General features: G+C 41.6%; 3 protein-coding genes and 1 pseudogene across 4 annotated transcripts; 1 reads left to right on the forward strand and 3 right to left on the reverse strand.

The window, feature by feature from the left end:
- Positions 1 to 27,140: 27,140 nt before the first annotated feature.
- On the reverse strand, positions 27,141 to 27,631 carry LOC101044342 (transcription factor BTF3 homolog 4-like). 2 transcript variants are annotated; one of them, XM_039475624.2, is made up of 2 exons: positions 27,426 to 27,631; positions 27,155 to 27,223 (listed from the first exon to the last, which is right to left on the reverse strand). In XM_039475624.2, exons 1-2 carry the CDS (start codon positions 27,591 to 27,593, stop codon positions 27,155 to 27,157), a joined length of 237 nt encoding a protein of 78 aa, XP_039331558.1. In that variant the 5' UTR covers positions 27,594 to 27,631. The 2 variants fall into 2 exon arrangements, with proteins under 2 accessions (XP_039331557.1, XP_039331558.1); XM_039475623.2 differs by having other exon boundaries at positions 27,141 to 27,631.
- A 26,611-nt stretch (positions 27,632 to 54,242) lies between these two features.
- LOC101040194 (tropomyosin alpha-3 chain pseudogene) lies at positions 54,243 to 55,004 on the reverse strand (annotated as a pseudogene).
- An 8,859-nt stretch (positions 55,005 to 63,863) lies between these two features.
- Positions 63,864 to 113,055, forward strand: RP2 (RP2 activator of ARL3 GTPase). The gene is made up of 5 exons (XM_010350157.2): positions 63,864 to 64,154; positions 79,606 to 80,271; positions 87,808 to 87,922; positions 105,661 to 105,746; positions 108,335 to 113,055. The coding sequence occupies exons 1-5, from the start codon at positions 64,053 to 64,055 to the stop codon at positions 108,416 to 108,418; spliced, it is 1,053 nt and encodes a 350-aa protein (XP_010348459.1). The 5' UTR covers positions 63,864 to 64,052; the 3' UTR covers positions 108,419 to 113,055.
- Positions 112,989 to 115,824, reverse strand: LOC120366551 (uncharacterized). Its single transcript, XM_074391554.1, is given in 4 exon segments — positions 112,989 to 114,697; positions 114,855 to 115,258; positions 115,260 to 115,548; positions 115,551 to 115,824. Coding segments are annotated over 4 exon segments (2,553 nt in total). The 5' UTR covers positions 115,702 to 115,824.
- Positions 115,825 to 119,613: the final 3,789 nt, after the last annotated feature.

Below are 119,613 nucleotides of genomic sequence, written 5' to 3' on the forward strand. Positions count from 1 at the left end.
GCTCACTGCAACCTCCGACTCCCCAGTTCAAGCAATTCTCCTGCCTCAGCCTCCCGAGTAGCTAGGACTACGGGCACCCACCACCACGCCCAGCTAATTTTTGTATTTTTAGTAAAGATGGGGTTTCACCATGTTGGCCAATTCTTAATTACGACTGCCTTAACTAGGCCAGGTGCAGTGGCTCACGCCTGTAATCCAAACACTTTGAGAGGCTGAGGTGGGCGGATCACCTGAGGTCAGAAGTTTGAGACCAGCCTGACCAACATGGTGAGACCGTTTCTATAAACAATACAAAAAATGAGCCAGGTGTGGTGGTACAAGCCTGTAGTCCCAGCACTTTGGGAGGCCAAGGCTGGGTAGATCACCTGAGGTCAGGAGTTCAAGACTAGCCTCACCAATGTGGCAAAATCCCATCTCTACTAAAAATACAAAGTTATCTGGGCATGGTGATACATGCCTGTAGTCCCAGCTCCTGGGGAGGCTGAGGCAGGAGAATCGCCTGAAGCCGGGAGGTGGAGGTTGCAATGAGCAGAGATTGCGTTATTTTACTCCAACCTGGGCGACAAGAGCAAAACTCCATCTGAAAAAAAAAAAAAAAAAAAAAAAAAAAGAATGCCTTCCTAAAGCATTTTTGGGTTTGTTAAGGAGGTTAAGGCATTCTTAGTCACAAGATAAAGTAGGAGGTTGGCACACAATACAGGCCATAAAGACGTTGCTGATAAAACAGCATGAGGTAAAGAAACCAGTGAAATCCCACCAAAACCAGGACGGCAAAGAAAGTGACTTCTGGTTGTCCTCACTACTCATTATATGCTAATTTTAATACATTAGCACGCTGAAAGACACAGTTTACAGATGCCATGGCAACGTCCAGAAGTTACTCTATATGGTCCAAAAAGGGGAGGAACCGTTAGCTCTGGAAATTGCCCACCCCTTTTCCAGAAAACTGCAGAAGAAACCACCCCTTGTTTAGCATATAATCAACAAGTAACGGCCAGGCGTGTGGATCACGAGGTCAGGAGTTCGAGACCAGTCTGGCCAACATGGTGAAACCCCGTCTCTACTAAAAAAATACAAAAAAATTAGCCGGGCATGGTGGTGGGTGCCTGTAGTCCCAGCTACTCGGGAGGCTGAGGCAGGAGAATCGCTTGAACCCAGGAGATGGAGGTTGCCTGTCGCCCCCTGGTATTCTCAAGTCTTAGCACAGCCTTTATAGTCAGAAGTATGAAACATCCTTACCTGCTACTGAATGAAATAAAACAACAGAAGTGGAAGGGATACCGGTCGGTAGCAGCTTACTGTTGCTCTAGTGAGAGAAAATTTGTACTGTGTTTTTAAGTAGCAGAGAAATAAAGAAGGGGCAGTGTTTTTCCTGTGTGGGAGCTTGTATCAGGGACTTTGCACGAGCTGTTCCGCTGGCTGAAAATATCTTACAGCCCTATCTCTCTGCCTGCCTCTTTTCTGGCTCCCTCTTAGCCTCCAACTTTTAGTTTACACGTCACTGTCACAAAGAGACCTTTCCCGACGACCCTATCCCAATGCGCCTCTTCCCCTGCCAGTTACTACTACAGCGCTCTGTTTAATTCTTTCTCAGCAGTGTTCACAATCTACTGCTATCTTGGTTTGGCTTATTTGTGTGTTTGTGTCTCTTCCATCACATTAACATTAAGCTTTGAGATCAGAAATATTATCTGTCTTGTTTACCCGACAAGGAGCTTGGCAGATTCTAGCGGCTTGTGAAAGGAAAATAAAAATGCAGGACCCCAATTCACTGCCAAAAGGAAAGAATTAAGCTGAAAGCTGAGTCATGCCAAAAGCTGCCTTTCCCTTTTTTCCTAAGCTGATAGCTACAGATAATAGGTTAAATATCTCTAGGGGTAGCTAGTCTGTGCTCCCATATCTTAAGTAAGTGATCTACTGAGTGCCAGAAGAATACGTAATTGACTCTTCACCTACCTGCTCCTTTTCTCTTGCAACACATGAATGACCATACCCTCCCTCTTTCCCCTCCAGCCTACTTTTCCCCTTTGAAAATTGAAGTCCTCAAAATCATCTTTGGAGAAAGGCACAGACTGTTTCTGCGATTCTCTGTTTTCTCTCTTCCGGGCATGTCCTTAACTTTGGTAAAATAAACTTCTAAATTGATTGAGACCTGTCTCAGATACTGTTTGGTTTACAAGCTCAATATATATTTGTTAAATGAAAACATTATTATCTCCAAGCCTGGAGATAAAATACAGATGATGTTCTTCTTGAAGTGCTCTTCTTTTTAATCTGCTTTAATATGAATTTAGAAATGTGGCTGGGCATGGTGGCTCACGCCTGGAAGCCCAGCACTTTAGGAGGCCAAGACAGGAGGATCACTTGAGCCCAAGAGTTCAAGACCATCCTGGGCAACATGGCCAAACACTGTCTCTACAAAAAAAATACAAAAATTAGCTGGGTGTGGTGGTACATGCCTGCAAGCCCAGCTTCTTGGGTGGCCGATGCAGGAGGATAGCTTGAGCCCAGGAAGTCAAGGTTGTATCAGCCAAGATGGTACCACTGTAATCCAGCCTGGAGATGGTGACAGTGAGATCCCTTCTCAAAAGGGAAGGGAAGGGGAAGGGAACAGATCTTGGAAATGTGCAAGGAAGATAAATCTTGGGACCCCAAAATCACTATTCCTAAAAAACATAGCTACTAAGATTTAAAAAAAAAAATAGCTACATATGTCCCTTGCAAGGAAGTTCCTTGTGGACAAAGTACAGACAGAACTCAAAGTAATCCCTCTGCTCACGGAGATAAATGCATATCTGACTGCCCCCTTTGGAAAGGCTAATCAGAAACTCAAAAGAATGCAACTGGTTGTCTCTTATCTACCTATGACCTGGAAGCCTCCTCCCCACTTCGAGATGTCCCATCTTTTGGGACCAAACCAATGTACCTCTTGCATATGTTGATTGATGTCTCCTGTCTCCCTAAAATGTATAAAACAAAGCTGTGACCCAACCACCTTGGGCACATGTTGTCAGGACCTCCTGAGGTTGTGTCATGGCGCATGTCCTTAGCTTTTGCAAAATAAACTTTATAAATTAACTGGGACCTGTCTCAGATATTTGGGGTGCACAGAAAATGTTAGAGGCCTTTGAACCAGAACAACTCCATCTTGAATAGAAACTGGGTAAAATAAGGCTGAGACCTACTGGGCTGCATTCCCAGATTGTTAGGCATTCTAAGTCACAGGATGAGATAGGGGATCGGCACAAATTACAGGTCATAGAGACTTCGCTGATAAAACAGATTGCAGTAAAGAAGGCAGCCAAAGCCCACCAAAACCAAGGCTGTGATGGAAGTGCCCTCTGGTCGTCCTTACTGCTATACTCCCACCAGCGCCATAACAGTTTACAAACACCATGGCAACGTCAGGAAGTTACCCTATATGGTCTAAAAAGGGGAGGAACCCTCAGTTCTGGGAATTGCCTACCCCTTTCCCAGGAAACTCATGAATAATCCACTCCTTGTTTAGCATATAATCAAGAAATAACCATAGAAATGAACAACCAGTGGCCAGGCGCGGTGGCTCAAGCCTGTAATCCCAGCACTTTGGGAGGCCGAGGTGGGTGGATCATGAGGCCAAGAGATCGAGACCATCCTGGGCAAGATGGTGAAACCCCGTCTCTACTAAAAATACAAAAAAAAAAATTAGCTGGGCATGGTGGCACGTGCCTGTAATCCCAGCTACTCAGGAGGCTGAGGCAGGAGAATTGCCTGAACCCAGGAGGCGGAGGCTGCGGTGAGCCAAGATCGTGCCATTGCACTCCAGCCTGGGTAACAAGAGCGAAACTCCGTCTGAAAAAAAAAAAAGAAATGAACAACCATTGGCCTACGGCCTTTGGCCTTCGGGGCCTGCTCTGCTTATGGAGTAGCCATTCTTTTATTCCTCTACTTTCTTAATAAACTTGCTTTCACTTTATACACTCACCCTGAATTATTTCTTGCAGGAGATCCAAGAACCCTCAGTTGGGGTCTGGATCGGGACCCCTTTCCGGTAACAAACATACAGGGAAGATTTTGATATTAAAGATGTGCTTAAACACTGAAATGAAATGATCTACTAATGTAGTAAATAGGTACTGAATGTCTACTGTGTCCTTTATGTATGTTAAGTCATTTAGTCTTCATTAGATAGTGAGACAGGCACTATTATCCCCATTTTACATATGAAGACAGTGAGGCACAAAGAAAGTAAATAATGTGTGCAGGGTCATACAGACAGTTCATTGTAGAGCCCAGGCTCCAATCCAAGCAGTCTGGCTTTAAAGCCTATGCTCTTAGCCATTATGCCACAGCTTCCTGAAAATAATTTGACTAATTCCTTTAAAAGGTCTGCCATCTAGTATGTCTGCTTGGAGAGAGAAGCTAAAGAGATAGTCTATCAAGCTCCCTCCTAGCCCTAGGAGTTAGTATATGTATGAACATCTGAAATGTTTTGTAATCCTAAAATGAATTTTAACATTAGTTCCTGTTTCTTTATACCCAGCTTCTCTGAACCAAGCAGTGGAAGTCAAAGCTCCAAGAATTTGAACACACTGTCAAACCAAATGTTTGAACTTCTTAAAGGGGTGTTCTTGAAATACAATACAGGCTATCAGCAAAATATGCTGATTTTTCTTTCTTTTTTTTTTTTTTTTGTTCTTTTTAGACTGAGTCTTACTCTGTCGCCAGGCTGGAGTACAATGGTGTGATCTCAGCTCACTGTAGCCTCTGCCTCTTGGGTTTAAGTGATTCAGCCGCCTCAGCCTCCTGAGTAGCTGGGACTGCAGGCATGCACCACTACACGTGGTTAATTTTTGTATTTTTAGTAGAAATGAGGTTTCACCATGTTGACCAGGCTGGTCTCGAACTCTTGACCTCAGGTGATTAACTTGCCTCAGCCTCACAAAGAGCTGGGATTACAGATGTGAGTAATCCACCTCACCTGGCCTACGCTGATTTTCTTAACTCTCCTGTAGGTCCAGCCTTTTCAGTGGATAACTGAAAATGTTCATTTCTTTCATGAAACAAACCCTTTTGGCAGTTCTGAGAGAACTTGATAGCTAAACTCTCATTGTCAAATCACAGTGGGACTTTGGCTATCAAAACAATCACTGTATTAGTTTGAAATTTTGGGGCTTCAAGTGGCAGGAAACTCAGCTCAAACTTGTTTAGCATAATATAATAACAATGATGATAATAATGCTTCATAACAGTACTAGACACAGAGATGCACCACCCAGATCCCCCTCAAAGGAAGGAGTTGCTGCACAGCTGCAGGAACTGCTGTTGCCAGATAGCTCCAGCTCCAGTTTGTCAGTTTCTTCTGGGGCTGCCTCTGGTGGGGAGAGCCATCTCCCTTGAAGTCATCATACCCTCCCCGTACAACCCACATCCAATGACTGAGTGAGGCAGAGCTACAAACACCCACCTTGAGACAACTCTGACTGAAAATACTTCCAGAGCTCCCTGCTGGATTGGCTCAGGCTTCATCAGATCTGCTTCAGCATGGTTCGGCATCGCTCAGCATTGCTCCACCCAATCCTGTGTCATCCCCCTTTCACAGGTGTTGATTCCTTCCTTATCAACACTTGCATCTCAAAATCCATCTCAGTGATGGCCTCTGAGGGACCCAGCCTGCCACAGTAACTGTATTAGGGTTTTCCAGAGGGACAGAGCCAATTAGATATATGTATATATGAAAGGGACTTTATTAAGGAAAATTGGCTTACTCGATCACAAGGCAAAGTTCCATGACAGGTTGTCTGCCAGCTGGGGAAAAGAGAGAAGCTGGTAGTGCCTGAAAACCAGAGAAGCCTCAAAAACCAAAGAAGCTGACAGTGCAGCCCCCAGTCAGAGGCTGAAGGCCTGAGAGTCCCGGGGAAACAACTGGTCCAAGTCCCAGAGTCCAGAGGCCAAAGAACCTGGAGTCTGATGTCCAAGGGCAGGAGGAGCAGAAGGAAGCATCCAGCACAGAAAAAAGAAAGGAGCCAGCTTATCCCATCTTCTTCCGACTGCTTTGTTCTCGCCGTGCCAGCAGCCAATCAGATGGTGCCCACCCGCATTGAGGATGGGTCTTCCTCTCCCGGCCCACTAACTTAATGTCAATTTCCTCTGGCAACAGCCTCGCAGACACACCCAGAAACAATACCAGCTATCTAGGCACCCTTCAATCTAATCAAGTTGACACCTAATATTAACCATCACAGTAACTTAAGTGGCCATTGGTAAATTTGGCTTCGACCACGGCTGCACAGGGGAATACAGAGGCTCAAAGACAAGCAAGCCCTGTCTTCCATCTCTCAGTACAGCTCTGCTCTCATCTGTCTGCTGACCCATTCATAAGAGGCCACCTCGTGGCTGAAAGGTGACTGCCAGGAGCTCCTGGGATGATATCTTTCCATTTCACACCCAGCAAAAATGAGCAAGCATCTTTATCCCAGCATCCCCAGAAGTCTCGAAGTTCACACTAACAGGGATAGCATGGGTGAAGTCTCCAACTCTGAATCAATCACTGTGGCTGGGAGAAGGTGATGCTGATGGCTTCACGCATAGGTCATATGCTTCACACTGAGAGTGTGAGGCTGGGAGAGCAATAATTTGCCAAATGAAAGTCAGAAAGTGTGGTCAGCGGTTGGGTGAGAATCCTTTTGCTCAGAAATGACTCCCACAATCACTCCTTAAGTCAGTTTTAACTTTGTTCAGATTAAAACTTTAAACTTTAGAAAGGTAAAGGATATAGGTAAAATGGATTCTGGAATGAGACTGGGAATATCTCATTGAATGTAATTCAAAAATCATCTCTGCAATACCTGTTATGTGTACAGCATGATACAAGGTATTGTTAAAAGCTAGAGAGTCCCTACCCTCAAGATACTTAAAGTCTGATTGAATATCTACTCATTCAATGACAAAAGGCACTTACAGAATAATATTAACACACTTAAAGTGAGAGTAGGCCAGGCGTGGTGTCACATCCCTGCAATCCCAGCACCTTAGAAGGCCAGGGCTGGAGGATTGTTTGAGACCAGGAGTTCGAGACCACACCGCAACATAGTTAGATCCTGTCTTTACAAAGGATAAAAAATCAGCTGAGTTTAGTGGCTTGTACCTGTGGTCCCAGCTACTCAACAGACTGAGGTGGGAGGATCACTGGAGCCTGGGAGGTCGAGGCTCCCAGTGAGTCGTGATCAACCTGGGTGACAGAGCAAGACCCTGTCTCTAAAGAAAAGTGAGTAGACTTTCTGGGAATCTCACACATGTGGGATGGGGCAGGAAAACAAAAATTCTGCTGATTGGCTAGAGCAGCCGTCTCAAAGCCCACAATTCTGACTCCGGTCATGAGAGTGTCAGGCTTTTCTGCAGAGCCTGTCCACTGTTACCTTTACTCACAGTTGAATGATCACGGTAAACTTGTTCCTTCAGCTCACAATTTAGAAGTCACAGATTATAGAAGGAAGGAGGTAGCAGGCAAAGTGACCCTAGAGGCAGTGAGAAGGGATGACTAACTGGCTGAAAGAGAGAGAGGAGACAGAACCACTTGGAGAAGATGTAAGAGATTGCAACTAAATTGAATAAAAAAGCTATACGGAAAAAACAGGCTCACAGAAGGCTTTTAAGAGACTTGAAGAAAATGCACCAAAATGTTTCTAGGCCTAAAAGAGTAATTTTCCTTCACTCTTTTTATGATTTTCCAAATTTCCTATAATAAGGACATAGTATCTTTTTTTTTTTTTTTTTAATATGGGGTCTTACTTTGTCACCCAGGCTGGAATGCAGTGGCACGAACGTGGCTTATTGCAGCCTCAACCTCCTGGGCTCAAGTGACCTCCTCGCCTCAACCCCCGCAAGCAGCTGGAACTACAGGTGCATGCCACCCCGCCTGGCTAAAATTTGTGTGTGTTTATTTGTTTTTGTAGAGATAGGGGTTTTGTCATGTTGTTCAGGCTGGTCTCAAACTCCTGAGCTCAAACGATCTGCCCACCTCGGCCTCCAAAAGTGCTGGGATTGCAAGCATGAGCCACCACGCCTGACCCATAATACTTTTATATAAGGGGGAGAACAAATGTGATTTTAAAACCATAGCTGTTAAAACTAGTATAAAGCATACTAGGGTGGGCCATAGGGCAAATTGTCCCACATATCTTGGTATCCACAGAACTATGGCATACCAAAGAAAGGCTAAATTATATTTATTATCCATCTTAAAAGAAGGCGATAGTTTTACAATATAGATAGTTCAAGAATTTTTCCATTAAAGGGGTTAAATTTTAAAGAAAAACATTTGGCATTAAAAGGAGTAACTTGAGTTCTATGGACAATTCCCTTATGTACAGCAGTTCCTACCCCAGAAAGTTCATTTACTTGGGTAAATAAGACATTACCGGAGCACATAGCAGGACCATAGTGAAGGAATACCCCTCACAAGATGTCATTTATCCTTGGCCTTGAGAGTGGGCATCAGCATGGGGGTGAGGCTTGCTGGAAATAGATCCTCAGCACTGACACAAAGGATTTTTCAACAACACAGTTTTTACTTCCTGGACTGCAGGAAGGGTAACCTTGCTAGCCATCATGCCGCAAGAGTACAATGAACAAAGGAAAACAGACAAATTTATCCCTTACACATTTGGGGTCGTCCTTACTGCTGTGTCTGATCTCCAGTTGGCTGGAGCCAGACCTCACAATCTAAACTAAAACCCGATTGGCTAACAACTTAAAACTTTTCTAAACAGGTAAAAGCAATGGAGAGCTGGGACATGCGTGTGAGCACGTCCAGCATAGATATCTTGGTTAAAGTACAAGGACATAGAATGTACTACGTGCCTGTAAGCATGGCATATCTAACAGCTATATAGGATAGGGCTTAACAAAGAGTTATTAGCACACTTATTCTTTAACAAGAAAGGAAACTTTCAAAACGAACTTTTTTACTTCCCACAGGGCTGATGGGGACTGCAGCATACAGGGGACTGCAGGAAAGGCTAGAGCACCGTGGAGTAGCGCTGGACAGGGTTGGAGATGTCTGCATGCAACAGCTGCAGCCAAACCCAAGATAAGTAGATCTTCATTTCTTTTTTATTATTAAAATTTTAAAAAATACATATAGACTTAGGGGGTATAAATGCAGTTTTGTTACATGAATATACTGCACAGTGGTAAAGTCTGAGCACTTAGTGTAGCCATCACCCAAATAGTGTACATGCACCCACTAATTTCTCATCCCTCACCCACCTCTCACACCCCACCTTTCCAAGTCTTCAATGCCTGTTATTCCTCTGAGGTGTCTCCTCACAGCCCCAATACACAGACACTCACACATTCTCAAACTCATTAGGGGCACAGGCCTGGAGGAGAAAGGTAAGTCCAGGCCTGGCCCACAGGAGTCCACTAAGTGTCTGAATAATCTTATTGGTGATCTAAAAGCAGTGATTGAGATCAAACTTACAAAGCTTGCTGGTTACTGGCTGGGCATGGTGGCTCATGCCTGTAATCCCAGCACTTTGGGAGGCCAAGGCAGGCAGATCACCAGGTCAGGAGATCGAGACCATCCTGCATAACACGGCGAAACCTCATCTCTACTAAAAATACACAAAATTACCCAGGCGTGGTGGCATGCACCTGTAATCCCAGCTACTTGGGAAACTGAGGCAGGAGAATCATTTGAAACTGGGAGGCAGAGGCTGCAGTGAGCCAAGATCGCATCACTGCACTCCAGGCTGGGCAACAGAGTGAGACTCCATCTCAAAAATAAAAATTAAAATTAAAAAAAAGCTTGCTGGTTACTTTAAATGTGAGCACCTTTAACACCTTAAGCAAAGCCTAGGAGCCCATGTCAAGGAAAGTGCATTTATGGAAATACCTGATAAGGCAGAAAAAGGCCTTTGTGCCATAATCTATCTTTATAAAAAGTAGAACTATATTGTTAACAGAAATGTATTGTAAAAAATCCTATATTTGCCATGTTTGGCTTTGGTCAGGCCCCTTAATTTAAATGGTATCCTTTCCTTAGGTCTGGGCACGGTGGTGCATGTCTGTAATCCCAGTCCTTTGGGAGGCTGAGGTGGGAGAATTTATTTTGCAATCGCTAACTGCAGCCTAGGATTTTAAGGCTGCAGGGAGCTATGACTGCACCACTGCACTCCAGCCTGGGCAACAGAGTGAGAGCTCATCTCTAAAAACAATTAATTAATTAAAAATAGATGGCCAGGTGTGGTGAATCACCCCTGCAATTCCAGCATGTTGGGAGGCCAAGGCAAGCGACTCACTTGAGCCCAGGAGTTTGAGACCAGCCTGGACAACATGGCAAAATATCCCTTCTATATAAAAAAATGAGCTGAGTGTGGTGGCGCATGCTTGTGGTCCCAGCTACTCAGGAGGCTTTGAGCCCAGGAGGTCCAGGCTGCAGTGATCCATGATCGTGCCACTGCACTCCATGCTGGGCAACCAAATGAGACACTGTCTCAAAAAAGAAAAAAAATAGATGGTGCCCAATTTTTTTTTGAAGGAGATGAATATAAATCACTTAATCATAACAAGTTGCATTATTAAGCTTCAATATATGCCAAGCAGTATGCTCTTCATGTATTTGTTCATTTTAAAACGTTTCCATTCAGTTACAACTTCAAGAGATCTATTGCACAGCATGGTGATTATAGTTAATAAGAATAAATTGCGTTCTTGAAAATTGCTAAGAGGGTGGATGTTAAGTGTTGTCACCATAAAAATGATAATTACGTAAGGTAATACAGGTTTTTTTTAAACATATTTTTTTTTTTTTGAGACAGAGTCTCACTCTGTCACCAGGCTGGAGTGAAGTCGCACCATCTTGGCTCACTGCGACCTCCACCTCCTGGGTTCAAGCGATTCTCCTGCCTCAGCCTCCCGGGTAGCTGGGACTACAGGCATCCGCCACCACGCCTGCTTATTTTTGTATTTTTAGTAGGGACAGGGTTCCCATCATGTTGGCCAGGATGGTCTTGATCTCTTGATCTCATGATCTGCCCACCTTGGCCTCCCAAAGTGCTGGGATTACAGGCGTGAGCCACCATGCCTAGCAGGTAACACATGTTTTAATTAGCTAGATTTGGTCATTCCACAATGTATATATACTTTGAAACATCATGGTGTACCTGATAAATGCATATGATTTTATCTATTAATTTTAAAAAGTTATTTAAATGTTTTAATAAAACGACAAAAAATATGATATAAAGACATTTCCTTGTGAAGTACACACAAATACAAATTGTAGGCACATTTTGCCAAATGGTTAGAAAGTAAACATCTGTATCCACACAAAAACCTGCTCATAGACATTTATAGTGGATTTATTCATAAGTGCCAAAACTTGGAAACAACCCAGATGCCCTTCAGTAGGTAAATGGATAAATAAACTATGGTACATCCAAGGAATAGAATATTATTCTGCAATAAAGAGAATGGAGCTATCAAGCCACCAAAAAACAAGGAATCTTAAATGTATATTACTAAGTGAAAGAAGCCAATCTGAAAAGGCTACATGCTATGTGATTCCAACTATATGACACTCTGGAAAATGTAAAACTATGGGTTAGGAGAGAGGGAGGGATGAATAGATGGAGCACCGAGGATTTTTAGGGCAGTGAAACTACTCTGTAAGATACCGCAATGGTGGATACATGTTGTTATACCTTTTTCCAAACCCATTCAATGTATAACACGAAGAGTGAACTCTAATGTACACTGTGGACTTTGAATGATACTGATGTGTCAATGGAAGTTCAAATGTACCACTCTGGTCGGGGAGGTTGATAGTGGGAGCTGTTGGAGTGGGGTGGAAGTAGGGAGTATATGGGAACTCTGTATTTCCACTTGATTTTGCTGTGAGGCTGGGCATGGTGGCTCATGCCTGTGATCCCAGCATTTTGGGAAGCTAAGGTGGGAGGATCACTTGACAGCAGGAGTTTGAGACCAGCCTGGGCAACATAGTGAGACCTCATCTCTATCATATATATATATATGTATGTGTGTGTGTGTGTGTGTGTGTGTGTGTGTGTGTGTATGTATTTATATATGTGTGTATATGTATATATCATGTGTGTATATATATATATATACACACATGCACATATATAAACATACATATGTATATATATTTTAAATTTTTGCTGTGAACCTAAAACTACTCTAAAAAGTAAAGTCTATTAAAAAATTTTAAGTTAATGTCTGTGTAACTACTGCTCAGGTCAGGAAACAGGACATTACAGTCACCCTTCAGAAGCCACCCCTGCCATGTATTTCTACTTTCTTCCCATCCATACTCTCAGGGGTCATCACTACCCTCATTTTATGCTGATCATTTCTTGCTGTTCTTTGTGGTTTTACCATCTAAGAATACATACTTAAAATTTATGTGCTTTTAAAAAAAAAAAAACAAAAAACTTTGTGTATTTATTTATTTGGAGATGAGGTCTTGCTCTACTCTCCAGGCTGGAGTGCAGTGGCTTGATCATAGTTCACTGCAGTTTTGAAACTCCTGTGCCCAAGTGATCTGACTGCCTCAGCCTCCCAAAGTACCAAGATTATAGGCATGAGCCCAGCTAAACTTTGTATAAATGGAATCATTTTGTATATACTATTCTGTGGCTTGCTTTTTAAATGATCAATGATATGTGAGATTTATTCATGTTGTATATAGAAATCATTCATTTTTATTGCTATGTAATATTGCATTATGTGACTATACCACAATTTTTATGCATTTTACTGTCAATGAGCATTAGTGTTACTATGAACATTTTGGTACATGGATTGTAATATACATACGGTTGCTTTTCTGTTGGAAAAATACCTAGAAGCAGAACTGCTGTGTTAGCATGCATGTGTTCCTTCAATTTGATTGAATAACGCTAGGTTTCAGTTAGAGGTAAGATCAGGAGAAAGCATATTCTATCCCACCTCTCCCACTAAATCCAGCTATGAAATCTGGACAGAATGCATGGAGCACTTAGTTACCTAAAGTAAATGAGAGAAGGCACATTAGGGAAAAGACCAGAATTCAAAGTATCACTGAAAAACCAGTGGTCAGGTTTTGTTTTGTTTTGTTTTGTTTTTTGTTTTGAGACAGAGTCTTGCTCTGTCACCCAGGCTGGAGTGCAGTGGCATGATCTTGGTTCACTGCAACCTCTGCTTCCCGGGTTCAAGCGATTCTTGTGTCTCAGCCTCCTGAGTAGCTGGGATTACAGGCATCCGCCATCATGCCTGGCTAATTTTTGTATTTTTGTAGAGATGGGGTTTCACCATGTCAGCCAGGCTGGTCTTGAACTCCTGACCTCAAGTGATCCACCCACCTGTGCTCCCAAAGTGCTGGGATTACAGGCGTGAGCCACTGCGCCCGGCCTGGTTGATTGATTATGAGTATTGAACCAGTCTTGCATTCCGAAAATAAATGCCACATGATCATTATATATTATCTGTCATGTTGTCTACAAAGAGGGACAGTACTGGAAGTCCTGGCAGCTATAATAGGCACACAAAAAGGGATACAGATTAGAAAGAAAAGAAGATAATTTTCCCTATATGTAGACAACATGATGTTTATCTACATAGAAAATCCCAAAGAATCCACAAAATGACATGAAATTAATGAGTTTAACAAGGTCACTGAATACAAGACCAACATACAGAGATCAATTCTATTTTTTATATACTAGTAAAACAATGGCAAATAGAAGTTAATACAATATTGTTGGAAATAAATGATATCATTTATAATATCTTCAAAAATGAAATAGGTATAAATCTAAGAAAACACATATAGAATATGTACGCTGGATAACTATTTAGAAACAGTGGTGGAGAAGATAGCAATGGAGATGGAGTGTGGACACAGGGCAGCCTCTGCCAAACCATTTGCTTCCCTCTAGGGAAGCACACTTTACCCTGCATACCCCATGAATATCACTGTGACCTCTGCTTTTGCTTACCTATTCTTCATCTCTGTGCACATCCTCAGAATGTACTCAGTCTTGACTGTTATCTATTTCTGTATTATTGCTGCATAACAAATTACACAAAAATTCAGTTGCTTATAACCATAAGCATGTATGTAGCTCACAAATTTGTGGCTCAACAATTTAGACTAAACTCAGATGAAGGGATATCTCTGGTCTTCACTAGGATCACTCTATGGTCTCAGGGTTGGGTAGCTATCAACTCATCTCAGACAGTGTTGGCTGCTACTGTGGTGACTTGACTGCACCACATATATTTCATCTGGCAGGATAGTCTGAGCGTGCTCTCACGGTGAGGGTGGAAGAGCAAGAGCAGAAGTAGATGCCTGTAAGTGCTTTTTAAAACCTCTGCATGGCTGGGCACGGTGGCTCACACCTGCTATCCCAGCACTTTGGGAGGCCAAGGCTGGCAGATCACCTGAGGTCAGGAGTTCGAGACCAGCCTGGCCAACATGGTGAAAACCCATTTCTACTAAAAATACAAAAATTAGCTGAGCATGGTGGTACCCACTTGTAATCCCAGCTACTCGGGAGGCTGAGGCAGGGGAACCACTTGAACCTGGGAGGCAGAGGTTGCAGTGAGCTGAGATCATACCATGACACTCCAGCCTGGGTGACAGAGCAAGACTCTGACTCAAAAAAAAAAAACAAAAAACCAAAACCAAAAAACCAAAAAATCATCTCTGCATGCATCACATCTGCTAACATCCCATTGTCCAAAGAAGGTCACATGGCTAACCTCAAAATCAAGGGGCACAGAAATATACTCTGTCTCTTCAGTCAAAGGAGTTTCAAAGTTACATGTCAAAGGATATAGACTCAGGCAGGAGTGAATAATTGGGACCGTTAATGCAACCAATCTACTAAAACCGTGGTGCGAGACTCTAATCTTTGGCACTCTCCCCAGCCCCAATGCATTGTGACCTCAGTCTTCATTCTTGCATATCACCTTGATATCATCGTTGCTCTCCCAGCACATCCCTTCAGGATTAGCTGTAGGGCTGGTCTAAGACACACAGAGCTGTCTGAACCACTGATTTGCATTGCAATCTCACAGCTCTAAGCTCCGAAAAGCATCTGGCCCAGGCTAGGTTGGTTTAGTTGAGCCATGGGTAGAAAATAAGGGCTGTGCTCATGCCTAAGGGTCTGAACTGTTCTCTGTCACCCAATTGCTGAGCTTCCAAAAGCTTGATATGACCTTACCTCACTCAGACTTGTTATTTACAGCTGTGTTTCCACTACGGAGGTCCTTTTGGGGGATCTGGAGTCAAAAATCTTCCTCTGTCATAGGAAAATATTTACTGATTTCTAGCTGTGTATCTGACCACGCTAGCTTCTTTTCATATGCTTTAGATCAGTCACCATTTATATGTTCTGTCAATCCATTTGAACCAAATTCTTGACTTTCCTCAATCCTATGGCTATGTGATTCTTAAAGTGTCTAGAACAGGCTGGGCACTGTGGTTCATGCCTGTAACCTCAACACTTTGGGAGGCCGAGATGGGTGGATCACTTGAGGTCAGAGATCGAGACCAGCCTGGGCAACATAGTGAAACCCCATCTCTAATAAAAATACAAAAAAAATTAGCTGAGTGTGGTGGCAGGTGCCTGTACTCCCAGCTACTCGAGAGGTTGAGGTGGAAGGATCACCTGAGCCAGGAGGTCGAGGCTACAGTGAGCCGTGATCATGCCACCGCACTTTAACCTGGGCGATGAGAGTAAGACCCGGTCTCAATAAAATAAAATAAATAAAGTGTCTAAAACACTATGGCTATTTTTCTTCCATGTCAACTTATCCTAAACTACTGACCTGGTCTTCTATAAGTACTTAACATTGGTGGACACTGTGTTCCAAACTGGGCACCCAAAGTATCTACCAAAGCCATGTTATGGGTTGGATGATCAGACAGGACTCTAAGATCAATCCGTGAAATAAAAGCTGAATGGAGAGTAAAGCTGTGTCAAACCTTAGGCTTACACAGAGAGACACCCTGACTAGACAGAAATGTATGAGTGTTCAAGACGCTGGGCCCAGTCAAGGGCAAAGTTGATAGGAGAGAACGTGGAGGTAAAACTCAGGAGTCCAGATAATGTCGTACTTGAGGTCCCTAAGAAGCAGACACTGAGATGAAGCTTACCACGCAAGATATTTATTAAAGAGTGTCTTTATTTATTAAAGAGTACACGGTCGCTCACGCCTGTAATTCCAGCACTTTGGGAGGCCAAGGAGGGCGGATCACCTGAGATCAGGAGTTGGAGACCAGCTTGACCAACACGGTGAAACCCCGTCTCTACTAAAAATACAAAATTAGCTGGGCATGGTGGTGCATGCCTGTAATCCCAGCTACTCAGGAGGCTGAGGCAGGAGAATCGCTTGAACGCAGGAGGCGGAGGTTGCAGTGAGGTAAGATCGCATCATTGCACTCCAGCCTGGGGTAACAAGAGTGAAACTCTGTCTCAAAAACAAACAAAAACAAACAAAAAACAGTGTCTTTACAGACAACACCCACAGTGGGAAGGGAAGGATGGAAAACAGGGCAGACAGAAAAGTCAAGCTGCAAAATAGGCCCAACAGTCTCAACCAGCCTCATGAGAAACGATGGAGATAAAATGACCCCTCAGAGTTGTCTAAGGCTTTATATTCCCACATCATCAGTCAGTGCATATGAGACACCAGGAGGCATGTCATCACCTTGGACAGGGCGGCTCTGCAACTCAGGCAATCTCTGAAAGGGCCGAGAGCTGAAGGCTGCCTACCTACAGCTGTCCTAGCAACTGGGACAAGTTTCAGTTTCTCCTTGGTGGGAGACCTGGGAGGTGGACGACAGTGTTAACCACAGACAGCGATTTGGAGACCTCATATTCCTTTAAAACGGTTAAGCTTCTGCTCTTGTAGCTTTGCCTGAATCAATCTTTCTGTTGTTTTGTTTTTTGAGCCAGAGTCTCGCTCTGTCACCCTGGCTGGAGTGCAGTGGTGTGACCTCAGCTCACTGCAGCCTCAGCCTCCCGAATTCAAGTGATTCTCCTGCCTCAGCCTCCTGAGTAGCTGGGATTACAGGCGCCCGCCACCACACCCAGCTAATTTTTGTCTTTTTAGTAGAGACAGGTTTTCACCATGTTGGCCAGGCTGGTTTCAAACTCCTGAGCTCAGACAATCCGCCTGCCTCAGCCTCCCAAAGTGCTGGGATTACAGATGTGAGCCACCATGCCTGGCCCTCCTGAATCAATCTTAAATGCAGGGCCCCACGCTCAGTCTCTGACAGCAATTCTACAGTGTTTCCTTCAGACTTCCCAGAGATTGGAGTTCTTTTTTCCATAATTTTTGTCCAGTCTGGTGTATTGTTTGTTTGGGAATCATGATAAAACTTTGCAGATATAAACACATAGAGCTTAACATGTTGTGGCAACTTAAAAACATGTCCACAGGCCGAGTGCAATGGCTTACACCTGTAATCCCAACACTTTGGGAGGCCGAGGCAGGCGGATCACTTGAGGCCAGGAGTTCGAGACCAGGACCAGCCTGGCTAACACAGTGAAACCCTGTCTGTACTAAAAATACAAATATTAGCCAGGCGTGGTGGTGGACACCCGTAGTCCCAGCTACTTGGGAGGCTCAGGCAGGAGAATCACTTGAACCCAGGAGGTGGAGGTTGCAGTGAACTGAGGTTGTACCACTGCCCTGCAGCCTGGGCCACAGAGCGAGACTGTCTCAAAATAAATAAATAAAAACATATTCACCAATTCTTTGATTCTCCTTCCATTGAGAAGTGTGGCTTATGCACCCTTTCTTTGAACTGGGACAAGGCTGTGACTGGTTTGTGGCCACTAGAAAGAGGCAGAAGTGATGCCTCATGACTTCCTAAGCTAGGCCACAAAAGGAGGAGGGGGCTCCTGCCTTCTTCCCTGGGACTTTGACTTTTGAGTCCCTAATTCACCATGGAAAAAGTTGAATTATCCTGAGGCCCACCATGCTGTGGGACAGTCCAGGCCATATGGAAAGGTCATATAGAGGAGTTCTAGTCAACACCGTCAGCCGAGGGCCCAACCGACATCCGGACATGCAAATGGCAATACTTCCTTATGGTTCCAGCCCCCAACTGGAGCAGAGACAATGGGCTCCCACTGTGCTCTGTCTGAATTCCTGACCCACAAAATTAGTGGGCATAATAAGATGGTTATTGTAAGCCTCTAAGTTTTGGGGTAATTTATTACCAAGCAATTAGGTAGCCAGAACTCGCAGGATACAAAGCTTACTATGAGAAATGAGAAATGCTCCAGACAGTCTGTGCATGCTTCCAGAATATGCTCTGTGTATCTTTTGGCTCTGCAGGGACCTGGAAATGACTCAAAGAAATTCTTCCTTTTGAAGGATTAAAAAGTAGAATTTCGAGATGAAAAGCCTCGTTGTTGGAGGTCTACCGTGTGCTTTGCTTCAAGAGGCACGTTTGGGACAAACAAGGCCCAGTCATTCTGAAAAATCCAAGCGTGTAGATACCTCAGAGGAGGTAGGAAATTAGTCATTAACCACACAAGTTTAGTTCCTGATCCAAAATATTGTGTGCGTGTTTTGCAACTTAATCTGGTTGGCACTAGGTTTTTGTTTCATTTTGCATTGACCAAACATAAGGTACAGGTTGGCCCAGTTGTTAGTCATAAAATATATCAAGCCATCTTAGTTAAATAGCTTTTAAAGTTAAGAATTTTCTCTCTGTATAAAATAATCTCACTTAGATAATGTTTCCAGATACCTCCAAATGGGCAGTGCATATCAGTATTTGAACAATCCAAATGAAGGAAGTCCTTTTATTTTCATAGCAGCAAAGATAATTTGTATCATTAACAAAGAAGAGAAGTGAAGAATTCCACTTTAGGTTTTAATTAGAATGTAGAGACTCATTAAATGGAAGAAACGGAAATTAGCTGGGCATGGTGGCGCGTGCCTGTAATCCCAGCTACTCCGGAGGCTGAGTCAGGAGAATTGCCTGAACCCAGGAGGCGGAGGTTGCAGTGAGCCGAGATCGCGCCATTGCACTCCAGCCTGGGTAACAAGAGCGAAACTCCGTCTCAAAAAAAAAAAAAAAAAAAAAAAAAAAGGAAGAAACGGAAAATCACCATCTTCAACAGGTCAAAACGTACTCAATGTAACAAGTAAAATGCCTCGGGAAACTGCAGAGCGAAATTTTCCTGGTGCTCAATATGGTTTAAATTCTAGGGGCTGGATTAAGGAAAATATCGACCTTATTACCCGTCATGTCTCCCTAGTTATTCTAATCAGATGCTTTAGAGAAATTGTCGGCGATCACTTCAGAAACATCCTTCAACTTTTCCATCTCACCTCTGAAAAGTGTTGTGGAACAGCCTGCACTCCAGTCAAACTGTTTTCTTCTAAACTCTTGAAGTCAACAAGCTGTACTTAACATGAAACCTACACATTGCCAACAATTTCTCTTCCTACTTCATAGCATTGAGGGATCTTCCCGAGAATACTATGATAGGACAAGTTGAAAGAAGAAAAACTTCAAGGAGGTATTCTCTGTCACTTCAGTCAGTGGGCAGCATTTGTTCCTGAGGTTACAGGGCTGAGAAAATGCAAGAGAGAAAATACGTATTGAAGGCTTAGAGGTGGCAAGTACTATTATCACCACATAGAGAACTAAAACCGAGAGATAGTAACCTGCCCAAGATCACGTGATCAGGAAGTGACAGGGCCAAACTTGGAACACTGGCACCTTTGACTAGGAAACAGCACTGCTTTTTGGAACAGAGCTTATGAAAAACGGGGCGGAGAAACAGTAGGAAACATTTGAATACACAAGAGCATGGTGACCACCTATCATATCACATCCAAGGAAAAACAGAAGAATCAGGTAGATTGTGAGCTGGCTGTTTGGCTGTTTTTCTATTCCATTTCTTCTGTATCTACTCATCAGTTCTAGCATTTGTCTCTCTATGCCTTGTTAGTCCACTCAACCTCCACTTTCCTACTCACCCTTCCAATAGCCTACGCACTTACTTTGAACACAGAGACCCACCCCACGCCATTCCAGTTGCTAGGAGAACTTAATAAGTTAAGATATTTTCACAATAAAACTGTGTAAATTGTAAAGTACCATTTAAATGTGAGGTATTATTATTATTTATACTAATTTGATGTTACGTCCTGTTCTACCACATTGCCTGGAATGAAATCTTATTCTTGTGTTCTTAGAGCTTTTTTTTTTTTTTTTGAAACAGGGTTTTGCTTTGTCACTCAGGCTGGAGTGCAGTGGTGGTCTTGGCTCACTGCAACCTCTGCCTCTTGGGTTCACGTGATTCTCCTGCCTCAGCCTTTTGAGTAGCTGGGATTACAGGTGTGCGCCACCATGCCCAGCTAATTTTCAGTATTTTTAGTATAGTAGAGATGAGATTTCACCATATTGCCCAGGCCGGAGAGCTTTTATTATTATTATTATTATTTAATTTTTTTTTCTATTTTTTTTTGAATAAAATTTTTTTTTCTTTTTTGTAGAGACATTTCACCATGTTGGCCAGTATGGTCTTGATCTCCTGACCTTATGATCTGCCCATCTTGGCTTCCCAAAGTGCTGGGATTACAGACGTGAATCACCATGCCCAGCCGTAGAGAACTTTCTATTATTATTATTATGGTAAAACACACAACATAAAATTTAGCTTCTTTTTTTTTTTTTTTTTGAGACAAGATCTTTTTTGAAACAAGGTCTCGCTCTGTCACCCAGGCTGGAGTAGCACAGTGACATGATCATGACTCACAGTAGCCTTGATCTCCTGGGCTCAAGGTATCCTCCTGACTCAGCCTCCTGAGTAGCCGGGACCACAGGCACACACCACGATACCCAGCTAATTAAAAATATATATATTTTTAGAGACAGGGTCTCACTATGTTGTCCAGGGTGGTCTTGACCTCCTGGGCTCAAGTGATCCTTCTGCCTCAGCCTCCCAAACTGTTGGGATTATGGTCCTGAGCCATCACACCTACCAAAATTTGCTAATCATTTCTATTATAAATGTGTATTTCAGTAGTGTTAAGTATATTCACATTGTTGTACATCCAATCTACAGAACATTTTTATCCTGCAAAACTAAAACTGTAGGGCTGGGTGTGGTGGCTCACAGCTGCAATCCCAGCACTTTGGGAGGCCAAGGCAGGTGGATCACCTGAGGTCAGAAGTTTGAGACCAGTCTGGCCAATGTGGCGAAGCCCTGTCTCTATCAAAAAGACAAAAATTGGCTGGGCGTGATGGCAGATGCCTGTAATATCAGCTACTACGGAGGCTGAAACAGGAGAACTGCTTCAACCCAGTAGTCGGAGGTTGCAGTGAGCCGAGATCGTGCCACTGCACTCCAGCCTGGGTGACAAGAGCAAGAGCAAGACTCCATCTAAAAAATGAACAACAACAACAAAAACCCTAAAACTGTATATCCATTTAACACCAACTCTCCATTTTTCCTTCCCCTCAGCTTTTGGCAACCACCTTCTACTTTCTGTCTCTATGAATTTGACTATTCTAGGAACATTGTATAAGTGGGATCATACACTATCTTTTTGTGACTGGCTTATTTCACTTACCGTAATGTCTTCAAGGTTCATACATGTTGCAGCATGTGTCAGAATTGCCTTCCTTTTTCTTTGTCTTTTCTCTCTCTCTTTCTTTCTTGACAGTTTGCTCTTGTCGCCTAGGCTGAAGTGCAATGGCACGATCTCAGCTCACTGCAACCTCTGCCTCCCACGTTCAAGTGATTCTCCTGCCTCAGCCTCCCGAGTAGCTGGGATTACAGGCATGTGCCACCACGCCTGGCTAATTTTTGTATTTTTAGTAGAGATGAGGTTTCACCAGGTTGCTCAGGCTGACCTCGAACTCCTGGGCTCAAGCCATCCACCCACCATGGCCTCTCAATATGCTGGGATTTCACGTGTGAGCCACGGCATCTGGCTTGGGTCCTTCATTTTAGACACCAAACGCTAATCCTGGGCTTCTGGAAGACCCCTATCATTGTTTTTTTTTCTACTGGAAAACACATCATACCGTCTCCCAACCACCCTCAGACACTGTCTCCTAAGCCCAAAGGCCCAAGGTAGCAGTTTAGCTAGGGCCTTTCCAAATTAGTAAATTCTTCTGGCATGGCCCCCTGCTGCCACCTGCTGGCTGTATCAATCAACGCCGCTATGGGTATTGTTTCCTATTCAAGAGACCTCTATAAAGGGTGTTAGTCTTTCCCATCCCATCAACCATCATGGGATAAGACTTTCATCTACTTAAAAATTTTTTTCTTTACAATATTTTCACACTGTTCTATTTTAAAAAGAAAAGTCCTTCAGCAAATCTGTGCACAGGTCACAGATAGTCTCACCAGACTTGCCCCAACATAAAGAAAAATTTCTGTATTTGGGCACTGCAATTTGCAAAAGGACAAAAGAGTCAAATGTATATCAGTTCTCATTAACTACCTAAAAGCAGTTATATTACATTCAAATAAGTTGAATTGTGGATAATACCGAAAATGCTAAATACCAACTTTTCTTTGAAACTGGTAAAATATTTTGAACATTTTTGGAAAACATTTCAAAACCAGAAAAGGTTTTGTTTTTTGTCTTTTGTTTTTTTGGAAACAGTGTCTCACTCGGGTTCAAGCAATTCTCCTGCCTCAGCCTCCTGAGTAGCTGGGATTACAGACGCCCGCCACCACGCCCAGCTAATTTTTTTGTATTTTTAGTAGAGACAGGGTTTCACCATGTTGGGGGCAGGCTGGTCTCGAACTCCTGACCTCAGATGATCTGCCCGCCTCAGCTTCCCAAAGTGCTGGGATTGCAGGCGTGAGCCACCTAGCCTGGTCTTTTGTTTGTTTGTTTGTTTGCATTTATTTGTTTTTGAGACAGTCTCGCTCTGTTGCCAGGCTGGAGTGCAGTGGTGCAATCTTGGCTCATTGCAAACTTTGCCTCCCGGCTTCACAAGATTCTCCTGCCTCAGCCTCCCAAGTAGCTGGGACTACAGGCGCATGCCACCACACCCGGCTAATTTTTGTAATTTTTAGTAGAGATGGGGTTTCACCGTGTTGGCCAGGGTGGTCTCCATCTCTTGACCTCATGATCTGCCAGCCTTGGCCTCCCAAAGTGCTGGGATTACAGGTGTGAACCACTGCGCCCAACCTGGAAATAGTTTGTTAAATTTATTTTATTTTTTAAAAAAGTTTTTGGTCAAGCTCGGTGGCTCACACCTGTAATCCCCAGCACTTTCGGAGGCTGAGGCAGACTGATCACCTGAAGTAAGAAGTTCAAGACCAGCTAGGCCAACATTTCAAAACCCAGTCTCTACTGAAAACACAAAAATTAGCCAGGTGTGGTGGTGCGCACCTGTAATCCCAGCTACTCAGGAAACTGAGGCAAGAGAATTGCTTGAACTCGGGAGGTAGAGGCTGCAGTGAGCCAAAATTGCACCACTGCACTCCAACCTTGCTGACAGAGTGATACTCTGTCTCTCTCTCTCTCTCTCTCTCTCTCTCTCTATATATATATATATATATATATATAAATTATGGAGATAGGGAGTCTTGGTTTGTTGCCCAGGCTGGTCTTGAACTCTTGGCCTCAATCAATCCTCTCATCTTGGCCTTCCAAAGTGCTAGATTACAGGTGTGAACCACCACATCTGGCCTGAAAATATTTTTCACAGGGCAGTGTATTATTATTACTATTACTTAGACAGAGTCTCACTCTGTTGCCCAGGCTAGAGTGCTGTGGGGCAATCTTGGCTCATTGCAACCTCTGCCTCCAGGGTTCAAGTGATTTTTCAGTCTCAGCCTCCCGAGTAGCTGGGACTACAGGTGCACGCTGCCATGCCTGGCTAAATTTTTTTGTATTTTAGTAGAGATGAGTTTTTGCCACATTGCCCAGGCTGTTCTCGAACTCCTGAGCTCAGGCAATCCACCCTCCTTGGCCACTCAAAGTACTAAGATTACAGGCGTGAGCCATCACGCTGGGCCATGGCAGTGTATTATTTTTATTTATGTATTTAGAGACGAAGTCTCTCTCTGTTGCCAGGCTGGAGTGCAGGGGCACAATCATGACTCACTGCAACCTCTGCCTTCTGGGTTCAAGCGATTCTCCTGCCTCAGCCGCCTCAGTAGCTGGGACTACAGTTGTGTGCCACCACACCCAGCTAATTTTTGTATTTTTAGTAGAGATAGGGTTTCACCATGTTGGCCAGGATGGTCTTGATCTCTTGACCTTGTGATCCGCCCACCTTGGCCTCCCAAAGTGCTGGGATTACAGGTGTGAGCCACCACACCTGGCCAACAGTGTATTATTTTTAAGGGCAGTGTCAGAGTTGGGAAAAGAGGCTAGGTATGGTGGTCATGCCTGTAATCCCAGCTCTTTGGCAGGCCGAGGAAGAAGGATACCTTGAAGCCAAGAGTTTGAGACTGGTCTGGGCAACATAGTGAGACCCCACCCCCACTGCCAAAAATTAGAAAATTAGCTTGGCACAGTGGTGTGTACCTGTAGTTCAAGCTTTTTGCGAGACTGAGGTGGGAGGAACCCCTGAGCCCAGGAGTTCGAGGCAGCAGTGAGCTGTGTTCACACCACTGCACTCCAGCCTGGGTGACAGAGCGAGACTCTGTCTCAGAAAAAAAAGAGAAAGAAAAAGAAAAAGAAAAAAAAATTACATAAAACTTACATTGCCTGAAGTCTTAGAGCTTTACTGAGACTCTGGAGTCATATTTAAATTATGAGTGGGGAGTCAACTTAGAGATACCGCCCTGAAAGGTGAGAAAGGGAGAAGGTCTTTAATAAATGTTACCATGAAAATGTCATTATAAGCCAGCACAATGACTCACACCTGTAATCCCAGCACTTTGGGAGGTCAAGGTGTGCAGATCACTTGAGGTCAGGAGTTCGAGACCAGCCTGGCCAACATGATGAAATGCTGTCTCTACTAAAAATATAACAACAACAACAACAACAAGATTAGCTGGGTGTGGTGGCGCATGCCTGTAATCCCAGCTACTCAGGAGGCTGGGGTGCAAGAATCCTTTGAACCCGGGAGGCAGAGACTGCAGTGAGCCAAGATAATGCCACTGTACCCCATCCTGGGTGACAGAGCGAGACTCTGTCTCAAAAAGAAATAAATAAAATGAAATAAATGTCATCATAGATTTGGTTCTTTCAGGTGGAGGGGGAAGGTAGATCAGCCCATGCTTTGTCAGGTGAACTTATTGTTCTTGCCATAGGAATCTAGTGATGGGATTTTTTTTTTTTTTTTTTTGAGATGGAGTGTTGCTCTGTTGCCCAGCCTGGAGTGCAACGGCATGATCTTGGCTCACCGCAACCTCCGCCTCCCAGGTTCAAGCGATTCTCCTGCCTCAGCCTCCTGAGTAGCTGAGATTACAGGAGCATTGCCACCATGCCCGGCTAATTTTTGTATTTTTAGTAGAGACAGGGTTTCACCATGTTGGTCATGCTGGTCTTGAACTCCTGACCTTGTGATCTGCCTGCCTCGGCCTCCCACAGGGCTGGGATTACAGGCACAAGCCACTGCAGGCCAGGGAATGTGAAATTTTTTGCATAAACACATGTCAATCCTACCAGGGGGAAAACAGAGTCTCATAGGCTGAATCGGTATAAAACATCTCAAGAAATTCTGTCAAATCCTAATAAAATAAGCGCAATTGTTAATCAAATTCAATATCATAAGACATTGTAATCTCTGGTCAATTATTTCACAGTGATTTTGAACACTTACTAAGTACTCTGCTTTAGCATACGTTTGTTTTAATCCTCATAACAATCCTATGAAAGCACCATGCTATCATCAGCAGCGCCATCCTTATTATATTTTATTTTTGAGACAGGGTCTTACTCTGTTGCCCAGGCTGGAGTGAAGTGGTGAGATCACAGCTCACTGCAGCCTCATCTTCCCAGGCTCAAGTGATCTTCCCACCTCAGCCTCCCAAGTACCTAGGACCACGAGCACATGCCACCATGTCTAGCTAATTTTTAAATTTTTTGTGGAGATGGGATGTTGCTATGTTGCCCAGGCTGGTCTTGCACTCCTGGGCTCAAGCAATCCTCCTGTCTCTGCCTCCCAAACTGCCAGGATTACGGGCATGAGCCATCATGCCTGGCCTAAATTATTTTAAATATTTAATAGCTTTTTGCATTTCTATCATTGAGAATTGTTTGTTCATGTCCTTTGCACTGTTCCCAGCTATTATCCCCATTTTACATAGGAGGAAAGTGAAGTTCGAGATTTTTTTTTTTTTTTTTTTTTTTTTTTGTGACAGAGTTTCGTTTTTTCGCCAGGCTAGAATGCAGCAGCACGATCTTGGCTCACTGCAACCTCCGCCTCCTGGATTCAAGTGATTCTCCTGCCTCAGCCTCCCTAGTAGCTGGGACTACAGGTGCATGCCACCACGCCCAGCTAATTTTTGTATTGTTAGTAGAGACGGGGTTTCACTATGTTGGCCAGGGTGGTCTGGATCTCCTGACCTCGTGATCCACCCACCACAGCCTCCCAAAGTGCTGGGATTACAGGCATGAGCCACCACGCCCAGCCTCAGGAATCTTAACTTGGCTGTAGTCACAAGGTTCCTGGGGTTCAAGCCACTGCAATCTGACCCCAGAGCTCATGCTCAAACACTGTACTGTTTTGCCTTCTGTGGTCCCCATGTTTGCTTACAAAACTATAAAGGAACTTTAAAACTTCCCTCTAATACAATTTCTACCTGTGCACTTCACTTTGGAGTAAGTGTATATGTGGTGACATTGTTAGTTATCTACCCAGCATCCATCCCTTATCCCAAAATACACCAAAAACATTACAAACAAACAAACAAACAAAAAACCGGGACTCAAAAACCAAAACACCCTCAAACTGCACCAATGCTTCATACTTTGACCAAAAAAAAATCCTAGGCAGAAGTGTAAAATGCAAAATCAAATGACAGGAAAATGCAGAACAAACAGCATTCTTATTAATATACAAAGTATTTATATTACTGAACTAGTAACAGGTGACGTTCTCACCTGTTACTTTGGAACCACATAGCCAATTTGTTAAATCTAGTCCATGCCAGCTTCCAAAAGCCAAAACTTTAGTTAGTTTCATTCTCTGACGCCTAATCAAAATTTTCTACAAGATCTGGAGCATCCTCCTCCTCATCCCCAGTGTCTTCCGGTTTGGGTGCTTTACTGTCCAAGACTTGCCGTGGGAACTGTTCCGCTAACTTCCTAAGGCTTGTTAAGCTGTCAGCACCGAGCTGACTTAATATTCCAGGAAGCGTTTCTGTGATGGGTTTGGCTTCTGCATGACCAGTAATTGCAAAGGTGTTAGCAGAAAGGGAAGCTTGGATTTCGGGATTGTTGAAATGAATAAATGTCCCGTCATCTTTAAGCATGTTCACCTCTTCAATACCAGCTGTATTATTCACAGCCAGTTTTTTTAGAGAACTCTGAAGCTTTTTGTCATCAGCTGTAGCTGTTCTATGTACCACCTTCTTCTTTCTGAGAGCTGTACCCTTGCCCCCTATCCGGACCTGAGCCTGAAGTTTGGCTAACTTTTCTTGATTCATGCTGTTGGTAAATCTGAAGCAGAGAGGGTCCTCCAACACCAGCATATGACAAGAGCAAGATGGCTGCCTCCTGTCCCCCTTTCTTAAATCCTCACCTCTTTGTCTCTACGTCTATCTCTGTCTTTCTAACTCTCATCGTCTCTCTCACTCTCATCGTCTCTCTCTTTCACGCACACAGCTGTCAACATAAGATTGCACCTAGCACCAACCATCCCAAGGAAGAGCTGAAAAATCAAACCGATTCCACCCATTCTAACTGCAAGTTTTGCAATGGTTACAGATAAAGAAAACTGCTACCTGGGACAAGACCAAAGTCATGTACTCCTCTCTTCTCCCTACTGATGACGACTCCAATTCTGCTCTGGCTCAGGAAGTTATCTACTTTTGAGGTGCTCCCTGATGCCCATTGGCTGTATAAAGCTTTTAATCTCTATTTGAATCATTTTCATTTATTTCTTTGCCACTATCCACTTGTCCCAACATACTGTATTAAATATTCCATCCAGTAGTATTCCAAAGAAGGTGGGGGTCGGGGGTAGGAGCAGTCCACCCAGCAGCTAGAGTAGGAGGAGAATTTTATAAGACATTCTTCAGAGTCACTGATGCCTGATGATGATAAAAATAAGACTGTTTTATCCATCCTTATTATTATTTGTAAATTCTTCATAACAGTAAAACTCTTTGTTGCCTATACCTAGGGTGAGCCATCCCACTGCCCCTCTTCCTAGTTTGGTACTCGACTGACTTCATCTTTTTTTCTACTGATTCATTATTACGTATCAATTTCCATTCCTGGGCTTTCTCTTCTATTCTCTTGGTCTACCTCTCTCTCTCTCTCTCTCTCTCTCTCTCTCTCTCTCTCTTTTTTTTTTTTTTTTTTTTTGAGTTGGAATCTCACTCTGTTGCCAGGCTGGAATGCAGTGGTGAGATCTTAACTCACTGCAACCTCCGCCTCCTGGGTTCAAGCAATTCTCCTGTCTCAGTCTCCCAGGTTGAACGGAGAGCGCTCTTCTTGTCCTTCCACGTTCCACCATGTGAGGGCAGAGCAACAGGTGTGATCTTGGAAGTACAGAACAGCCCTCATCAGATACCAATGCCAGCACCCTGATCTTGGACTTCTCAGCCTCCAGAACTGTAAGAAATAAATTTCCGTTCTTTAGAAATTACCTCGTCTTAGGTTATTTTGTTATAGCAGAACAAACAAACTAAGACAGTGATAAACTCGTGCGGTGCAAAATTCAAAAGGAACAAAACATTGTATTTACTTATTTATTTTTGATACAGAGTTTTGCTCTCATTGCCCAGGCTGGAGTGCAGTGACGTGTCAGCTCACTGCAACCTCCACCTCCTGGGTTCAAGCGATTCTCGTGCCTCAGCCTCCCAAGTAGCTGGGATTACAGGTACCTGCCACCATGCCCAGCTAATTTTTGTGTTTTTAGTAGAGACTAAAATGAAAAGAAAACTGGGTGTCTGGGAGTTGTGAATGGGGAAATGACTTTTCACTATAAAATGTTTTGTTCTGGCTAAGTGTGGTGGCTCATGCCTGTAATCCCAGCACTTTGGGAGGCCAAGGTGGGCGTATCACTTGAGATCAGGAGTTTGAGACCAGCCTGGCCAACATGGTGAAACCCCATCTCTGCCAAAAATATAAAAACTTAGCCAGGTGTGGTGACGTGTGCCTATAATCCCAATTACTCAGGAGACTGAGGCAGGAGAATCGCTTGAACCTGGGAGGCAAAGGTTGTTGCATTGAGCAGAGATGATGCCACTGCACTGCAGCTTGGGTGACAGAGCAAGAATCCATCTCAAAATAAAATTTACTGAATTGTACACTTTAGATGAGTGCAGTTTATTGTACCTAAATCATGCCCCAATAAGCCAAATCTAATGCCATTACTATGATGCTATAATAAATAACCTTTACATATGTGTCTGTTTTTTTCATCTCCACCTGTTTTCTCAAGTATTTGTTACGATTTTACAGTAACTCATTTTGTTTATTTTCAGAAAGGATAATTTTGTTACAAAAAGATATTCATTTGTTTATTTAGTTTTTTTTTTTTTTTTACTTTGTCTGTTTCCTCCACCTCACTCCCTGCCCCCGGGAGAAAACAGGAACCTTTTTTATATCATCCATCACTTTTTATCCCCAGAGCACAGAATAGTGCCTAGCACAGAGTAAGTGTCCAACAAATATCTATCGAAAGAAAGAGCATTAAAAATGTATATTTTCAGGCTTCACTTCTAGGGGTTCAGATTCAGTAGGCCTGTGGTAGGGCCTAGGAATCTGTATTTTTTAATAAGTGCCTCAGATAATTCTGATTGTCAATCAGATTTGGATTCAAGCCATCCTCTTACCCTCTTGCTGCCCCCAGTAACTGCAGCAGCCTTCTTACTACTTCCTGCGTGCCACATCCCTTCTTAAAACATTGCAATGTTGTGCTGGATTGCTTCCAAAGATTGCCGCAACACTCTTTCCCATCCTGAATGCCCTTTTCCCTGTGACTTTGCCACTCTTACTATCAAGAAGTGGAGCCTCTTTCTTCCCTCCCCTTGAATCATGTAACCTGCTTTGACCAATAGAATGTGATGGAAATGATGCTATGCCAGTTCAATTCAAGGCCTAGGCCTTAAGAGACCTTACAGCTTCTGTTTCTGCTTTTTTTGGAAGCTATGTGAAAGAGAACTGAGGCACCCAGTCAAAAGCCTCCACCAAGGTCTCAGACATGTGAGTGAGGCCATCTAGGATCCTTCGCTGCTTGTGGAGCCACCCCAGTTGACAACACATGCAGAGGGGTCGAGCTGCCCCTACTAAGCCATCCTCAGATTCCCAACTGACAGAATTGTGAGCACTTAAATGGTACTTGTTGGCCGGACACGGTGGCTCACACCTGTAATCCCAGCACTTTGGGAGGCCGGGGTGGGCAGATCACGAGGTCAGGAGATTGAGACCATCCTGGCCAACATGGTGAAACCCCATCTCTACTAAAAATACAAAAATTAGCCGGGGATGGGGTGTGTGCCTGTAATCCCAGTTACTTGGGAGGCTGAGGCAGGAGAATCACTTGAACCTGGGTGGCAGAGGTTGCAGTGAGCTGAGATCGCACCATTGCACTCCAGTCTGGGCGACAGAGTGAAACTCTACCTCAAAAAAAAAAAGAAAAAGAAAAAGAAAAAGAAAAAAATATATACTTGTGGTAAGCCCCTAAATTTTGGAACTGATTGTTACAAGGTTATAATAACTAAAATAGTATTGCATTGCTTTCAGGATAAATCCTTAAAGGGCTTGAAAGACCTGTGATGATGTGACCCCTGGTCACCTCTCTAAACTCACCTCCTGCAAAAACTCTCCAGTCTAGGAAACCTTACCTGAGTCTGTAGGCTTCAGATGCTGTCATAGTTGACTTCTGACTTTGGAATAAGACAACCCTGGGGTCGTCCAAATTGTGTGGCCTTGATTAAGTTACCAAAACTCTCTTGGTTTTATTATTCTCATCTTTGACATAGGAATGATATTAGCACTTAACTCATAAGGGAGTTGTGTGAATTCACTAAGATAATGCGTGACAACCGTTTCGGATAGCACCTAGCACGTAGGCAGAACACAATAAAGGTTAGTAATAGTAAGAATAATAATAATTACTACATTATCTTGTAATCGTCTGTTTTTGTTTTGTTTTGTTTTCTCCTCTAGATTGTAAGCACTGTGTGGACAGCAGGGACCATACCTTGTCCATTCTTGTATCCTCAGGGTCTAGCATAGTAGGTGTACTCAATAAATAACTGTTAAATACATGAAGGAATGAATGAATCAGCAAGAGAGTAAATAAACAAACTTATCAGTGATTCGATATTGATGAACTGAACTGCTACCCATATGTACATTGGTATGAGAGATTCAGGCATTCATTATGTTTTCTTATTACAACAATGTGGCATCAGGGTCCTGATTAGATAGGATCACAGGGCATGTTGAACCTGATTCTTTTTTATTTTTATTTATTTATTTTTTTGAGACAGAATCTCACTCTGTCACCCTGGCTGGAGTGCAGTGGTGTGATCTCGGCTCACTGCAATGTCCGCCTCCCAGATTCAAGTAATTCTCCTGCCTCAGCCTCCCAAGTAGCTGGGACTACAAGTGTGTGCTACCACACCTGGTTAATTTTTGTATTTTTAGTAGAGACGGGGTTTTACCACCGTGGCCCAGCTGGTCTCAAATTCCTGACCTGACGTGATCTGCCCACCTCAGCCTCCCAAAGTGCTGGGATTACAGATGTGAGCCACCACACCCAGCCTCTGATTCTTTGATTACGGTTTTTTTGGTGTTGATGTTTTTCTTCCAACAGAGATACTATAGTGGGAATCTCAGTTAAGTCTTCTCAAAGTGCTACATAGATCTCTGAACTTTGTCAAGCCTAAGGCCTCGTCTTTGTTGTTTATCTGTTTGTAACAAATTGTATTATTGGGATTACAGGAAAAGCATTTTGGTGGAGTTTCCTGTTTGTTTTTTGCAGAGGGAAAGCAGTTTTCTATTTACTATTTCCACTTGAAGCTTCTGCAAGACCGTTTTTGTTTTTGACAACAAGCATGAACAACTGCTGGTCGTCAAGGAGATAGGATCATTACTGCAGTCTGAGAGTTGAAAACATCCAGATGTGTCACATTACTAATTAATCTGCTGCATTATTTTTCCATCTTATCTTCAAACACTGTCTCTTGCTACCCTGGTTATTAGCAGGTAGCATAATTTATCCCTCAGAGGCCCTCAGAGTGACATAATTATATTTTTAAAAACAGATGTATAAAACAAGGCAGGCAAGTATCAGATATTTTATAACACCAGAGCCTACTTACAAAGTTAACTCATTTAATGGTGATTTACAACTTAACATGTAACTTACGTGACACGAAAAAGAGATCTATGAGATAGAAATTAATGTGTCTTATTGTTTTTTCAGGTTTTTTGTTTTGTTTTGTTTTGTTTTTTGAGACAGGGTCTAATTCTGTCACCCAGGCTGGAGTGCAGTGGCATAAACATGGCTCACTGCAGCCTTGATGTCTTTGGCTCAAGTGTTCCTCCCATCTCAGCCTCCCGGGTAAGTGGGACAACAGGCATGTGCCACCCCACCTGGCTAATTTGTGTATTTGTTTGGAAGAGATGGGTTTCACCAAGTTGCTCAGGCTGGTCTCAAAGTCCTGGTCTCAAAAGAACCTCCTACCTCAGCCTCCCAAAGACCTGGGACTACAGGCGTGAGCCACCATGACTGGCCTTCTATTTGGTTTTGAGGTTTTGTTTTGTTTCTTCGTTTGGTTGTTTTGTTTTGTTTTGTTTTGAGACAGTCTCGCTCTGTCACCCAGTCTGGAGTGCAGTGGTGCAATCTCCACTAAAAATACAAAAATTAACCAGGTATGGTGGCAAAAACCTGTAATCCTAGTTACTTGGGAGGCTGAGGCATGAGAATCACTTGAACCTGGGAGGTGGAGGTTGCTGTAAGCTGAGATCATGCCACTGCACTCCGGACTGGGCGACAGAGACACTGTTTCAAAAAAAAAAAAAAATGTATGAAAGCAAAGAAACTGCAGAACAGAAGAACTTAATGAAACGACAGAACTATAGAACTGGTGGATTTCACCAGTTTTTACATACGCTTACTTTGAAGAGAGAGTGCATAGTATAGATGCATGTAACCACCACCACAGTCAGGACACAGAACTAGTCCATCGCTGCAAAGAAATTTCCTTCTGCTAACCCTTTATGATTATGCCCTACCCCTAGCCCCTGCCAACCATTAATCTTTTCTCATCATTAAAATTTTGTCATTTCAAGAGTGTCACATAAATTGAATATTTTGAGAAGCAACACAGCAAATTGCCTTTTTTCACTCAGCATAATTACCTGAGAAAACATGAAAAAAACATAATTCAAGTTGTTATGTGTATCAATAATACTTTCTTTGTTTGGCCTGAGTAGTAGTCCGCTGTATAGATGTACCAGTTTACCTATTTTCCCATTAGAGGACATTTGGCTTGTTCACAGTTTCTGGCTATTACAGATAAAGCTCCTATGAACATTATTTACGGGTAGTACATCGTTTTTCTCTGGCTGCTTTCAAGAATTTTTCCTTTGTCATTGCTTTTCAGACATTTGATTATGATGTGTCTGACTATGGATTCCTTTAGGTCTAGCCTGTTAGGATTTGATCAGCTTCCTGAATTTTTAGGTTTATGACTTTTACTAAATTTTGTTATTGACCCATAGGTCCCTGAGGCTCTGTTCATTATTTTCCAGTCTATTTTACCTCTTATTCATAATGGGTAATTCCTATTGATCTATTTAAGTTCACTGGTCCTTTCCTCTGTCATCTCCATTCTGTTATTGAGCACATCAAGTGAGTTATTTCAGTTATTGTATTGTATAGCTCTATATTCCCATTTGGTTCATTTTTATATATTTTATTTCTTTGCTGAGGCTTTCTATTTTTTTCATTAGTTTCAAGAATGCTCGTGACTGCTTGTTGGAGCACTTTTATGATAGTTGCTTCAAAATTACAGTCAAATAATTCCAACCCCTGTATCATCTCATTGTTGGCAAGTGTTGGTTATCTTTTCTCATTCAAGCCGAGATTGTCATAATTCTTGGTATGATGGGTCATTTTTATTACTTCCTAGACAGTTTGAGTATTATTTTATGAGACTCTAGTTCTTATTCAAATCTATTATAGCAGGCAGTCTACCTGTTTAGTTTAAGAACACATATCTTGGCCTATGTATTAGTCTGTTTTCACCCTGCTGATAAAGACATACCCGAGACTGGGTAATTTATAAAGAAAAGAGGTTTTGTTTTTTGTGTTTTTTTTTTGTTTTTGTTTTTTGTTTTTTTTTTTTTTTTTTTTTTTTTGATACGGAGTTTCGCTCCTGTTACCCAGGCTGGAGTGCAATGGTGCGATCTAGGCTCACCGCAACCTCCGCCTCCTGGGTTCAGGCAATTCTCCTGCCTCAGCCTCCTGAGTAGCTGGGATTACAGGCACGTGCCACCATGCCCAGCTAGTTTTTTTGTGTTTTTAGTAGAGACGGGGTTTCACCATGTTGACCAGGATGGTCTCGGTCTCTTGACCTCGTGATCCACCCGCCTCGGCCTCCCAAAGTGCCGGGATTACAGGCTTGAGCCACTGCGCCCGGCCTAGAAAAGGAGGTTTAATGGATTTACAGTTCCACATGACTGGGGAGGCCTCCCAAGCATGACAGAAGGCAAAAGGAACGTCTTACATGGCAGTGGGCAAGAGAGAATGGCAGCCAAGCAAAAGGGGAAATTTCTTATAAAACCATCAGGTCAGCTGGGCATGGTGGCTCACGCTTGTAATCCTGGCACTTTGGGAGGCTTAGGCAGGTGGATCACGAGGTCAGGAGATCGAGACCATCCTGGCTAACATGATGTAACCCCGTCTCTACTAAAAATACAAAAAAATTAGCTGGGCGTAGCGGTGTGCGCCTGTAGTCCCAGCTACTCTGGAGACTGAGGCAGGAGAATCGCTTGAACCCGGGAAGCAGAGGTTGCAGTGGCCTGAGATCACACCACTGCACTCCAGCCTGGGCAACAGAAGGAAACTCCATCTCAAGACAAAACAAAACAAAACACCCGTCAGATCTTGTGAGACTTATTCACTACCGTAAGAACAGTATGGGGGAAACTGCCCCCATGATTCAATTATCTCCCATCAGGCCCCTTTTACAATACATGGGAATTATGGGAGCTACAATTCAAGATGAGATTTGTGTGGGGACACAGCCAAACCATATTAGCCTACTTTTGTGGGCTGTGGTCCAAATACACATTTAGTTTTCAAAGGCTTTGCAGTACTGTTTTGATCTACTCATGTGTGTGCTATCCACAGGTCAATCTGAAATCTGGGTAATGTTCCAGACCAGTGTTCAGTTGTGAAGTTTTTTGCTGTGTTATTTCTAGTCAGTATCACACATAAGTTGTTCAGAGGTCTGCCCAGGATTTCATATACAGATTTTAAAGATCACTTTCTTTTAGCTCTCTTTTCTCAGTAATTCTTTCTCAGTAACTCTCTAGTTGGGAGGGAGAGGAGTGTGGCTTTACTTGTGGTGTTCACCTGGAATAAGGCAGGTATAATCAAAATGTTTCTGTCCTGTAATCACCTTTTTCCTGATTTTTTTGGCAAAGGAAAGTAGGCTTATCTTGTCTGTGCTCACTGACATTTCTGGAATGTGGGCTTCTCCGGGGAGCAGGCTATTGTATGTAGGAAACAAAACCAAACAAATAAACAGGAAAGTCACCACTGGATTGTTTCTTAATTCTCAAGGTTCCCAATCATTCTGCCTTTTTTTCTCCACATTTCAGAGTCTTCTTATGGGTGCTTCATCAATTTTGTCTAGGTTTTTTGTATGTTTGTTTTGTTTCTGTTTCTCTTTCTTTCCTTCCTTTTTTCTTTTTTCGAGTCTTGCTCTGTTGCCCAGGCTGGAGTGCACTGGCGCAACCTGGGCTCACTGCAACCTCTGCCTCCTGGGTTCAAGCAATTTTCTGCCTCAGCCTCCCAAGTAGCTGGGATTACAAGTTCCCACCACCACACCAAGCTATTTTTTTGTATTTTTAGTAGAGACGGGGTTTCACCATCTTGGCCAGGCTGGTCTTGAACTCCTGACCCTGTGATCCACCCTTCTCGGCCTCCCAAAGTGTTGGGATTACAGGTGTGAGCCATTGTGCCCAGCCTTGTTTTTGTTTTTTGAGATAAGGTCTCACTCTGTCGCCCAGGCTGGAGTGCAGTGGCACAATCTTGGCTCATTGTGACCTCCACCCCCAGGTCTCAAGAGATTCTCCCGTGTCAGCCTCCCAAGTAGCTAGGACTACAGGCACATGCTACCACGACTGGCTAATTTTTGTATTTTTGGTAGGGGTGGGGTTTTGCCATGTTGCCCAGGCTAGTCTCAAACTCCTGAGCTCAAATGCTCCACCTGCCTCAGTCTCCCAAAGAGCTGGGATTACAGGTGTGAGCCACTCCCTTTTTTTTTTTTTTTTTTTTTTTTTGAAACAGTGGCTCGCTCTGTCCCACAGGCTGGACTGCAGTGGTGTGATCTCGGCTCAGTACAATCTCCACCTCCCAGGTTGAAGCGATTCTCCTGCCTCAGCCTCCAAGTAGCTGGTACTACAGGCACATGCCACCAGGCCCTGCTAATCTTTTGTATTTTTAGTAGAGATGGGATTTCACCGTGTTAGCAAGAATGATTTCGATCTCTTGACCTTGTGATCTGCCCACCTCGGCCTCCCAAAGTGCTGGGATCACAGACGAGAGCCACCGTGCCCAGCCGCCCCTCCCATTTTTTAAATTATTGGGAGTGATAGATTGGAACATTCCACCTCATCACTTCCATCAGTTTGAAAAAAAAAAAAAAAACAGAGAGCCAGTCTAGGTTTTTGGGTTTGGTCCTTCTTCATATTCCCCACGGCTCTCTCTTGAGATCTCTTTTTTTTTCTGTAGCTATGTTCATCTCTAGCTAGTCTCATCAAATCCTGTAACTTTAATTGCCATCATAAGTAGCTCTCAAATAAATATCTTCGGATACGACCATTCTCTCGAACCCCAGACTCACATATTCAACCACCTTAGTTGACTAGTAGACACCTCAAACTAAACATTTACAGAACCAAATTCAACTTTTCTGTCCCAACTTGCTCCTTCTTCATTCTTTCTCATCTCAGTAAATAGAAACCTTATTCTGCCAGGTGCTTAGATTATCTTTGATTCCTCTCTTTTTCTCATACCCCAATCTAATCCATCAGGACTTTTTGTTGGCATTATCTTCAAAATGAAACCAAAATCCAACCACTTCTCATCATTTCCACAGCTACCTTCCTGTTCCACCCTAATATCAACTTTTACCTGAATTAGTGGAATAGCACACACTAACTGGTTGCCCTGCTTTCTTTCTTGCCTTCCCGATATGCTGGTCTTCTCATCAAAGCAAGTGTTTTACGTGCAAATCAGATCATGTCACACCCCTGTTAAAAAATTCCTGAGTCAGACTCAGAGTCCTTATCATTCTCTTTCCTGATCTCATGCTGCTACTGCTCTGCCTTGATCTCCTACCAGTCTTTGTTTTGCCGACTGCGCTCTATCCACACTGGCTTTTGTGCTGTTCTTAGACTATGCCAAACATTTCCTGCCTTTCAGTGTGGATATTTTCTGTCTCTTCTGCCTGGAATGCCCTTGTTCCAGATAGCCAAATAACCTGGTCACTCATTGTCCTCAGTTTTCTGCTCAAATGACTCCTTATCAGAAAGGCTGTCCCCGATCATTCCTTCTAAAATAGTACCCTTACCTGTCTCACTTTGCCCTCATTTATTTTTCTCCTTAGCATTTGTCCCAGTTATCTACTGTTGCTTAAAAAGTCATCCCCAAACTTAGCAGGTTAAAACAACAACCATTTTACTCACAATTTTGTGGGATAGGTGTTCAGGCATCCTGAGGCTGGGAATGGTAGCTCACACATGTAATCCCAGCAGTTTGGGAGGCCAAGGTGGGCAGATCACCTGAGATCAGGAGTTTGAGACCAGCATGGCCAACATGGCAAAACCCTGTCTTTACTAAAAATACAAAAATTAGCCAGGAGTAGTGGTGGGCACCTGTAATCCCAGCCACTAGGGAGGCTGAGGCAAGAGAATCACTGGAACCCAGGAGGCGGAGTTTGCAGTGAACCTAGATTGTGCCACTGCACTCCAGGTTGGGTGACAGAGTGAGACTCCATCTAAAAAAGAAAAAAAAAAAACAACGAAGTTCAGTTATCCTGGAGGCTCATTTGGGATGAATTTAATGGCTGGGAATGAGCCTTACATGCATTGGGCCTCACTTGTTGCTGTATCTGAGTTTCTCACGTCTCCTCCATAATGGACTCTCCCTGTAGCTAGGTTGAAATTCCTCGCAGCAATGTAGTCTGAGTAGTTGGATACCTTACACGGTGGCTGGCTTCTCTCTTAGATGAAGTGGAGACTGCCAGGCTTTTCCATAAGCCCAGAACTGATATAGCAACACTTCTGCAAAATGCTCTTGATCAAGGAAGGAAACAAGACCAGCCCATAGAAGAAGAGAGAAAATACACTCTACCGCTTGGCAGAAGGAACAGCATGCATGTGCAGGAAGGGAAAGAACTGATGATAGCCATAGCTATCTTTGGAGATGCTTATTATTATTGTTTCTGAGAGATGGAGTCTTGCTCCATTGCCCAGGCTGGAGTGCAATGGCAGGATCTCAGCTCACTGCAACCTCCACCTCTGAGGCTCAAGTGATCCTCTCACCTCAGCCTCCTGAGTAGCTGGGACTACAGGTGCATCCATGATGCCTGGCTAATTTTTGTGTTTTTTGTAGCGATGAGGTTTAACTCTGTTGCCCAGGCTGGTCTCAAACTCCTGAGCACAAGTGATCAGCCAGTATTGGCCTCCCAAAGTGCTGAGATTGCAGGGATGAGCCACTGTGCTTGGCCCTCATTTTGTTTATATCACTAGGATCTAAGATCTGTGAGAGCGAGAGGTTATCTATGTCATTCACTATTATATCCCCAGTTCCCACAACAGTACTTGGCACATAGTAGGTGATCAATTATTTCGTTAATAAATTCAAGAGGTAAACTTTGGTGATTTCTTACTAAACACACACACACACACACACACACACACACACACACACACACACCAGCAATTGAATTACTGTTCCTAGTTCCTACAAAATGTTAAGCTCTGCTGACATCTGGTCCAACATTTTACTACATAAATTACAATTTTATGGGTCGGGTGTGGTGGCTCACCCCTGTCATCGTAGTACTTTTAGAAGCCAAGGCAGGGGGATCGCTTGAGCCCAGGAGTTCCAGACCAGTATAGGCAACAAAGGGAGATCCCATCTCTACAAAAATTGTTTTGAAGAAATTAGCTGGGTGTGGTGGTGTGCACCTGTGATCTCAGCTACTCAGGAGGCCGAGGTGGGAGGATTGCTTGAGCCCAGGAAGTAAAGGCTGCAGAGAGCCATGATCATGCCACTGCACTCCAGGTTGGGCAACAAAGGGAGACCCTACCTCAAATCATCCTCATCCTCGTCATCATCATCTTACAACACAAAGGGGCGCGTACTGACTTTACCTGTGGTGAAAACATGCACCATAGAAGAATAGAGCTGGAGTCCTCAGGGGTTTGTGGAAAGAGGCATACTTCTGTCTATGCCAAAGCTTAAGGATATTATGTGGTTATTACATAAGCCTCCTCTTCAGAAAAGTTATATCCAGAGTCAAAGGGAAATTTTCTTGTTGCCAGTCACAGTTCCTACTCATTCTTAACCTTTCAGGTGGCCCCCAAATTTCTGAGACATTTTATTGAAGGCAAGCAAAGAAGTTACATGTAATAACCAGTAACAAAATCAGCCAGTTGGACCAGCGTGGTGGCTCATGTTTCTAATCCCAGCACTTTGGGAGGCAGAGGCGGGCAGATCACCTGAGGCCGGGAGTTCAAGACCAGCCTGACCAACATGGAGAAACCCCATCTCTACTGAAAATACAAAATTAGCCGAGTGGGGTAGCATATGCTTGTAATCCCAGCTACTCGGGAGGCTGAGGCAGGAGACTTGCTTTAACCCGGGAGGCGGAGGTTGTGGTGAGCCGAGATCACACCAGTGCACTACAGCCTGGGCGAGGAAAGCGAAACTCTGTCTCAAAAGAAAAGAAAAGAAAAGAAAGAATCAGCCAGTTAATTGAGTATAGGGAGGCAAAGGACTTTGTATCCACACGTGAAGTATGCCGTGGACACCACCAACAGCTTCTACTCAAGGGATAGCCATTAGGCTTGTACCTTTTGACCCCAAGATGTCTTACTAGCCACACATGTCACTCTAAACTGGAGGGTCTCACCCAAAAGCAACAAACCCATAGACACATGTGCAATCTATGTTTTCACCTGCAAAGAAGAGATTAGCTGAGTCACAATCCATGCTCAGGAATCTCATTGGGAAATACTAAAATAATTGGATGATTGGTGTCTATGATGGGACATGTGTAAGGAGAAATTATGAGAGAACAGAAAGTAAGAATAAAAGAAGCTATGGGGCTGGGCGTGGTGGCTCACGCCTGTAATCCCAGCACTTTGGGAGGCCAAAGTGGGCAGATCACCTGAGATCAGGAGTTCGAGGCCAGCCTGGTCAACATGGTGAAACCTGATCTCTACCAAAAATACAAACAAAATTAGCCAGACATGGTGATGGGTGACTGTAATCCCAGCTACTCAGGAGGCTGAGGTAGGAGAATTGCTTGAACCTGGAAGGCGGAGGTTGCAGAGAGCCGAGATCACACCATTGCACTCCAGACTGGGCAACAATGTGAAACTCCATCTCAAAAAAAAAAAAAAAAAAAAAAAAAAAAAAAAAAAGCTGTGAGGTACTGAAAGGATATCAAGTGAGAATGTAAATGGTAATCAGATAGAAACAAGCAGACATGTGGAGAGTAGTTTAAGCATAATTACCGTGGGCCACTAGGATGAAGAGCCACAAATGCCTGCTGTCTCTCCTGCCATCTTAGATTCCTTCCACCCTAATCCCCAATAGAAGCCCAAGGCAAATGCTTCAATAATGTATCTGGAAGGAGCTTTCCCTATGCTCTTGAACAATTCATGAAGGGAGTTTTTTGTTATTATGATTATAATATTTAATCTAATAACATTTTCTGCTTATTTTCTAATGTTGATAAGAACCATAAAAGAAGAAAAAAAAAACAACCTTATCCTCTTGGTAGAATTCCAGGGAATAGGAAATGAACAGTACTATTGTACTACACATTTAGAAAATGAGTCGAATTAGATCCCCTATACTTCAAACCAACAATAAGAAAGGGGGGGGTGAAAATTAAACTAAAAATTTTCATTATAGACAATCATATTAAGTTCACTCGATTCTTCTCTTTTTCTGACTCAAGGTAACAATACACTCACAAATCTACAAAGGGAGAAAATGTATTAAATACTTCTTTTCTAGATTCTATAAAGGGAGTTTTTCTGGCCACCCAGGAAAGGAATCTGGCTACTATCATAACTGCAATGCCAACTGAATGGAGTCCAAATAGAGACACTTTTGTACATGGAATATTGATTCACAGAAGAACTGGCTCTAAACCGGGGTATGCTGACTTGGCTCCTTTTCCCTCAAATCTTCCTCCTTCTGCAAACACTTCAGAGAGGTTGGGACAGGTTTGGCTATTAACAATCAAAGGTGGGCTGGGCACAGTAGCTCATGCCTGTAATCCCAGCACTTTGGGAGTCCAAGATGGGTGGATCACTTGAGGTCAGGAGTTCAAGACCAGCCTGATCAACATGGTGAAACCCCATCTCTGTTAAAAATACAAAAATTAGCCAGGCATGGTGGTGGGAGACTATAATCCCAGCTACTTGGGAGGCTGAGGCAGGAGACTCACTTGAATCTGGGAAGCAGAGGCTGCAGTGAGCTGACATTGTGCCACTGCACTCCAGCCTGTGGAACATAGTGAGACTCCACCTCAAAAAATAAAAATCAGTGATGAGTCTTGGGGCTGGTCTACCCAAATCTTCTGGGTCTTGCTACTCCAAATAACAACATATTCTGCCTTTTGCTGTTGTTCAAAATAAATCTACCAAGATTCAAAAGTTCAATAGCATTTTCAGGCCTCAGTTTAGATAACTGAGGAGGCCCAAATTCTCCATTTTATGTCTATGAGAGAGTGTTTTAATAAGATGAAATAGACACAGCTAATTGACCAGCATATGCCAGAAGTTTAGGATTTTCTAAACTTGGAAAGGCAAAGGTGGAATAAGATAGTACTGTCAGTGACTGTAGACACATAGACAAACCCTGTCAAGCCACTGTGAGAGAAAAGTATCTGGGGGGTTGAGACAGTAATCACAGGCCTCCCATTGCCTAGTCCCCTTCTGATGCTGTGGATGGGAAAGTAGGAAGCTTGGGAAAAGGAGGCTTAGGAGGCAGCGCAGGCATGGGCTGCCCAGCTCCAATGCCCTCTGCAAACTTCTATATATACTACCTGTCAGGAATGCATGTCATTGGCTTGTACCTGCCGTATCATCATCTATTCTTCTCCCTTGTTCATTAGTTTGCTAGGGCCGCCATAACAGGATACCATAGACTTGAGTGACTTAAACAACAGAAATTTATTTTCTTTTGGTTCCAGGGGCTGGGAAGTCCAAGATCAAGGTGCCAGCAGGTTTGGGTCCTTCTAAGGCCTCTCCTCGGCTTGAAGATGCCCACCTTCTCACTGTATCCTCGTGGTCTTTCCTTTGTGTGCATGCACGTCTGTGTCTTACCTTCCTCTTCTTATAAGGACACTGGTCAGACTGGATCAGGGCCCACCCATATGACCTCATTTTACCTCATTTTAAATGCCCTGTCTCGAAATAACAGTCATATTCTAAGGCAGTTGGAGTTAGGACTTCCAAATATGAATTGGGTTGGGGGGCACAATTCTGCCTATACCAACTTGCAAGAGTGTTTATTTTATTTATTTTATTTCATAATAATTATTTTTTAGAGACAGGATTGTACTTTGTCATCTAGATTGGAGTGAAGTAGCATTATCACAGCTCACTGCCACCTCAAATTCCTAGGCTCAAGCAATCCTCCCACCTCAGTCTCCCAAGTAGCTGGGTCTACAGGCATGTGCCCAGATAATTTTTTATTTTTGGTAGAGACAAGGTCTTGCTATGTTGCCCAGGCAGGTCTCAAAATCCTGGGCTTAAGCCGTTCCCCCACCTCAGCCTCCCAAAGTGCTAGGACTACAGGCACGAACCACTGCACCCAGGCAGTGTGTTGATTTTATGCAAGAGGATGTCAGAAGCTTCCTGTCACCTCTTCTTGACTTCATAGTAGTAGCCTCCCAACATTATGGCAATGTTGGAAAAGTCATAGCAGCTTTCCATTATTCTGAGGCAAGGATGTGAGAAATCTTTTTGTGGCCTGTCAAAGTTAGAACTCTCTTAATGCTCCTTGGCATACACCTCCCTGAGATGGATGGTTAGAGAATCTTGTCGCTCTGGATCTTGGTGGCTCCAATTAAGATTTGCTGGCAGGAAAGGATGCCAATGATCCCAAAAAGGAACTTACTGGAAGGAAAGAAGAAACTGGGATGGGAAACCCCAGCCCACCACTAAGGGGTAAGTGTTGACAAGGCTGATGCTAGAGGCCTCCCGAGACAAAGCCGTCCTGGTGTGGTGTTCTGGTAGAGGGGAGTTGCTCAGCTTGTGAATGTGAGCTGCAGAGCCATTATCTTTGAGGCTACGGGAGGGACATCATCTAGGTCTGTAGGGGGAGCCATCTGAACATAGGCATTCTTGCTGAGAGGACAAATGTTTATATGACTGGCCAGGACCAGGCTTCAAAAGCCACTCTTAGGATCTTTGGAAACAACAGCAGTGGGGAACTTACTCCACTTTCTAGTTCTTGCTGGAGGCAGCCTATATACTGGTTTAGAGCAAGCTCAGAGCCCTCTGCCATGGATCAGAGCCCAGCTTACCTAAGTTATTCTCTGTGTTTCAATTTCCTCATCTCCAAAGCTGGGATAATGAGTCTCTCCTGATGGAGCATTTAGGAGAACTGAATGATTTGATAACTTGGGATTGTGTTTGCCACATCAAGAAGTCAATAAATAGTAGTTTTTCTTATTATTCTTGTACCTGGTTTCAAAATTGTTATTAGGGAGAAGGACAGAGCAAGATTGCAGAATAGATGGCTCCATCAATTGTCTCCCCTTCCTTCTGCCACAAGGAAACTAATTCAACAACTATCAATACAGAGAAAAAGCACGTTCATAAAAACAAAAAATCAGGTGAGCACTCACACTACTTGATATTCACATCATTGAAAAAGGCACTAAAGAAGGTAGGAGACACTTTTGCACTGCCAGTGCCACCCCTTCCTCATCCCCTGGCAGTGGCCATGCACCATGAGGAGAGAATCTGTATGCCTGGGAGAGAGAGAGCACAGCAGTTGCGAGACATTGCGTTGAACTCAGTGGCGCCCTGTCACAGCAGAAGCCAAAACAGGTTGAAATCAGCGGATGCCCACTAACAGAGAGAATATTTAAACCAGCTCTAGTCATAGGGAAAATGCCCATCGCAGCAGCTGGAACTTGAATTCTTTTTTTTTTTTTTTTTTTTTGTGAGACAGAGTTTCACGCTTGTTACCCAGGCTGGAATGCAATGGCACAATCTCAGCTCAATGCAACCTTCGACTCCCGGGTTCAGGTGATTTTCCTGCCTCAGCCTCCTGAGTAGCTGGGATTACAGGCATGCACCACCATGCCTGGCTGATTTTTGTATTTTTAGTAGAGACGGGGTTTCTCCATGTTGGTTAGGCTGGTCTTGAACTCCCGACCTCAGGTGATCCACCCGCCTTGGCCTCCCAAAGTGCTGGGATGACAGGCGTGAGCCACTGCACCCGGCTAAACGTGAATTCTTTCACGTCTCACCACTGTGGGCTAGAGTACTCTGGGGCCCTAAATAAACTTGAAAAGCAATCTAGGCCACAGGGACTGCAAGTCCTGAGCAAGTCCTACTGCTGAACTGGGCTCAGAGCCAGTGGCCTTGGGGAGCCCACAAGCTACTGAGACAATAGCCAGGATGGCCAAGGGAGTGCTTGTGCCACCCGTCCTCCTACCCCAGGCTATCCAGCTCACAGCTCCAAAAGAGACCCCTTCTATCTGCTTGAGATGAGGGGAGAGAAAACAGGACTTTGTCTTGTGTCTTGGATACCAGCTCAGCCACAGTGGGATACGGCACTGGTCAGGGTCACAAGGACTCCTTTCCAGGCCCTAGCTCCCAGGCAACATTTCTAGACACATCCTGGACCAGAGGGGAACCTGCTGCCTTGTAGGAAGGACCCAGTCCTGGCAGGACGTGTCACCTGCTGACGAAAGAGCCCTTGGGCCCCGAATACAAGCAGTGATACCCGCGTTGTACACCACAGGCCTTGGGTGAGACTCTGACACTTGCCGGTTTGGGGTGAGACTCAGCACATTCCCAGCTATGGTAGATAGAGGGAGAGACTCCTGCTTGAGAAAAGTGGGGGGAAAGGAAAGAGGGCATTGTCTTGCACCTTATGTCCCATGTTCTACAGGGGTAGAACACCAAGTGGGCTCTTAGCGCCCCCAGTTTCAGGCCTTGGCTCTTGGATGGCATTTCTAGGGCTGGCCTGGGCCAGTGGCGAGCTCACTCCTCTGAAGGGTGAGTCCCAGTCCAAGCAGCATTCACCTCACGTTGACTGAAGAGTTTGTGGCCCTTAAGGAGGCGTCAGCAGTAGCTTGGCAGTACTCCCTGTGGGCCTGTGATGGTGGCGGCCATGGGGTGAGCCTCCTCTGCCTGTGGAAAGGGGAGGGAAGAGTTGAAGGACTTTGTCTTGCAGTTTGAGGGCCAGCTCAGCCACAGCACACGAAAACACCAGGTAGAGTTCTGAGATTTTTCACTCTAGTCCCTGGCTCCGAGATAGCACCTGTGGACCTACACGGGGCCTGGGGGAACTTGCTGCCCGAAAGGGAAGGACACCTGCCTGTCTGGCTTTGCCGCATGCTGATTGTAGACCCTCAGGGCCTTGAGTGCACATAGATGGTAACCAGGTGATGGTTACAGAGGGCCTTGGGCAACACCCAGTGTTGTGTTGACTTCAGCTCTGACCCAGCACAATCTCAGTGATGGTGGCCACAGGGGTGCTTATATCACCCCACCCACAGCTCCAAGCAGCTTGGAACAGAGGTGGGGGAGAGAGAGAGAAAGAGAGAGAGAGAGAGAGAGAGAGAGAGAGAGAGAGAGAGAGAGAGACACTGACTCTGTCTGTGAGAAGATAAAAGTCAAAAGTCTCTGCCTGGTAATCCAGAGAAGTCTTGCAGATCTTATCCAAGAACATCAAGGCAGTACCTCTATGAGTCTGCAAGAATCACGGCATTATTGGGCTGGGGGCATATCTCCTAATGCAGATATGGCTTAGATCACAACATCCAAGTCCTTTCAAATACCTGGACAGCCTTCCCCAGAAAGACAGGTAGAAACAAGCCCAGACTGAAAAGACTATAATAAACACCTAATGCTTCAATGCCCAGACACAAACAAACATCCACGAGAAACAGGACCTCACCAAATGAATGAAATAAGGCACCAGGGACCAACCAATTCTAAGGAAACTCAGAGAAACAAGATAACACAGAGTAGGAATTAGAATTCTATCAGATAAGTTTAACAAAGATATTGAAATAATTTAAAAGAATCAAGTGGAAATTCTGGAGCTGAAAAATGCAATTGGCATGCCGAAGAATGCATCAGTCTTTTAATAGCAGAATTGATCAAGCAGAAGAAAGAATTAGTGAGCTTGAAGACAGGCTATATGAAAATACACAGAGGAGGCAAAAGAAAAAAGAATAAAAAACAATGATGCACACCTGCAAGATCTAGAAAATAGCCTCAAAAGGACAAATCTAAGAGCTATTGGCCTTAAAGAGGAGGCAGAGAAGGAGATAGGCATAGAGAATTTACCCAAAGGGAAAATAACAGAGAACATCCCAAACCTGGAGAAAGATATCAATATCCAAGTACAAGAAGGTTATAGGACACCAAGCACATTTAACCCAAAGAAGACTACCCCAATGCATTTAATAAGCAAACTCCCAAAGGTCAGGGATAAAGGACCCTAAAAGCAACAAGAGAAAAGAAACAAATAACATAAAATGGAGCTCCAATACATCTGGAAGCAGACTTTTTGACTTTTCTTTTTCTTTCTCTTTGAGACAATGTCTCACTCTGTCTCCCAGGCTGGAGTGCAGTGGTGTGATCTTGGCTCACTGCAACCTCTGTCTCCCGAGTTGAAGTGATTCTGCTGTCTCGGTCTCCCAAGTAGCTGGAATTACAGGTGCTCACCACCACATCCAACTACTTTTTGTATTTTTAGTAGAGACGGAGTGTCACTATGTTAACCAGGCCGGTTTTGAACTCCTGACCTCAAGGCAATCTGCCCGCCTCTGCCTCTCAAAGTGCTGGGATTACAGGCATGAGCCATCTCGCCCAGCTGGAAGCAGGCTTTTCAGTGGAAACCTTACAGGCTAGGAGAGAGTGGTATGATATATTTAAAGTGCTGAAGGAAAAAAAAAAAAAAAGGTTTACCCTAGAATAGTATATCTGGTGAAAATATTCTTCAAACAAGAAGGAGAAGTAAAAAAGTTTCCCAGACAAACAAAGGCTGAGGGATTTTTATCAATGCCAGACATGTCCTACAAGAAATGCTAAAGGGAGTATTTCAATCAAGAACAAAAGGATGTTAGTGAGCAATAAGAACTCATCCGAAGGTAAAAAAAAAAAATCACTGGTAATATTTTTTTTTCTAGTTGCTGACAAAGTATTTTATTTTTTTAATCTATCAAATTTACAATAGTTGCCAAGAGAATGTAACAGCTCTTTTATTCTTTTTTTAAATTGCATTTTAGGTTTTGGGGTACATGTGAAGAACATGCAAGATTGTTGCATAGGTACACACGTGGCAGTGTGATTTGCTGCCTTCCTCCCCATCACCTGTGTCTGGCATTTCTCCCCATGCTCTCTCTCCCCAACTCCCCACCCTCTTCTGTCCCACCCCTATTTAATATAGTAAGTACACAGAAAAACACAGTTTGTTATGACACTGTAATTGTGATATGTAAACTACTCTTATCCTAAGTAGAAAGACTAAATGATGAACCAATCAAAAATAATAACTACAACTTTTCAAGACATTGACAGTACAATAAGATATAAATAGAAACAACCAAAAGTTAAAAAGTTGGGGGATGAAGCTGAACTGTAGAGTTTTTGTTAGTTTTCTTTTTGCTTGCTTGTTTATGCAAACGGTGTTGTTGTTATCAGCTTAAAATCATGGTACAAGCCTCATGGTAACCTCAAATCAAAAAACATGCAATGAATACATAAAAAATAAAAAGCAAGAAACTGAATCATACCATCAGAGAAACTCACCTTCACTAAAAAGAAGATAGGAAGTAAGGAAGGAAAGAGAAGGACACAGAACAGCTAGAAACAAATAGCAAAATGGCAGGAGTAAATCCTTATTTATCAATAATAACATTAATGTAAAGGACAAAACTACCCAATCAAAGGACATAGAATGCCTGAATAGATTAAAAAAAACAAGACTCAATGATCTGTTGCCTACAAGAAACACACTTCACCTGTTAAAACACACATAGACTGAAAATAATGGGATGGGAAAATATATTCCATGCCAATGCAAACAAAAAAGAGCAGGAGTTGCTGCACTTCCATCAGACAAAATAGATTTCAAGATAAAACTTTTAAGAAGAGAAAAAGGTCACCATATAATGATAAAGGGGTCAATTCAGCAAGAGGATATAACAATTTTAAATATATATGCATCCAACAAAAATAGTTAGACTAAGATGTAGTATTTGCTAGCACAACAGGGTGACTATAGTCAAAAATAATTTTTTTGTGCGACAGAGTCTTGCTCTTGTTGCTCAGACTGGAGTACAATGGCATGATCCCAGATGACTACAACCTCTGCCTCCTGGGTTCAAGCAATTCTCCTTTGTCAACCTCCCAAGTAGCTGGGATTACAGGCACCCACCACCACACCCGGCTAATTTTGTATTTTTGGTAGAGACAGGGTTTTACCATATTGGTCAGGCTGGTCTCGAAGTTCTGACTTCAGATGATTCACCTGCCTCAGTCTCCCAAAGTGCTGGAATTACAGCTGTGAGCCACCATGTTCAGCCAGGAATAAACATTTTGTAAAGCTCTTTCTACCTATTGCCAATTTGCTTTCCTGAAAGGTGGTACCTACTTGCCCCACTCCCTACTCTTACCAGCACTTTGTTAATTTTAGTCTTCACATTTTCATTACTAGTGAGATTAAATATTTTAAATATTTAATAGTTCTTTGCATTTCCATGACTGTCAATTATTTGTTCATGTCATTAGCCTATTTATTTGCTGCTCTTTTTAATCAAATGCCACCAATATGAAAGCATTAAAGGACTGTGAGTGGAGGTAGACTTGGAGGAAGAAAATGAGGGTGCCCTGGTTCTGAAAGTTGGAGGACACAGTCTGATTTGCCCCAGGAAAACTTTTCCACATTCTCTCTCCCACAAATTATTGGCCTTTGTACCCACCTGGAGAGCCTGGGAAATGTGTGTCAATCACAAGGCAAGTCTAGGCCTGACAGACTCTACCAGCAAAGGAACAACAAGCCTTTTTTAGATTCAGATGGTTGATTACTTACAAAGACAATGAAAGGAAGGGTAGCCAAGGTTGCCAGCTCCCCATGGGCTTTGAGCAGGGCAACACTAAAACAAAGGGCCAAATGACTATAACATAAATAATCGGACACCCTGTCACTGAGGATCCCATTCCAGATTGCAGCAAAGTTATTTTATGACCTGCAGCTGTACCTCAAGCGTGTGAGACAAAAAGCCTCTTCATCAAAATCCAGAAGGCTACAAGAAACTATCTTGGCTGGGCATGGCAGCTCATGCTTGTAATCACAGCACTTTGGGAGGCCGAGGCAGGTGGATTGTTTGAGGCCAAGAGTTCAAAACCAGCCTGGCCAACATGGCAAAACCCTGTCTCTACTAAAAATAAGAAAATCAGTAGGGCGTGGTGGTGGGCGCCTATGATCCCAGCTACTCAGGAGGCTGAGGCATGAGAATCACTTGAACCCAGGAGGCAGAGGCTGCAGTGAGCCAAGATTGCACCAGTGTACTCCAGCTGGGGTGACAGAGTGAGATTCTGTCTCAAAAAAAAAAAAAAAATCTCAAACAAAAAAATAAATTGTCTGATGACAGCCTTCCAGGCTGATATCTTCCAGGGAAGATAGGGAGGTGAGTGGGAAACGGTTTTGTTGCAGTTACTCACAAGCCTCCCATCCCTAGTGTTCCAGAAAGATCACAAGGCATTCTGCCAAGATTTTGATTCAGCTGTGTCCTATGTGGATACATGCAAGGTTACCAGAGCACCATGGTGAAGCCACGGCTGTATATGATGCAGGTAAAAAGTCTTGGAATTCTGTGTGTTTTATTTTGAGACAGGGTATCACTCTGTCACCCAGGCTGGAGTGCAGTGATGTGATCACTGCTCACTGCAGCCTCGACCTCCTGTGCTCAAGTGATCCTCCCACCTCAGCCTCCCGAGTAGCTGGGACCACAGGTATGTGCCACCATGCCTGGCTAAATTTTTTATTATTCGTAGAGACAGGGCCTCCCTATGTTGCCCAGACTGGTCTTAAACTCCTGGGTTCAGGTGACCCTCTGGCCTTGGACTCTCAAAGTGCTGGGATTACAGGCATGAACCACTGTGCCCAGCCTGGAATTCTGTTTGGACCTTTTTTCAATTTAGGGAGTTTTGAGAAAACTTTCCTTTTTTCCTTAATTTCTTTCTTTCTTTCTTTTTTGAGACAGGATCTCTTTCTGTCACCCAGGCTGGAGTGCAGTAACAAGATCTTGGCTCACTGCAGCCTCTGCCTCCCAGGTTCAAGCCATTCTCCTGCCTCAGCCTCCCTAATTAATAGCTGGGATTACAGGTGTGTGCCACCACATCAGGCTAATTTCTGTTTTGTTTGTTTGTTTGAGATGGATTCTTGCTCTGTCACCCAGGCTGGAGTGCAATGGCGCAATCTTGGCTCACTGCAACCTCTGCCTCCCAGGTTCAAGCAATTATCCTGCCTCTGTCTCCCAAGTATCTGGGATTACAGGCGCACACCACCATGCCCAGCTAATTGTTGTATTTTTAGTAGAGATGAGGTTTCACCATGTTGGCCAGCCAAGTTTTGAACTCCTGACTTCAAGTGATTCACCCACCTTGGCCTCCCAAAGTGCTAGTATCACAGGTGTGAACTTACTGCACCCAGCCTGTAATATATATATATATATTTTAGTACAGTCAGGGTTTCACTATGTTGGCCAGGCTTGTCTCGAACTCCTGAGCTCAGATGATCCGCTCGCCTCAGCCTGATTTTTTTTTTTTTTTTTTTTTTTTTTTGTGGTGAGAGATAACGGTCTAGTTTCATTCTTCTATATATGTATATCCAGTTTTCCCAGCACCATTTATTGAAGAGGCTGTCCTTTCCCCAGTGTATGTTTTTGACACGTTTGTCAAAGATGAGTTGGCTGTAAATGCATAGCTTTATATCTGGGTTCTCTATTGTGTTCTATTGGTCTGTGTGTCTGTTTTTATGCCAGTACCATGCTGTTCTGGTTTCTATAGCTTTGTGGGAAATTTGGATGTCAGGTAGTGTGATATCTCCAGCTTTGTTCTTTTTGCTTAATATCACTTTGGTTATTTTGGATCTTTTGTGGCTTCATGCAAATTTTTGGATTTTTTTCTATTTTGTGAAAATTGTCATTGGTATTTTGACAGGGATTACACTGAATCTGTAGATTGGTTCAATCCATGAATATGGGATATTTTTCCACATTTTGGTGTCCTCTTCAATTTATTTCATCAGTGTTTTGTAGTTTTCATTGTACAGATCTTTCACTGCTTTGGTTAAATTTATCATTAGGTATTATTATTGTTTTGTTGTTGTTGTTTTGTATTTTGTATGGTAAACAGGATTGCTTTCCTGGTTCTTTTTCAAAAGTTCATTACTGGTGTATAAAAATGCTACTGATTTTTGTATGTTGATTTCATATCCTGCAGCTTTACTGAATTTGCTCCTTTTTTTAAATTTTTTTTTTTTTTTTAGGCAAAGTCTTGCTCTGTCACCCAGGCTGGAGTGCAATGGCGCCATCTTCTCGACTCACTGCAACCTCTGCATCCTGGGCTCAAATAACCCTCCTGCCTCAGCCTCCCAAGTAGCTGGGACTACAAGCATGTGCCACCATGCTAATTTTTGTATATTTTTTGTAGAGACAGCCTGGTTACCCAGGCTGGTCTTGAACTCCTGGACTCAAGTGATCCAGCTGCCTCAGCCTCCCAAAGTGCTACAAGCATGAGCCACTGCACCTGGCCTTGAATTTGTTCTAAGAATCAGTTCTAAGCATTTTTTGGTGGAGTCTATAGATTTTTCTGTATATAAGATCATGTCATCTGCAAAGAGGGACAATCTGACTTTCCTTTTTCCAATTTGAATTCCCTTTCTTTCTTTCTCTTGCCTAACTTTTTAAGAGTTTGACCAAATTTGTACCTCTGGTCATCTGAATGCCTGATTGTGTAGTTGTCTCTGCTTATTGCTGAGAAGTCAGTACAGGTTACATTAATTTTGTTTTGTGTACATCTGACCCCAGTAGCTAATTTTTTTTAATGCTGGTCCTTGCGGAGCAGGGCTTCCCCATAGGCTGTGTGCCCAGAGTAGCATTAGTAGCTAATTTTTTTTTTTTTTTTGGAGGGACTGGTTCTTTATTTCAAAAAGACACTTGTCAATATTCAGTATCAAAACAGCTACATTATTGATTTCTTTTTCTCCCAATCGGCCCAAAGAGACCACATAAAAGGAGAGTACATTTTAAGCCAATAAGCTGCAGGATGTACACCTAACAGACCTCCTAGAAATCTTACCAGAAAATGGGGACCAGGTAGGGAAACTTTAAAAGATCAGCAAACTGCCAGCCACGGACTGCAGAGGCTATCACAGCCAGATGGGGTGGCCAGGGTGCCACAAATCCAAAGAAGCAGTTTCAAAATAATATAAAATTTTAAAAGTTTTGTACATAAGCTATTCAAGATTTCTCCAGCACTGACTGATACAAAGCACAATGAGATGGCACTTTTAGAGACAGCAGCTTCAAACCCAGAGAAGGGTAATGAGATGAATTTCATATGGCTAAATCAGTGGCAAAAACATAATCTTCTTTCTTTCAAGGAGGCAGGAAAGCAGTTAAGTGGTCATCCCAACATAAGGGGCACATGATCCATTCTGTAAGCAGTTGGGAGGGAGTAGAGATGGGACAAAAATTTGGTCTCAGAGATCTTACCATCTTAATTTGGTCACTTGTAATGAAAAAAATAGAAATAATGTTGTCCAAAGAGATCTTAAAAGCTGCAAACTTGAACAGCGCATTTTTGTTGTTGTTGTTGTTTGGCTAACTCCTCCTGGAATCACCTTTCTGGTTTAGCTGGTACTTTGTACAGAGCAATGAGGTTTCCCACAGTGGAGTCTTTCCCTGGGCTCTGTTTGGCTCTCAGTAAGGCAGGGCTATACCTTTTCCTCTTCTCTATGGAGAGGGCAATATGCATTAAGCTGAAAAGTCACCTTCCAAAAGTGAGAAAGGGATTAGCTTGCTGCTTCAGGGCATGGAATTATTTGGAATGTTTTACAAATGGTTGCTACAAAACAACAAAAAAGGTAATTACAAAATGTGTTTATCACGACATGCTTTTAAAGACATTATGCATTGTGCTCACATTCCCTTAAATGTTGTTTCCAAAGGTGCTCAGCCTCTAGCCCAGCTGGAATCTCCAGGAAGAGGCAGAGACAGTTTGGCGAATAAGACACAGGGGAGGAGGGGGCAGTGAAAGGAGAAAGCAGCCTTCCAGTTTAAGATCAGCCCTCAGTTAAAGATCAGCTTCGGGCAGGCTGGCCTCAGGCGGAGTCAGGGTCAGAGGGAGAAGCAGCAGGGTGGGACTGGGGCATTCTACGTCTCATTCAGGTCAAGCAGAGTCTGGTCCAGCATCCTTTGTGTACAGAGGTGCTCCTCTTTGGTGCATTTCAGTTTATCTTCCAAGTCATCAATTGTCTTTTCCAGCTTGGCTACCGATCTCTCAGCAAACTCAGCACGAGTCTCTGCCTCCTTAAGTTTATCAGTAAGAATCTTGATCTCTTCCTCATATTTGTCTTCTTTTTGAGAGTACTTTTCTTCAGCAGCACTCAGACACTTCAGGTTCTGGTCCATCAGTCTGATCTGCTCATCCATCTCTTGGCAACGGGACTCTGTCAGCTCAGCTCGTTCTTCTGTGCGTTCCAAGTCTCCTTCAATGATCACCAACTTACGAGCCACCTCTTCATACTTCCTATCTGCCTCTTCTGCAATGTGCTTAGCTTCTTTGAGTTGGATTTCCTGGAGTTCCACCTTCTCTTCATCTTTTAAGGCCCGATTTTCAATAACCTTCATAACTCTCTCACGCTCATCAGCAGCTTTTTCAGCTTCTTCCAGTCTTTGCAGGGAAGTGGCCAGGCGCTCCTGAGCACGGTCCAGCTCCTCTTCAACCAGCTGGATCCTACGGTTCAAGGAGGCCACCTCAGCCTCAGCCTGTTCCAGGGCCCGCCTTTCTCCCTCAACTTCTCGCTGGAGGCACTCAGCTCGCTCCTCTGCATCATCCACCTGTTGCTGCAGCACCTGGATCTTGCACTTAACCGCCTCGATGGTGGTGATCCCAGCCATGGTGCCCACCCAGCTACTGCTCGCGCTCCAGCTCCTGCCTCCTCCGCGCGGCTCTGCAGCCTCCTCTCACCAGTAGCTAATTTTTTATTGGCTCTCATGAGCTTGCACCTATTGATTTCTCTGTTCCCATTGAGGTTTTTCATAAGCTGTGGCAGATCAGCAGCATTGCCAGGAGAATATGGTCTTCTTAGTCCTTTGTCTGTATAATGTGCTGTCATGTAGACATTCTAAAGCCAATTAGTTTATGAAAAACAGGTAGCCTTTGTGAATTTAGATCCTGACTCTTCAAGAGATAATATCCTGAATACCTCTGGACAGGTAATTTTATAACATAGTCAATGAAATGTAAACTTTAGACCCCTTTGCATGTATGAGTCCTGTACACACCCCAGGCAAGGCCCTGGAAATTTTACGTTCATAATCAGTGTTATTTTTCTTCAGAGAACCCAATCCACATTGTATAGACATTAGAGCCTACAAAACCTGAAATTCTCATTGTCTTAGAGTGAAATATTATTTGTTAGATGTCATTCTGAGCATTGTGATAATTAGGGATTGTATGAAGAAGTGATAAAGTGATATCTTCCTCCCCAATTCACTTTCTTATCCTGAATGTAAGAAATCTAAGAAGGTACTGTGCAGCTGGGTGTGTGTGGTGGGGGAGGGGAGGAAGTGAGATTATACCAAGCCTAACAGAGCATCTCTAATGGAAGATTTTGTCTAGAATTACCCCTAACTTTTGTTCACTTTGTTCAAAACCAGGGGAGTGGAAAAGTGGAAGGTAGGAAAGAGATCCTACTCTTATAAATCCAGGGACTGTTGGGACTGCTTAGGTGTTGGCCATCTATATGATATTAACCATTTTCTTCTGTAACAGTTAGGAAATGTTATTCTTTTGCTGACACTTTTTTCTTGTGGCATCAGTTATCTTGCCCAAATCTATTTTTCACTACTTTAAAATTATTTTTAAGCTATATAAATGTTGATGAGTAGCATTATGTGAGTTGGGAATCATCTAAATGTCAGACTGAGAGTTTGGTAAACATAAGAAGAGGATACTAGGCTGGGCACGGTGGCTCACGCCTGTAATCCCAGCACTCTGGGTGGCCGAGGCAGGTGGATAACCTGAGGTCAGGAGTCCGAGATCAGCCTGGCCAACATGGCACAACCCCATCTCTATTAAAAATACAAAAATTAGCCAGGCATGGTGCTGAGCGCCAGCAATCCCAGCTACTCGGGAGGTTGAGGCAGGAGAATCGCTTGAACTTGGGAAGCGGAGGTTGCAGTGAGCTGAGATCGTGACGTTGCACTTCAGCCTGGACAAGAGAGCAAGACTTAAAAAAAAAAAAAAAAAAAAAAAGACTGGCTGAGGGGTGGGGGGAAAACTAGCTAAATCTCTTATTTAGCTTGTATTAAATGGGAAGTAGTTCTAACAAATCTTAAGGATGAAAACATATTTTCTAACATACTCTAATTAACTTTGTAGTTTTAGTTCGCTCAGAGTTTGTCCCTTTCCTGAAAAGTATTAAAGGGAATGCTTAGAACCTGAGAATTCTGGGCTGGGCCTGGTGCCTCACATCTGCAGTCCCAGCACTTTGGGAGGCCAAGGCAGGCAGATCACTTGAGGTCAGGAGTTTGAGACCAGCCTGGCCAACATGGTGAAACCCCGTCTCTACTAAAAATACAAAGATTAGCTGGGTGTGGTGTGGTGTGTGCCTGTAGTCCCGGCTACTCAGGAGGCTGAGGCAGAAGAATCACTTGAACCTGGAAGACAGAGGTTGCAGTGAGCCGAGATCACGCCACTGCACTCCAGCCTGGTGACAGAGCGAGACTGTGTCTCAAAAAAAGAAAAGTCTCCATTGGAACTGCTTTGATGTAAAAAGTTACTAGAATTTAACTGTATGCTGCTAAGACCATTTACTTTAGAGAAGCCTTTCTTAACTCTTTTGTCCTCCTCACCCCTGAGTTAGAAATCTATTTCTCCTGTTTAATCCTCTTTTGCACTAACTTCCAACTCTCAGTTATATCTTTACTGTAACATTGTACTGTGATAATTTATTTTCTGGACTATCTTTTCCACTAAACTGACAGTTTGATGCATGTTCATTTCATTCCCTAGCACAGTGCCTAGCACACAGGGTTATTCATGAATTTTTAAATAAGAATGAATGATAGTGTTGCCAGACAGCCCAGTATAATATCACAGTCTATGAGTAGACATGTATATGGGAGGATAGATTCACTGATTAGTAATAGAAAGAAGAAGGAAAAACACACAGAATTCAATATACGTTACATTCACGTACTCAGAAAGCTGACTAGGAAGTCAGGTTCATTGACAGACAAATATTTTTTACTTTGCCTAAATTAAGACTTTCACCAACAGCAGTGAACAAGATACCTCATGGTAAGGAAAAAATATATAGTCTTTATAAATTGATAATACACAATTTTCAATGCTTTTAAAAATAATTGGAACTGGTCAATAAGATAATGAAAGAAAATTGGTAAGAATTATTTGAAAGTTAAAGTGTGAGAGGATTGCTTGAGACCAGGAGTTTGAGATCAGCTGGGCAACACAGCAAGACCCTGTCTCTCTAAAAATAAATAATAATTAAAAATAATTAGCCGCCGTCTCTAAAAAATTTAACAATTAGCGGGGCTAGTGTCACACACACTCACCTCGGCCTCCCAAATAGCTGAAACTACATGTGTGTGACACTATGCCCAGCTAATTATTTGTTAAATTTTTTAGAGATGGGGGCTAATTATTTTTAATTCGAAGTTGCAGTGATCTCAAGACCCCATCTCCAAAAAAAAAAAAAAAATTAAAGAAAAAAAAAAGAGCCAAGCATAGTGACTCATGCCTGTAATCCCAGCACTTTGGGAGGATGAGGCAGGCAGATCACCTAAGGTTGGGAGTTCGAGATCAACCTGACGAACACAGAGAAACCCTGTCTCTACTAAAAATAGAAAATTCGCGAGGCTTGGCAGCACATGCCTGTAATCCCAGCTACCTGGGAGGCTGAGGCAGGAGAATCGCTTGAACCCAGGAGGTGGAGGTTGTGGTGAGCCGAGATCATGCCATTGCACTCCAGCCTGGGCAAGAAGAGTGAAACTCCATCTCAAGAAAAAAAAAATACAAATAAAGAGGAAGAAGAAGTGTTGACTCAAAAACTTAGGAAAAGGGGCTGAGTGTGGTGGATCACACCTATAATCCCAGCACTTTGGGAGGCTGAGACAGGAGGATTGCTGAGCTCAGGAGTTCAAGACCACCCTGGGCAGCATAGTGAGCCCCATGTCTCTACAAAAAATTTGAAAAGTTAGCCAGGTGTGGCAAGGTACTGTGGCTCATGCCTGTAATCCCAGCACTTTGGGAGGCTGAGATGGGTGGATCGCTTGAGTCCAGGAGTTCAAGACCAGCTTGGGCAACATGGCGAAACTCCATCTCTACAAAGAGTACAAAATTTAGCCTGGCATGGTGGCATGCGCCTGTAGTCCCAGCTACTTGGGAGGCTGACGTTGGAGGATCGTTTGAGCCCAGGAGGAGGCAGAGGTTGCAGTGAGCTGAGATTGTGCCACTGAACTCCAGCCTGGGTGAAAAAATGAGACCCTGTTTCAAAAAAAAAATTTGCCAGGTGCGGTGGCAGGCACTTATGGTCCTAGCTACTTGGGAGGCTGAGGTGGGAGGATCGCTTAAGCCCAGGAGGTTGAGACTGCAGTAAGCCATGATTGCACCACTGCACTTCAGCCTGGGTGACAGAGTGAGACCCTGTTTAAAAAAAATAAAAATAAAAACTTCAGAAAAAGGGGGAAAAAGTTATCTGCCTATATATATATTTTTAAATCTTCTAATCCTCTTCATCAGTATATGAATTGAACAGATTCGTCTCCTGCCAAGGAGACTAGCCACAGAGATGACACCTCAGAGATCTGCACCTTCTGGTATTCATGTCCCTTGTTTCGTCTCCTCCCTTCGTGAGTCAGGGCCAGCCCTGAGTGACCAATAGAATACAGTGAAGTGATGTTGCGTGGCTTCTGAGGCTACACCATAAGAAGCCTTGCAGCTTCCACGTTGGTCTCATGGAACACTCACTCTTGGAGCCCTGAGCACGTTGTATGGAGTCCAACTACCCTAAGGCCACCTTGTAAGAGAGACTGCGTGGAGCGGCTCTGAGATTTCATGTAGAATGATTCCTGGCCAGCACCCCAGCCATTTGAGTCATCCCAGCTGAGGCTTCAGATGTCCTGTGGAACAGAATTGAGTTGTCCCCACCAAGCCCTGCCTAAAAGGCAGGTTCACGAGTAAAAGAAAAATTAAGTAATTGTTGCTTTAAGTGATTAAGTTTCAAGTGGTTTGTTATGCAGCAACAGATGACTGAAACATTCCTCCTTCACTTGATGTGAAGTATCTCCTTAGGTGAGTGCAGAGTGAGCAAGGATGTGTCAGGTTAACTCAAACATAGGGAATTTTCCAGTCATCATTGCTGGCGTAGTTGACTTATTCATGCTGTAGGGATACACTGCTTTAGGACTGTCCTCTTACTTATTTATTTGAGAGGAGGGTCTCATTCTGTCGCCCAGGCTGGAGTGCAGTGGCATGATCTAGGCTCACAGCAGCCTCTGCCTCCCAGGTTTAAGCAATTCTCCCACCTCAGCCTCCCGAATGGGTGGATTATAGGGGTGCGTCACCACACCCAGCTAATTTTTGCATTTTTAGTATGTTTAGTCGTTTCACCATGTTGGCCAGGCTGGTCTCAAACTCCTGACCTCAAGTCATCCACCCGCCTGAGTCTCCCAAAGTGCTGGGATTACAGGCATGAGCCACCGCGCCCGGCCAGGACTGTCTTCTGAGAAGTAACACTTCTGTGGTTAAGACTTAGGGGATCCAGAGCCATCTCTGGAGCTTGTGGCCAGGTGTAAACCACAACTCAACATTTAAATATAGATGAATGTATACATTAAGCTGAACACGAAGGGCAGCCTTCTATAGAAAAGAAGTCACAAGAGTATAAACAACAGGAGGAGTACAGGCAGAAGAAGCAACCAACTTCTACCTGAACTCTGCAGAGTTAGAGTTCCCTTTTCAGGACCTGCCTCCCACCCATATCTGTAACACGCATGTTTGGAATTCATGCCTGCAGCTGCAGCAATGTGACCGGGGTACACACCAATCCAGAGCCAATGTAGTGACTAGTGACTGAAACACTCCTTCACTTGCTGTGAAGTATTTCCTTAGGTGAGTGATACGATTATCTCCTTTGAGAGTCTGAGACTAGCATGCCCTTGGACAGAAAGGCTATGAGGAATCAGGGTGGGATAGCTGTTGTCAGCCATGTAAATGCTGATGAGTAAGTAGAGAGCTGGTTTGCAAAAATAAGTAGTGATGAGAATTCATGGGAGCAGGTGAAAAAGAGAGGAGGAAAGAAAAAAAGAAAGAATAACAGAGAAAGAAAAAGGATGAGACAGCACTAGTACTAGCTCTGTTCATTAGCTTTCTAGTCCCCAGTTCTTAACATTTAATTTAATTTTTTTGGCCGGGCATGGTGGCTCATGCCTGTAATCCCAGCAATTTGGGAGGCCAAGGCGGGCGGATCATGAGGTCAAGAGATCGAGACCATCCTGGCCAACATAGTGAAACTCTGTCTCTACTAAAATACAAAAATTAGCTGGGCGTGGTGGCGCATAGTCCCAGCTACTCGGGAGGCTGAGGCAGGAGAATTGCTTGAACCCAGGAGGCAGAGGTTGCAGTGAGCCAAGATTGTACCACTGCACTCCAGCCTGGCACCTGGCGACAGAGTGAGACTCTGTCTCAAAAAAAAAAAAAAAAAAAAAAGTGAGGATAAAATTAAAAAGAGTGATGGTGATATGGGAATGAACAGAAAAAGGACTTTATCTTCACTTTTAAGGGTCCCTGAAAAGATCACTGTTGGATATAGGTTCTATTGTGGGTTTGAGCTTTTCTCATTAATGAATACTTCAAAATAGTGAGAGTTTCAGAGGCTGTTTCTCTTAAATTCGTTTGTTACATTGTTTGTTGATGAAAAGGAATAGCATCACTGTGGGACAGAGTTCCCATAGGCATCAGAAGGCAAAGGCAGATACTTTTTATTTCAGATGAATGAGAGAGGAACAAACTTAAGGCAGGAGGAGGCACTGGGAAACACAGGCTCTGGGTTTTTCCAGTCCCTGCTCAGCCACTCTCATCGCGACCACAGATTCATCCCTTCACCTCTCCGGATCTCTGTTTCCTCTGTTACACTACGTGGTGGTCACAGTTATACAGTTATATCTGGTCATGGATATTTTATAATCATAGATTATTTTATAAATTTTATCTATGATTATAAAATATCTAATGAGGATCTTATCCAAAAACATCTTCACATAAAACTTTCATCTCACTCTGAAGGAGAAAACGTGTGTCCTGGGTAAAGACTCTATTGCCTAAGATCTGGAACTTAAATTTGCAGTAATTTCTAATACTTAAGCACATGAAGTTTTCTTCCCGATTGTGAAATAAAGGACAGGAAATAAAAAGGGGAACATTCTTCATGTTCAAATTAAGTCGGCTGGGCGCAGTGGCTCACCCGTGTAATCCCAGTACTTTGGGAGGCTGAGGCGGGCAGATCACCTGAGGTCAGGAGTTCAAGACCAGCCTGGCCAATACAGTAAAACCCCGTCTCTATTAAAAATACAAAAATAAGCTGGGCATGGTGGCATGTGCCTGTAGCCCCAGCTACAGGAGGCTGAGGCTGGAGAATCCCTTTAACCTGGGAGGCAGAGGTTGCAGTGAGTGGAGATCGTGCCATTGCACTCCAGCCTGGGTGACAGATCGAGACTCCATCTCAAAGAAAAAAAAAAAAAAAGAAGTCGGAGGCTCATTTAGGATACAAACTAGACGTGAATAAGTGTGGGAAATTTAAAACATAACCAAATTTGAACCTCAAGTGATCAGCATTTGATGTCATACTGAGATGTCAAAATACTGTTTCTCAGAGAAACTGACTTACCTTTCTTTTCTGTTACATAGGCAATGCATGTGTATTGCAGTAAAATTCGACCCACATCTAACAAATATAAATATTTGGTGTGTGTATTTTTAAATATATTCTCACAAACCCTGTGCCATTTGCTTAGAACAGATCTGATTGTTCATATGCAATGCTTATGTCCTCAATGAGGCTATAAACTCCATGAGGAGAACTCCTTTACCATAAATCCACATGCCTCCCACCCCCACAGTTCTGTCAGTTTCTTTGGGAAGAAATGGGGGAAACTTTATAAATACTTCCTTCACTAACACCCATGCATTCATTCATTCATTCACTTAATAAACATTGCAATGAGCACCTAGCTTGGACTTGGGCCAGGTGTCGGGGATTCAAAGGTACATCCACCCCTCCCCTTTTTTTGAGACAGAGTCTCCCTCTGTCACCCAGGCTGGAGTGCAGTGGTGCAATCTTGGCTCACTGCAACCTCTGGCTCCTGGGTTCAAGCGATTCTCCTGCCTCAGCCTCCGCGAGTAGCTGGGACTACAGGCACACACCAACATGCCCGGCTAATTTTTGTATTTTCAGTAGAGATGGATTTTTGCCATGTTGGTCAGGCTGGTCTCGATCTTCTGACCTTGTGATCTGCCTGTCTTGGCCTCCCAAAGTGCTGGGATTACAGGCGTGAACCTGTAATGATATATCTCACTGCTGAATTTTCTCAATTACTATGAGAATTACATACTTTATAGTATGTCTTAAAGGGGATGCACCTTTGGGCTGAGCGCAGGTGTTCATGCCTGCAGTCCCAGCAGGCATGAACCTATGAACCAAAGTATGTAATTACTTTCTCAGGAAAGTGACAATTCGGATAGGGAAACGATACACAATTAACTATTTTACTAAGAACTTGTGCAATTTTAGAACCATATGTGAAAGTCTTAAGAAAACACAGAAGGCGGCCAGGTGCCGTGGCTCCTGCCTGCAATCCCAGCACTTTGAGAGGCTGAGGCAGGATGATCACTTGAGCCCAGACGTTCAAGATCAGCCTGGGCAACATAGCAAGACCCCATTACTACTAAAGTAATATATATCTATATATATATGGCTGGTGGTGCTTGCTTGTAGTTCCAGCTACTCAGCAGGGAGGCTGAGGCAGGAGGATGGCTTGAGCCCAGGAAGTCAAGGTTTCAAGGTTGCAGTGAGTTGATTGTGGCACTGCAGCCTGAGTGACACAGCAAGGCCCTGTCAAAGAAAGACGAAAGAAAAAGAAAGAAAGAGAAAGAGAGAGAGAGAGAGACAGAGAGAGAGAGAGAGACAGAGAGAGAGAGAAAAGGAAAGAAAGAAAGGAAGAAAGAAAGAAAAGATAAAAAGCACAGAAGAGGATTGGGAGGTTATGGGGTACAGTTATTGAGGGGGTGACCCTGGCCAGGCAATGAGGGGGTTGTAGGAAGGGTGATAAGGGGAGAAGAGGATTTAGGAATACAAATTTCAGGGTCTTTTTGTGTCCGCAGGAATTTCTGTTCCCTCACAACTTTCCTCATAAGATAAATCTAATGTTCTACTAGAGACCGTTCCCGCGCCTTGAACTTGCAAATTTATGAACCAGGGGCAAAAAAACCCGGATGCCGAGCCTGGCCTCCCACCAGCAAGAGAGCCCACCAAGTCCCAGGAGGGGCGGGGCCAAGGGCGGGCCGGGCCAGAGCTGTGGGCGGGGTTGGTCGTGCTTGCGCCGGAACCGGCCCGCCCCGCCGCTAGGGGCTGACGGAGAAGCCAGGCGTGGATTGGTGTGTGAGTACGTCGGCCTCTCTTTATAGGCCGCGCAGGACTACTCGAGACGCTTTAATTGGCTCAAGAGGCGCTGAGCGTTCATTGGCTGGGCTGGGTCGTCCGGGCGACGAAAAAGGGGAAGGGGTGCGGGGCCTGGCGGGCAAACTGAGGCTACGGACTGTTGGGTGGTTCCGTCAGGCGTTGTCGGGAGAGCTGCGGAGCCAGGTGTCCAGAGTTCACGCCACACTCCAGGAGGTGCCTGAGCGAGTGAGCCGGCCAGCGAGCCCCGCGGGTTGGGACCATGGGCTGCTTCTTCTCCAAGAGACGGAAGGCTGGCAGGGAGTCGCGGCCCGAGAACGAGGAGGAGCGGCCAAAGCAGTACAGCTGGGATCAGCGCGAGAAGGTAATGAAAGTCGTGTAGCCGCCTTCTCGGCCTCCCTGAGCCGCTCCGCCAGGGTCCTTTATGGCCCGGGACCACTGAGGGGGCCGACCCTACAGCTGCCGCACTCGGTTGAACGCGCGTAGCTGAAGTCCGGGTGCACGACTTTTTGGGACTCGGGGGCGTAAAGTACAGCGCTAGCGAGGGCGCCTGGAGGGCTGTGGAGCTCCGGAAGGAGTCTTAGAGTTTGTTGTCTTGTTAGACACACCCACCCAGGAGCTTTCTCGGGCTCCGAACCCTGCTGCCTTGCTCTGACTTCCTGTCGGAGATGATCGGTTCTAGAGAAGGAAAGAGCCGAGAACGCCCCGTATATCAAATCACCTAGTTTCACCCACTGGCAGCGCCAGGCGGGGTTTTGCCCAGTCGTCGAGTTATGTATGTGGGACTGATTCTCATCCCTTCCGGGGCTTAATGTGCTGTGGCTGTTTTCTCTTTTGTCTGCCCTCCCCGGTAAATCTCTTTGGTGCCTCATGATATATTTCACTGCTGAATTTTCTCAATTACTGAGTAGACTGTTTAATGTACGGCTTTATTCTCCCTCCGCTTCCAGTTATCCGAAAGAAATAATGACTATCGAATCAGTCTTAGAATGTGTATGAAGACTGTAAGGTGAAAATAAGCGGCATAAACCAGGTAGTATTTTCCTGCTGGTTTAAATGAATGAAAACGTCTTTATTTTCACTTTTGTATATAGCCAGAAACCAAAAAACTTTGAAAACGTCCATTAGTCTTACACAAAACACACTTGGTCATACATTTCACAATAGTTCCTCTTTCTACATTGTTCTTCATTTGTGCCTACTAAAATACTTTGATAGACTTACCAGTTATTGCTCCCAAACAAAATAAGGGATTTTTCAAATGAGTATTATGAACAGTTAACTCCTTGCTTAAGGCAACATATCTTTACCCAAGAATACTTTATAGTAAACGTAGTGATGTTTTGGAGTCACAGAACTTTCTGCATGATTTCCAATCCCCAAGAGAATGTATTCAGGTAAGCTCTGGTCTCCAAGAGTCAGACTGAAGAAATTGAAAGCTTTTTGCAGTTTTTCTCAGCCCCATCTTTCTGCCCCTACTTCTCATACACACCCTTCTTGGGTCACTCAGTACATTCTCTCTTAGTCATACTCGATAGCAGTTTTTTACAATGTAGGGGAAGAAAGTACTGTGCTGTCTGTTTCACAAGAAGATTGCACCTGCCATTTAAAGTTTCATAGGCGGTTTTTAAAAGATCACTAACAATGTTCTTTTAGCTTGAACTGTCTGCCACAGAGAAAGCTGTGTATTTTATTTTTATTTTAGTTTTTTCTTCTGAACCCAGGCTACATCTAAATTACATAAAATGCCTTTCTTTTTCATTTATAGTAGTCTTGGTTGCCTATGTATGACTCATCGTTTCACAATAAATTGTTTTACAGTTAACGTTTATTAACATAATGTTTGGGTTAGTTGGGATTTCTCATGTTAATCCTTCTTTTAGATAAGTGGGTGTGTCCTGGTTTTTTTTTTTTTCTTCTTTTGCCCATTGGCTGAGTAAATGCATTGAGAAATAAAATACTGGACACCAACATCTAAGCTTTTTCCTTACAAATGAGTGTGTAGTAAGCTTTCAATTGTAGACACCGTTTTGAGCTTACAGAGAACATTTTTTTTTTTTTTTTTTTTTTGAGAAACTACTAAGTTCTGTAGTTGTAGAGATGTAACAGATGTTACTGGATATGTGAAATAAGCTCATGCTTCTGGATGTGTGTATAATAAACGTCAAAATCTTAATCAACTCAGTGAATCAAAATGAGAATTTCTAACCAAATGAGCATTATATTCTGAAAATAACCCAATTTTAAAATCTTTTGGACTATTAAAGAGAATTACCGGCTTACGTTTTGAGACAATGTAGATACCACATTTCCCAACGTAGCTTTTTCTTTTTGGATTTTTTTTTCTTTTGGAATTACTAGGAATTCTTTCTAAGGTGCCTCATTTAAGATAGCTTGTTAAATTTTATACAGTTTAAAATATTTTTTTCTAGGACCAGGCATGGTGACTCATGCCTGTAATCCCAGCACTTTGGGAGGCCAAGGCTGGTGGCTCTCTTAAGCCCAGGAGTTCCAGACCAGCCTGGGCTACATGGCGAAACCTCATTCCTACTAAAAATGCAAAAATTAGTGGGGCATAGTGGTGCATACCTGTAGTCCCAGTTACTCAGGAGGCTGAGGTGGGAGGATCACCTAGCCCAGGACTTAGAGGCTGCAGTGAGCCATGATTGGGCCACTACACTCCAGCCTGGGCAACAGAGTGAGACTCTGAAAAAAAAAAATAATAAAATATGTTTTTCTAGTTCCTTGCCTCCCATGAGGTCAATTTGGGCTAGTGTGCAAATGTTCTGTATGACTCCAGTGATACTTTTACTGAGCATGGTCTTGTACCTTAAAAGGGACAGAATGCAAATATAGCCCAGAGAACATAAATGAGATATGATGCATGCATATTAATAGAAATGATTTGTATTAAAAGTTTAGGCTTCTGGAATGTGATCATGGATTATAGAATAGACAGTTTTAAAGTTCTATCAGACAATTACCATTCAACTTGTAAGACTTTTAAGTGTAAAAACAAAATGGGTTGCCTGAAAAACTTCCTTGCAACTTGGAAAAGGGTATTTATATTTTTCCTTAGGTTGTGTAATCAGAGTATCATTTTTTTTTTTTTTTTTTTTTTTTTTTTTTTTGATATGGAGTCTCTGTTGTTGCCCAGGCTGGAATACAGTGGCGCGATCTCAGCTCACTGCAACCTCTACCTCCCGGGTTCAAGTGATTCTCCAGCCTTAGCCTCCTGAGTAGCTGGAATTACAGGCGTGCACCACCATGCCTGGTTAATTTTTGTATATTTTTAGTAGAGACAGAGTTTCACCATGTTGGCCAGGCTGATTTTGAACTCCTGACCTCAGATGATCTGCCCACCCCAGCCTCCCAAAGTGCTGGGATTACAGGCATGAGCCATTGCGCCCAGCCTAGAGTATCTTAATTGAGGTACACCCCTTGGGTTTTGGGGTTTGAGTTGTGTAATTGGGTCAGCCTTAGGGGACTGAAGCTGAGAGAAATTGTCTCAATTAGAAAGAATATTTGGGGACTAAGCATTGTCATAGCAACTGACATACTGTAGTCAACAGTGTAAGAAGCTCATTTTCTATTGCTGCTGACTTTGAAAAAGAAGATAGTTTACTGTACAATTTCTACACTGATGTAATGAGAAATATTTTTGGATTGTAAGACTTGTGTTTACATTATTTCAAAAGAAATGTTTTTATCCTTATCTGTATGATGCCACCCATAGGTAGGCAAATTATTCAGTACATATGTACTCAAACACCAAGTAAGACTCAATTATAGGACTTATCCCTGCCCTGCAAGAGTTTACTGGCTTTCTGGAGTTAAAACAGGAAATATTTAAGTACACATGAGGTGAGGAAAAGTGGTACAGAAAAGTGGTTTTCATCTTCCAGTTATTCATGCCCATAGTCTTCCTCCTAGGTACTAGAAATGAGGATTAACTCTCTAAACAATGATGGCTTAAGTATGAAAATTGTGATTTGAGTGTAGACAACACATGTTGTATGTGTTATATTTGCCTCATGTTCAATAGAAATAATACTAAACAAAAACCTTATGCCAGAAATTCAACTATCTATTGTGTAACTTTGGGTAAAGCAGCCAATTTGTGCACTTCACATTCCTCAGCTATGTAGTAGAAGAAAGCTAAAGATTTCTCTACTGTTTAGTAAGGTTAAGGCCTGTTCTGAAGAAGAGGTTTTAGATAATAATGGTCACCTTGAGGAAAGAACTTAAACCAGAGGTTGGGCATGACAGAACTGGTTTTAATATAAGGCAGGTCATAATTCCCAGAGTTGGTCATCAGTGGAAGGGGTAGCTTTGTTGAGGACCCGATCTTCTTGTTAGTTAAAACTTTCGGACAGTTGGGGTGATCATCTGCTAGAAAGAAGTGTCTGTACTGAGTAGGAGGAGGCTAGATACTGTTTTTATCCTTCTTTTAAGTATGAAAAGTATTCTAGTTACCCATTGCTGTGTACCAAAGCACCCTAAAACTTAATGGCTTCAAATAATGGCAAATATTTTGTTCACAACTCTTTAATTTGTGTAAGGTTAAGCAGGGTGACTCTGCTCAATGTGCTATCAGCTGTGACAGTTTTCAAGATGGCTTGACCACCTAGCTGGCTGGCAAGTTGATGCTGGCTTTGGGCTGGGAGCTCAGCTGGGGCCTCCCCATGTAGCCCTGGCTTCCTCACAGTGTGATGGCAGGGTTCCAAGGGCAAGCACCCTAAGACAGACTGGCAGAAGCTGCATGATTTTTTCTAACTAGATTCTTAAGTGAATTCTTAAGTCACTTAATTTGACTTAATTTGAATGTGTCAGAAGTAATGCTGAGACTGTCACAGATGCCCACCCAGTTTCAAGAGGAGGTGACCTCTTAATGGGAGGAGTGTCAGAGAATTTGCCAGTAGGTTTTAAATCTTCTGCATAAAGTTGTTTAAAGGATATAACTAGCTCTTTGTTTGTTAACTTTAAAAATAGCTTTTTAGAGATATAATTCATATGCCATACAGTTTATCTATTTAAAGTATATAATTCATTCTAACTGTATTTTTTTTTTTCTTGAGATGGAGTCTCCCTCTGTTGCCTGGGCTGGAATGTAGTGGTATGATGTCAGCTCACTGTAACCTCTGCCTCCTGGGTTCAAGCGATTCTCCCACCCCAGCCTCCTGAGTAGCTGGGATTACAGTCACGTGCCACCATGCCCAACTAATTTTTGTATTTTTTAGTAAAGATGGGCTTTTGCCATGTTGGCCAGGCTGGTCTCGAACTCCTGGCCGCAAATGATTGGTCTGCCTCAGCCTCCCAAAGTGCTGGGATTACACTTTATTTCAGAACTAGTAACTTGCAAAATTATGATGGAGCCACCGTGCCTGACTTTTTTTTTTTTTTTTTTTTTTTTTGAGATGGAGTTTCGCTCTTGTTACCCAGGCTGGAGTGCAATGGCACGATCTCGGCTCACCGCAACCTCCGCCTCCTGGGTTCAGGCAATTCTCCTGCCTCAGCCTCCTGAGTAGCTGGGATTACAGGCACACGCCACCATGCCCAGCTAATTTTTGTATTTTTAGTAGAGACGGGGTTTCACCATGTTGACCACGATGGTCTCGATCTCTTGACCTCGTGATCCACCCGCCTCGGCCTCCCAAAGTGCTGGGATTACAGGCGTGAGCCACCGCGCCCGGCCCCGTGCCTGACTATTTAACTGTATTTTCGTACTCATTACCCAACCGCTGTTCATCCTCTCCTCCCCACTACCCACCACAGCCAACTATTGTCGATAGTAATTTATTGTGTATTTCAAAATAGCTAGAAGAGAAAACAAGGAATGTTCCCAACACAATGTTTGATGTGATGCATATCCCAGTTACCCATATGTGATCATTACAGTGTTATATGCTTGTATGAAAACATCACATGTACCCCATAAATACATAATACTATTATATATCCATAAAAATTTAAAATAAATTTAGTTTAAAAATAAAGTACGCCGGGCGCGGTGGCTCAAACCTGTAATCCCAGCACTTTGGGAGGCCGAGGCAGGTGGATCACAAGGTAGACAGATCGAGACCATCCTGGTCAACATGGTGAAACCCTGTCTCTACCAAAAATACAAAAAATTAGCTGGGCATGGTGGCACATGCCTGTAATCCCAGCTACTCAGGAGGCTGAGGCAGGAGAATTGCTTGAACCCAGGAGGCGGAGGTTGCGGTGAGCCGAGATCGCGCCATTGCACTCCAGCCTGGGTAACAAGAGCAAAACTCCGTCTCAAAAAAAATAAAAAAATAAATAAAAAATAAAAATAAAGTATATAATTCAGTATTTTTTAATAAGTTCACAGGCTTATCACCATGATCTAATTTTAGAAAATTTTCATCCCTGGAAAAAGAAACCCTGTACCCATTAGCAGTCATTCCCCATTTTCGTCTCCCCAGCCCCTGGAAAGCACAAAGGTAGTTTCTGTCTTTATTGGTGTTTCTATTTTGGATATTTCACTTCAGTGGAACCACAATATTTAGCTTTTTGTGACTGGCTTCTTTCACTTAGCATGTTTTTGATATTTGTCCATATTGTAACATATCAAGACCTTATTCCTTTATATGTGTATACCACGTTCATTTATCTATTCATCAGCTGTTGGACATTCGGGTTGTTTCTACTTTTTGTCTATTGTGGATAATGGTGCTATGAACATTTATATACAAGTTTTTGTCTGGACATGTTTTCATTTCTCTTGTGTACACATCTAGGTTTGGAATTGCTGGGTCATACAGTAACTCTGTTTAACTTTTTGAGGAACTGCTAAACTGGTTTTTAGAGTGCTTGTACCATTTATGTTTCCACCAGCAATGTGTGAGTGTTCCAATTTCTTCACCTATATAAAATTTTGATAAAGGTAAAAAGCTTAGAGAGTAAAAGTATATGGGGCTGGAATTTTAATTTGTATTCTGCACCCAACTATACCTCACTGGTAAAGTAATTTAGCTTTTAGCCTCAGTTTCCTAAGATTCTTTCCACTTCTCTAATTCTCTGAGCACCTCATGAGGGGAGGTAAGCATTGCTGGAAACATTCAGGCAAAGCTAGATGAACAAAAGAAATGTGATAGGATGTAAAATAGATTCAGATCATATTAGATGATATGGGTAATCTTTTCAATCCTAAAATTTCATAATTCTGGGCTGGGCGCAGTGGCTCATGCCTGTAATGCCTGTAATCCCAGCACTTTGGGAGGCCGAGGCGGGTGGATTATGAGGTCAGGAGATCGAGACCGTCCTGGCTAACATGGTGAAACCCCGTCTCTACTAAAAATACAAAAAATTAGCCGGGTGTGGTGGCACGCACCTGTAATCCCAGCTACTTGGGAGGCTGAGGCACGAGAATCGCTTGAACCTGGGAGGTAGAGGTTGCAGTGAGCTGAAATTGTGCCACTGCACTCCAGCTTTGGCAACAAAACAAGACTCTGTCTCAAAAAATTTTTCATAATTCTATTTTGTGGTTATATATTTCACAACATGGTAAGCTAATATAAATATAAGTACTTGAGTTTCTCAAATCATCAATAAGCAAAGCTCATAAGTAAGCTCAAGATACTGGTCTTATTATTTCTATAATTATGTGGCACTAATGTTTTCATTTGTGAAATAACCTCTCAGCTACATGACTGTCTAGCCCTGAAGCTGACTTACCAATCTTTAAATTTTAAGTATTTGTTTTAATTGAAGTGTAACTTACACACAGTAAAATTTACCCTTGTTAAGTGTATGGTTCTATGAGTTTTGACAAATAAATACAGTTGTGTAGCTGTCGCCAGTCAAGATATAAAATGGTTCCATCATCCCCCAGAAGTTCTTCCTTTGTAGTCAGTTTGCTCCTTGCAGTCAGCCTGACTCCCAGCTCCTGAAAAGTTTTCTATCCCGATAGTTTTGTCTTTTCGAGAATGTCATATATGTGGAATCATACAATACATAGCCTTTTGAGTCTGGCTTCTTTCACTTAGTATAATGCATTTAAGATTTATCCATGTTGATGTTGTTACATGTATCAGGAGTTCCTTTTTTTTGTTGTTTGGTCTTTTTTTGATACGGGGTCTCACTGTGTCACCCAGGCTGGAGTGCAGTGGCACAGTCTTGGCTCATTGCAGCCTCAACCTCCAGGGCTCAAGTGATCCTCCCATCTCAGCCTCCCAAGTAGCAGAGACAACAGGCAAGTGCCACCATGCTCAGCTAATTTTTTGTATCTTTTTGGTAGAGATGGGGTTTCGACATGTTGCCCAGGCTGGTTTCGAACTCCTGAGCTCAGGTGATCTACCTGCTTTGGCTTCCCAAAGTGCTGGAATTACAGGCATGTGCCACCATGCCAGACCGGGAGCTCCTTTTTGATTGCTGAGTAGTATTCCATTGTATGGATGTATCACAGTTTGTTTATCCATTCATCAGTTAAAGGACATTTGGGTTGTTTCCAGTTTTGGTAATTATGAATAAAGCTACCATAAATATTTGTGTACAGTTTTTTGAGTGAACATAAGTTTTCATTTCACTTGGGTAAATACCTATGAGTGGGATTGCTGATCATATGGAAATTGTCTATTAAACTTTACAAAAAACTGCCAGGTCAGTGGCTCACACCTGTAATCATAACACTTTGGGAGGCCAAGGCAAAAGGATCACTTGAGGCCAGGAGTTCAAGACCAGCCTGGGCAACATAGTGAGACCCCATCTCTACAAAGTGGATAAACATAGCCAGGCAAAGCAGCATATGCCTATAGTCCTAGCTACTTGGGAGGCTGAGACAGAAGGATCACTTGAGCCCAGGAGTTTGAAGCTGCAGTGAGCTCTGATTGCACCACTGCACTCCAGTCTGGGCAACAGAGCAAGACTCTGTCTCTATAAAATAAAAATAAGCATTTAAAAAACAAACTGCCAAACAATTTTTCAAATTTACTATGCCATTTTGCCCACCAGCAATATATGAGAAATACAGTGGCTCCACATCCTCACGTCACTTGCTTGGTATTGTCAGGTTTATTTGTTTCTTTTTAAGAGACAGGGTCTGCTCAGTCTCCTAGGTTGGACAACAGTAGCATGATCATGGCTCATTGCAGCCTGGATCTCCTGGGCTCCAGTAGTCTTCCCACATAAGCCTCCCAGGTAGCTAGGACTACACTACATGTGTCTGCTACCACACTTGGCTACTATTTATATGTTTTGTAGAGGCAGAGTCTCGCTGTGTTGCTCAGTCTGGTCTGAAACTCCTGGCATCAAGTGATCTTCCCACCTTGGCCTCCCAAAGTGCTGACATTACAGCTGTGAGCTACTGCACTTGGCCTAGCTTTTAAAAAAAATGTTTAGCCATTCTAATAGGTATGTAGTGATGTTTCATTGTAGTTTAACTTGCATTTCCCTAATGACTTGCATTTTCCTAAATGTTGAGCATTTTTCATGTATTTATTTGCCATCCATATATCTTTGGTAAAGTGTTTATTCAAATCCTCTGCCCATTTTTTATTGGGTTATTTGTTCTCTTATTGAGTTTTTCAGAGCTCTTTATATATCTTGGCTACAAGTCCTCTGTTATATGTATGTTTTGCAAATACCTTTTTCCCAGTTAATAACTTCTCTTAAGAATGTCTTTTGAAGAGCAAACATTTTCAATTTGGGTAAAAGTCCAGTTTCCATTTTTTTCTTTTATGGATTGTGTTTTTGGTTTCACATCTAGGAAATCTTATAAACCAAGATTACAAATTTTTTCTCCTCTGTTTCCTTCAAGAAGTTTTATAGTTCTTGGTTTTCTATTTAGGTTCTGTGATTCATCTTGAGTTAATTATTGTATATGTTGCAAGGTATTGATTGAAATTCTTTTTTTTTCTTTTTACATATAAATGTCCAGTTGTTCCAGTGACTATCCTTTCTCTATTGAATTGCCTTTGTAGCTTTGTCACTCTGTCTCTGTCTCTGTGTGTGTGTGTATGTATGCAGTGTGATCTATACAGATATATATATATAGAGAGAGATGTCTGTTTATGAACTCTCTATTCCATTGATTTGTGCATCTAGTAAGCAATTGTTTTTGTCTGAATATGGTTGAATATGAAGAAGCAGCCAAGAGAATGTATTTAGGAGCCAGACTGTCTATGCCTGAGATAAGCTCAAGGACTGACTAACAGTGTGTCCTTGGACAAGTTACGTAGCCTCCGTGTGCCTCAATTTTCTCAAGCATAAAACAGAGATCGTTATAGTGCACAACTCTTCTAGGGGTTTTTATGGATTGAGTGAATGATTGTAGAGCACTTAGTATGATGCCTGGTACCTATATAGTGCTTCTTTTTTTTTTCCTGTTTTTTGTTTGTTTGTTTGAGACAGAGCCTCGCTCTGTCACCCAGGCTGGAGTGCAGTGGTGCAATCTTGGCTCACTGCAACCTCTGCCTCCTCGGTTCAAGTGATTCTCATGCCTCAGCCTCCTGAGTAGCTGGGATTACAGGTGTGCACCACCATCCCTGGCTGATTTTTTTAATTTTTAGTAGAGATGAGGTTTTACCATGTTGGCCAGGCTGGTCTTGATCTCCTGACCTTGTGAGCTGCCCACCTTGGTCTCCCAAAGTTCTGGGATTACAAGCGTGAGCCACTGCGCCCAGCCCTATATAGTGCTTATTATACTCCCAAGTCTTTTTACTTCTATTCAGACTGAATTTCCATTAGGATTAACAAATCCCATTATTTTATCTCACGTTAGCATTATGGAAATTTAACTGTGGAGATGAATTTTAATGAAACATTTGTATTGCTGCTTAGTAAGAGAATACGATGTTCATTTTTGTTTTCTGTTAGGAAAATAATGCTTAACTTGGTTTAATAGCTATGGGACATTAAATTTATATCAGATGAATTACAACTCTTGAAATTTTTCTTTTTCTTTTTTTTCTGTTTGAGACAGAGTTTGGCTCTTGTCTCCTAGGCTGGAGTGTAGTGACATGATCTTGGCTCACTGTAACCTCCACCTCCCAGGTTCAAGCAATTCTCCTGCCTCAGCCTCCCATGTAGTTGGGATTACAGGCACCTGCCACCATGCCAGGCTAACGTTTGTATTTTTAGTAGAGGCAGGGTTTCCCAATGTTGGGCAGGCTGGTCTCAAACTCCTGAGGTGATCCACCTGCCTCGGCCTCCCAAAATGCTTGGATTACAGGTGTGAGACACTGCCCGGACCCTTTCTTTGATTTTTAAAGCATATCCATTACTTTTTAAGGACTGTAGTAAGAAATACAGTCTAGGCCAGGCACAGTGGCTCATGCCTGTAATCCCAGCACTTTGGGAGGCTGAGATGGACAGATTGCTTGAGTCCAGGAGTTTGAGACCTGCCTGGACAACGTGGTGAAACCCTGTCTCTACAGAAAATGCAAAACTTAGTTGTGCATGGTGGTGTACACTTGTAATGCCAGCTACTCAGGAAACTGAGGTGTGGAGGATTGCTTGAACCCTGGAAGTAGAGGCTGCAGTGAGCCATGAGTGTGCTGCTGCACTCCAATCTGAGCGACAGAGTGAGACCCTGTGTCAGAAAAACGAAACAAAGCAATCTAAACTAAACTCACTTCATAAATGGCTCTTATGAAAAAGTAATTTAAAACATGACCTTTCCATGTTTGTGATTTTAGACACTTTATTTCAGAACTAGTAACTTGCAAAATTACCATGGATTTCAGTTTCAGTTGTTTATTACTACTTTTTTTTTTTTTTTAAGTGTCAGAGTATTGCTTTGTCACCCAGGCTGGAGTGCAGTGGCACACTCATGGCTTACTGCCGCCTTGAACTCCTGGGCTCAAGTGATCCTCCTGCCTTAGCCTCCCGAGTAGCTGGGACTACAGGCATGTGCCATCATGCCCAACTAAGGTTGTTTTTTTTTCTTCCCCTTCCACCAACTCACTTCAAATAATCTGCTAGGTTTTAAAACACTTTTTTAGAGTGGGGGGTGTCGCTGTGTCTCCCAGGCCAGTCTCAAACTCCTGGCCTCACTAGGCCACTGGCCCACTCTCAAGTAGCTGGGATTACTGATGTCAGCTACTGTGCCTAGCTCCTATTACTTTTTATTTTGAAAAACGTTCAGGAATTGTTGAGAAAGTACAGAAACATAAATCATAAATTTCTCCCTGGAAGGCTGTGCTGACGATCCAAATAATTTTATCCTACACAACTATTTAGCTATAAAATCTTTAGCTATCAGATTAATTTCTCCCTATGAGCTAGGAAAACTGGAGTGTCCAGAGAAAATACTTAGGATAGTAAATTACATTTAACTCCTCAGCATTGGCAGCTGTTGTGGACTGAATGTTTGTCAGATTTATATCTTGAAGCCCTACCGGCCTACACGTGGCTGTATTTGGAGATGGGACCACTAAGGAAGTAATTAAGGTTAAGTGAGGTCCTAAAGGTAGAGTGCTGATCTGATAGGATTAGTGTCCTTATAAGAAGATTCAGTTAGCTTGCACTTGCTTCCTCCCTCTCTTTTATACAGAGGACAGGTGTGGTGATGACATAGCAAGAGGATGGCTTTTGCAGTCTAAGCAGACTAAAACAGGCTGCCATAACAAAATAGCACAGACTGGTGGCTTAAATAATGGAAGTTTATTTCTCACAGCTCTGGAGCCTGGGAAGTCCAAGATCAAGGTACCAGCAGATTTAGTGTCTGGTGAGGGCTCTCTTCCTGGCTTACAGACAACTGCCTTCTTACTGTGTCCTCACATGGCCTTTCCTCTGTGATTCATCCTTCTGCCTTACCTTCTACAGCCATTGCATTACCAGTCTGCTGATTCTCTTCCCTCAGTAGTTTTCAAATTCATCCCATCTTTTTCTTCCCTACTAACTACAGCTCTGGTTCCAGCCCTTTCTGTATGACTACAATAGTCTGTCAGATCAATTCATATTCCATGTGTTCTTATCTCATCAGAGTAATTATCCTGACATATAAATTTGCTTATTTAAATTTTTCTGTGGTTCCCTCTTGTCTGTGGATAACTTCTAAGCTTTATAATACGGTCCCTGCCTATCTCTGTAGCTTCATCTACTAGCAAGCATTCTGATAGTATGTGTAACATCAAACTACTTTCGGTTTTCCTCCCAATCCCTGAAGAATTTTACTTTGTTTCTTCCATTACTTTTGCCTGGCATGGGAAGGGAGGGTCCTTTATTCCTACCCTTTTTATCTAAGGAACTTACCCATTCTCACTTTTTGCATAACTTCCATCTCATTTCTCCTCCCAGCCCCAGGTGTCCCTTCTCTGTCCCCTCCAGAATATTCTCAGCATCTCTCATTACATGGTTAAGTTGTTTTTAGTTTAGTTTAGGTGAATGTTTACTTCTTTTATGTAAAGATCTGGTCATATTCATTTTAGTGCCTAAAACAATGTCTGGCTCATATTGGGTGTTCATATGTTGGTAGAGTAACCAAACATCCAGAAAGTAAAGGTGACTTTCAAGATCAGGTCACGTAGAGGGGACAAAACTGAGACTGGAAGACGAGTACCTCTTTTATTGCCTCATACTGCAGAACAGTGCTCCTTAGGGTACAGCATAAAACTGGATAAGTACAATATCTATTGTGCAATTACTAAGTCAATTTAAGCTCATTTGCTTATAATTAAGATGATTAAATTTTGCTTTATAAATCAAATTTTTACAAATCGTATATATGGGGGCCAATGGTGCATGAATAGTTTTGCATGAAATTCATATAGTAACAAACAGTTAAAACAGTTAGATAGGAAAGTCACAAGGAAGAAACAAAAATGGGCTTTTAGAGATCATACTTTGATAGTTAAAATTATTGTGACATTTCCCAGGCATACTGTTTAAAAGATTAATTGGGCTGGGCTTGGTGACTCACGCCTGTAATCACAGCACTTTGGGAGGCCAAGGCAGGTGGATCATGCAAGGTCAGAAGTTCAAGACCAGCCTGGCTACCATGGTGAAATCCCATCTCTGCTAAAAATACAAAATTGCTGGGCATGGTGGTCCACACCTGTAATCCCAGCTACTCAGGAGGCTGAGACAGGAGAGTTGCTTGAATCCAGGAGGCAGAGGTTGCAGTGAGCCGAGATCGCACCATTGCACTCTAGCCTGGGAGACAAGAATGAAATTCCACCTTGGAAAAAAAAAAAAAAAGACTATATGAGCTGTAGTATGGAAGATCTAAGGATGGAAATGGCCAAATTTGAAAAATTGCATTGTAGCTTAATAAATGCTTGAATCAAATTTGCGTGCAACTTACATATTGTGATTCTTGTGCCTTCAGGTTCTTCTGTTTTCCGTAGCATATTGCAGTAATCACTTGGGCTTTAGAAACTGAGACCCATATATTGATTTGCAAAAGGATAGAGAAATATATTTTGGTCTGGGTACATTCTCAATTTCAGGATTTTTTTTTTTTTTTTTTTTTTTTTTTTTTTTTTTTTTTGAGACAGAGTCTTGCTCTGTGACCCAGACTGGAGTGCAGTGGTGCGATCTAGGCTCACTGCAACCTCCACCTCCTAGTCTCAAGCTATTCTCAGCCTCCCAAGTAGCTGGGATTACAGATGTGTACCACCATGCCTGGGTAGTTTTTGTATTTTTAACAGAGGTTTTGCCATATTGGCCAGGCTGGTCTCGAACTCCTGGTCTCATCTGATCCTCCCACCTCGGCCTCCCAAAGTACTGCGATTAAAAGCATGAGTCACTATGCCTGGCCTCAGATTTTTTTAAAGACGTGTAAGTTTTAGAGCCAGGCACGGTAGCACACGCCTGTAATCCCAGCACTTTTGGAGGCCGAGATGGGCAGATTGCCTGAGCTCAGGAGTTCAAGACCAACCTGGGCAACACAGTGAAACCCCATCTCTGCTAAAATACAAGAAATTAGTGTGGTGGCCTGCACATGTAGTCCCAGCTACTCAGGAGGCTGAGGCAGGAGAATTGCAAGAACCCGGGAGGCAGAGGTTGCAGTGAGCCGAGATCATGCCACTGCACTCCAGCCTGGGTGACAGAGCAAGACTCCATCTCAAACAAAAAAAAAAGAATTAGAAGTTTTAGAAATGAGGCATCAAAAAAGAAAAAGCGACAGAAAGCTGAAATAGCAAGGTCATGATTAAGATCATTGGATACATAGGATATGAGTTGAATTTTTCATAGCCCCTTTTATTAAAATCATTTTTTATTGCATTTTAGGTTTTGGGGTACATGTGAAGAACATGCAAGATTGTTGTATAGGTACATACGTGGCAGTGTGATTTGCTGCCTTCCTCCCCTTCACCTATATCTGGCATTTCTCCCTATGCTATCTCTCCCCAACTCCCCACCTCCTGCTGGCCCTCCCCTATTTCCGCCCAACAGACCCCAGTGTTTTAAAATATATTATTGACCCTAGTACTCTACAAAGCTTAGTACATTTTTTACTTAAATAAATTCCAAATAGGCTAAAAGCCTACTGACAGTATTGACAGTAGCAATGATGATGTAGGTGTCACCTGGGTTTAGTCGTGAGAAAACTCAAACCGTAGTGTCACAGATGCTACCCTTTAGCTTTGCATGCCCAGAATACGATTTAATAACAAAGAGAGTGGATCCGTCTTCTGGGGGGGGTGTATTTTGACTAAGATCATTTAAGTTTTATATTATTATTGAGAGAAACAGTTTGTCCTGTTAATTTTCTTGTTGTGTTTCAAAGTCATTGAGACTAAGAACTTATACTTTAGCACTAAGAACTGTGCCTGGCACCCAATAGGCATTTAATTGATATTTGTTAAATAATGTTAATAATACTCAAGGTCTGTGTTTTGTTCATGCAGGTTGATCCAAAAGACTACATGTTCAGTGGACTGAAGGATGAAACAGTAGGTCGCTTACCTGGGACAGTAGCAGGACAACAGTTTCTCATTCAAGACTGTGAGAACTGTAACATCTATGTTTTTGATCACTCTGCTACAATTACCATTGATGACTGTACTAACTGCATAATTTTTCTGGGACCAGTGAAAGGCAGTGTGTTTTTCCGGAATTGCAGAGATTGCAAGTGCACATTAGCCTGCCAACAATTTCGTGTGCGTGATTGTAGAAAGCTGGAAGTCTTTTTGTGCTGTGCCACTCAACCCATCATTGAGTCATCCTCAAATATCAAATTTGGCTGTTTTCAATGGTACTATCCTGAATTAGCTTTCCAGTTCAAAGATGCAGGGCTAAGTATCTTCAACAATACATGGAGTAACATTCATGACTTTACACCTGTGTCAGGAGAACTCAACTGGAGCCTTCTTCCAGAAGATGCTGTGGTTCAGGACTATGTTCCTGTACCTACTACTGAAGAGCTCAAAGCTGTTCGTGTTTCCACAGAAGCCAATAGAAGCATTGTTCCAATATCCCGGGGTCATAGACAGAAGAGCAGCGATGAATCATGCTTAGTGGTATTATTTGCTGGTGATTATACTATTGCAAATGCCAGGAAACTAATTGACAAGGTAAGGAGAAAGAGAAAAGAAATAGTCATACACCTAGATTTAAAAATGGACCACTCTGGAATACTTACATTCTTTTCAAATTGGCTATTTGAAATATAGGCAACTGCTGGGTGTGGCAGCTCATGCCTGTAATCCCAGCACTTTGGGAGGCCAAGGCAGGTGGATCATGAGGTCAGGAGTTCAAGACCAGCCTGGCCAAGATGGTGAAACCCTGTCTCTACTAAAAATACAAAAAATTGCCGGATGTGGTGGCACACGCCTGTAATCCCAGCTACTCGGGAGGCTGAGGTGGAGAATTGCTTAAACCCGGGAGGCAGAGGTTGCAGTGAGCCAAGATTACACCACTGCACTCCAGCTTGGTGACAGAGCGAGACTGCATTTCGAAAAAAAGAAAGAAATAAGAAATACAGGCAACCCTCAAGTTATAGTCCTTTGCCTCCACCCCCTGAACCAATAGATTTGTCTGTAAGTAGATTGCTTGGGCCTTAAAATACTTTCTCAAAGAAACTTAAAAAAAAAATTCAATTCAGTAAGCATTAAGCACCTATTTTTTTTTTTTTTTTTTTTTTTTAGACAGAATTTTGCTCTTGTCATCCAGGCTGTGGAATGGTATGATCTCAGCTCTCTGCAACCTCCGCCTCCTGGGTTCAAGTGATTCTCCTGCCTCAGCCTCCCAAGTAGCTGGGATTACAGGCACGCACCACCACGCCCAGCTAATTTTTGTATTATTAGTAGAGATGGGGTTTTACCATGTTGGCCAGGCTAGTCTTGAACTGCTGACCTCAGGTGATCCGCCCGTCTCGGCCTCCCAAAGTGCTGGGATTACAGGTGTGAACCGCTGTGCCCAGCCAGCACCTGTTATGTGCTAGTTACTATTATCATATTTCACTGATGATAAGATGCCTATTTGTTTTCCAAGGTTTTGCTTATGTGGAATGCATCTTATAATTGATAGCAACTTAGAAATGACAAACTACAGTATATGCTAGAGATGAAGGTAAATACACAAAATTCTTTGCCCTTAAAGAGTTTCCATGGCCGGGCACGGTGGCTCAAGCTTGTAATCCCAGCACTTTGGGAGGCCGAGGCGGGTGGATCACGAGGTCAAGAGATCGAGACCATCCTGGTCAACATGGTGAAACCCCGTCTCTACTAAAAATACAAAAAAATAGTGTGTTGGGGGGTGGCGCATGCCTGTAATCCCAGCTACTCAGGAGGCTGAGGCAGGAGAATTGCCTGAACCCAGGAGGCGGAGGTTGCAGTGAGCCGAGATCACGCCATTGCACTCCAGCCTGGGTAACAAAAAGCGAAACTCCGTCTCAAAAAAAAAAAAAGAGTTTCCATGATTTCTGGAGAAGCTCCCAAAAGTAGTACTGCTTAGCAAAGCATGACAGTTTATAATTATTTAGTGGGGAAATTTCTTTGCTCCCAAATGTAGTACTGCTTAGTAAAGCATGACATTTTATAATTATTTAGTGGGGAAATTTCTTTGGAGTTCTAATTGGTTAGGGGGTAGAAAATGCATTTTTGGTGGCGGGGGGATGAAGTCTTGCTCTGTTGTCAGGCTGGAGTGCAGTGGTGCCATCTCAGCTCACTGCAGCCTTTATTTCCCAGGTTCAAGTGATTCTCCTGCCTCAGCCTCCCAAGTAGCTGGGACTACAGACAGGTGCCACCACACCCAGCTAATTTTTTTGAATTTTCAGTAGAGACAGGGTTTCACCATGTTAACCAGGATGCCTTCGATCTCTTGACCTTGTGATCTGCCTGCCTCAGGCCTCCCAAAGTGCCGGGATTACAGGCGTGAGCCACTGCGCCTGGCTGAAAATACATTTAGGAATAAATACCTTTGAACCCTGTTGTGACTGTGAGAGCAACCTCCACATTATGTTCCTTATTTTCCTGTACTCTATTGCCATAGAAGGGAGCTTTGTGTAGAAGAGTGAGATGGAAGCTAGGTTGGCAAAGTTTATAGGCTTATGAACAGTGGGTCTTGGTGAGCTCATGAGTAGAGAAGGTTTCTAGGGTAGCAACTTCTGCTTGAAAAATAATTGAAGATAAAGGGGTTAGGGGCTCCAGAAGCAGCAGTTCCTTTGTTGGTGGATGCTCCAGTGGGAAGGCAGCAGTAGGATATATTGATTATCCATTCATCAGGTTCCTTCAGGAGGAATCTGTTTGAATTTAAAAATCAAACTTACAGAAATGGAGAAGTGAATGGAAAAACTCATCAAGTCTCTTTTTATTTTTTTGAGAGAGAGTGTAGCTTTGTCTCCCAGGCTGGAGTGCAGTGGCAGGATCTTAGCTCACTGCAACCTCTGCCTCCCGAGTTTAAGCGATTCTCCTGCCTCGCCTTCTGGGTAGGTGGGATTATAGATGCTTGCCACCATGCCCGCTAACTTTTGTATTTTTAGTTGAGACAGGGTTTTGCCATGTTGGTCAGGCTGGTCTTAAACTCCTGACCTCAAGCAGTCTACCCGCCTTGGCCTCCCAAAGTGCTGGGATTATAGGTGTGAGCCACCACGCTCAGATGTCTCTTTTTGAATGGATTTTTTTAAAAGTTGGAACATATCAAAAGGAAAGATTTTAGGAAAATATTAAAAATGAATACCTCTTAATAGCTGTACATTCTACAATGTAGAAAACCCATGTAGAAATGTATGAAATCAAGAAAGTATATCTGAGGTGTAGTTTTTAAACCAACAGAAGCCAAAGTATAATTTTAAGACTTTTAGATTTTCTTTTTTGCTTATGCTAATGTGATAAAAACATTCTATGAATCTGGTAAGATATAGAAAAAGGTGCTTCTGGCTTTTGAGCTATCTGATCACATGTTAATTCAATATCTGAGAGGTAAATGCTTTTATTATACTCTATGGTGATTTTTTTTTTAACTACATACAGTTTTCAAAATATGTAATTATTTAGGTTAAACTCCTTTTTCGTAGGTAATGAGGAATGGACATAAATAATATTTAGCATGTTTAAAGAAAACCATCAAAACAGTGTTTCTTCTTGAGTCATCAAATGTTCTTTAACCTTTTAACCTTTAGTATCTGGTATGTGAAATGGCAGTGTTTGTGTGCCCTTGAAAAGAATATGATGAGGAAGAATGATGTCCTTTAGATGTCCTCTGGAATACAATACAAATAATCCCAGAGCGATAATAATAACTAACACTTACGTAGTAAATACTGTATGCCGGGCACTATTGTAAGGAATTTAAATTAATTAACTCAATACTCAAAACAACTCTATGAAATAAGTGCTATTATTCCCCATTTTACAGTTATGAAAAATAGACCATAAAGAGGGTAAGTACCTTGCAAAAGGTCATTCAGCTGGTAAACAGCAGAGCCATGATTCCAGTCTAGGCAGTCTGACTGTAGGCCACACCTTCACCCTTAAACATGATGCTGTTATGCTGCTTCAGTGGTAAAGGAAAGTTGCTGAATGCCTGCCTGGTGGAGTAGGAATGTGACTGAAAGCATGTGGACTCAAGGGCCTTCTGTTCTAGGGGCTATTTAAAAGGCTACAGTTATCCTATCTCATTCTGGCAGTACAGAATTAAGGAATGAAGAGAACAAACAAAAATAAAAAATAAAATGCCAAGTACATATGAAGAGGGTATCAAAATATGCTGAAAGACAGAAGACTTACATATTATATTGAGAGATTACCTTTTTTAATTAATTTATTTATTTATTTTTGAGAGATTACCTTTTTTAAAAAATGAAATGAGTTCTTAGGGAAATATGTATTAGAAACTACTGAATCTTGAGATGAAAAAAATAAAACTTGAGTCTTTCTCATGTCAAAATACAAATGTCAGGACAGCTTAGACTGAAACTGTGATTGCTAACTCTATATTTGTTAAACCACAGGAGGATCACAGAATTTTATTTCACATTGTTTTAATACATTAAATAATGAATTTTTTTGTGATAAGAAGTATAAAACTTGAGAGAGGGTAGGAAGTCCAAAAAGGCTGGGTAAAACAGAAAGTACATTCCATAGGGAGCCAAGAGAAGTTACTAAGCTTTGGTTTTCTCACCTAAAAATCAGATTCCTCGACTTCTCTTACCTACATCACAGATATGTACAGGATAAATTAAAGTAAAATAGTTTGAATTATTTAGGAGTATTTCATCATTTGAAATTGAAGTTGGTAGGTACCACTATTTTCAAGTCTTTAAAAGTAGAAGAATTTTCATGAAAAGGAGTCTCTCCAAATCTGCAGTGAAGTATTACAGTATAGTTTATTTAGGTAACAGTATTTTGAAGTAATCATCAAAATCTTATCAGTTTGTGTCTATAAAATTAGAGATGATAAACACTCTAGAAAATAGGTAGAATTGTTCCTGTTATTTTACAGTCATCTGGCAGTGATGTCCATGTAATTCTCTACAATTTTTAAATATGGGTTTTTTTGTTTTTTTGTTTGTTTGTTTTGGAGGCAGCATTGAATGAGGGTTCTGAAATAGGATTTGAGTTTGATCAAATTTAATGGAATGGTATGGAATAACTTAGCCACAGGATGAAATACTATCGGCCATTAAAACTGATTTCATGTAGAAAATGTCACAAGTAAGTGAAAATGTGTAGAATGTTATGTAAGTAACATTCTTTTTTAAAGTAGGTAAGTCTGGAAAGTTATAGATACTAAAATGTTAACAGTCATGCTTATTCTTAGGCAGTTAATTAAGAGCAGGGTTTTCTTTTTTTGCAGTTCTATGGATTTAACAATGAGCATATATTGTTTCTGTAATGGGAGAAAAAGAAAACTGGGAGGGTATATCTGTATGGCAGTAGCATCTTTTAGTTGTAGCACCCTGGTTGATATTCCTTTGTTTCTATTTTTTATTTTTCAAATGTTCTGTGTTGAGAATACATGTTACTTTTAATTATTGATCGATGATACACTGGACATGGAAAATGTGGCACATACACACCATGGAGTACTATGCAGCTGTAAAAACCAATGAGTTCGTGTCCTTTGTAGGGAGGGACGTGGATGAACCTGGAAACCATCATTCTCAGCAAACTGACACAAGAACAGAAAATCAAACCGCATGTTCTCACTCATAGGAGGGTGATGAACAATGAGAACACGTGGACACAGGGAGGGAAGCATCACACACTGGGGTCTGTCAGGGAGAAATAGGGGAGGGCCAGCAGGGGATGGGAAGTTGGGGAGGAATAGCATGGGGAGAAATGCCAGATATAGGTGATGGGGAGGAAGGTAGCAAACCACATTGCCATGTATATACCTATGCAACAATCTTGCATGTTCTTCACATGTATCCCAAAACCCAAAATGCAATAAAATACATATTTAAAAAAAAACTAACAAGCTTTGCTAAAAATTAAGTGATTGGAATGACTACATTTTTTTTTAAGAGACAGGGTCTTGCCCTGTTGTCCAGGCTGGAGTGTAGTGGTGAGATCATAGCTCAGTGTAGCCTCAAACTCCTGGGTTCAGAGGATCCTCCCACCTCAGCCTCCTGAGTACCTAGAACTACAGGCACATGCCACCACACCTGGCTAATTTTAAAATTTTTTACACTGTTGGTGGGAGTGTAAATTAATTCAACCATTGTGGAAGACAGTGTAGCGATTCCTCAATGACTTAAAAATAGAAATCCCATTTGACCCAGCAATCCCATTACTGGGTATATATCCAAAGGATTAGAAATCATTCTACTATAAGGACACATGCACACGAATGTTCATTGCAGCACTGTTTACAATAGCAAAGACCTGGAACCAACCCAAATGCCCATCGATGATAGACTGGATAGGGAAAATGTGGTACATATACACCATGGAATATTACGCAGCCATCAAAAACGATGAGTTTGCGTCCTTTGTAGGGACATGGATGAACCTGGAAACCATCATTCTCAGCAAACTGACACAAGAGCAGAAAATCAAACACCGCATGTTCTCACTCATAGGCGGGTGTTGAACAATGAGAACACATGGGGAGGGGAGCACTACACGCTGGGGTCCGTTGGGGGGAAATGGGGGAGGGATGGGGAGGTGGGGAGGTGGGAAGAGGTAGCATGGGGGGAAATGACAGATACAGGTGAGGGGACGGAAGGCAGCAAACCACACTGCCGTGTGTGTACCTATGCAACAATCTTGCCTGTTCTTCACATGTACCCCCAAACTTAAAATGCAATAAAAATAAAATTAAATTTAAAAAAATTTAAAAAAAAGAAAGAAAAAAGAAAAAAAAAATTTTTTATAGATGGGGTCTTGCTGTGTTGCCCAGGCTGGTCTCAAACTCCTGGTCTCAAGCGATCCTCCCATGTTGACCTCTCAGAACTCAGATAGCAGGTATGAGCCATGATGCTAGGCTGACTTTGCATTTTTAAAAACTACTTTCATAATTACTTTAAAAATTAATACATCCTTGTGGAGAATTATAGAAACAAGAAAGAGTAAAATAAGTTCAAAATCAATATATAATTGTACCATACCTTGTATAATCTTTTTAAGAATAATTTTTAAATTTATTTAAGAGACAGGGTCAGATTAACTAGGTTTGAATCACAGCTCTGTCACTTAATTGTTAAATGTCCTTGGGCAAGTCCCTTAATCACTGTGTGCCTTAGTTTTCACATCTGTACAATGAGGGTAATGATACCTACTTCATGGGAGGGTTAAACATATACCTGTAAAGTACATAAAGCTGTCTGCCACATAGTAAGTGCTCAGTAAGTGTGATCTACAGTTATTGTGCTATACTATATACATTTGTATCATGCTTTTTAAAATTAACATTATTGGCCAGGTACAGTGGCTCATGCTTTTAATTCCAGCATCTTGGGTGGCTGAGGCAAGAGGATGGCTTGAGCCCAGGAGTTCAAGATCAGCCTGGCAACATGGCAAGACCCTGTCTCTACAAAAAAAATTTTTTTAAAGTTAGCTGGGCACGGTGGCACGGGCCTGTAGGTCTAGCTACCTGGGAGGCTGAGGTGGAAGGATCGCTTGAGCCCAGGAGTTTGAGGCTGCAGTGAGATATGACTGCACAACTACATTCCAACCAGGGCAACAGAGTGAGACCCTGTCTCAAAAAAGAAAGAAAAAGAAACTATATAAAAGTAACATTATTACATAAGCTTTTCCCCATTTTATTATAACATCTTTGTTGTATTTAATGAACTATGATAAATGTAATGAACTGTGGCATTTCATCATGTGACTATACCATAATTTACTTAACCATTCTCTTCTCATTGGACATTTGCAGTATCACCAAACTAAAACTTCCATCTGGTAGCAGAAAAATTTTAATCATGTTTTAAACTCGAGAGGTAATTCACATTTATTTGACCCATCTGGCAGTACTAAGCCAGAACTACCCATCTGGAAGAAAGAAGCTCATATAGTGAGAACTTATTATCGCAAACACCCTGAATTAGACTTATAATTAAAACAAAAATCAGTGTGCTGTTGAGAAACACTAGAATAGGAAATCATTGTTTTAGTCTCAGAAATTTATTTGAAAATCTAAATGAAATTTTATTTTCACAGATGGTTGGTAAAGGCTTTTTTCTAGTTCAGACGAAGGAAGTGTCCATGAAAGCTGAGGATGCTCAAAGGGTTTTTCGGGAAAAAGCACCTGACTTCCTTCCTCTTCTGAACCAAGGTACCTTCTGGATGATTGGTATACTTTTGTGGTTATTTTCTTTACATGCTGATTTGATTTACTTTTGCCTTTAACATTTCTTTTGCGTTGCCTTCTCTTTCTCATTTGTTCTTTTTTTTTTCTATTATTGTTCAGAAATGTTAAAATTTCACATCACTCAAGGAGCCCTAGATAACTAACTAGAAATTAGGCATTCCTTTTTTTCCCTATCCTGTGTTCTTAGTACTGAAAGTCACATTTTATTATGTATCTTATTATTATTTTAATTATTATTGTATTATTGTTTTACCTATATAGTGTAGTGAGTAAACATTTCATGCTCCCTGCTCAGAGTTGCAAAGCACTTGATAAAGATTCTATCTACCTTCAGTGTGCTTTAATCATACTGGAAAAGAAATAAGAAATATAAAGTGGTATATTATTTTATGTATTTCATATGATTGATTAACTTCCCTTATATAATTAGAGTTGTTTTCCCTAATGGGTAAATGCCACCAGTAAATTTCAGATATTGGATATAGGTCTTCAAAGAGAGGAACTTAAGTATGTGTGCCCACCTGAAGGGTTACTGTCTGCCTACCTGTATTTGAAGGTGTATTAATTCTAGAGGACAGAGTATTCTTTATCTGTTCAGGGTGCGGACATTGTTTGCTGAAGGCTCATCAGGCTTTCCTTGACTGGCCTGAGCAAATATGTATAGTAATATGCAGTGTTGATTGAGTATACCTTAGAGAGGGGGCACATCTGCATTTTATGTGCTCTTTATGTATAAAAATATGATAATAAACTGTGAAAACCTGTATGAAATGTTAGAGGATTGTTAGGATAAGTAATGCTCATGTAACTGAGCTGGTAAGTATTAATGCAATATTTCATAATACTTTTGTGGTTACTGTAGTAGTAGTAGTAAGGACTTGTTCCAACCCTCTACATGAATCTACCCCAGAATATGTGTAGGAAATTCAGACCTGACCCCTTTGATGCAACCATTTTTACAAGGGAACATTTGGAAGCTTGAAAATGAACCTTTAACCTCTTAGCAGCTTTTGGAAATTGAATCAGGTAATAAGTGTATTGGACATCCTAAAGTGTGAGAGTTAGTAATAAAGTGAGCATGTCGGCAGGTCTAAATTAATGATTTATGTACTTGTGTGATGTTAGTGAAGTAGTATTACAGAATTGCTCCAACCCAAATATAGTATCTGCATTTAAGTAACAGAACATTCCACATGGAAGAAGTAAAATGTTCTGTTGCTGCAAAAAGTAGAACTAAAACCAATAAGCAGATGTTGCAGGAATTTCAGCAAATAAACATTGTATAAACAAGTCTTAGCCTGTAGGAGGTGTTCAAAGACAGATGAGTTCATATCAAAAGATCATAGGAACCAGCTTGAAGGAGTTTTCCATGGGCCAAATTTGGGACAATTAAAAAGAATACTGGGACTGGATGTAGTGCCTCAAACCTGTAATCCCAGCATTTTGGGAGGGTGAGGTGGAAGGATTGCTTAAGGCCAGGAGTTTGAGATGAACCTGGACAACATAGCAAGACCCTATCTCTACAGAAAATACAAAAATTAGCTGGGGGTGATGCACATTTGTCGTCCCAGCTACTCAGGAGGCTGAGGTGGGAGGGTCACTTGAGCCCAGGAGCTTGAGGCTGTAGTGAGCCATGATCATGCTGCTGCACTATAGCCTGGGCAACAGAGCAAGAGTTTGTCTCAAAAAAAAAGAGAAGAATGAAGGTAATGATTTAACAACAGAAATCTGTGCATCCATATTGTTAACCAAAAAGGGGAGAAAGGAATGTTCATCTGCTCTTTACAGAATACTGTGAGCTAAAAAATGCAAAAGGAATGATGGACTTTGGAAATCATCATTTTCCAAGGCCAGTGTAATAATTATTTCAGACAAAGATTATCAGTGGGTGGTAAAACTATTGGGCTAAAAGTTGCCAAGAAGTAGGATAGTTATACATCCTAATTCAAAGGGGAAGTGTACCTTTACAGCAGAGATTAGGTGATCACCATGTTAACCCAGTGATCAAACAGCATCACTGATGGACACCCTAACATTGTGTTACTCGTGATGTGATGAAGTGAAAAATATGCAACATCACCTGTAGAGTGTTCTTGCCCAAGTAACCTGAATCTAATTGAGCCAAGACTTAACTTCTAGTTTGTAGGAAGAAAAGAAATATGTTAAATGACACCACAAGGAAATAATAAGACAAATCCAAAATAGAAGACTTTCTACAAGACAACTGGCTAGGTCTCTTCAGACAGTGTAATGGAAAACAAAAAAGATAGAGGAATTATTCTGGATTAAGAGACTAAAGAGACATAACAACTAAATGCAATGAGTGAACCTTGATTGGATCTTAGGTTCGGTTGGAGTGAGCTGTAAAAGGCATTTTTGGGACAAGTTGTGGAGTTTGAAGATGCGATAGAATTATCTTTAATATCCTTTGGTATGTTAATGGTGCTGTAGTTATGTAGGAGCTACATGATGAAGTGTCCTCATGTCTGCTACTTTCAAATGACTCAGCAAAACAAAGCATATATGTGCAGATACATGGTGTTTATTGTGTAATAAAGCAAATGTGGACAAATGTTAGCTTTTGGTGGTGTAGGTGAAAGGCAAATGTATATTTATGCTATTCTTTCAACTCTTCTATAATGTATAGAAATTTTCAAAATAATAAGTTGCGGAAAACTTTTAAGCTACTCAGCAATGGAATAGTGAGTAGACTGGCAGTGGAAATATTCTAGCAGGAGTTGGATGGACTGGGCCCTTATCTAAAAGTGGCCATCAGTCATTCTAAGGCGGGGTGTCTCAACCTTGGCACTATAGACATTTTAGGCCAGGTAATTTTTTGCTATGAGAGGCTATTCCGTACCTTACAAGATGTTTAGCAGCATCTCTGGCCTCTACCCAGTAGATGCCAATAAAACACCACCCCAGTTGCGGCAACCAAAAATGATTCCAGATGTTGCCAGATGTCCCTAGGGCTATGGGAGGGAGGCAGAATTGCTGCCAGTTGAGAACTACTGTACTGAACTAAGAGTGGTCTTATTTATTTATTTTGAGAATTCACATGTATCTTAAATAGTTTGCACCTCAGAGTCTCTCAGTTTTCCTCTTCAGTTGTAATAGTCACATTTATTTTAAATATTTAAATATTTAAAGCTATTTAACTGCTTAGTAAGATAATTCATTGTTTTTCATCATGAGGATCTCCAGATGTGACTAATCCTCAGAACTATCTAGGGTCCTTTTAAAAACATAATTTTCAGCCAGGCATGGTGGCTCACACCTGTAATTCCAGCACTTTGAAAGGCTGAGGCAGGTGGATTGCTTGAGCCTAGGAGTTCAAGACCAGCCTGGACAACATGGCAAAACCCCATCTCTACAGAAATTAGCTGGGAATGGTGGTGTGCGCCTGTAGTCCCAGCCACTTGGAGGCTGAGATGTGAGGATCACCTGAGCCCAGGGAGGTTGAGGCTGCAGTGACCCATGATCACACCACTGCACTCCAGCTTGGGCAACAGAGCAAGACCTTGTCTCAAATACATAAATACATAAACAAAATTTCTTTTTTCTTTTTTTTTGAGACAGGGTCTTACTCTGTTGCCCAGGCTGGAGTGCAATGATACAATCTTGGCTCATTGTAACCTCCGTCTCCGGGGCTCAAGCAATCCTCCTGCCTTTGTCTCCTGAGCTCAAGCAATCCTCTCACCTCAGCCTCCCAGGTATCTGGGACTACAGGCGTACACCACCATTCCTGGCTAATTTTTGTATTTTTTGTAGAGAACGGCGTTTTGCCATGTTGCCCAGGCTGGTCTCGAACTCGTGAGCTCAAGTGAATCTTTCTGCCTCAGCCTTCCAAAGTGCTGAGATTACAGGCGTGAACCACCGAGCCCAGCCAGTAAACAAGTTTTCTACTCCTACCCCAGAAAGCCTGATTCAAAAATCTTTGAGATGTACCCTTGGAATATTTCTTTTTTGATTAGTCAGACTTGGGTACTTTTGTTTTAGGGAGTCATTCATTCATTTATTCAACAAAGTAGATGAGGTCTTAGAAGTAGGGGAGAGAGAGAGTCAGCTAATATAGGGACTTGTAAGCCACTGTAGAGACTTTGGCTTCTGTAGTAGTCTGAGTGAGATGAGATGCTGCTGGACATTTGTGGGCTTTTTTAAAATAAACTTTTTATATTGGAATGATTTTAGGTTTACAGAAAAATTGCAAAGATAGTACAGAAAGTTTCCGTATATCCCTTACCCAGCTTCCCTAAATGTTAACATAACCATAGTACATTTGTCAAAGCTAACAAATTTACATTGGTAAAATGCTAACTTAAACTACAGACTTTATTCAAATTTTACCAGTTTTTCCACTTATGTCCTTTTTCAGTTCCAGAATTCAATCCAAGATCCCACATTGCTTTTTGTTGCCATGTCTCCTTAATTTCCTGTGACAGATGTGACAGTTCTTCAGTCTTTCCTTGTTTTTCATAATCTTGAAACTTTTAAACAGTAGTGGTCAATTATTTTGTAGAATGTTCCTCAATTTATGTTTATCTAACATTTTCCTCTGGTTAGACTAGGGTTATGGGTGTTTAGGAAGAGGCAAAGTGCCTTTCTCATCACATGACATCACAGGGCACACGATGTCAATATGAGGTGGTATCTGCCAGATTTCTCTGCTGTAAAGTTTCCATGTTTCCCTTTCCATACTCCGTTCTTTGAAAATGAGTCACTAAGACCAGTACACAATCAAGGAGTGTAGATTTAAGCTCTTCCATCTGGAGAGAGGAATATCCACATGCATTATTTGGAATTCTGTAAGAAAGATTTGTCCTGGCCCGGCGTGGTGGCTCATGGCTGTAATCCCAGCACTTTGGGAGGCCAAGGTGGGTGGATCATGAGGTCAAGAGATCAAGACCATCCTGGCCAACATGGTGAAACCCCATCTCTACTAAAAATACAAAAATTAGCTGGGCGTGGTAGTGCACACCTGTAGTCCCAGCTACTTGGGAGGCTGAGGCAGGAGAATCACTTGAACCTGAGAGGCAGAGGTTGTAGTGAGCCAAGATCACACCACTGGTGACAGAGTGGGACTCTGTCTCAATAAGAAAGAAGAGGGAGGAGGGAGGGAAAAGAAAAAGGAAAGAAAGAAAAGAAAAGGAGGAAAGAAGGGAGGGAGGAAGGAAAGAAGGAAAGATTTGTGTCTTCTCATTATTCATTCATTTATTTCTCATGGGTATGTGTTTTATTCTTTAGGTGGTAATTCATTACTATCAAATTGTTCCATTTTTAACCATCTGAAGTGCTTTTAGGTTGGCTTTTTTGTCCCTTTGGCATGCCCCATCCTTTTGAATTTTGAACACTTCCTTACTTTCTGGCCCTACAAGATGTGCCAGGCTCATCCTATATTTTTCCTTGCTCCAGAACTAGTATCAACATTTCTCCAAGGAACCCTGGTTTCTTTTATTCTAGTATGATAGAAGACAAGATCTGGGTGCTAGGTGTGCCCTTTACTGTTGGGATACCACTGGTTCTAAGCCCTTTCAACAAACAAAGGTTAAAAAAATGCATGCATGACTATTAACCTGTATATACACACATATCTATAATTCTGTATCCGTCTATTAAAATACTTCTGACCCTCATCCAGCCCCACAGGGTTCATTCTAGCATCCCTTCCCTTGCTTTTTTTTTTTTTTTTTTTTTGACTTCTTACTCTGAAAGTGAGAAACCTGGCTTCCATTATGTATGCTTTATTCACTTATTTGTTTAACACTAGTATACATATAATATAGTTTTAGAATTACTAACCCATACCCCTGTGAGAAACTTATTTACCAACTCGAGTGCAGTTGGTATTATACAGTCTTTGTCTTTAGCTCAGGCATCCCCAAACTTTTTACACAGGGGGCCAGTTCACTGTCCTTCAGACCGTTGGAGGGCCGCCACATACTGTGCTCCTCTCACTGACCACCAGTGAAAGAGGTGCCCCTTCCTGAAGTGCGGTGGGGGGCCGGATTAATGGCCTCAGGGGGCCGCATGCGGCCCGCAGGCCGTAGTTTGGGGACGCCTGCTTTAGCCTTACAATAGCCTCTCGAAACAGTTTTCCAAAGTCCTGAGGTCAACTCCCTTTTCCCTTATCCCCTTCATTGAAGTATTGGCATACATTTATAGTACTGTTAGATTTCGTTTGTCACAAGCTGCATTCCATCTTTGGATACCCTCACATCTTGGTTAATTTTTTAAAATTTTCATACAGTAACGTTCAGTTGGCATGGGTTTTGATGAGTGCATAAAGTCCACCACCCCATTTATCAACCCAGTACCAGAGAAAACAGTTCTCCCTAAAAATTTCCCTTGTGTAGCCCTTTTAATCAGTCAACCACAACTTTTGGCAACTGATTTGTCTCCTGTCCGTATGATTTTGCCTTTTCCAGAGTGTCCCATAAATGGAATCATACAACATGTAGCCTTTCAAGTCTGGCTTCATTTGTTAAAACGCATTTGTGATTCAGCCATCTTGCTGGGTGACTCAATAACTTGTTCTTTTTTATTGCTAAATAGTATTCCTTGTCTTGATGTACCGCAGTTTGTTTTTCCATTCAATTGTTGGACATCCTGCTTGTTTCCAGTTTTTGCCAATTATGAATAAAGCCGCTATAAACATTTGTGTGTAAGTTTTTTTAATTGAGGTAAAATACACATATATAATTTACCATCTTTACCATTTTTAAGTATACAGTTCAGTCGTAATAAATACATTTACATTGTCTTTTTTCCCCCTCATTCCCCCCCATCCGACTGTCCCCTTTTCCGGACTCTGATAACTACCAATCTACTCTCTATGTTCATGAGATCCACGTTTTTAGCTCCTACATATGAGTAAGAGCATGTGATATTTGTCGTTCTGTGTTTGGCTTATTTCACTTGACCTAATGGGCCCTAGTTTCATCCATGTTGCTAAAAATGACAGGATTTCATTCATTTTATGGCTGAATAATATACTATTGTATAAATATAACACATTTTCTTTATCCATTTATATGTTGATGGGCACTTAGGCCAATTTCATATTTTGACTGTTGTGAATAGTGCTGCAGTGATCATGGGTGCAGATATCTCTTTGACATATTGATTTCCTTGCTTTTGGATCTGTACCCAGTATTGGAATTGTTGGATCATGTTGTGGTTCTATTTTTAGTTTTTTGAGGGACCTGCATTGTGTATAGGTTTTGAGTGTATATAACTTTTCTAATCACTTGAGTAATTTGCTAGCATTTGGTATTGTTAGTTTTCTAATAGGTATGTCATGGTATCTCTCTGTGTTTTTTAAATCAACTTTTAATTTTGGAATAATTTTAGATTCACAGGGAAGTTGTCAAGATAGGCCAGGCGTGGTGGCTCATATCTGTAATCTCAACCCTTTGGCAGGAGGTTTGCTTGAGCCCAGGAGTTCAAGACCAGCCTAAGCAACATAATGAGACCTTGTCTCTACAAAAAAGAAAAAAAAAAGAATGAGCCGAGCATGGTGACATGCACCTGTAGCCCCAGCTACTCTGGAGGCTGATCTCAGGAGCAAGGCAAAGATGTCCTCCATCATTATTCTGTAAGTGTTCAGTCTCACCATTAAGAATCATGTCAGAAGGCAGGGCACAGTGGCTCACACCTGTAATCCCAGCACTTTGGGAGGCCAAGGTGGGCAGATCACCTGAGGTCAGGAGTTCGAGACCTGCCTGGCCAACATGGTAAAACCCTGTCTCTACTAAAAATACAAAAAATCAGCCAGGCATGGTGGTGCTCACCTATAGTCCCAGCTATTTGGGAGGCTGAGGCAGGAGAATCACTTGAGCCCAGGAGATGGAGGTTGCAGTGAGCCAAGAATAAGTTTTTACTTATTCATTTAATCTGGTGATTGGCTTTTATTGATACCTGAATGTCAAACCAGCCTGAGATGAACCTTTGTCATCATGCTGTATTATTTCTTTAATACATTGCTGGATTTGATTTGCTAATATTTTGTTGAGAATTTTTACATCTTTGTTCATGAGGGATGTTGGTCTGTAGTTTTCATTTTTTGTAATCTCTTTGTCTCATTTTGATACTGGGAAAATGCTGGCCTCTTAAAATGAATTGAAAAATATCTTTCTTCTTCTATGATCTTGAGATTGCAGAGAATTAGTATCATTTCTTCCTCAAATATGTGGTAGAATTTGCCAGTGAAACTACCTGGGCCTGGAGATTTGTTCTTTTGGAAGGTTTTTATCTATAAATTAATTTCACTATTATATGTAGGACTCTTCAGGCTATCTTTTTCTTAAGTGAATTTTGGTAGTTTACGTCTCTCAGGGAATTGTTTCATTTCACCTAAGTTATTGAACATATGGGGATATAGTTGTTTATGGTATTTCACTGTCTGTGGGATCAGTAATGGTGTTCCTCTTTCATTCCTGCTATTGATAATTTGAGTCCCCTCTCCCTCACTTTCATTTTTATTCTCCCTCTCCCATCAGCCTGGATAGAGGTTTATCTCTTTTTGTTTTTTGGCTTGGTTGGTTTTGTTTCTGTTTTTTTCTAGCTTTATTGACTTATAATTGATAAAATTGTATATTTTAAGGGATACAGTGTGATTATCTTATATATGTACTTATTGTGGAACGATTACCACAATCAAGTTAGTTAACACACCTATCACCTTACATATGTATCATTTTTTATTAGCTATAGTCACCATGCCATAAATTAGATCCTCAAAAACATATTCACCTTATAACTACTAGATTGTACACTTTGACGAACGTCTCCCCATTTCCTCCACCCCTTGCAACCACCATTTTATTCTATGTTTCTATGAATTCAGGTTTTTCAGATCCACATATAAATCATATAGTATCTGTGTATCTCTGTCTTATTTCATTTAGCATAATGCCCTCCAGGTTCATCATGTTTGTGCAAATGGCAGAATTTCTTTCTTTTCTATAGCTGAATAGTATTCCATTGTGGATATATACCACATTTCTTTATTCATTCATCCCTCAGCAGGCAGGTTGATTACATATCTTGGCTATTGTGAATAATGCTGCAGTGAACATGGGAGTATAGATATCCCTTTGATGATTTTTTTTTTAATTTTGTGGAGACAGGGTCTTGTTATATTGCCCAGGCTGGTCTCAAACTCCTGGCCTCAAATGATCCTCCTGCCTCAGCCTCTGAATCTTTGGGATTACAGGAGTGAACCACCGCATGCAGCAGACATTTGTTTCAATTCCTTTCGATACATACCCAGAAGTAAGAAAGTAAAATTGCTAGATCATATAGTAGTTATATTTTTAGTTTTCTGGGGAACCTCCATACAGTTTTCCATAGTGGCTGTACCAATTTACATTTCCACACAGAGTATAAGGGTTCTTTTATCTCCACATCCTCAGCAATACTTATCTCTTGTTTTATAATTGTGATTAGAAGAGGTGTGATGATATTAAACTGTGATTTTTGTTTGCATTTCCCTGATGATTAGTGATGTTGAGTATCTTTTCATGTGAAGTTTATTATTTTATTGATAATTTCCAAGATGCAGCTTTTTGTTTCTTTGATTTTCTGTTTTTCTCTTTTCAATTTCATTGATTTCTGCTCTAATTTTTTCCTTTCATTAGCTTTAGGTTTGTTTTGTTCTTCTTTCTCTAGTTGCTTAAGGTTTAAGCTAAGGTTACTGATTTTAGATATTTCTTTTCAAATATACTCGATTCTCATTATTCATGGTAGTTATGGTGTATAAAGTCGCTGTGAACACTGAATTAGTGAATACTGAACTGCTATTCCTAGGAGAAAGACAGGATTAGGTTTCTGCAGGTGTCTGTTCACAACGTTTTCATCAACTGATCAATATATAACTTTGTTTAGTGTGTGTTTCTGTTTAAAGATACCTTATTTATATATACTGTGATTCATTAACATTGAACTCACAGCCAACAGCACTAGAACTCATGTTGGAGTAAAGTTTATCTAACACATTTTCTCCTGAGGCACAGCACAGCCTCCCTCAGTTTAGGAGCCTTTAGATAGCACTTCAACACTGTGTTTGGGGGCTATTTCATTTTTCTGGAGACAGGATCTGCACTGTAACCTCAAACTCATGGGCTCAAGTGATCCTCCCACCTCAGATTCCTGAGGAGCTAGGGCTACAGGTGCACACCACCATGCCCAGCTATTTTTTTTTAACATAAAAGAGACAGGGTCTTACTATGTTACCCAGGCTGGCCTTGAACTCCTGGGCTCAGGTGATCCGCCCAACTCAGCCTCCCAAAGTGCTGGGAGTACAGGTGTGAGCCACCATGCCCAGCCGCCAGCTATTTTTTTTAAACAACGTTGTAGAGTTGGGGTCTTGCTATGTTACCCAGGCTGATCTCAAACTCCTGGCCTCGAGCAATCCTCCCTCCTCAGCCTCCCAAAGTGCTGAGATTACAGGCATGAGCCACTGTGCCTGGCCTAGGGGATATTTTCAACAGGCAAAATCACCAACAAAAAGCACAAAAATGTGAAAAACACAGTACTACCTAGACCTCAAAAAGGATACCTCCTTATAGTACAGTAGCTGAAACAAAAAGGCAGTGAGAGCATCACCTCGTTCAACCTCAGCTGGGAGCACACACATCAGGCAATTCAAATTTTTTGCCACTGTGCATGTCCACATATAACTGTGAAAGCACTGCAAATGTCGATTTGGGGAGTTACAAATGAATTTTAGCAAGTAGGTAAATTTGAAATGAAGGGATCTGCATATAATAAGGGTTGGCTCTTATTTAATGTTACAGTTTTTCCTTTAAGCACTGCGTTAGCTGCATCTCAAATTTTGATATGTTGTATTTTCATTTTTATTTAATTCAGAGTTTGGTAAAATATGGCCCACTGCCTGCTTTAATAATTGGGGCACAGCCATGCTTATTCTTTTTTTTTTTGTTTGTTTGTTTTTTGAGATGGAGTTTTGCTCTTGTCACCCAGGCTGGAGTGCAATGGCACACCGCAACCTCCACCTGCTGGGTTCGAGTGATTCTCCTGCCTCAGCCACCCAAGTAGCGGGACTACAGGCACCCACCACCACGCCTGGCTAATTTTTGTATTTTTAGTAGAGCTGGGGTTTCACCATGTTGGCCAGGCTAGTCTTGAACTCCTGACATCAGGTGATCTGCCTGCCTCAGCCTCCCAAAGTGCTGAGATTACAGGCATGAGCCACAGCCCCCAGCCTGTCATTCTTTTATCTATTACATTATGGTGCACAAAGCCTAAAATATTTCCTGTCTGGCCCTTTACAGAAAAAGTATGTTGACCCCTGATTTGGTTAAATATATTTTTTAGTTTCCCTTGAGACTCAGTTTATCCATGAATTATTTAGAAGTATAATTGTTTAATTTCCAAACATTTGGGGATTGTCCAGGTATAATTTTATTATTGATTTCTGAATTAATCCTGTTATGGTCCAATAATGTACATTTGTATGATTTCTGTTTTCTTTAATTAAAATGGGTTTTATGGCACAGAATATGGCTTATCTTGGTGAATATTCTATGCGTATCTGAGAAGAACGTGTAATCTGCTGTTGCTTTGATTGAGTCTTCTATAAATGTCTACTAGGTCAAGTTGGTTGATAGTGCTATTCAGGTTATCTGTATCTTTGCTGATTTTCTGCCTACTTGTTCCATAAATTAATGAGAGAGGAGTGTTGAAGTCTCCAACTAATTATGGATTTGTCTATTTCTCTATTTCTCTATTCAGATCCTATCAGGTTTTGTCTCATGTATTTTGAAGCTGTGTTATATTATGTGCATACACATTTAGGATTGTTATAATCTTCTTGGAGAATCCTTCATTATTATGTGATGGCCCTCATTTTTTTTAAGAGAAGGGTTCTTGCTCTGTCTGGGGTGCAGTGGTGCAGTCATAGCTCACTGTAGCCTCGAACTCCTGGGCCCAAGTAATCCTCCCACCTCAGCCTCCCAAGTAGCTGGGATTACAGGCACAAGCCACCACATCCAGCTCTGATGTCCTTAATTATCTCTGATGATTTTCCTTGTTCTGATACCTACCTCATCTGAAATTAATATAGCTACTCTAGCTTTCATTTGGTTAGTATTTTATTGTAAAAGTTTATCCCTTTTCTTTTAGCTTATCAAGGCTGTATATTTAAAGTGAGTTTTTTTGTAGACAGCATGTAGTTGGTTTTTTCTTTTCAATCCAGTCTGTCAGTCTCTTTTAACTGCTGTATTTAGACCATTCACATTGAAAGGGATTATTGATACAGTTGGTTCAAAGTCTCTCATCTTGCTAGCTGATTTCTGTTCATTTGTTCTTTTTTCCATCTTTTTCTTTTTAGCAATTTTATAATACCACTTAATCACCTCTATTGACTTATAGTTATACCTCTTCAAAAACTTATTTAATGGTTGTTTTATGTTTTACAGCAAACATTTTTAAATAATTTGAGTCTACCTTCTAATATTATACAACTTCACTTGCCATCTAAGGACCTGATAACATTATATTCTCAATTCTTCCTTCTCATCCCTGTGTTATTATTGTCATATATTACTATTACACGTTATAAACACCTAATACATTGTTAATGTTAATGCTTTGAACTGTCTGGTGGTTTTTTTGTTTATTTTTTGGGTTTTTTTTTTTTTTTTTTTTTTTTTTTGACAGGGTCTCACTTTGGTGCCCAGGCTGGAGTGCAGTGGCTTGATCTCGGCTCACTGCAGCCTCAACCTCCAGAGCTCAGATGATTCTCCTACTTCAGCCTCCTGAGTAGCTGGAACTACAGACATGCACTGCTGCTACTGGCTAATTTTTCTTTCTTTCTTTTTTTTTTCTTTTTTTTTTTTTTTTTTTTTTGTAGAGATGAGGCTTTCCATGTTGTCTAGGCTGGTCAAAAACTCCTGGGCTAAAGCAATCTGCCTGCTTCAGCCTCCCAAGGTTCTGGGATTACAGGGGTGAGCCACTGTGCCTAGCCTGAACTGTCAGTTATTTTTAGAGCAATTAAAAATAAAAATATAGATCACACTTTATAGGCAATTTTAGGGCACAGGAATGCCATGCTCCTTTTAAAATGTAAACCCTGTCACTGGCTGCTTTAATGGGGAAGCAGAGACAAGCTGGGAGGCTATTGCAGTAATCAAATTGAGACATAGTGGCCTGTTCCAAGGTCATGTTAGATAACTCAGAAGTGTTCACTAGATAAGACATCCAGAAATGTTTTTTGTCTACCTCAGAGTCTCACAATTTTTCATGACACCTGAAATATTTAGATCTAAAGCTACTATGAACTATCTGAATAAGATGTACATACTAAAACACTAAAAACATGACCAGTAATCCTTGTTGACCTCATAGTTCAGTTTGAAATAATCACAGCAATTGTCATCATCATTAGATAGAAGGAGTGCTTAGCAAGTGCATTGTTAACACTGTAGGTTTTTTTTTAAGGGTTTTTGTTTAATACATCTGAAAAGAATGCATAAACAAAGAATTGAGACATGAGAAAGTATTAGTTCAACACTAATGAATCTGTAAGAATTAGGATTTGGAGAGGTGGAAAAGATTACCTAAACATTTTTAAAAATTGGAAACTGCAACCAAAATAAGCTGATAAAATCCCTATTAACACGTACAAAGAGTCTTCATAAGACTCTTTCCATGATTTCTATTAAACTAGAGAGCCACACCTGGCTGCTCTAGGTTCCTCATATGCAAAGCAGAAATAAGAGGATTCCCCTCACTGGTCCCCATGTTGTTAAGTGGTCTCCCCACCCCCACCTGACCCCCAGCTTCTTAATGAAGCAGGCCTCCATCCTCCTAACTTGAGAGGATGTGAGTCATTCCACAGATGTCTGTCTTCTAGCACCACCCCTCATATTTCCTCTGCATACCAGGTCTTCAGCTGCGTTCTAGGAACACCATGTACTACTGAGTTGCAAATCTATGCCAAGCATATAAGACAAACCTTGTAGTCTTTTTAAATCTAAGATTATCCACACGTTAATCAAAATGAATGTACTTGTCCACTTTTTGGCTGGAAAATTAATAGGTCATTTTTTGCAAGTTTATCATATTCTAGTCAAAGAACATCAATCAAGTTATATACCTGAGTAATTCTACCAAGATTGTATTTCTGAATTCTAGATTACATGTTCTTTATAGAAAGACTGGAACTTTTAATAATTAATGTCTAACTTAAATACACACACGCACACTGTATTTCCTTGTAGTGATGAAAGTATATTCTACCTTAATTCAAACTTTCTATTTTGCAAAACTGGAAACCCTACATTTATTAACTTTTTCTTTTTAGTTCAATATCTATTTGGTTTAAAATACTTTTTGAACTCTTTTCGCAAATTTCCAAATGTACTAAAAGTAGAGAGTACAATGACCCCATGTGTACCCATGACCCAGTTTCATCAACTTTTTGCCATACTTAAAAAACAATAATCTCATTGTTTGCTAAAACATTTTAATCAAATTGATTCATCCTTTCATTTTATCGCTAAATATTTCATTATTTTAAAAATGTTTTAAGTACAGTGCATTATCACATATAACAGAATTAACAATTCCTTAATATCCTCTAATACTCAGTCCATATGCAAATTTACCTACTTACTAAAATAATTCTTTGTGTTTTTAGTTAATTTGATCCAGATCTAAAATAGATCCACTTACTGTATTTGGTTGTTTTTTGAATCTTATGTTACTCTTAATCAAAAACAGGTGTTCCCCCCCTACTTCTTATTTCTTGCCTTTGTCTTGGGAAAGAAGCTTGGTCAGTTGTCCTATTGCATTCATGAGGCTGTTTCATTCGTTCCTCCACATTTCTTATAGACTAGAAGTTAGATCAAAACCTTGTTTACATTCAGGTTTGTTTATTTATTTATTTAGCAGGAATACATAGATGGCCTTGTTTCCTATTTAATTGAGAAGGCACATAATGTTTGATTGTTGTGCTTTTAGGGATACTAAGATTAATGGGTGGGTTCACATGGTGACGACCTTATCTTTTTATTGTAGAGTTTCCTGCAGTCTTCTCTGTGGGTTGCTAAAACCACTGATGATTGTTGCCTGAACCAATTATTTTAATAGGAGTTGCAAAATGATCATTTTCTATATTTTCTCTCTCTCTTTTTTTTTTTTTTTTTTTTGGCAAACTTACTTTCTAATCTTGTCATTACCTCTGCATTTATTAACAGATGTTAACGGAACTTCTTGTATGCCAGAGCTGTTTGGTTAACTTGAAATATGCTCATGTCAGAAAAGCAGAATAAATAAAGAGAAAAATAAGCATCAATGTTCAGAGTAGTGAATTGGTGCCCTAGCAACCTCCATTTGTATACAGTGAATTTTGTTTCTCTCTTCTTTTTTTATTTTCCTTAAAAACCTCTATTAGTAAGGAGGATCTCTCTTTTCTGAGTATCATTATGAACTCATAAAAATATATACTTTTTATATATTTAGTACTTTTTAATAAATTAGAGTCATGATTCCTTCTATCTCACTATGTCTCTGGCCATTGGGAGCCCCTTCAGGCTGGCTTCTGTTTCCTTTTGATATAACCCCACTGGCCCTTGGTAGCTTTATTACTTTTTGGCTGAAGAAAATATTCCAGGTTGATCTTAATCCATTTCTTGGCCCAGACATGGAATCATCTATTTTTCTAAGATGACTTAGTTATTTTTAGCGGTGAATGATATTTTAGAATGATATTTAGAAATGCATGTTAGATACTGTGTATTACTGGGTTGTCATTTCTTTTAGGCTTTTTCAGTGGATGTTGCTAGAAACTATGTATTTTTGAAAAGAAAAGATCATGAGGTTACATTTACATTTCTAAATGAAAATTTAAGATTTTAAGCTTTTGTAAAGTTAGATGTTTTATTATAAAATGTTCTTGACCTCCTGGCCAGGAGTGAAGGCAATAGGATTGCTTGAAGTCAGGATTTTGAGACCAGACTGAGCAACATAGTGAGACCCCATATCCTTTTTTGTTTGTTTGTTTGAGACATGGTCTCACTCTGTTGCCCAGGCTAGAGTGCAGTGGCATGATCATGGCTTGCTGTAACCTCAAACTCCTGGGCTCAAGTGATCTTCCCATCTCAGTCTCTCAAGTAGCTGGGACTACAGGCCTGCAACCCTGCACCAGGCTAATTTTTTATTATTTTGTAGAGATGGGGACTTGCTTTGTTGCCTAGGCTGGTCTTGAACTCCAGGGCTTAAGTGATCCTCTTGCCTTGGCCTCCCAAAGTGCTAGGATTACAGGCATGAACCAATGTGCCCAGCTGTGAGATTCTATCTCTCAAAAAAATTTTAGGTCGGGCACGGTGGCTCACACCTGTAATCCCAGCACATTGGGAGGCTGAGGTGGGAGGATCACCTGAGGTCAGGAGTTCAAGATCAGCCTGGCTAACATGGGGAAACCCCATCTCAACTAAAAATTCAAAAAAAAAAACATAGCCAGGCACAGTGATGCATGCCTATAGTCCCAGCTACTCGGGAGGCTGAGGCAAGAGAATTTTGCCTGAACCCAGGAGGCAGAGGTTGCAGTGAGCCGAGATTGTGCCACTGCACTCCAGCCTGGTCAACAGGGTAAGATTCTGTCTCGAAAAAAATTTTAATAAATTCTTAATCAAGTATACAGGAGGATGTGCATAAGCTATATGCAAATACTATACCATTTTATTAATATATAAGCGATTTGAGCATCCAGTGGAACCAATCCTACACATATACCGAGGAACTGCTATATCCTGCCTTTTCTGTATTTGTTGCCTGTATTAAATCACAAGCCTCCAAGGAAAAAAAAATCACAAGCCTTCAGTTGTCTTGGCACCCAATGTAGTATAATCTTTTCTTTCTCATTCTTGTGCCTTGTCCTGTAGCACATGTTTACATTCAATTTAGAGTTTCATATTCATTCACTCTAGTATTTCATTACTTAGTACTTCATTATTCTATGTTGTTTTGTATTTGTTTAACAGGTTTATGTCTTCATTCAATAAATTTGTAATTTCCTGGAGATTAAGACTTTTCCATCACTGTAGGAGGTTTGTAATGTTTTCAAATTAATGTATGAGAAAGGAGGCACAAATATTCTATTAAAAGGATTTAAAAAATAAAAACTTTGTCTATGTTTCTAGAATTTAGCTTTAAGACACATTCAGGGAAAATACTTTCAGATGGTCATTACTTTTGATGCCTGGCCTCAATTCCTATTTGGCTTAGCTTCATCATTGGTGGCCTAGAACTTGGCTGGTAAGTAGGAGAGTTGGAAGCAAGGCTGGCTGCCTGGCAAAACCTACTTATGTTGACTTGGATTGCTTTTGATCTTATTTGCTATTTTATCAACTATTTTTATACTCCTAAATGAGTAGAATTTCTGTGGTTTTTATAGAAGAATGAGAACCAGAAAAGCCAGACTATTTACAACACTTTAAAAATGTGACACTAGTCCTATAATAGTACTGAAGCTACTTGTTATGAGACTGTGTTAATTTGTTTTATGATTAGCGTAGGAAGAAGCAGCTGAGGTGATATGTCCCATCTGTCTGCTTTCCTCTTCCTTCTCTTTCACCCTCGAAGAAGATGCTGGAGATTCTTCAGGAAAGAATAAAAAGATTAAATTTAGAATATATTTGTATTTGTGTTAAGAAAATGCTTCTTGGGTTTGCTTATAGGTCCAGTTATTGCTTTGGAGTTTAATGGAGATGGTGCTGTAGAAGGATGTCAACTTACTGTAAACGAGACATTCAATGGGACCAAGGTACAAGATTTTATTGACTGTATTTCAATCTAACCTTTCATTTCATCTCCTTTTCCTTACCGTCAAGTGATACTTTTGTCCCTAATGTTGCTTAGAATTTTTGTTGTGTGTGTGTGTGTGTGTGTGTGTGTTTTTAAAAGTCAGATCATGATTTTTAGTACCTTTGATAAATAATTGGGAACTAATTATTTTTTTCTTGCCAAACTAAAACTTTGTTTAAAATAGCTACAAAACAGGGCTGGGCATGGTGGCTCATGCCTGTAATCCCAGCACTTTGGGAGGCTGAGGTGGGTGGATTACCAGAGGTCAGGAGTTCAAGACAGCCTGACCAACATGGAGAAACCTTGTCTCTACTAAAAATACAAAATTAGACGGGTATGGTGGTTCATGCCTGTAATCCCAGCTACTCAGGAGGCTGAGGCAGGAGAATTCCTTGAACCCAGGAGGCAGAGGTTGCTATGAGCTGAGATCACACCATTGCACTCCAGCCTGGGCAGCAAGAGTGGAATTCCATCTCAAAAAATAAATAAATAAAATAGTTACAAATAATTTATTAAAAACCTATAGCATATAAGTTTCTAAAGTAAAAAGTCTCATCAAATGTCTTTTCAAGTCTTTGCATTTTTAAAAATACTGATTTGTTGAAAATATTTTATTTCTAATATTGTAGTGTTGAGATGGATGATCCTGTTGCCCAGGGTTCATTTTTACTTGCTTCAGTAATGCTTCACCAAATATTGAACTTCAGGTATATATAGAAATTATCACATGAGCATTTTCTAAATATATTGATGAAGTTGCTATATCTAAGAATTTCAGATATAAATAACTTTAAAACCAAATGTAGAGGATTACATTAGCAAATCTATAATTGACTACTTTTTGATAAATATCTGGGAGGACATTTTGGTTTTGTCATCTGATTTGGCTTATGATCCCTTGAATTTACAAAAATTAAAGTACTTTTTCTTTGATCACATTTTATCACAATAGTACTAAGGGAGAGAAAATAGAAGATTGACTAGAAAAGGCAACAGAGATAAAATGGTTATAATTTGGACTTTTAGAGGTGAATGATTTAGTGATTATCTAATCCAGCTGTCTCATTTTACAGGTGTAGTTACTGAGCCCACAGAGGTTTATCAAATTGTCAGCATCATATACTAGTTTATGGTTAAGCTAGAATAGAACCCACGGCTGCTCTAATTCCTTGCTGACATTTGTAAACGCTACTTTAGAAGGGTTCTATTGAGTATTGCTTCATTAATGTTTAGCAAAGGCCAGGTGAGGTGGCTCATGCCTGTAATCCCAGCACTTTGGGAGGCCAAGGCAAGCAGATCACCTGAGGTTGGAAGTTCAAAACCAGCCTGGCTAACATGGCGAAACCCTGTCTCTACTAAAAATACAAAAAGTAGCCAGGCATGGTGGTAGGCGCCTGTAATCCCAGCTACTCGGGAGACTGAGGCAGGAAGAATTGCTTGATCCTAGGAGGCAGAGGTTGCAGTGAGCCGAGATTGCACCATTGCACTCCAGCCTGGGCAACAGAGCGAGACTCTGTCTCAAAAAAAAAAAAAAAAAAGTTTAGCAACTAGTTTATTTAAAAATAGCAGGCTGGGTGTGGTGGCTCACACCTGTAATCCCAGCACTTTCAGAGGCTGAAGCAGGAAGATTGCTTGAGCCCAGGAGTTTAAGTTCAAGACCAGCCTGTGCAACACAGTGAGACTATCTCTACAAAAAGTAAAAAAAAAAAAAAAAAAATAGCTAGGCATGGTGGCACGCACCTGTAGTCCTAGTTACGTGGTAGGCTGAGGTAGGAGGATCACTTGAGTCCAGAAGTCTAGGCTGAAGTAAGCCACGATTGCACCACTGTACTCCAGCCTGGGCAACAGAGCAAGCCTCTGTCTCAAAAATAAAAAAATAAAATAAATAGTAATATATTAGCAGCTTTGAAAAGGATAATCTCAAATTTTGCTGCTGAGACTACTGAGATTATTATTAGAAAACAGAAGAAACTAAGGTGTGTTTTTTGTTTGTTTTTTTTTTTTTTGAGATGGAGTTTTGCTCTTGTTGCCTAGGCTGGAGTGCAATGGCACAATCTCGGCTCACCGCAACCTCCGCCTCCTGGGTTCAAGCTATTTTTAGTAGAGACAGGGTTTATCCATGCTTGTCAGGCTGGTCTCAAACTCTACCTCAGGGGATCCATCTGCCTCAGCCTACCAAAGTGCTGCCATTATAGGCGTGAACCACCGCACCCGGCGAAACTAAGAGTTTTTTAAGTTTTTCAGTAGCTTTCATAATACTGAGTGTTGTAAAAGTCCAGATATAATAAAATACAACTCGCGTATTATGAAAGCAGAGACTTTAATTATATAAGTGCTTCCAAAAGAGCTTAATTTACATTATAGCTATTCAAACTGTATTACATGAATTCTAAAGAAAATCTACAGATTAAATATTGTCATTATAAATGATGTGCTTGAACTTCTTCTGAATAATTAGCTTGGGACTTTGTTCTGTGGAGAACATGGGCTTTGGCATTCTGAAGTACTTGGTACTTACTTTTTATTTTTATTTTCTGTTTAAAATAGATGTTTGTATCAGAAAGCAAAGAGACGGCATCTGGAGATGTGGACAGCTTCTACAACTTCGCTGATATACAGATGGGAATATGAAGTGCAATGTGGAACCAGGACTTGGTATTAAGCCTTTCCCAACTTGTGAATATAGAATTTGATAATATACTTTTGTGTATTAGCAATGGTTTTTACTAATGCTAAAACTGTTGAAGTTTATTTTTTAATAAATTGTTGAATATTACATCATTTACTTGAGGTTCAAAAATAATTCATTTTAAATTAAGTAGTTTTAATCAGCTTAAAAGCTATTTAACCCACTTTAATAAGCTTGCAATTTTGTTTCTCTGCATATGATATTCTTATTAGAAAGTAGAGGTAGCTAATAGTTTATTGTTTTAATCCTACTTAAATGTCCTTTCAAATCTCTAATAATTTAAACTTTCCTCAGTGCTCCATGATATTTTTTTTGAGACTGCATTTCATTGCTTATTTTACGTTTTTCAATTTAGAGGGATTTGTTACTAGTTGATCAATTGGAATGAACCTATGCACATTTTTTATGTATACATATGACAGTTATATAAATGCTTCTTCACTGCGTTATATGGCAAATGAGATTTTGTACGTGGAGTTGACATAATACTTTGTAAATTGAATTTTTTAAAGAAATAAGCACTTGATAACCAGCTTTGCAAGCAACTCTACTAACAGATGTTGGTATAGCTATTTAAAAACTACTTTGTAAACAGTGTGATTATTTGAATAAATTCCACATTGTTTATAGTTTTTTTAATACAACTGCTATATGACTCTTCTGCTTCCTCGTACGAAAAGGTGTATGCAATACTAAAATTATAGAAGCCCAATCACCAGCAGTTTTCAAAAAGGTGATAACTTATTAGCTCTTGTGGGCTATCAAGAGAACTAGAACAAAACCTTGTGACTTTTAGGTAAGAAATAGGCATGATGATAAGCTATGCAGATTATTAAAAAGCTTGATACAGGCTAGGCATAGTGGCTCACACCTGTAATCCTAGCACTGTGGGAGGCTGAGACGGGTAGGTTGCCTGAGCCAGGAGTTGGAGACCAGCCTGTGCTACATGGTCAAATCCCGTCTCTACTAAAATACAAAAAAAAAAAAAAAAAAAAATTAGCTGGATGTGGTGACATAAACCTGTAATCCTAGTTACTTGGGAGGCTGAGGCAGGAGAATTGCTTAAACCTGGGAGGCCAGGAAGCGGAGGTTGCAGTGAGCTGAGGTCGTGCCATTGCACTCCAGCCTAGGTGACAGAGCGAGACTCCATCTCAAAAAAAAAAAAAAAAAAAATCAAAAGCTTGATACATTTGATTTTTTATTAGATACGCCATTCATATCAAGTAATGTTCAAGTATAAACTTATTTTGGTTACTTTAAAGCATTATTTCCCAAATCTACCTGATCGTGATAATTTACGAGGAAGCAGAAGAGAGCTACTTGTTTAAAAATTCACATTCTTGGACCCAATCCTCAGCTGCACGGATTCAGTCTTCAGGGGAAACTCTGTTTTAAGTGGTATGTTGTAATCTAAAGTAATTGGTTCAAGAGATGTTGATAGGTTGATCTTATGAGAAGGCACTGAATCTGCCATCCACATCACATATAGGAGCTATTAGGAAATCAGCTTTCATAGGCCTATTTTTTTTATTGCATTTTAGGTTTTGGGGTACATGTGAAGAACATGCAAGATTGTTGCATAGCTACACACATGGCAGTGTGATTTGCTGCCTTCCTCCCCATCACCTATATCTGGCATTTCTCCCCATGCCATCTCTCCCCAACTCCCCACCCCCTGCTGGCCCTCCCCTGTTTCCCCCTGACAGACCCCAGTGTTTGATGCTCCCCTCCCTGTGTCCATGTGTTCTCATTGTTCAACACCCGCCTATGAGTGAGAACATGCGGTGTTTGATTTTTCTGTTCTTGTGTCAGTTTGCTGAGAATGATGTTTCCAGGTTCATCCATGTCCCTACAAAGGACACGAACTCATCGTTTTTTATGGCTGCATAGTATTCCATGGTGTGTATGTGCCACATTTTCCCTGTCCAATCTATCATCGATGAGCATTTGGGTTGGTTCTAAGTCTTTGCTATTGTAAACAGTGCTGCAATGAACACTCGTGTGCATGTGTCCTTATAGTAGAACGATTTATAATCCTTTGGATATATACCCAGTAATGGGATTGCTGGGTCAAATGGAATTTCTATTTCTAGGTCCTTGAGGAATCGCCACACTGTCTTCCACAATGGTTGAACTAATGTACACTCCCACCAACAGTGTAAAAGTGTTCCTATTTCTCCACATCCTCTCCAGCATCTGTTGTCTCCAGAGTTTTTAATGATCGCCATTCTGACTGGCATGAAATGGCATCTCAATGTAGTTTTGATTTGCATTTCTCTAATGATCAGTGATGATGAGCATTTTTTCATATGTTTGTGGTCCTCATATATGTCTTCTTTTGTAAAGTGTCTGTTCATTTCCTTTGCCCACTTTTGAATGGGCTTGTTTTTTTCTTGTAAATCTGTTTTAGTTCTTTGTGGATTCTGGATATTAGCCCTTTGTCAGATGCGTAGATTGCAAAAATTTTTTCCCATTCTGTTGGTTGCCAATTCACTCTGATGACTGTTTCTCTTGCTGTACAGAAGCTCTGGAGTTTAATTAGGTCCCATTTGTCTATCTTGGCTTTTGTTGCCAATGCTTTTGGTGTTTTAGTCATGAAGTCCTTGCCTATGCCTATGTCCTGAATGGTTTTGCCTAGATTTTCTTCTAGGGTTTTTATGGTGTTAGGTCTTATGTTTAAGTCTTTAATCCATCTGGAGTTAATTTTAGTGTAAGATGTCAGGAAGGGGTCCAGTTTCCGCTTTCTGCACATGGCTAGCCAGTTTTCCCAGCACCATTTATTAAACAGGGAATCCTTTCCCTCATAGGCCTATTTTTAAAAGGAATCTGAAATTTAATTCTATTTTGATAAAACTAAGACTGAAAATAACCACTTGTAAACATTCCTATGATTGTTACTAAAAATGTATTTCCATGTTTAAAATGTTTTTGGATACTTTTGGGTTAATTAATAACTACTACATTGAATTGCATGTTAAGGTGCAGAAATAATACATTAAAAGATTTTCACTTTAATCAGTAATTTTTTTTTCTTAAATTTTTATTAAAATAAGTGTTAAAAATAAGGTTGGGCATGGTGGCTCATGCCTGTAATCCTAGCAGTTTCAGAGGCCAAGGTGGGTGGATCACCTGAGCTCAGGAGTTCAAGACCAGCCTGGCCAACAAGATGAAACCTCATATTTAAAAATAATAATTATTATGATTATTATTTTTGTTTGTTTGAAGAGAGCTTTTATTGTGCTCAAGAATGTTATTTCTGTATACAAAGTTGCCTGTGCTCTCACAGGCAGTTTCTGGGGAGCATCTAAAACATACACCATAAAATTTTACATTAATAAATTCAATAAAGGCAGGGTGTGGTGGCTCACACCTGTAATCCCAGCACTTTGGGAGGCCAATGTGTGCAGATCACAAGATCAAGAGATAGAGACCATCCTGGCCAATATGGTGAAACCCAGTCTCTACTAAAAATACACACACACACACACACAAAGTAGCCAGGTGTGGCGGCCCGGGCGTGCTGGCACGCGCCTGTGTTCCCAGCTACTCAAGAGGCTGATCAAAGGTTAATTGAGTAAACAAACTATACAGATAAACTACCTTGCATTCCCTAGCTGTTTGCTTTTCTTATAACTAAATGTAAAAAGGATTTTGGTTGCCTTTGGCAGGAACTTTCTGAAACTTATGCGAACCTCTCTGTCTTCCAAGGAAGTTTGTGGCTATAACTATTTCTAATATTCTCACTTAATATCTCTGCCACCACCCTGAGTGAATCCCAACATGCCATGTCTCTTAAGAATTGAGAACTTGTGGCTAGGTGTGGTAGGCCACACCTGTAATCCTAGCACTTCAGGAGGCCGAGGTAGGTGGATCACCCGAGGTCAGAAGTTTGAGACTCATCTGGAAAACATGGCAAAACCCCATCTGTACTAAAAATATACAAATTAGCAGGGCGTGGTTGTCGGCACCTGTAATCCTAGGTACTAGAGAGGCTGAGGCAAGAGAACAGCTTCAACCCAGAAGGCAGAGGTGGCAGCAAGCAGAAATTTTGCCATTGCACTTCGTGCTGGATGATGAGAGTGAAAACTCTCTCTCAAAAAGGAAAAAGAGAACTTGTTATAGGGTTGGCCACATTCTTCACACTTATAGGCCTTCCATCCAGCATAAATTATGTGTGATAAAGGCTGAGAACTTTCTTGAAAATTTTATCACATTCTTTATATTTGTAGGTTTTGTGTTCCACATAACTTCTCAGATGTAGGAAGAGTTGAGAGCTGGTTACAGGCTTTCCTACATTCAGTATATTCATAGGGTTACTCTCCAGTATGAATTACCTTATGTCTACTGAGGCTAGAGAACAAGGGAAAGTTTTTCCCACATTCTTCTCATCTTTATGGTTTCTCTCCAGTGTGAATTTTCTTATGTGTAGTGAGGGTTGCAGGTCGGGTAAAAGCTTTGCCACATTCTTCACATCTGTAGGGTTTCTCTCCAGTATGAATTTTCTTATGTCTACTAAGGTGTGAGGCTATCTTTTCCACATATTTTACATCTGTAGGGCTTTTCTCCAGGATGAAATTTGTTATGTATAGTAAGGTTATAGGACTGTTTAAAGGCTTTGCCACATTCTTCACATTTGTAGGGTTTTTCTCCAGTATGAATTATCTTATGTGTAGAAAGGGTTAAGGAATGTGCAAAGCATTTGCCACATTCTTCACATTTATAAGGTTTCTCTCCTGCATGAATTCTCTTATGTCTAGAAAGGTTTGAGAACTGCTTAAATGCTTTGCCACATTCTTCACATTTATAGGGTTTCTCTCCTGCATGAATTCTCTTATGTCTAGAAAGGTGTGAGGAGCGTGTGAAGCGTTTGCCACATTCTTCACATTTATAGGGTTTCTCTCCGGTATGAATTCTCTTACGTCTAGAAAGGTGTGAGGAGCGTGCAAAGCGTTTGCCACATTCTTCACATTTATAGGGTTTCTCTCCTGCATGAATTCTCTTATGTCTAGAAAGGTGTGAGGAGTGTGGAAAGCGTTTGCCACATTCTTCACCTTTATAGGGTTTCTCTCCTGTATGAACTCTCTTATGTCTAGAAAGGTGTGAGGAGCGTGCAAAGCGTTTGCCACATTCTTCACATTTATAGGGTTTCTCTCCGGTATGAATTCTCTTATGTCTAGAAAGGTGTGAGGAGCGTGCAAAGCGTTTGCCACATTCTTCACATTTATAGGGTTTCTCTCCTGCATGAATTCTCTTATGTCTAGAAAGGTGTGAGGAGCGTGCAAAGCGTTTGCCACATTCTTCACATTTATAGGGTTTCTCTCCGGTATGAATTCTCTTATGTCTAGAAAGGTGTGAGGAGTGTGGAAAGCGTTTGCCACATTCTTCACATTTATAGGGTTTCTCTCCTGCATGAATTCTCTTATGTCTAGAAAGGTGTAAGGAGTGTGGAAAGCGTTTGCCACATTCTTCACCTTTATAGGGTTTCTCTCCTGCATGAATTCTCTTATGTCTAGAAACGTTTGAGAACTGCTTAAAGGCTTTGCCACATTCTTCACATTTATAGGGTTTCTCTCCTGCATGAATTCTCTTATGTCTACAAAGGTGTGAGGAGTGTGGAAAGCGTTTGCCACATTCTTCACATTTATTGGGTTTCTCTCCTGTATGAACTCTCTTATGTCTAGAAAGGTGTGAGGAGTGTGCAAAGCGTTTGCCACATTCTTCACATTTATAGGGTTTCTCTCCTGTATGAACTCTCTTATGTCTAGAAAGGTGTGAGGAGCGTGCAAAGCGTTTGCCACATTCTTCACATTTATAGGGTTTCTCTCCTGCATGAATTCTCTTATGTCTAGAAAGGTTTGAAAACTGCTTAAAGGCTTTGCCACATTCTTCACATTTATAGGGTTTCTCTCCTGTATGAACTCTCTTATGTCTAGAAAGGTGTGAGGAGCGTGCAAAGCGTTTGACACATTCTTCACATTTATAGGGTTTCTCTCCTGCATGAATTCTCTTATGTCTAGAAAGGTTTGAGAACTGCTTAAACGCTTTGCCACATTCTTCACATTTATAGGGTTTCTCTCCTGCATGAATTCTCTTATGTCTAGAAAGGTGTGAGGAGTGTGGAAAGCGTTTGCCACATTCTTCACATTTATTGGGTTTCTCTCCTGTATGAACTCTCTTATGTCTAGAAAGGTGTGAGGAGCGTGCAAAGCGTTTGCCACATTCTTCACATAGGGTTTCTCTCCTGTATGAACTCTCTTATGTCTAGAAAGGTGTGAGGAGTGTGCAAAGCGTTTGCCACTTTCTTCACCTTTATAGGGTTTCCTCCTGTATGAACTCTCTTATGTCTAGAAAGGTGTGAGGAGCATGCAAAGCGTTTGCCACATTCTTCACATTTATAGGGTTTCTCTCCTGTATGAGTTCTCTTATTTGTAGAAAGGGCTGAGGAGTGTACAAAGCGTTTGCCACATTCTTCACATTTATAGGGTTTCTCTCCTGTACTATCTATCTTATGTGTAGAAAGGGTTGAGGACTGCTTAAAGGCTTTGCCACATTCTTCACATCTGTAGGGTCTCTCTCCTGTATGAATTTTCTTATGTATACTAAGGTGTGAGGACCAGTTGAAGGCTTTGCCACCTTCTTCGCATTTGTAGGGTTTCTCTCCAGTATCAATTTTCTTATGTGTAGTAAGAGTTAAGGACAGGTTAATAGCTTTGCCACATTCTATATATTTGAAAATTTTTTTTGCAATATGTCTTGTCTTATGTCTGTTGGAATTTGAAAACATAAAATACTTTCATATATTTATCACATTGAAATATTTTCCTGTGGGTTATTGTCAAACTTTGGTTAATTCCATTATAACCTGCTTTGTGCACATGACACTCATCTACACTTTCACAGATGTTTTTTAACCCTAAAGTGTCATATCCATATTTTTCATATCTGCTCAGTATCATTTTTTGGAAAGAATCTTTCATGCTGTGCTCTGGCAAAAGGTCTTGGGCAAAATGAGAAGACATACCTGGGGGTGTGGCAATCATCTCATGTCTCTTCACAGTCAAAGGTTTTCTCCGTCTGGCTTAGAAAAAGCAATATCAAGGAAGACCAGGTTTCTGTAGTTCTCCAACTTCACATCCCTATACAGATTCCACTGTGCAGCGTCCAGGCAATGCCACTCCTCTGGAGAGAATTCTATGGACACATCCATAAATTCCAATGGTCCCATTTCTAGGCTTCCAGGGGCTCCCAGCGTCTTAGCTGTGGATCTCCCAATACCTGCAGGTCACAGGGCTGCAAGGCTGGGCCTCTAGGAGCAGGGGACACAGAGCAGAGAAGACAGATCTGGAGCTCCGGCTGCAGCAAGAGACAAAGGCTAATCAGTAATATTGAGCACTCACCCTGTGCCTGGCCTTGTGCTAACCATTAGCACTGCATCATTTCAATTCTTTTATAAGGGCATTCAAAATTACAAAATCAGTGATTTTATAAGGTGCAAATAAAAGTTGGTGACAGGTTTAATATAATTTTGATCACAATTTTCAAATGATCTTTGCAAATAGTGGTCAGAGGACATTAGTTTTTCCTTTAGTTAAGCTAAATTAAAGGGACAGCATCCTGTTATAATTATATTATTGAACACTATTATTCACATTTAAAATAATACTTTTTGTTTTTCAAAAATAAAATGCAATGTTATGCAAAGCTATAAACTGAGTTCTTTATGATATTTGAGCAACAGCTCAGGAATATAACATATAAGGGAGATGTTAATTTAAAATTTTCCACTAAACTTAGTATCTGTTAACAAAGCTTAAAATTTTGTATTCTTCAGTTAGATAAGATGTTTTACCATTTAATTTGTCTTTTAGGACAGTAATTTGGCTTCCGAATGTTTGAAACGATTTTAAAAAATAAGTAATGCTATGGTGGTTGTTTCCATAATTCCAAACTTAGATAGTAATCAGAATGTATTACATTTCATTTCTGAATAGCTTTTGAATTTATGAAAAATTACTAGCAGTGAAAAATTGGTAATTGTTATAGTGTTTAAACATTATATTAGCTTATTTCTCTTGTATTAATAGTACTGCTGTTTTTGTTTTGCTTCTGTATATTTATGTCTAGCTTTTGTATGTAATTTAGTGTTTATAAAATGTGATTTATAATAAATGTTGTTAAAATGAAAATGGCTGCAGTGGTTTGCATATGGTCCGTTTGTCCCCACCAAAGCTCATGTTGAAATTTGATCCCTAGTGTGGCAGTGGTGGGAGTTGGGGCCTAGTGGGAGGTGTTTGAATTATGCAGCCCAATCCCTCCTGAATGGCTTGGTCCTGTCTCTAGAGAGACTGGATTAACTCCCGTGAGAGTGAGTTGTTATAAAGCAGTGTTATAAAGCCCTCAGGGTTTCCCTCTCTTTGCTAATGTCTACTTCCCCATTAACCTTTTCCACAGTGTTATGATGTAGCGCAAAAGCCCTCACCAGAAGCCAGAGCCATGCCCTTGAACTTCTCAGCCTGCAGAACCTCTTTTCTTTAAGAGAGCCTACAGAACCTCTTTTTTTTTTTTTTTTTTTTTGAGACCAGAGTCTCGCTGTGTCGCCCAGGGTGGAGTGCAGTGGCATGACCTCAGCTCACTGCAACCTCCACCTCCCAGGTTCAAATGATTCTTCTGCCTCAACCTCCTAAGTAGCCGGCATTACATACAGTCACATACCACCACACGCAGCTAGTTTTTTAATTTTTGATAGAGACGGGTTTAACCATGTTGGCCAGGCTGGTCTCGAACTCCTGACCTCCAGTGATCCATCTGCTGTGGCCTCCCAAAGTGCTGGGATTACAGGTGTGAACCACCACACCCAGCCCAGAACCTCTTTTCTTTGTAAATTACCCAGTCTCAGACATTCTTTTATAGCAACCTGAAATGGACTGATAAAATGACTTACCACTAAGAGCACTCTGTAACATGCATTTACTCGTACATGTGCTAAAACTTGATGTAATTTTTTAAATATTAAATGTAAAATGCTGTAATCTACATCTTATGTTAATGAGAAATGAGCTGTGTGTGTGTGTGTGTGTGTGTGTTTAAGATGCTAGAGAAATGCAAAGGAAGTAGAAAACCTATTTTAATCTAAGGAATTTCCAATATAATGATTCCTTTGCTAAAAGGAATTTTATTTTGAATTTTATTATGAATGGATACTTACTAAGATTAGGTATCTTTCTCTTCCAGGTTAAAAAAAAATAGTGATATACTTTCAGTTTTATACAAATGGACCTTATTTTAAAATTACAAATTTTCCAGTCTTTTGTACCCAACTTTTCCCTCTCCTAGACCATAAATCAGAAGGACTGAAACAACTGCAGATTGATTCGTTTTTTAAATAACATTTATTTTTGTAAAGGTTCTGCATGTACATTTGCAGCATTTGGAGCATTGAGAAAAAACAAATGCACAAGACAATAACAAAAATTAATTTTTATTGGATAATTTTTTTTAAGTAGTGACAGCCTAGATTATTGGATAATTTTTTTTTTTTTTTCCTGAGATGGAGTTTCACTCTTGTCACCCAAGCTGGAGTGCAATCATGTGATCTTGGCTCACTGCAACCTCCGCCTCCCAGGTTAAAGCAATTCTCTTGCCTCAGCTTCCCAAGTAGCTAGGATTACAGGCACCTGCCACTATGCCTGGCTAATTTTTTGTATTTTTAGTAGAGATGGGGTTTCACCATGTTGGCCAGGCTGGTCTCAAACTCCTGACCTCAGGTGATCTGCCCACCTCAGCCTCCCAAAGTGCCGGGATTACAGGTGTGAGCCACTGCACCCAGCCAAATTATTGGATAATTCTTGATGTCTAAAATTTTTCTCTCATTTGAAAGGGACATACTTAACTTGTTGTTTTGGAGACAGAGTTTCGCTATGGAATGCTGTGATGCAGTCTCGGCTCACTGCATCCTCAGTTCAAGCGATTGTCCTGGCTCGGCCTCCCGTGTAGCTGGGATTACAAGTGCATGCCACCATGCCTGGCTAACCCAGCTAATTTTTGTATTTTTAGTAGAGACAGGGTTTCACCATGTTGGCCAGGTTGGTCTCGAACACTTCACCTCAAGTGATCTGCCTACCTTGGCCTCCCAAAGTGCTGGGATTACAGGGATGAGCCACTGCACCCAGCCATACTTAACTGTTCTCTATAGGAAGAGAAGGCATTCTAATTAGAGTATTATCACTCCAAAATTCATTCTAGAAAATATTTTATCCTTTAAAACTACAACATGAAGAAAGCAAAACTTCGTTTGAATTTTAGTAATAGAAATCTTTCTGGTGAAAATGAAGTCATTCACTGTTCACTTCTTTTTTGGTAGATGGGGTGGGGTAATAAGCCTTTATAATACTTCACCTCTTTCCTTATATATTTTGGTTCTTACTGGCAAGCTCCAGCAAGATGTTCAGAAATGGCAATTTCTTCCTTTTCTAATGTTTTAGTGCTTTCCTGGTGAGGGCTGTTTCTCATCTATAAAAACTGTGAGGATGCATCATACACAGCCTCACCGTTCTCACCCTGGCTTGAATCCTCCCTCAGGGGCCCACGTTCACTCTTTCAGTTTTATCTGGTCCACTCCTAATTGGACTAATGAAAATTAACTTGCGAATTGTGTGGCAAGTAATTAACTGATGTTTGTAAGGTGCCTTGAAAATGAAAGTTACTTTATAAATAGTAAGCATTATTGTGCTGAGCAAAGTGAGTACACAGTAGGTCTTCCCACTTATCTGCAGTTTCACTTTCTGTGGTTTCAGTTACCCGTGGTCAACCAACAGTCCCAAAAGACTGTGAGTACAGTACAATAAGATATTTTGAGAGACACCACCTTCACATAACTTTTATTACAGTATGTTATAATTGTTCTGTTTTATTATTGTTAATCTCTTACTGTGCTTAATTTATAAATTAAATGTTATATGTACATATGTATGTATATATAGGAAAAATCATAGTTTATATAGGGTCTGATACTCTCCATCGTTTCTAGCATCCATGGAGGGTCTTGGAATATATCGCTGCAAATAAAGACAGACTTCTATATGGTGTTCTTTTAAAGTAGTTCAGCTGTGAAGCTATACACCCGGCCACAAATAGGCAA

This window comes from Saimiri boliviensis, chromosome X (assembly GCF_048565385.1).
Source record: "Saimiri boliviensis isolate mSaiBol1 chromosome X, mSaiBol1.pri, whole genome shotgun sequence".
Lineage (NCBI taxonomy): Eukaryota > Metazoa > Chordata > Mammalia > Primates > Cebidae > Saimiri > Saimiri boliviensis.

Coding starts and splice junctions, on each gene's coding strand:
- LOC101044342 (XM_039475623.2), bottom strand. CDS start 27,593: ATGAATCAAGAAAAGTTAGCCAAACTTCAGGCTCAGGTCCGGATAGGG.
- RP2 (XM_010350157.2), top strand. CDS start 64,053: ATGGGCTGCTTCTTCTCCAAGAGACGGAAGGCTGGCAGGGAGTCGCGG. Junction 80,272..87,807: donor CCAGGAAACTAATTGACAAG/GTAAGGAGAAAG, acceptor TTATTTTCACAG/ATGGTTGGTAAAGGCTTTTT. Junction 87,923..105,660: donor CCTTCCTCTTCTGAACCAAG/GTACCTTCTGGA, acceptor GTTTGCTTATAG/GTCCAGTTATTGCTTTGGAG.